Raw genomic sequence first — 144,179 nt, forward strand, 5'->3', positions numbered from 1 at the left:
TGACATCTGCGCCGCAGCACTGCACCCGTATAGGTTAGTAAGAAATCGCTAAGTCACTTTCTGTTGGCGGACGCCGAAAAAGCTACGAAAGGTGAGTCATATAGAGCTTTCACTGTATAAGCTTGGAGGACGCTTCGTCTTTAACAGTGGAACGCGATAGCATTCAAAGATCCCTGACTGCTTCTCACGCTTCCTGGCAACTGCCGCTTATGTAACCGTAATGCTCACCTGCAAACGCCGGCGCCTAACCCTATTCACGAAGGCGGGCTTTCTGGTTCTTTCTTTTGTCTTTCCACCACACGGCGGGCGCCGCCGCTGTCACGGATGCGAGCTCTATCGGGATAGTGTCGCAAGGAAGCGAGCGCACCGTTCTCATTAATGGCGAATTCGGCGAATCGCACCCCTACACACCGGGACGCCCCAATGCGCCGTTTCACCCAATCACCGTCGCCTCATGGCAGCCCGGTGCGCGCCCATACGATTGGCCGATTGGCCCCAAGACAGACCGCAAACAGCTGCTGAAAAGGGTTTGAGTTTCCGCGCAACGGAAATACGTTTTCTCGTGTATTTAAATTACAATCCGACGCTATCACGTCTGTAGGTTGTGTGAATGTTGACGGATTTTACAAATTTTCTGACGCATTTTACTATGAGAAATTCAGCTAGTTCTGTGATGCCTATGTGCCACGCGCAGAGCCTTCGTGGTTCGGCATCATTTTTTATCACACGGACAGCGGCGTCGACATCGGACGCCAACAGCGGATTTTTTGCGGCACGGTGCTCATAACGCTGTCGAGTTAAAATTCATCTCACAGGCAAAGGAAAACGGCACTAAAGCTTACCGTGAGAAACGTGGAGCAAGACGAAAGCGGTACGCGACGCGGTACTCCACCCAGAAACGACGGCCATGAACACACTGGAGCGTGCCCTCTACCCGTGCTACCCTTCTATCATGCTGGCGCCATGATCGCCCGACACTATTTTATTGCTCTACCTTTCTGAGCATAGCCATATTAGCAGAGTGTACTGCGAAACACCCTCTACTTCCAGGCTCATTCCGATACCAGGTGATCGAGTGTCTGATGACTGAAACAGATAAGACGAAGGTGAGACGATGTTGCTAGCGCAGATGTTCACACGGTGAAGCGCGGTCTAAATTGAAGTGCATCAAAGGTTAAATCCATCAGCTCAGACAACAGTGCACTGAGGGGAGTGTGGGAATTTCGCACTTGCACAAACGCACAACCGCACTGCCGGCTCAACCATGTAAACATAGCCTTCGAGATTTGTATCTACTCTATGAGAGCCACCTTTGAAGCGTGGATTAGGGCGTCGCGTAATGTTCAAACAAAACGAAGTCACAGATTTTCAGTAGCCCAAATATAGCCACATAGCCAACTCGCCCAAGTCGACGCCAAAATTTTTTTCTCTTGCCCAATTTGGCTATATATACCCAAACCAGGCAACACTGGAGCACGGAAGCATAGAATCACACAGTCACTATACTGACTCTAGAGGAAAAGCTATCTAGAGCCCCCATGCATCGAAATCGGGAACCGCAAGAGCGCCTCCATGTTGCTACGCACTGAGGTTGCCAGCTCCTGAGACACTTGCTAGACTTGGCGACACTAGTCACTTTTAATCTGGCAACCTATGCAGTGTGCGTGCAGCCGTGTGTTTAGGCTTTATAAGTTGGTTCTTTATTCTATGCCGCGGGATGGTGTGGGTGGGGTCGATGTTGGCCATGCATGTGGCAGTTATGCAACCGAAGGATGATCCTGTTGAAGTTTCCTGCGTTATGTGGTTTTCAGTGGTCGCGCCTGCTGCAGGAGTGTCACTCGACGAGATTACGACTTAGGAGCCCGAAGCTGTGGTCAGATTCCTCGTTGGCATTCCGTAATTCTCTTCGCACGGGCGCGGTATGTTGCAAAAGCCGCTGTCGCGATCTATCGTCGCGACGATAAATCGTTTTTTTATACAAGTACTGATCCTGCTGTAGGGCACATGTAAGCGACTAGCGGAAGTCTCTGGAGTGCACCTGAGATTATAATAAAGCCGGCGGCGCAGGTACTTCAGGACACCCAAGGGACATTGGGGGGATCAAATCTCGAAGCAGAACGGAACGTAGGTTGGGGCCGCCGAGGCAGGTGTTTGCCAGGGAGTGTTCGCACGGACAGCTCCCCTGGAACGGGCAGCAGTGCCTCACAAGGTCGAGATACTTTAAAGGCACCTGTCCCCATGATCTTTCTTTTGCCTCGGTGCAGTAAGCAAGATTAACCAGAATAATGTAGAGTGCATCCGGTGCAGTCGCGAATGCGAGTCATGGCATACGTTGCTCGCGTCGCCGAACGTATGTAGTAATATCAGAGTTAGTTGTATGAACTTTATGGATAATACGCTTTGTTACGGTACCTTAAAGGAATGGGTCTAGAGGACGGTGTTGGTACGTTTTTTCGTACTGCCCTAATCCTATACCCCCCTTCAAACCCACACACATACCCCCCTTTTTTTCTATATGTATCATACAATTCCTTCTCATGACGGATTGACCAGTTCAAGTTGTCAACTTGTCAATAACTGTCATAGAAATTACTGTAATAAACACAATTCCACGATCGGATTCTTTACTTCTTATTGTAACACTGAGAACTACATGGACTCTTATTTTATATATATGAGAGAAGTATAGGCGTTTTGCACATGTGGATGTCACAAGCTTAATCCAATGTGCAATACACAGACAAAGCAGCTGCTACAACATGAACTGCAATATTGAGGGCCACACAACATATAAAAGGTGAAAAATATAGAGGGAAGCTTCAAAATACACTCTGTAGCACTGGAAAATATAACATATATTGTATGTGTACACTGAATGTTCAAAAAAAGCAATGCATCAATGTCCCATTTGCCTTCAAGTTTATTATCAAGTTCAAATTTGCTGACGTTTATTATGAGCATATGTACAACAACAATCTGCTAACACACCCACAGTCAAGGTGAGCTGGCTGCCTCAGCGTAAGAAAAAGAAAGAAATTGGGTGAATGTCAACACCAGTGCCACTGCTTCTTGCCTCTGACCTGCACGTGCCTCCAGGGCATCTTTGTTGGTGGAGTCAGCACAGGTGAGCTGGCGTGGCGAGGCGTAGGAGTCACCTGAGAGAAAGATTATCGTTTACATGGAGAAGTGGCCGTTTTCATAGCCTGTCGCTTTCCCTCAAATGGTTTCTTGGCGACTAGGGAGACATACCTACAGTCAAGGTGGCTGTTCGAGTTGTGCTGGCTGCCTAAACGTAAGAAAAAGAAAGAAATTGGATGAATATCAATAGCAGTGCTACTGATTTTTGCCTCTTACCTGCATTTGCCTCCACGGCCTCTTGGCTTGCGGAGTCTGCATGAGGGAACTGCTAGGCACTTTTCTTGAATTATTAACTTCTATTTGTTATATTTACGGTGGCCATATATTGCAAGTGTATATAATCCACATTGTGCGCAATATGGTTAAATGATGTCAACTATGATAGCCATTCCTAATCTGAAATGCAACAAAAGAGCAAATATAGGCAACAAATCGTAATTCAAAACGACAACGACAACCAGTGAACAGCATAAGTGACAGACTTCCTTTTATTAAAACAAAAACGCACTAACGCACCACATACTTGACGTGGTGCAAAAAATATTACCATGCCCTACCCATAAAGAAAGGATAGAACAGTGGAAACATGCCTTAAAATGCAACCAAGAAAAAACAACCCAAAAAACATTTCGATATGTCTTTCAATGATTAAAATTCACGAACTGTCTCGTCACTTCATAATAAACCAGTACAGCAGAAAAGGAAGGAAAGAAAGCCCAATATCAGGGCCGCAGAAAATGTCGCCAAATAAATATATTTTGCTTACCAAGGATACCTCAGGTTTAGTTGTGGTCTGACTTTGCCCAATAATTGTGTATAAGCTTTTCTTGTTTAGAATGGTTCAGCAGATAAGAAAAAATGACCATAAGAGCACCATGTGTATGCATAGTCTGCGCACAAAAAGCCACTCCTTTCTTACATTTTATTTTTTCTCTACTAATATTCACGAGTATTTAAGTGCCTTAATAGCACTGCTAACATCCTACTGCAAAACACAATATTGGACAAGTTGTGGCATAAAGAAAATAGCAGTTTCACTAATATTGCAAAGCAATGAAGGAGTAGCTGATGAAATATGCACAGGAAGCTTGCTTCATGAGGTGTTTGTTGAAGGGAACACTTGCCAATGCAGGCCCGTAATCTCCTTTAAAGAAGTAAAATAAGTACGAGTCGTATTTATTTGTGGGAGTTGTGCCTTCCTTCTCTTTCTTATCCGGACTTGGCCACTGGTCTCCACCAAAACAACCCTTTAGCTACTTACAGCTGAATTCGTTTTGGTTTTCTCAAATCTATATTTGGGCTACCCATTGCTAGGTCTCATGCTGTGCTTGAGGAAAACAAGACACTAAAGCCCCATCCAGTAAATATGAGAAGCCAAGCACTAGAAGAAGATTAATGAAGCAGATGCGCCCAATCACTATCATTACGTGTAAGAAGAAAATTTAACGTAGGACTGCCTTCACAAGTGGGAAGATGATGTGTCTGAACTTAAAGGCCTGGACGCCAGCTCTATATACAGTACGCAGACATTGAGCAGGTGTTAGCCAATCATGGCACCTGTTGGCTAGATCGTGCTCTCCAGAATCAGTATTCACCACGACTGCACCTTCAGCATAGTGGCGGAAATGTAGAATTTTGGACTGCCAATTTTGATCGTATGTTTGAATCCTCGCAGTACAATGAGAACTATATTTGCAATATTCTAGCAAGAAATTTGAGAATTCCAGTGACAACACCAGTAGACATCAGAGCAACCAGGGTATTTAGCCCATAGCAGCTATTGCTGTAAAAAAGAAGACTGGCATGAGCACAAGAATTGAGATGGACACACTACATGCCTTTGTTCTGGTAGTGGTCCACTACTTTGGTGCTACAGTTTATGATCTCGAATGAGTTCAATGAGCAAGAATTTAGCCCAGAAAATATATTACGCTTAACAGCTGTACCTTGGTGTATCATTATGCCCATGCAGCATTATATAACCTAGTCAGCACTTTCCTCAAGCACATGAGTGCCATCCTAAAAAAATGAGCTTTTTATATGGCTTTGGAGAAAATTAATCTGTTTTGGCCTATCAGTACATATACATACTGCACATGCATTCCATATACCTTATCACCAACTGTTAAGTCACTGTCTTACCTCATCAGCAAATCACTCCTGAAATCAAGTGGGCTGGTCTGGGTTTTACCTGCATTTCCACCTGTGCAGTTGGTAAAAGTCTTTGGCTGTTTACTGTGACTTCATATTTCAAACATTTGGTTGCATAAGAGGCTTTGGCAACACTGGCAACCCTTATGCCTGGGCAGGCTTCACGAAAGGCCACCAGTACCTCTTCATTGCCAACATACTTCTTGGTTCGACTATGACTAAGAACCCATATATCTTTCCTCCGAAGCGGCTGGTATTGGCGATGCTTTGATGCAGAAAGAGGCTATTGTTGCAGAAACCGATCTGGCACAGGTGTTAATAGTCTTGTCTTTCCCAGATGGTGGTTCAACCTTGCGAGGCACATTCCTTCAGTGAATTTGCATGCTGTCAATGCGAGTGAGGCTGATCAAAGGTGGGCTATGGTGTCAGGCTTCTTTCCTGGTTTCGGTAGTGGCATCATGACCAAGTGTTTCCACTCTGTGGGGAATTCCAATATTCCAGATTTCATTGATTACAAGCAATAGCGCTTGCGTCCTCGTTTTGGCAACATTCCCCAACCCGCCGTGGTTGCTCAGTGGCTATGGTGTTGGGCTGCTGAGCACGAGGTCGCGAGATCGAATCCCGGCCACGGCGGCCGCATTCCGAAGGAGGCGAAATGCGAAAACACCCGTGTACTTAGATTTAGGTGCACGTTAAAGATCCACAGGCGGTCGAAATTTCCGGAGTCCTCCACTACGGCGTGCCTCACAATCAGAAAGTGGTTTCGGCACGTAAAACCCCATAATCTCTTGGCAAGATTCCTCAACATCTGCAAAATGACTCCATCTTTTCCACTTGCGCTTTAAGTTTTGACATGCTCGAGAGCAGCAACAGGTTCTGGCATCGTAAAGAGGCTTTCCATTCCTTCCTTGGCAAGTGGTCATTGAGGTTCGTGCAACTCAGGTGACGGTCAGTCACTGAGGTGGTCGGGGAAAACATCTGCAGCTTGTTCCTGAAATTTCTCAGATGTGCACTAAAGATCGAGCTGCATGTTTTCAATAGTATTACAGTATTCGTTTCATCCTCCTATAGCCGAGAATGTGTCACAGCTTACTGAGACATATACGTTCAAATGACGCGCAGTGGTCCATCCACTAGTCTCTGGCAAGTTTCTTAGCATGACATCTTGCCTGCTCAGTCTTGTGCAGAACATTGATCAGGTTTGTTGCACGCAGCTACAATTTAAGTATGCAGCTTGGCTTGCTCACCCCAAAGTTACAGCAGGTGCTTGTCAGGGCTCGATGTTATCCCAGTAAGCTCTAGTTCGCATGCCGCTCTTTTCAGTGTGTAAAGAATGCATGTTGCTAGCGATTCTTCAACACCTTCACATTCTGCAGACTCAAGTGCATCACGGAAATGGTCCCAGCCTGAAACCCTCATTTTGTGAATGTGGCACATTTTCACCCCTACATCAAGTGTTATATAGGATAATGGTCGCTGCCTCTTGGGTCAGAGTCGCACTGACACTCTAGATGAAGGCCCCAGTTGCCTATGGTAGGTAAGTGTACTGCCCTTCTGGTTTTAACGGACCGTGTGGCACTTGAGATAGTTGGTGTCATTTGTTAATTTGAGGTCTGTGGTGTCTTCTTCGTCGAGGTGGCATCCTCTTGGCCGTACGTCTTTGCATCCCCAATGTGGGTGATGTGCATTGAGCTCATCTCGACTGAGTATTCTGTGCTTGGGAAAGCGAATTTGAAGATGTCAAAGCCAAGTGAAATCGCCTCGGCTGTGGTGCTTGATTTTGGGACAGAGGTAGCCCAATGCCAAAACGGCTTCCTTTCACTGCCTTAGCCTGCAGCACACCACTACAACTTTCTGATGAGACATATGTTTATTCAAGCTATTCTTTCCTTGCCCCAATTCAATAACGCCCAATTTTAGGAGCTGCAAATCAAGCTGACTTCAGAAGACTGCCGATTTGTTCGCTACTTCTAGTAGCTTATTGCTTCGTTAATTTTCTAGTTGGGCATGACATGTTTCGTGCTTAAAAAATGAACTGTTTAAAGAATTCTTGGATTAATATTAGGACAGGCAACTCTGGGTGATCACTGCTTTTGTCGCAAAATGTGGCAATGAGCTAGGCAGATGCTGTCACGACAGCGCAGTGTTTAGGTTATATGAGTATAGAAGAAACAAAATTGGAGTTGCGAAGTTCAAAGCCCTATTTTTACAGCCTCTCTTTAAACTGCTTACATTAGAAAGCTTTAGATTAGTGGACGCAAGCAGCGTGCGTAAACAAGAACCCCGTTTGGGTATTTCTCAGACCCATGTGGTTTGCATAACCAAGCAGCACACGAGTCACTTGCATCGTCTTATCCAATACTATTACATTCATTGTAAAGCAACCAATATCGCAGTATGTCTGATCAACCTGCATCAATTTGCTAGATTTTTTAGGCCCTTAGGGTGTGTCGGTTGAGTGTTTAAAGCACTTCACCACACCCTTGGCCACTAGAATTGTGCTTTCCAGTATTACTTACTAATGAACTCTTGAGGTTTTTGCGTTGTTTTTCTGTGCTGTAAGATTAGTTTGACAGTCCTAATAAAATTGTTGAAGTGAAGGTCTGTGCTGTTGTATTGGCCATGTCATAAAACTGTTAGGTCTGGCACTTTCAAAGCATTTGGCAACTTTAATAAGCTTCACCTCACTACAAATATGTATTGCGGTGGGACCATTCAGCATGTGAAAATAAAAATACCGGCAAATAGAGATTTCAGGAGCACCTGAGATTCTATTAAAGCGGGCGGGGCAGTATCTTCAGGGTAACGGGGACATCAAAGCTGGAACTAAGGCTCCCATACATCCCATCACCGCAATACACTTTGCTTTGTCGCATTACACAAATGTGTTGCGGTGAAGTTATTGCAGACGCATATACTCATTCATTCCTCCCAACTTTGCACAGAACCCTGCGTCCCACTGCTAAAACTAAAAGCGCGAAAAACGGGCACAGATGCAGCTGAACATCACAGGGCACAGCATCAAGCTCCACCTCACTGTGTTTATCGCCCCCTTAGTACCAATAATATTAAACATCTACTCTACATTTTAGTTCGTGAAATTCTGGCAGACCATGAGATGTCACCAAAGCTCCGTTATGTTCACAGCACTACGCGATAATTCTTGTAAAGCCCACGATAAAAGTAAATCACATGAAGTCACGGATAGCGCACTAGCGCTGAACACGATTGAAAACATGTGCTGTCCCATTTCAAGGACGCGTGGACAGTTGTGACCAAATACCACCTTAAGCATTATATTATTTACCTAACGCAACTCGTGGTGAGGAACACAACACGTACAATGCATCCGCCTACGACGCCCGTCAAGTAAATGTGCATGTGCAATGTGATGACGCTGCCGAAAAGAGAGAACACGGCGACGCTGCTGCACAGCACAGGTTCGCAAATTGCATTGCCGAGGCGCTACGCCACTTGAATATTTCGATCGTCAGCACCACTGAATTCTTCAGAAATACAGATCTCACACCACCAGAGTTCACCAAGACTAAAAGCCGATATGCCACACCACTAGTACTGCACGACTTTTCGCCGACAAATACTTAACCCACAGCGGAGCCATGATATAGAGGAGGCACTGGTCGGAGATTCAACGCGCCACGGCATCACTTGCGCCACCATCGCGCCTTCTCAAAAGTCCCTAAACGATCCTGTCCCTAGGGACCTAGGATCAGGTCACGTGAGGGATTTTTGTACGACATTTAGACGCACGCGAACCCAAGGGCTTCAAGGAGGCCAGTGGTGCCTAAATCGACCGCAGAGTAGACGTCTTCACATTCTAATAAAACATGGGGTGCTATTCTCAACACACATGGCGGCTGCACGGCGCCCATTATCCGCCACGTTGACTCTCTGATTGGCTGTGGATAGCTCACGCGCCTTGAAATTTGTGCCGGGAAACGGAAGTTTTGCGAAATGCAATTTTGCGTTTTCATCAAGATGACGAAACGTGTCGTGGAGCTGCAAATTTTATCTACTAATATATTTGTTTGGTTCATGGCAGCCATATTGCGACGTTCGTGCTTCAAAAAGAAAGTGAGCGGTAGCGTACAGAAGCCAGTGCAATGCATCTGCAATTTCGCGAATATGTGGTGGCGATCCAAGATAGCCGCCATGCCAGCTTGCTGATTGGCTGAAGGAATCTCCCGTGAGGAGCGTCACAGGAAGGGCTGTTTCGTAAACGTCATTTTGACGATGCGTGACGTTGCGCTGGGCCGCCATTGATGTGATATCCCGCGATAATTTGTGGCACGACGAGCCGCGCGAATTATGCTAATGAGCAGCCATATGCAATGGCAGCCGAGAGGAATGCGTATCGCCACATTTCCCCCGTCATTTGGCGCCATAAAAATGTTTTGTTCATAACGCGTGCTCATAGTATTTGCATCGCTCTCGGGTGGTGTTGGCATTTGTGTTTGGGGCCATCATTTTTTAAAAGAACTCGTTTATGCGAAATAATATTGATTAAACATAGCAAACCTTCGGCAATGTTGTCCTCTTTTTACTGCTGCATTTGTATTGCAATCAAAATTAATGCCTTTACGCACAATCAAAAGTTATGACAACGGCGTCTTTCTAATTTATAAAAAGAAATGTACGCAAGGCGGCGCCTTATAGCGTCCTCGATTAGTTTTCCTGTATATGCTCCCTGCGGGAGCATATACAGGAACACTAGCACCCTGCACGGCATGGCTGCACGGGGATGGAGTTTTGTCCTCGATGTTGACCCTCCGCAGTGCGCCACCACGGCGGTGCAAAGCGCACCATTCTGTTTTCGAGGCAACCACGGGGCAAGGTGATCGAAGACGCTATTAAAGTTTCCTCCCGCGGTGCGAGTTAACCAGCGAAGCGAACAAGAGATGGCAACGCCGGCGCTTGCATCGCGCTAGTGGATATCTCTAGCGAGCACAATGCTATCGGTAATATTCGGCCATTTCTCAGCCAGCCGAGTCGGGCTGAGTCACTTGCGTTTCACGAGATAGCGATAACGTGGACTAAAGGCGCGCACATCACCACTGGTAGGTCGCGTATCTTGTCTCAAGGTAGAAAACAAGCGCGTTGGCGCAACATACGATGACTCATTTCATTTCCCTGGGACACGCATCCTAGCTAATGAAGTAGACGGCGGAAGCGAGAAGCGTTTTCGACGGAATAATGATGTGCTTTGAGCTAGCTGTTTTATTTTTACAGCGGAGGAAAACTGTTTTGCTTTACCGAGAACCTTACGTTCAGCGCCTTCATTTGAGTTTCTTAGGCAAAACGTCAAGTTGGCGTCGCATTGCGAAAGCAAAACGGGGCTATCGGTGCCATTTTATTCGCGTCGCGTCTACGTCACGCATCGAAGAAAATGGCGGAATGTCCAGAATAGCGCCCCCCATGCTCCATAGTTTCCCTGTCGTAGTTGCAGGGCCCTCTGGCCAAATTTAGGATAATGAAAGAAAAACATCTATTGATCACTTTTACATAGTAAAGCGTATATATATCTGTGTGTGTGTGTGTGTGTGTGTGTGTGTGTGTGTGTGTGTGTGTGTGTGTGTGTGTGTGTGTGTGTGTGTGTGTGTGTGTGTGTGTGTGTGTGTGTGTGTGTAATGACATCTTAGTTGAAATCAAGAAAAATAAATGGGCATGGGCAGGACATGTAATGAGGAGGGAAGATAACCGATGGTCCTTAAGGGTTACGGACTGGATTCCAAGGGAAGCGTAGCAGGGGGCGGCAGAAAGTTAGGTGGGTGGATGAGATTAAAAAGTTTGCAGGGACAACATGGCCACAATTAGTACATGACCGGGATAGTTGGAGAAGTATGGGAGAGGCCTTTGCCCTGCAGTGGGCGTAACCAGGCTGATGATATATATATATATATATATATATATATATATATATATATATATATATATATATATATATATATATATATATATATATATATATATATATATCATTCGTCCATGAAGTATCTAGACGTGTGCTTGTAATGCGCTACCGGGGTCCATTTTATCCAATGGAAAATAAAGCGCCGTCATGGGGAACGCAAGGTGATGCGAGCTTGCTTTCTGCATCCAATCCAATCCTGTTTGACCCCAACGCTAGCCAAAGCGCTTCCTCGCTCCGTTAACCCGCTTTTACGGCTAAGAGGACGGCGCATGCGCATTCGCGCTTCCGCTCCAATCAGCTGCTGAGCGCCGCGTAGACACGCTCAACTAAAGCACTATACTGTTTTTTTCCTGTGTTTCCATATATCTATTGCCTTCTTTTATCTATATACCATGGTATGTATATTATTTTAATTATCCGAGGTATTTCCTGGTCCTCTGTTACCACTGTCCACCGTTTCCATAACACTTGATTTTCTAACACTAAATTTTCTGGGGATGCGCGACTCTCACACGTCCCCTGATATCTTGTTTTCCCACATAGCTCCCTTCTCTTGCAATGCGGGTTCACCCCTTGTCCTGGGGCCCGCGGCGGTCGGTGTGGTTGAAGCGCAGTGCGAGAGAAGGCGCGAGTGTTGCGCTGCTAACGCCGCCTACCGGCGGGGTTACTTAGCCGCGAAAAGGAGAAAGCTCTTCCTCTTTGGTTCGGGAACGGAACGCAGCGCGGACGTGCCGCGCGTGCGCCGATCCAGGCTTCTGCGACACCGTCTCGAGTGGCCTCCTTCGAACGCGCCACCGTTCGTGTGACCGTACGCGCGAACGACCAGGCGTTGGGATCCAACATGGGGCGAACATATTCGCTCACTATCCGGTCACGGTGAGTCGGACTTCCGCGATTTGTCGCGCGCCCATCGGCATGTTTTGGGGATAGCAACTCGGCTAGCAGACATTGATCTTTGAAACGTGCAATAAATGCTCTCGTGATTGTTTGCACTACTGTGTTGTCGTTCCTTTGTCCCAAGAGCACGGGTGTGAGAATCCCACAGTTTCAAACCTAAATTCTTGCCTTCCTGTCCACCGAGATTAGCCAGGCGGAGCAAATCACTTTGTTTGTTAGCTAGCAACACAATGTTGTCCGCATAAAATAAACCTGGAAGCTACTGCTCTAATACTGTACCCACCTGTCTGCATGAGAGATTAAACCCGATATTACTTTTCTTTAGCGCCCTTCCACACTGACCATGTAGTACATCATAAACAGCAGTGGGGACAAAGGGCACCTATGCCTCAGTCCCTTGTTGATATCAACTTTCTCCTCGCTCCTCATCCCTTCCCATTCAACACAAACGGTATTTCCAAGGTAAATATCTCTCGAAATCTGCAGAGAATCGTAATCTAAGCCTTCCTCTTCTAGCATTCCATCAAACACCGGTCTACTGCAGTGGCACCTGTCGCTGCAGCTTGGAATCATTGCTGGCAAGAGGAACAATAATGGTACAGCACAGGGCCTGCGGGATTGGCAGTTATGGTTGTCGCGGAGGTCATGCATGTGCGTACGGAGCTTGCTGAGTGCTTGTGGTTTTTCCTGCCGGGTTCGCACATTCTTTATGTGCACGGGATGCACCGTATTTCTAAATATATCTGTGTGTGTGTGCGCGCGCATTAGTTTTTTTTTTTTTTTCAGTGAAACCTGGCAACCGCCTTTCTGGCTGATGCAACATGAAAGGAATCCCATGCAATCCACCAGGCACAGTGCAGGTGCTCCTTCTGGGCTTCTTATAGTCGTATGTTTCGAAATACTAAAAACATACGCGTGCTTACCCAACGGAACGAGTAGACGAGTGTTTGTCTTCTGCGATCGAAACGCTGAGCAGACGATCAGGAACACTGCATCATCCGTGGTTGGAAACGTGCAAGCTTAGACACCATTGTGATATATCCTAACAGCTTGTAGCATTCATTTTTGTGAACTCTATTAACTTCAATTGCTTTGAGAGTGTTTAATTCAAAAGTGCGTGAAGCTTTACACAACATGTTAAAATTTCGCGCTCTAGGCACGCCGGTCCATCGCAGCGCTCCATTCATGGCGTCATCGCAGAAGCGTCCCCGGTTCTGTCATTGTTTGCCGTACAGACGATAGACTGCCCCATTCCAGTACCAACGTTGATAGCACCCCAGTACAAATTTCCATTGGCAGTGGCCGCGCCTGTAGTACTATGGTGCCGCCGTACATGTACGGCTGCGCGCTAGTTCGAGGCACCCTAGCAGCTGTCACTGCATTGAGTAGCGGTCTAGCACGCTAACAAAGGGAAAACAAATCCGCATGTACTCTTACTGCAAACGGTTGCCGTCTGCTACTGCATCACGCATATTTTTGAAAGCGCCTGGGTAGTGCCCTCAACCGCGCGATTACCTTTAATCGGTGTTCGTTGAATGATAGAAAAGAACGCTGGAGTGTTGTGTGAATTTTTTCAGGAAATGCTGGCATGAATGCGATTCAAACTTTAATGCAATAAATCGATCATCACTGCAAATGTGGTCTGCTTTGATTTTTAACTAGTAATTTAACCGTTCTGTCTCGTCCGCCTCGGTAGCGCAGTAGGCAGCGCGTCAGTCTCATAATCTGAAGGTCGTGAGTTCGATCCTCACCCGGGGCAAAGGCGGCGTAACTTTTTTTTTTTCATTATCTTTTGACGTTTTAACAATTAACAACGATACTGTGATACTTATGCACAGTATCTTTGTAGCAACCTACGACTTTACCGAATTTCTTTGCATGTTTTATGTCTGCCTTGTTCAATCAGTTCAGTCCGCCAATCAGTTCAGTCCGGCGTCAACATTGGCTTAAACGCTCACACGTCCGACCACCCGCAACACCGTCCTCTTTGCTGGTTACATGACTAGCCCTCTCGACATTTTACGTGCAACGGGCCTTCCGATCTGTCTTCGTTGTGCTTTGTGTGTGCAGTGAGCCAACGGTGCTTCAGCTGGTCCTACTTTTGTGTGTTCCGCAGTGAATCGCTGGATATCGAGTGCGCGCGCGATGGATCCGGAGCATCGTAGGAAGTTCAGGGATCCCGAGTTGATCAGGGCTCTGGTGGCGTGCATTAATTTCGACGATTTAGCGCCGAGTTTGCACTCGAAAGGCATCCTGACTGCCGCAATGGTCGACGACATTCGGGTGAGGTCATCGGCGATTACATACATCACCGCGCAGCAAAGTTCGCGAAAGGCGCAGACAACAGAAAGTGCTTGCGCCATCGCGCCCCTGAAACTTCGCACGCACCAGCGATCGCGTGCAAGTACCTCAGCGAGCAGCGCTCGCTAGAGTAACACACGCCTGCGGTTCAAGCCTGCGGTTAGTGTTCGGTATTTTCGAGCGGCGTCGCGCTCGGCACATAAAGAAGTTTTTTTCAAGTCAGTGTATGAACTCTTAATTGTCAACGCTGTTGTTTTGCACAATATTTTGAGATGATGAACCGATGCCCGTCACTAGGAGGGAGGTTAGGAGATCCTTACACCCCTTTAAGTTATCCCCGCGGCGATCTCTACTGCTCAGCACAACTTACATATGTTATTTTAGAGGGTGTCCCAGCTAACTAATTAGCGAAGCTGTCCACTGGAAGAAAAAAAAGAAAAAAAGCTATTGAAAGAACATCATCATGGGGGCAAGACACAATTTTAAGACCTACGGTGTGAATGAACACCGTAGGTCTTATAACTGTATCTTGCACCTGGGTTTCCTAATCTTTAATGTTTTTTCGCTGAACAGCTTGGCTAAAGTTAGCTAGTGTGCTAAATGTATATGTAAACATAAGCAATATTTATTTGTACTGCCCTATGTCAGTGGTGTTGTTGATTCACACACACAAATAAGTTCATATGAATATTTCAAGATAACATGAATAATTCGAAAAGGTCGCCATTGGCCTTGTAAAACGTCTCCCAAAGATAATGCCTGGGTATGGCCCTGTATTTGACGAATTGTGGTATCTGATAGTCGTGGCACACCAGCTGTGCCATCAATCATGGTTAAGATAATGAGAAACTGTTTGTCGCTCAACATTGTTTTTCTGTGATGTGTGTAAACAAAGTTAGTCACGAAACAAAACGTGTAAGACTTTTCATTCCCAGCGAATCATGCTCCACAAATGCAGAAAAAGTGAGCAAGTGAGCAGAACTTCATTTGTGCGTGACCATGTGAATCTGTGCTCTTTACGTCACAGTCAGAGATATACAGGGTGTCCCACGTAACTTTAGCGAAACTGTAAAAATATGGGAATTCCACATAGCTGGATACAACCAAGGTAATGTTGTTTGCTATCACTCGTAGATACTTAGACTATTTTGTAAAATTCTGCCTAATTACACAATTTGTTGCAATTAAATAATGTACTTCTCAGATATTATAATTAGATGAAAGAGAGCGGTTTGGATCAGAGAGCAAACTGGTATAGACGATATTCTAATAGACATTAAGAGAAAGAAAAGGTGCTGAGCAGGTCATGTAATGCGCAGATTAGATAACAGTTGGACCATTAGGGTGACAGAATGGGTACCAAGAGAAGGGAAGCACAGTAGAGGATGGCAGAAGACCAGGTGGAGCGATGAAATGAGGAAATTTGCGGGTGCTAGTTGGGATCGGTTGGCACAGGACAGGTGTAATTGGAGATCGCAGGGAGAGGCCTTCGTCCTGCAGTGGACATAAATAGGCTGATGATGATGATTATGAAACGCGTCAGGGAAAAAATTGTAGAGTGACATGAAAAACTCCCGATACAGCTTTCTGTTGCTCAATATGTGCTACATAAAAGTGTTTTTCTGAGCGTGAAAGAACGCTGCAAATGCACGCAAAATTGACGCGCAACTGGCTCCCCGAAGCACTTTTCATCTTTTGTCTTTTATTGTGCTTAAAGGCGCTGACAACTGGGCAGAATGTGCTGTGAGACGTTGATGGAAATTAAATTACCATGATTTATAGTGACAGAATCCAGCACACTGTTTGTGATTTAAGTAGGAATTATAATTTTAGATTCACAAAGAAACCCTCAAAAACCACTAATTGGCTTTACCTGGCAGTGAAATCTTGGTATTTCGGATGTATTCTATGAGATTACTGCACGTAAGTCGACTGTTATTAAGTATAGCTGAATTATTGCTTAGGCACTTGCACTTTGTTGTATGCTTCGGAAAGCAAAAGCACACGCATGGCTACAGCGACACGCTGAATTTTGTGTCACATGTACAAGCGCCGTTTCATTTTCGATCCGGTTGGTTTCATTTTGACTGGTGAAATACCAAAGCATTTGGACAGTAAACTACGAAAACACATAGCTATTATCACAGAAATACATTAACTTGCTTCGGAAAACATAAATCGCAGGAAGATAGACTTGATAAACAAAATACTACATACTCACAGCTGCAGCCGCACTTGTCATCTGCCTCCAGCTCCAGTGTGTAACTGTTATCACACTCACCTATCACCGTTTTCAGCATGCTTCTAGTAAACAACTACATCCTCACTGCAGATAGAAAAATTCTGATAAAAAATAATCCATGGCGTTTTTCACTTTAGGACTTCATGATTAGACCCTCACACTGGTAAGCTCTCCACTGCACTAAAAAAAAAAATTTGTGCCATTAGAATTGGTTGTCAGTCCCATCAAGTTAACCCCAGCCTTCATTCAACATTTATAGTCAGTGACAAGTCAAGAATGCAGTGGAAAGTGCTCCTCAAAGGGATGTTGTATAGATGCGCCAGAAGAATTACATTTTGCTGGTCTCCCTCTCCCTTTTTCCCTTGGTATCCACAACCCCATCTTCAATTTGCTATGGCGCCTATTGAAGTGAAACTCGCCACCTTGCTGGGGGAGCTGTTCACTCGTCAGCGGAAAGTGATACCACTGTAAAAGTGCCAGCCGTTTAGTCTGTGGTGTTATTGTGACTGCAAATCGTTTTGCTTCAATACATTCTTTGTACAATCCCACGTTGCAGGCAAAAAGAAGTATGAAAATTGGCATGTGCAAACTAAACTTAAAGGGTCCCTGAAATGGCTTGGAGAAACGCAGGCGTGTATGGTACAGCTACAGTAAAATACTTGCACCACAATTTAGGGGTAGTGTCTCGTACTAAGAGAGCTACAAATGATTGCAAGTTACCCTCCTCCTTAGCCATGCTTTTCCCCCTCAACTCGTTCGCCAAGCCATCGAGGCTAAACTCTGCCTTTGCTGGCACTGCATCATGGCGTGATGTCATGACATATACTTCCGGTGTCTTGGAGCCAACACGCGAAGCCTCTTCTCCAGCCTGTCTGCTAGTTGCCTGGCCGTCGTTCCCCAGTGAGAGCTATCCATGCACCACGCGCATAGAATGTTCTGTTGCAGCACCGAGTGTGTCTGATATTCCAGTAAACACAGCCGAGTTGGACGTTTTCACAGATCGGTGGATGCGCAAGCATGAGCGACCTGCACGGTGCAGCCACCAGCCAAACACAGAGCTAATATTGCTGTATAAACAAGTATAAAACATTTAAAACAACAACGTGCTTACAATTACACTGCTGCAGAAAATTTATACTAGCAGCAAAGTAGAAGACACTTGATTACTGCTATATTGTTATGGCCAGACACTTGGATACTGCTACACAACATGGGTAGCCAATCAGATAGCTCACCTAACTAATGCCATGCACGCCAACTATGTAGATTGTAATGGGGCAGCTGAAAACTTAGAGGAACGGGGCCGCTACAATTGGTAGCGATACACATCTTATTATGATAGCAATTATATGGACACTCCAGCTGCATTTCTACTGTTGCCGTGAGGTTCTGTATGAGTGAAAGAATGTGAGGGTGAGCCAGCAAATGAGGTTCAATCTCGCGTACACGAAGAATGCGACCCGGATGCGTGTCCTCTCTTGTGGCGTGCGAGGGAGGAGGGGCGTTCTTGTCCAGCGGTAGCTATGGTGCCTCGATGTCCTCCTCGCTTTCCGCTCCGTACATAGTGGAGGCAACCGCAGTGTCTACTGTGGCGTTGGCCATGCAAATTATGAACGCCGTAGGAGATGCCTTGGGCGGACACCGTAGGGATGCGTTGCTGGCACTCGTGTGTCTTCAAAGCGATCTGCGACGTGGCCAAAGTGCACGCCCACGTGGGCCTCATCTTCAAAGCGATCTGCGATGTTAGCAGAGCGCATGTAGTGCCGATAGCTTCATGTGCACTGTGCTTTCTTTGTTTCGTATCTGTTGAAGTGACAGATGCACAGAGGTCAGTTGGCTCGCGGCTGCTGCCACGATTCCTTACTCCAGCATTTCCACAGACAGTATCCGCGCTGATCAAGTGATGTGTGTTCATGTTTACCTGTACGTGCATGACACTGCTGGTTCATTTAGTTAAAACACGTTGACGGGCTAGTCGACTTGAATCCATGATAGAATGTGCAAGCGCGACTGAACAAGGACGTGGAAAGAAGCAGACACACAAAGACAGCACTCTCTCTGTGCGCCTGCTTCTTTCTACATCCTCATTTACTCACGCGTACACATTCTATCATTGTTAATTTAGTTAGTAAGCAAATGTTTAGAATTATATATGGCCGATAAAACTATTATCCTTACTTCTTACAGCTATCTACTAATTTGCTGTTGCAATCGGTGCTTCGCCTTTCCGGTGGAACTGTGAATTTTTTTTAAAACCTTCTAATAACTGACACGTTTTACTTGGAGCGCTTAAATGTGTCACTTAATGACCAGAAAGACCTACCCTAGCAACTCAGACGTTCACACAATATCAAAATTGCTTTAGGGTCCCTTTAAGGAATCCTGAATTTCAAAAGAAAAGCAAATGAAACTAATGCATTCGCTTCTCTATTTCACTTACCTAGTGATGCTATGAGCTACTACCAACATGAGTAGCACTTTCGTGAATGTGTGCTAGAAAAGTGGCTTCGTTATAGGTGGTGTCCTAATCCATGCCCCAGTGCTGTAGTCCTCTGGATAAACAGATGCATGGCTTGAAGGCTGTGCTTTGGCTGGTTGCATGCGGTGGAAGCGATTGCGAGACGGAAACATGTCATAGATGTCGCATTTTGGATGCCACCTATTGGCGCTTTTTCATGGCATCCTTTTGGGGGTGCACACTAAAGGAATATTTTGGGCAGATCAGGCATATGGTATGCAATCACTTAAAGGGGTCTTGAAGTACCCCTCAGGCTTGGTGAAAAAAAAAAAAACATAGTCCACTGATAGCACAGACTGCTGTGAACATTTCAGCCAAGCTTTGCTGTCGTACAGGGCATGTGGAGCTCACAAACATGTAGAGCTCACAAGTAGAACACGAAGTCACCTTTCTCTCAAATGCTCTCTTTTCAACAGAAGCCTGCTCCTCACGCTCTTCTGTATGGTTTATTTCGTAATAAAGCAGATTCCCATACACGGCTGCTATTGGCCAACAGGTAACATCAATCAAAAAGGTGTTTGGATCAGTGCGCTTCTTCCTATTTTTATCGTGTATATTGACAAAGTTCAATAAACATGCCAAAGTAAGTGAAAATATGCTGTTGAATTTCAATAATAATTACGTACTTCCGGAAGAAGGCAACTATCATCTGCTCACACTCGGCTGTGGCTGCCCACGCAGGGATTAAACATTGGCCACCATGCTTACCGGTGTCGTAGCTGCCAGGCCTAGCTAATTTCAACTAGTTTCGAACGCTCAACTAGCCTCAAACCATGTGAAACTTATGGTTAGACCACACACACGCTTACCAGCGTGCGCTCACTCCTGGCCGCTCCTGGTTAAGTTCCTGGGCAGACTAATTTATAGCGCTTCAAAAATGCACAAGTTGGGCATGGTTACTATCCGTCTGTCAATCTAGTGAAGGACAAAGCAACTCCGCACCATGGAACCTGATCGCATCATAGCGTATGAGCCCGAGCACGCTCTCAAGCCTTGTCGTGCATAAAGCAAACGCTGTGCATATGTACTACAGGTGCATGTAGCTTCGGCCTGCTACGTGGTGTAGATACGGCGGCTGCCGCAGGGATCTATGACGAGTTCACATGCTAAGCGCACTGTGGCTCACTGAGGACAACTGCATTCAGTGCACGTTTGGCACATCATAGGTGCCAAAATCAGAAGTAGTGGTGTGAACATCCAAAATAAAATTTGAACTGCACGCCACGGTGAAATTTAGAAGGCGGGGCACTGTGGGCATGCTCCGCTCCGCCATAACCGTCACAGTAGAAGGCATTGAAGAAAGAGCGGAAGCATCGTGAAGGCCATGTTTGATTGCCAATTACTCCACTTCTGCTCAACCCATTGAGGTACTTTTTGCAGCAAAGTATTTCTGAAATAGCCTATTTTAACCTCAAATGCATTTCTCCTCTTTGATAAAAAGTGATTCAGGGCCCCTTTATTTATCACGTACCAGACTTCTTTAACGCTCACCCTTTAATGTTAAACCGACTTAGTCTTGTAAGAGTGTAATACGTGCTTCCAAAAGAAAAGAAAAATGTTCTGCTATTAATGGTTCAGCTTATTAATTTCACTATTGTGCGTTTTACTAAAAATGTAACACTCACATTTGCTTACAAGCCCGTGCACTGTATTGTTTTTCATTTGGGTTCTATTCTCTGCACTTTCTATTCAAGTTTGAATTGATGTGGTTTTTTACGTATCATGGTGCTATTATCTAAAACTCTTATCATGTTCCCCGCCTCTCTCTCTGTTTTCTTTTTTTTTCATATTTTTTTGATAAACTTGATTTAAATATTCCTTCCCACTATTAGGCGCTGCTCACAATGCACTGAAACGTTAAGCCTCGATTCCCTGGCAGAAGCGTTGCCGGAAGATGTCAATGCTGTGAACATTTTGCGATTTTCTGTCTGAAATAAATTATTATTATCATCATTATCTTTAAAGCTGGGTAGGTCTACCCAATTTTGGCTTATTCCTTTCTGAGAGGGAGAGAATTATCATTATTGTCATTAAACCTGATGAGGTCTTCCCAATTTCAATCTATTCTGTTCTGAGGAAAGAAGAGGGAGGTAAAACTTTTTTGTTGCTCAGCAGATTAATGAGCAGCTGGCCTCAGTTCAGGCCATGTTTCTCAGCATACTTGATGGCAGATAGCAGGTACGATGCCAGGTACTCTTGCTTCTGGAGTGTGGTGGCAGTATTCAGCCACCCAGGGTTGATGGGTAGGGACAGGGAAGTGGGATAAGGTAGTGTAGGAGGCAGAGGGTGGCATATCAACAAAATAAGATAGCCGTTCCAAGAAGGAGAGGGTGGGCAGTCACCATGAAATTGAGCTGTTTCCCTTTGCTTCTAGTTCACATCGGTAGCAAAGAGAAGTCGGTTTGAGCAAAGGGAGAAAGTAGGAAGGGGCATCCAGTGAAAGCGAGCAATGCTCTGAAGTAAGTGATTAGCAAAGTCCTCTGTTGTTGCCTCTGTGTCCTAATGTCACTCTTTGGACATTTTGTTCTTTATTTTTGCACTTGCTCTGTACACGAAGGGCTGTAAAACTTTATCTCATTAATTTGTTTTTTTTTTTTTTTTTTTTTTTTGCAGCTGTTTGTTGAGAATGAGAGAACAATGCGCAAACTGCCTCTCAAATCAGTCAGGGCGAACAATGTATGTTATCACACCCACTGCCATGTGCTGCTGTGTTTGGTGAGGAATGTGTATTTATGTCTGGATGAAAATACTAAATGTTCTGGTGATGGCACCATGATGGCAGTTAAGGTATTGTTGAGATCCATGCTGTGCAAAGACTGAATAGAAGATGCATGGTTAATCTGCATCCCAGTGCTTCTTTAAATGGTGCATATTGAAAGCATCCACACAGGTCGAGTTGTTTGTATGTAGGCATTCTAAAAGTAGGGCATTGTTATTGAATTGAGCAGAGCTCACCTGCCCCGTATGTTTGCACAGAAACCTCCGCACAACGATCCCAGCTCTGCTGCAGCAGAATCATTCGAGACGGCCCTCACTTGCATCGGTTTCTTCTCCTTGAGACCCTAACAAGTGTTCGTCATCCTTTACGTTAACATAGAAGCAAACATTTGATCATGGCTAATAGTTAATTCTCAAATTGAACATGAATCAAATGGCATATACTCTTTGATTCATATTTCAAGTTTCAAATATTCACTCACCCCTAGTAAATACCAATTATGGGAAATTGAGAAATTTTTTCCTTCATCTGTTTAAGGGCTTTTGCATACCTGAAGTGACATAACTGATGCCTTTCAAAGTATTTAAGCGAAAGATAAAATTGTTTTGTTTAATAAGTAATTCATTTATTCCCAAGGCTTCTTTAGCTATTTGTTTTATATTCATTAGACAGTTTTAGGTACACGTACGTAGAGACTTCACATACGCAAACGTGAAAAGCCTATGTACCTTACGTGCACGCTATCTGAAATGCCTTTAGCTACACGTTCGCGACGCACGCCAAGACGGACCACGTCGCTCCATCTATCGGGAAATGTGAACACGGTGGTAGCCAATTCAATCCTGTCGCCGTGTTTCGATGCAAGAGGCCCGCTACCGCTTGTTCGTGATCTTGCGAAACTCCAGCACGAAGCTGTCTACGTGCGCAAGAAACGCACGCGAAGAATTGAATCTCACGTACGTCCGTGAGACCAGCGCGCGGCCGCTACGTTCTACGCATGCGCACTGCTTACACTTAGAAGCTCTACGTACGCAAAGCCTCTACGTATGTGGAACTAAAACTGTCTCTTATGCTAGTTTTATTCACTTCATATTATGACCGTTTGTGGTCATGTGTCTGGGCCCTCCTGACATGCCACTTCAGATTAGATCTTCTGAAGCGTATGCTTTCTCTTCGTGCTTGTTACATCATTTTTCAGGAACTCCTGTAATAGTGCAGTCAAGAGGCAAGAAAGTTGATATCACTTTGCAGCCTCTGCGTGCAAGGACAGCACTTCTTTAGCTGTACATGTGAAGGAATTTATATGATCCTTCATGGTACAAAGCACCGAAAGAATGGCAACATTTTCCAAGCATGCATTTTGTGAAAATAACTCGCTTCAGTTTAGTGAATCTTAGGAAGATTTGAGTGCAGAGGCGGAATATATTTCACCTTCAAGTGGCCAGTAAATCAGTAAATGTCCTGAGAGAAGAAAGTGACAGGGAGGACCCCAGGTAAAAATAATAAAATTTTCTTGTGGTGGTCACCCACAACATGATGCCGGCTTGAGACTGTGCCCTGTACAACAGCCTCAGAAATAAACAAATCCCTCTGAAGTAACTGACTTACTCTGCACATAATTTTGCATGAGTGCCCTTTTTACACACCATCCAAAATGCGCGAAGTGTTTCCCGACCGGTGCAACCACAGAGTGAAGATGTAAATGCTCATGACCACAAAGAGTGAAGTCTTAGAGTCTCTTCAGTTTCTTGCCTCTTTATTGCACCACTGCAAGTCCCACGTTTGGTTTATAAGTAAGCTTTCGGGCCTCCACCCGCATATTTTCTTATCTGTTTACATATTTCACTAATTGATTGAACTGCTCATTTTTCACCAGAATTAGTATATTTCAAGCTGACAACTAAGGCACAGCATGTGCAATACGCTGGGCATGATCGGGCCAGTGTTACATTGTTAAAGACCGCAACGCTCCACGTTTCCCCACTGGCTTCTCACAGGAGATGGAAGGCCTGGATGAACGCAACCTGGCCCTGCTGCAGCGGCTTCCCAAGAGGGGGCCGCTGGCTTTCGACCGCTTTGTTGCCATCCTTCGAGAGAAGCGCATGTTCCAGGCAGTCACCTTGCTGACGGGAGAGGCTCCGCCGGAACCACCTGTCCCTACTGTGGTGCCACCCCCTCCTCGCTCGACTCAGGCTTTCGGAGGTGGTGATGCTCGTCTGGTCATTGACTCTGCTCAAAATGGTATTTATTTATTTGTTTAATTTTTCAAATACCTTCAAATTCCCATAGGGCATCACCAGGGTGTCTACCAACAGGGAAAACCGGGAATTCTCGGGGATTTTGAGTAGTCTGGAAAAACTTTGGGAAAACTCAGGGAACTTGTGCCGTGCCTCTATAGGGAAAATTAGCTGTAATCTTATTCAAAGGGTCGAAAGTCGTGGTAATGCTGGCTCGAGTAACAGACAGCAATCGTAATGAATCGTCTTTGACACCCTGTCATCGGCTGGAGGAGTTGCCAGTGTACAGTTAACGACCGACTTTCCCGATTCCCGATAATTTGGACGGCTTTGGATAATTTCCGATTCCCGATAATTTGCACATCAATGTATCAGAACGTCTGAAATTTCGGATCCAAGAGCCCTTCGCCGTCAGATTCTCCGGACTTCTTGCCGTGACCACAGGTTCGAAATGGCATTAATCAAAGCCACCACCGCTGCCATTTTGATTACCTCGCCACCTCGAACCGGCGCTCTCTCATGCAGATCCTGTGGCAACACTAGGCCTAGCTGCTTCGACGTTCGCTATGAAGCTTCTTGCCGTTGGGTGCCGCATTTTTTATTGAAAAAATTCGCTGCTGTCAGTAATGGCGTTGACTCCGCCTTTGTGGTCCTCGTGATTGGCTTAGATGCTTGGAAAGCACGGTGCGTTGCATAATGCCTGTTCCCAAAAGTCAGCTTTGCCTCTATGCATAAATGTTACTTGGTGAAGCATACGCAAAAGTATTGCAGTAAAGCATAACAAGTGTGGGAAGGGGCTATTGCCACGGGACACAGTATGTAGTTCTTAATTATACACGCGCACCAATATGAGCACCAATATGCCTAATACGTATAGCGACAGGCATGTAGAGCGTTTTCGAATGTGCCTATGACGAATTGAGCCCTTAAGGGCAGTAAATGACATGCATTTATTTTTTCCAACTGGCCTATTTTTCGGACGTTTTCGCGGCCCCTAGGGAGTTCGAAAAATCGAACGTGGACTGTGCAGCTGACCAAGAAGATGCTTCAAATGGTCCGTGGGGCAAACGAGTGGTGGAAGGAGGACAAGAACATAAAGGACCTAAGCATTGGGGAATGAACGGGAAAGGAAGCGTAATGCCGCCATTTTGAAGGAGCTTGAGCTCAAGAAACAAAATGTTGGCTGATGCCGAGATGGAGGTGTCCCTCATCCAAACCAAAATAAACTCTTTAAAGCAGTGAAACACAACACTGAGGTGTCGTGCGCGGGATGAGAGTATGTTAGGAGAGTTAAGGTTGACTTACAAGCTGTCGAAAGACGATCTCAATTGTGACAAAGTTCGTGCCTCATACGACTGAGCTTGCTATAACTTGAACGAGATATCACACCGCTCTGACCAAGAGAACGTACGCATCACCATCGACGGGACGACCATAACACCAACCACGCAAGCACATATCCTGGGTGTCATCTTCCAGAACAATGGCAAGGTGGGGGCGTCGATCGACAAAATCAAAGTTTCAACAGAACAAATTTCGAACATGATCAAAAGAGTCACAAACAGACAAAGGGGATTGAAGGAGGACGATGTACTGACGCTTGTCCAGGCCTTCTTGACGTCGCGCATCGTTTACGCGGCACCGTACCTCAAGTTACTGAAAAAAGACAGGGACCAGTTGAACGTCATTATACGAAAGGCAACCAAGATGGTGCTGGGCATTCCGAAGCATTCTTCGACCGACAAGCTTCTCGGCATGGCCAAGCACAACGTCGTCGAAGAGTTAATAGAAGCTCATCTGTCTAATCAAAGAGTTCGACTCAGTCAGACGTCGGCGGGACGTCGCGTTCTTGCCAAGTTGGGCTTGCAAGAGGCAGAGCGGAAGGAAACAGGGCCATTACCCAGGTTGTGGGTGCATAAAATCCACAGTAAGCCACTGCCTAGAAACATGAGGTCGGGTCGTAACGACGGCCGCAGAGCGGCTCGTATAGCGGCTTTGACGGACACTTTGGGTCAAATAGTAGAAGAGGAAGAGGGGGTCACTCTCTCCACAGACGCTTCTTTACCCAAATTTTCATCGAAAGCAACGCTGGCAGTTACGACGCGGGATGTGCTCGTAACCTGCGCCTCCATCAAGACGTCTTTTCCAGAGGTGGCAGAAGAGGCCGTGATAGCGCTAGCACTCGTGCAGCCCAACGTGGAAAGAATTGTCACCGACTCGCAAAAGGCATATAACAACTACAGAAAGGGGTGGGTGTCTCTTGCGGCACTAGATATTCTCAAAAGTAAACGCGACGTACCTGAAAGGAAAGTTGAGTTAATATGAACACCGGCTCACTCTGGGCTGGAGGGCAACGAACTTGCCCACCAGTTCGCCCGAGAGATGGAACACCGGGTTGAGGAAGGTGAGCCACAGTCCATATTTAGTTACAGAGACATTACGAACCATTATAAGACGGAGAGGCGCCGTTACCCCGATCCTCACAAATCGCTTAGCAGAGAACAGCAAGCGATCTACAGGCAAATACAAGCAGGATCCTTCCCGCACCCTTACTTTCAAAACAAGATGTACCCGGAAAGGTACGAGGAGGATTGTAATTTCTGCAAAACTCAGTTAGGCACGCTCCAACATGTCATTGGAGTATGCGATTTCATCAAGGCGATCCCCCCACCTCTTACCTGCCCCGCTACCCTACCCCATCCTTCATCCACCCTTACCGAGCGATGAGAGACCTTGCTAACCAGCACTGCCCTGGAAGACCAGCTCGTCCTGATCTCCAGGGGCCAGGCGGCTAGGGAAGCATATGGGTCCCGTGAAGAGGGAACCACTTCCATCAACGGCGTCTAAGAAGATGTCGAGCTCGGCTCAATAAAGTTGTTTCTCTCTCTCTCTCTCTCTCTCTCTCTGCGCGAGAACTGACCCGCCGCGCAGAATCGGAGACCACCTTTTCAAGTTCCGAACTGCTGGTTCAAAAAACACAAGAACGCTTGGTCAGGTACAATGACATCACCAAGCACTACCAGCTAGGCAGGTGGTTACTGCCCCCACCTCACCCCAAACTGAAACGTAGCCAGGCAGTCATCTGGTGACGACTGCAGACACAAACCTTCCCCAGTCCGATGCGATTGCGGCACATTTTCCCCGTGCAATACCCGACTGCTCTTTGCAAATTATGTCAGGAAACTAGAGCGACGCTCTTACACATGTTGTGGGAGTGTCGTGTTACATCAGTTACAATGGCAGTAGCTTCAGAGGCGCTTGCATCGAAGTGGACCGCCACTCTGCGCAGCTCCAACCTCAAGATGCAAGAGTGGGCTGTCCAGCAGGCCCGAGGGGCGGCGACGAGGCAAGGCCTCGAAGTGCCCTTGTGGGAGACCTGTGCCCAGGTCGTCAAACATTGCCAGATTTAAAATAAAGTTGTTTCCATCCATCCATCAGTTGATAGAAATGTCTCATATTTAAAAATATTTGCTTCTGTAGGCATCTACTTTTTATTTGTGTTTGAGAATGTCAGACTCGATTTGCATTTTTTTCAAAGACATCTTGTTTGCTATGCCTTTTACTAACCCCTCCCTTCTGTTCTTTTTTTAAATAACGTAAACACCACTCCTTAGTATTCAAATTGGATTAAGTTGATTTTTAAAATTTTTTTTCATATGCTTACTAGAGAGTGACAGCATCAGGCGATATGGTTTCAGCCCGTCTTGACAGAAAACAAAGCACTGCATCACTCCGGGAATTTCGCAAAGCCACTGAGGGAAAACCTGGAAAACTTGGGGAATTTGGAAATGTCAACTTGGTAGACACCCTTATCACAGATGAGAGTTGCACAACATGTTCATATATAACAGGAAATATGGCTGTTATGCATGAACAAAAAAAACATATATTTCAACATACACAGGGTTCTCAAAATTCAACTTTATGGTGTGAGGGTACCGGGCTGACACCAGGTGGTGTAGAGTCGCAGAGACGAGAGGGTAGGCAACTGTGTGTGGCAGGCAGGTAGAACATAGAAGGCGGGTGTGCGTGGTCGGCATGCGGGGAGCACACAACAACGAACTGAGTGAGTGAAGTAATCGGCTGTGCAAGCCGTGTGCGGTGGGACGAAAGGCAGACTGCGTGTGTGTGTGTACGCCGAGGATTTCCCGAAATAAAGAACGTACTTGACAAGGGGTGGCTCCTCCAGCTGGACCTAACATGGAGGACCAAGAATTGTCTAGTGCCACCCAGCCAGTTGCGCAGCCTCTCCTTCCTTCTTCGATTGTCCAAGGACTGTTGGGTTCGACCTCTGGGACCACAATGGAAAGGGAGAAACTTGCAGCTGATATAGCTCAAATTCTGCGCACCACGCCACTCAATTACATGGTTAGGCTGGACAAGACAACCTGCAGAGCTAGGCCCAACGAGACAACCGGTGCGGGGCCAGCGCTAAACATCAAAGGTGCGCCCATCCTACTGCCAAAATTCAGTGGCTACCAGGAGCGACACTTGCTGCAAGACTTTCTGGAGAAGTACTCATAGTACTGCGATATTGCGAGGTCCCCCCTGACCACCTTTTGCAGTTGCTTCCAGCAGCCTTGGAGGGGTCAGCCAAACAATGGTGGCGCTTTTCAGGTGCGCACCCCAACTGGTAGTTCTTCACGTCCGAATTTACCGTGGAGTTTGCTACCGTTGAATACAAGTTTAAACTAATAGCAGAGCCAGATCAGCGCACTCTGCAGAAAACCTCAGGCAGTTCGTTCACGTCATTGCCAATACTATGACTGTATAGCAGAGCCTGTTTCTGATGCCAAAAAGGTGGAACGCATGTGGAGACAAATGCATCCAACATTCCAAGACCTAACAGCCAGCATGAGCTTCGCAAACCTGCAAGAAATGGTGAAGGCGGCCGGCCCTATCATGAAATGTGCTTGGCATTGCCTGCGCTAGGCACCACTGCATTGCACAAGGAGCAGCTGACTTGGCCTTCGTCTGTTCATCTCCGCACACCACTACAATGACCAACCAAACCCTCCTGGCTCAGCAACAAGAGTAGCAGCTGCAGCCTGCGCCAGTTTCGGCTTCTGAGTGTCCGCAGTCAACGACACTTCACGCTGAAGCCCCGGAGTGGAGTCCCTCTCCTATGCCATTTGCTCGCGCGCCGAACACACGGGGCAACTACACTTCGGTACCGCAGCAACTCGGGAGAGCGCCTCAGAACTTCGGGTTTCAAGCGACGCAAGGTATCCCTCAATTCGAGCTGCCAAACCGCAGTATCATGTGTTGGCGATGTGGCGGTTTTGGCTACATTGCATGTCAATGCGCTGCTTGCTGCTAGACCACACAGCCAACCCTGTTGTTTTCACTGCAATTCCTCGAGCCACCTACAAGCAGATTGCCTGGGAAATGGACGAGCTTAGCCGCTTCTCTGGCTGATGGCTGCGCGACGTACCTGCAAGTGTTCGGAACAGCCGGGAAATAAAGAAACACTACTTGAACTGTTGATTGGTAACAGTATCCTTTATGCACTCATGGACACTGAGGCAAGCGTGAGCGTAACAGGTAGCCGTGCCATCGCAGTGGCCAAGTGCCACTGCGATGGCACGGTAATCCTCCAGGCAAATGTCAACCTGACTCGGACAAAGTGCGAGCAGTTGCAGAGTTCCCATGTTCTAAAACAGTCAAGGAGCTCCACATGTTTTTGGGCCTTGTGGGATACTACAGAAATTTTATCCCCTGGTTTTCTGACAAAGCCAGACCCCTGACAGCTCTCCTCAAGAAAGGAGCCCATTGGGTTTGGGGTTCTGAGCAACAGACAGCATGCAAGACTCTAAGGCTAATGCTGACAGGAGAGGTGGCTATGGTATTGCCTGACCTGAACAGGCCTTTTGTGATTGAAACAGATGCCAGTGGCACTGGCATATCGGCAGTGTTGTTGCAGGAAGTCGAAGGTTAATTCAGGCCTGTGTCATTTATAAGCAGGACCCTCAGCACTGTTGAAAATAACTATATGTTCAAATAATGGGAATGCCTCGCCGTGGTGTGGGCTGTTGATAGATTCCAACCGTATGTAGAATTCACATCATTTGAGGTGCATTGTGACCGTGCATCATTGGCTTGGATGTTTACAACTGAGCAGACATCCTGCAGAGTTGGACGTTGGGTGTTGAGATTACAAGGGTTCAAGTTTACCATAAGGCATCATAAAGAGCGGGCCAAGGTCCCAGCGAATGCATTAAGCAGGTGCCCCATTCCTGCTGCTGAATCTGCTCAGCCTTGTTTGACGGAGGACTGGTTTCCAATCGAAGTGCAAGAGTCGCAACGAACCATTCGTTTTGAACTAGCAGCCCCTGTTGACATGACTGATGTATCCCCACTCACCGACACTGCAAAGTTGTAGTTGGAAGAACGCAAGGATCCACTGCTGCTGCAGCTGCTGCAATACTTCTGGCCTGCTACCAGGTCTGGCCTGCTACCAGGTGATGCTGAAGAGTCCAAGAGGGTACAGGACCTACAGCGAAATCTTGGAACAATCGTATCCTTATGTACACGGTCGGTGAACATAAGGTCACCTGGCTTCCCCAACACTTACGAGACATGGCACTGGAAATGGAGCATGATCACCCCATAAGCGGGCATTTAGGCTTTTTTAATACTTTTAAACCTGTGGAGAGCTGGTTCACATGGCTCAGTCCGCTCTGATATCTCCCGTTACATCCTCAACTTCCAACAGTGCCAGGCTTTCAAACCTCACCGGCAAAAACCAAAAGGACTGATAGACAGTTCATGGGCCACCCACCCAATGCATCAGCTAAATGTATACCTTATCGCGCCACTGCCCACAACCCCTCAGCTCCGGAACTACATCCTGGTGATGCTGGACAACTTCACGAAGTTTTTGGTCCTTTTCCCATTATGTGTACCTACCTCCAAATTTATCATTGATAAAATGATCAATGTTTTTTGCTGGCATAGTGTGCCTAGCTCCATCTCTAGCGGCAATGGCAAACCATTCATAAGCAAACTGTGGAAAGGCATTCTCCAGCACTAGGGAATCAAGGAGAGCCACACAGTCTCATACAGACCAGCAGGACAGACTGTGGAATGCCATAACCCAATGGTTAAACAATGCCTGGTGGGCTACTTCACTTCCCACAGGGACTGGTACAAAAAGCTGCCTGAAGTGGCATTTGCAATGCGGATGTCTGAAAGTGTAGTTACTGGCTTTACGCCTGCCTTCTTGTGTTATGGGCGGGAACTACGGAACCCGTGGAGCCATCACAATGGGACACCTGGCACCGAGGTGGCCCCTTTCGCGCCTCATGCCCTAGCTGCTGAACTGGATGTGTACCTTCGAGATGCCTGGGCCTTTGCACAGGACCACCAAACTTTGGCAAAAGCCAGCCAGGCAAAGTATTACAACAAAAAGCGCACTCCAGCTACCTTCCAGTTTGGAGACTTGGTTCTCCGGGACACGCACCCGCTAAGTAAGGCAGCTATTGGCTTCATAGCCAAGTTTGCCCTTCCATGCACAGGGCCATTTAGAGTGAATGCACACATTGGATGCAACACCTACAGACTTGGAGACCCGGTTGCAGGGAAACAGAAAGGCCTCGCTAATGCAGACCAGCTGAGCCCTGATCATGTGCTTTGGAAGCTCTCTTCACAGGATAAACAGGGGGGGGATCTGTGAGGGTACCGGGCCAATGCCAGGTGGCCTAGAGTCGCAGGCACGAGACGGTAGGCAACTGTGTAGAATAGGCACAGGACGGCAACCAACGGTGTGTGGCAGGGAGGGAGAACATTGAAGGCGTGTGTGCGAGGTCGGCATGCGGGGAGCACGCGAAAGCGAACTGAGTGAGTGAAGTAATCGGCAGAGCAAGCCGTGTGTGGTGCAGCGGGACGGAATGCAGACTGCGTGTGTGTGCGTGCGCCGAGGATTTCCTGAAATAAAGAACGTACTTGACAATGGTTTTCTTAAAGTTAGGCACTGTGAAGCATGCGAAGACCACCTGTGCAAATAAGTTATGTGGCCAGGGGGACACAAAGTCAGATGATAAATGTCACTGTCAGCAGGCCAATTAACTAAAATTGAATAATTAAGTTTTGGTTGATTGCATTAAGGGGGTATGTTTGTATTGAAATGTTAGAGGCAGTCGTGTCTCTGCACAGTATCAGTTTGAAGAATCCTTCTAGCATGTCTGTGCTGCAAGATATCAGACTCCAAATTTTTTTTTTTTTTCGAATAATTATGCATGCAAGAGCGTTAGGATTGGCGCAAAGCTCCTCCCTGATGTGACGCGACTCTTGTGTGTGGTGTCTGGTCTGACAATTGGGTGGAGGCATTGACAAAGATGATAATCATCCGCCTTGGTGAGCAGCAGTCTTGATTTCAGTGATCCTAACAAAGTACAGACAGGATATGGCACTTGTCCTCTCCATACTTCTTTTGTGTATGTGTGTTAATTTGCGACCCTCCTATAACAGTGTGTGTGATGTTTGGGCTGTATAAGACAGTGAGGCTTTTAGCTTAAGGAATAGTGTATAAACTATAACTGGGTTACATGGTGGAAGCAAAGTATATCAACAGAATATGCTGGCAGCTAGGACGAGGCTGCCTCAGTGTTCTCTGGATATGACAACAGCCAATGGCGATTAGCTGCTCAATATACTAGACAGGTACACAAGCAGATCACTTGCACCAGCAGTGCTGTGAACATAACGGCACCCCTGAATGTGATCGCTTTACTTTGCTTACAAAAAAATATCCCTGAGCTTGTCATCTAGTGGGATTCAAACCAATGACTTGCAGGCTTCTGTAGGCTGAAGCCCCTACCTTGCCAAATGCCTAGTTGTCATCAGAGTACTAATGCTTGCACAGTGTTAGATCAGTCAGATCTTTACTGCGTAGCTTAAAATGTGAAGGGCACACATTGTGGAGTTTAGAATTCAGTGATGTGCGCCTGTTACCTCATAAACTGCTGATCCCCATTCCTGTTGCCGTGGACAATGCTTGCCTCAAGCTGACTGCTACTGTCTGTGCTATTAAGAACTAAGCAAGCTGCATACGTGGTCACTGAAAAAAAACAATTCATATTGTTCCTTGTGCACAGAATACAAAGTACAAGCACTAGCTTCTTATGGAGACTGCACAATAAATAGACTGAATTCATGAGAAGTTTCACTGCGCCATTGCTACCACAGAGCAGGCAGGTAGTATATGCAAAGGACTCTCTTTAAATGGAACCTCAAGGAACCAGGGAAATTGGTTCCATTTATCAGGAGTTCCATTTACTGAGACACAAAGCTGAATACAATTGCACGAATGCGATTCCCCTACATCCAGTCATGATGACCAGGAAGTCGAAAGCTTCTATGAGGACGTGGAATCGGCGATGGGTAAAGTCAAAACAATATACACTATACTGATGGGCGACTTCAATGCCAGGGTAGACAAGAAGCAGGCTGGAGACAAGTCAGTGGGGTAATATGGCATAGGCTCTAGGAATAGCAGGGGAGAGTTATTAGTAGAGTTTGCAGAACAGAATAATATGCAGATAATGAATACCTTCTTCTGCAAGCGGGATAGCCGAAAGTGGATGTGGAGGAGCCCGAATGGCGAGACTAGAAATGGAATAGACTTTATACTCTGTGCTAACCCTGGCATCATACAAGATGTGGACGTACTTGGCAAGGTGCGCTGCAGGGACCATAGGATGGTAAGAACTCGAATTAGCGTAGACTTGAGGAGGGAACAGAAAAACTGGTACATAAGAAGTTGATCAATGAGTTAGCGATAAGAGGGAAAATAGAGGAATTCCGGATCAAGCTGCAGAACAGGTATATGGCCTAAACTCAGGAAGAGGACCTTAGTGTTGAAGATATGAACAACAATCTTATGGGCATCATTAAGGAATGTGCAATAAAAGTCGGTGGTAACTCCATTAGACAGGATGCCAGTAAGCTATCGCAGGAGACGAAAGATCTGATCAAGAAACGCCAATGTATGAAAGCCTTTAACCCTACAGCTAGAATAGAATTGGCACAACTTTTCAAGTTAATCAACAAGCGTAAGACAGCTGACATAAGAAAATATAGTATGGATAGAATTGAACATGCTCTCAGGAACGGAGGAAGCCTAAAAACAGTGAAGAAGAAACTAGGAATATGCAAGAATCAGATGTATGCGTTAAGAGACAAAACCGGCAATATCATTACTAATATGGATGAGATCGTTCAAGTAGCTGAGGAGTTCTATAGAGATTTATACAGTACCAGTGGCACCCGCGACGATATTGGAAGAGAGAATAGTCTAGAGGAATTCGAAATCCCACAAGTAACGCCGGAAGAAGTAAAGAAAGCTTTGGGAGCTATGCAAAGGGGGAAGGCAGCTGGGGAGGATCAGGTAACAGCAGATTTGTTGAAGGATGGTAGGCAGATTGTTCTAGAAAAACTGGTCACCCTGTATACGCAGTGCCTCATGACTTCGAGCATACCGGAATCTTAGAAGAACGCTAACATAATCCTAATCCATAAGAAAGGGGATGCGAAAGACTTGAAAAATTATAGACCGATCAGCTTACTGTCCGTTGCCTACAAAGTATTTACTAAGGTAATCGCAAATAGAATGAGGAACACCTTAGACTTCCGTCAACCAAAGGACCAGGCAGGATTCCGTAAAGGCTACTCAACAATAGACCGTATTCTTTCTTTCTTTATTGTTTCCTCAGACACAGTCTAAGAGAGGGCCGAGGCTAAAGGCGACAGAGCACCTGACAAGGGCCCCGGCCCCCTTGCATATTATACACAGACAAAATATATCAACAAAGTTCAGTCAGACAGACATCATAGATTCTGACAGTGGGCAATATTAAAAAGGGGAACTAGACACTGCTGGAATATAAAGTCAGCAAATAATTGGTAAATGTCTGCAACATAAATACAACAATTGGTAAATAATGTCTGCAACATAAATACAGAACACAGCAATTCAGTTACCAGCCAGCACGTTCAACAACATCATTCATAGCCATGGCACTCATCACAAAAACCAAGACACAGAAACCAAGCACAGTTTCACTGCCATGTATCAAAATTGCTGTAGCTGAGAGGAGCATGGCAAGGGAAAACAAAGCGCACTTTTTGAGGTAATTTACAGTAATGAAAACATAATGGCACTGTTCACAAGGAACTTCCTACAGTATTTCTTGAATGTATGTACACCTTTATTAAAGTCTACTTGCATATCTTTTGTGTTTGGTGCATTGGTTATTTGGAAAGATAATGCTTGCCTTCCATATTTGGTTCTAACTTGCGGCATTTTTCGTTTTGGGTTTCAGGTACTGTATGAACTTGAGCTGGGCACTGCGGAAATATGTAACTTGTATTTATTGATCCCTTGCAATAGCTTATAGTACACCTGGTCAGCCTTCAACATGTTATATTTGGTAAATAATGGCTGTGTTATGAATATCTGCTTGTTGCCTTTAAAATTTTCCAGCATGTGCAAAATTTGCTTTTGTAATACATTAAGTTTGTAGTAGTTAATAGCTGTTGTTCCCCAAGTCAAGATTCCGTAGCTCATTCTAGAGTAAACCAGTGAATAATATAGTGTCTGCTTTAAACGTTTGGGTATTAGATGTTGTACTTTGTAAATGCACCCAATGGTGCGAGACAGGCTTGATTTTAGTTGATTAACGTGAGTATTCCATGAGAAGTTGTGGTTAAATCAGACACCTAAAAAATTTTGTTCGGTAACCTGTTCCAGCAAGCGTCCTTCAAATCTAATGTTAACCGGGTTCAAGCGATTTCTTTGAAGCCATGCAGATAACTGTATTAAGTAGTCATTAACAGACGTCTCTAACATTGCATGGTTTCTCCGGTGACAAAAAGATTAGTATCGTCTGCATACATTATTAATTGCAGGGATCCATGTATTGCTATAATATCATTTATATAGATAAGAAAGAGTAGGGGTCCCAGAAATAACCCTAGGGGATGCCCTGTTTTACTTCGAGTTTGCTGGAGGACCAATTGTTAACACGAACATATTGATAATGTTTCTCTAGATAACTCTGGATTAGTTTTAGTGCCACTCCTCTAATACCATATTTTTCTAATTTCCTTAACAAAATATTATGTTGAACTGTGTCGAAGGCTTTGCTGAAATTTATAAATAAGCCAAGAGTGAGCAGATTTCTTCCTATATGTTCAATTATCTTATCCTTTATGTCAATGAGAGCAATCTCTGCTGATTTGTTTGCTTGAAAGCCATACTGAGCTTCTGTTATTACTCGGTGCTTATTAAACAAACTGCTTAGCCTGTGATTGATGACGTATTCAAATACTTTTGAAAACACTGTCAGAACTGAAATGGGCCTGTAATTATTAATGTTGGTTTCACCACTGCCTTTGTAGACAGGTGTAACTTTTGCAATCTTCAATTCATCTGGAAATTCACCAGGTGGTGAAATATTCACACTATCAATCAGGTGATAGAGAAATGTGCGGAATATAACCAACCCTTATATATAGCTTTCATTGATTACGAGAAAGCGTTTGATTCAGTCGAAACCTGAGCAGTCATGGAGGCATTACGGAATCAGGGTGTAGACGAGCCGTGTGTAAAAATACTGAAAGATATCTACAGCGACTCCACAGCCACCGTAGTCCTCCATAAAGAAAGCAACAAAATCCCAATAAAGAAAGGCGTCAGGCAGGGAGATACGATCTCTCCAATGCTATTCACAGCATGTTTACAAGAGGTATTCAGAGACCTGGATTGGGAAGAATTGGGGATAAGAGTTAATGGAGAATACCTCACTAACTTGCAATTCGCTGATGACATTGCCTTGCTTAATAACTCAGGGGACCAACTGCAATGCATGCTCACTGACCTGGAGAGGCAAAGCAGAAGGATGGGTCTAAAAATTAATCTGCAGAAAACTAAAGTAATGTTTAACAGTCTCGGAAGAGAACAGCCGTTTACGATAGGTAGCGAGGCACTGGAAGTGGTAAGGGAATACATCTACTTAGGACAGGTAGTCACTGCGGATCCGGATCATGAGACTGAAATAATCAGAAGAATAAGAATGGGCTGGGGTGCGTTTCGCAGGCATTCTCAGATCATGAACAGCAGGTTGCCATTATCCCTCAAGAGAAAAGTGTATAACCAGCTGGGTCTTACCAGTACTCACGTACGGGGCAGAAACCTGGAGGCTTATGAAAAGGGTTCTACTTAAATTGAGGACGACGCAACGAGCTATGGAAAGCCGAATGGTGGGTGTAACGTTAAGGGATAAGAAAAAAGCAGATTGGCTGAGGGAACAAACGCGAGTTAATGACATCTTATTTGAAATCAACAAAAAGAAATGGGTCGTGGGCAGGACATGTAATGAGGAGGGAAGACAACCGATGGTCATTAAGGGTTATGGACTGAATTCCAAGGGAAGGGAAGCGTAGCAGGGGGCGGCAGAAAATTAGGTGGGCAGATGAAATTAAGAAGTTTGCAGGGACAACATGGCCACAATTAGTACATGACCGGAGTTGTTGGAGTGCATGGGAGAGGCCTTTGCCCTGCAGTGGGCGTAACCAGGCTGCTGCTGCTGCTGCTGCTGATGATGATGATGGTGGTGATGATGATGATAATGATGATGATGAAAACCACCCAACCATGAAGATAGCATTCCATTGAAGAGGCAGTTCTATTTATCGAGATTTTACTGTACACTCAAACATCCATATAACGAAGTATCTGATATAACAACATATGTATGAAATTTGCCTCACCATTATCAGTGCATGGCATGTATGCGCTTATAACAAATATTGAATATAACAAAGCTATTTTCGTGCAAGATCCGTCTTCGTTATAACACGGTTCAACTGTAGCAGTCCTTATCAGGCTGAAAGGCAACTTTGGTAAGGAGCGTGTGTTTGTACCATGACAAACCTGCTTGGCCCTTGAGATCAAAAGGCAGGGAGGTGAAAATAAAGATTCTTCAATGGAGGTGGTATTGCTGAAACTCACCCTTGAAGCTTCCCTCTGAAATTCACTGGAAAAATCGACAATGGCATAGTGCTCTGCGTTCCCCTGAATGTTGCCATGAGGCGAAGTACCGCAGGAAAAGGGCGAGGACTACTGCTGCCATGGTGCCACTGGCGCCACTGCTTGTGCATGCTGAGCGTTAGGAGCGAGGTCTATCAATATTTGATTTGCCGCTTAGGAACGTCAGCAGGCGTTCATTTACCTGTGCCACTTCCTAAGGCTAATTAAGGTTGTTCATGCTTGCGGGCACTGTGGTAAGAATAGAGGCATGTTGACAATGCATACACGTGAGTATGCATTCTATACTATGAGACCTTCCTTGAAATAGCCTAATTATGCTAAACAAAATACTGGTGCACCAACCAGGCCCTTTTCATACGGTTCTGTGAGACGGTCCCGTTTCTGTGCAGGTCATGGGACAATAGGTGAAGCCAGCAGCTCAGAGTTGCGGGTCGTTCCTGCCACGGATTTGAAGCATGGAGATAACGTAAGGATGTTCTGCGCACATGTGCATTCTATCACGACTGCATCTTTGCCCATAGCTACATGCTCGGCTTGATTTGTGTAGCCTGCTTTGTGAAACATTTCATTATCTACACCATACCTACCAGGAACAAGCTAGCACGGTTCTCGTGGTCATTTAAATGATGGGCAGCTGAAGCAAACTTTTGGGGAATTCACAATGCAGGGAAAAAATTGTCCATTCATATTGATAGATTGCTAAATTCAAAGCACAAACAACTGGTACACAAGCTAAGGCACAAGAATAGACAGGAAACGGCACTGTTGATCATATTGGTACAGTTCAGGAGAACATCAGCTCCTTTGGTAGCCCCTGGCAAAAGTGAATCCTGAGAGTCGCAACATATACCAGCTCTGTGGCAGCGCTGATGAGAAGAGAGCTGTTCTCACTGCCATCGTCATCGTCCATTGCTGCAGCCTTGAAGTCTTTATTTGTCCATGTGGTATTGGCAGCAATGAAATCCTGGAGACTGTTATTCTCACTGAGCAGCCTAACCTGCAGAGCTAGCTCCCAGATACATTTAACCTTGCATGCAAATCAGCTGTATCGGTCCCCCCATTTTCATCAAATTTGAAATCGCTGGCAGTCGCAGTTCTCCCACAATAGTGAAGTGAGTTCTACATTATTTGGAAGACATGCTTGTAAAGCTTCAGAGAGCTTGCATAAGTATATTTTGCTGCAGAAGATGTAATTAACCCGCATATGTAAAAAGGAGCCCGTCTTTTTCCTTCTGTTTATTTTTATACAACTATTCCACCATTTTGAATGGTACATTCAGCAATTTTGCATTTCGGATGCATTAAAGGGCCCCTCATCAGGCCACACAGCAAGTTTCGGTTATATGCTGTAAATTGTAATGTGCCCTCTAGGGACGTTCTACAGCTAGAATTTTTCAAATTGGTTCATTGATAGCCGAGACAGAAATATTTTAGTGCCGCAAACCCATGATTACAAGAGGCGAGCTTCACCGCCATTATGGACACTCTACCTCTTGCCCCGTCTAGCGAAATTCCTTCTCTGTGTTCTCCCAGATGAGAACCAGAGGATTGCGTGACGTATCCGTCATGGGTCCCGCCTTCTCGGTTTATTTTTTGTCGCATTTCTTGCTTGCAGAGCATTTCCACTGAGGGTCTCGCACGTGCGCTCTTACGTCTGTCTTGTTTCACCCGGTGCAGATTTTGCACATTGCACAAAGACACCGAACTAACTGTGTACGTCAATGCTGCATGAACACTGAGGCAGACACAAGTGGATCACAGGGCATGATCGTGTGCTGGAACATGGTAGAAAAGGGCAGTCTTGCTCTCTGTGCACATGCGATTGCACGACATGGGAACAAACAGATGAGATGGAAGTACATCTCTCTTACTACACTGTGAAGTAAAACAAAAAACATGCAGACATTCAGTTTTAAGTTTTATTATTTCTCTAAACTTTAATTCGTCTATTGAAGCAACAGATCAAACTGCTGTTGCAATGAATAATTCTTGAAGTCACATGTCACTATGAGCAACTTCACAGCACCTCCATGCTCCACGTATGTAGGTGCACCTGTGCGATGTATGGCGACTCTCCGGCTGGGAACGTGGCACCTGTGATGAGATAGGCAAGCGGCATTTGGTTTCTAATTTGAACTCTTTTCGCAGTGTGTATGGATGTTTTTAGGGTTGACAGAAGTCGCACCCTTCTGTTTTACATTTGGTGTTTATTGGAATAGTAATGTGAAGTAAAAGAAGAAGGACATGTGCCAGAAGCATTAAGAAGTATTCTTTGTCTTCCTTTATATGAATCTCCAACATCTTCCCGCTGGCAAACTGGTTAGTTTGGAGCCTCCAAGTGGTAGAGATGCTGCATAGTCCGACATACTTTTTTTCCGTCAGACTTTTTCAAGAGACATAGACAAACATGATTATCGCAACCAGGAAATGTCTCTTCAATTATAGCGAGGTCCTACAAAAGTCTTGAAGCTTTTTCATCCATAATAAGTATGACGTCACCTACTTCTGCTTCACTGCAAGAAGTGCCATTGACTTAGTGAGCTGATAATAACTGCAAAATATATTCTTTGTGCCATCTCTTCCAGAAGACATCGAGACAAGCTTGTCTTTGTCTCCACCGTCTCTTTACTTCACTCGTTGTAGAATTTGCTCCTCCTCCGCAATATGGTCGTGCTTAGTGGCTTTGGTGTCGAGCTGCTGAGCACGAAGTTGTAGGATCGAATCCTGGCCATGGCGGCCGGATTTCGATAAGGCCGAAATGTGAAAACACCCATGTACAGTGAAACCTCGTTAAGCCGTAGTTGGCCGGAGCTCAGAAAAGTATGTACTAAACGGTAGTACTGCTTAACCAAAATAGCATGAGATTGCCCACTTACCTGTCAAAAACGGAACTCGGAGATAGTGCAATGAAAGGGGAAAAAACATGCAGCATGTATTCACTTCGCGCGACAAAAGTATTATTTTCGTTTAATGCTGCGTCGGCCTAGCAGCAACGACCGCAGTCTCAAAGTTACCGAAGCTGCGAGCCAGCTTTTCAGTCAGCCCCCTCTTCTCAGCAAACACTCGCATGGCAGATTCCTCGTTGGCATTGCATATTCTTCGTGCACAGGTGCGGTAGCGCTGCAGAAGTCGCGGGGCGCCTTTTTCATTGTGGAATGCTGTTCTCGTCTTGATGATTGCATTCATGAGGCTGACGCAACGCGCACCTTCTGCCACTGTCAGGCCTGAATCGCCCATGCTGTCACTTTCCGTGTCATCCTCATCACTGTCGCTAGTCGACACTTCGACAACAACAGAGGCAACGACAGTGGAAAGTCTAACCTCGTAGCTGACATCTCTTCGCAGTTGCAGCAGCGCTGCTGAGCAACTTCTTCGTGTGCCAGCACCGACTTCTTTGTGTCACGTTCGATAGCACAAACAATGTCTAATTTTTCTTCTATTTTGACTGCCCGTTGTCTTTTTTTATCCACGCTTCGGCACGACACGAGTCCTCGCTTGCACGACGCCACAACGCACTCTGGCACGGAGCCGAAATGATGTTGATGTGGCTTCACGCCCAAATGCACGGCGCTTAGAGGCCATTGTTCTGATCTCTCAGGCTTGTTCTGCCGGGCCGCCCGATGGAGACAACGCGCCGCTGTGTTTGCGCGACGAAAAGTGGAAACACCACATGTTAACCGATACGTACGCAATAAGCTGGTACGATTTATGCGGATACAAAACACATTATGTTCAATGGACGCTGAGTCGGGGATTTGACTTTACTACTTTTAAAATGAAACTACTGTTTAAGCGGGTACGGTTTAACAAGGTTTTACTGTACTAAGATTTAGGTGCACATTAAAGAACCCCAGATGGTCGAAATTAATCTGGAGTGTCCTACTTTGACATGCCTCATAATCAGATCGTGGTTTTGGCATGTAAAACCCCATAATTAAATTTTTGAGATTAGCCTTTGGCCAATCAGAAAATGAGCTGGTGTAAGTGGTGGCTCTTCCAGCTGAGCCGATATTGTTGGCAGTGGGCGCGAGTTGACCAGTGATTCAGCTTATATCAATGCAGTCTGTAATGCAGCAAAGTTCAGAAAAGTTGTCTTTAAAGCTTTTCGTAGGGCTGTCTTGACTGTGCGTATGAGTCGTTCCCAGAAACTGCCCCATCAAGATGAACATTCCACTATAAACTTGCACTTAATTTTGTGTTCTTTGAAGTACTCCATCACATGTTCGTCTCGAACTGACTGGCAGATTTTTTTTAGTTCTTTTGATTCTCTTTTGAATGTGAGGCAGTTGTCGGAAGACACTGTCCTGCAGACACCTCGGCTTGTTGTGAACTGTCTGAATGCTCATCTGAAAAGTCTGCTAAACTAAGGCTGCATACAAGTTTGAGGTGAGTTGTATCTACAACAGCACAAGTAAAGATAACAATATATGCTGGCATTGGGCTGGAAGTAGTTGCGTGGTAATATGTGGGACCTGCAAAGGCTATACCCACAGTGGAATATGGTTCGCATTCTGTCACCTTATCTTTCGGTAGAGCTGCAGACAGTTCACTTATTGTTTTAGCTGTAAATCTTCTGCACACACTGCAGTGACCAATAATTTTTTTCACCATTTGTCGACCTCTAATGATCCAGTGTTTCTGTGTTAATTGAGTTAGTGTGTCAAGAATTCCACCGTATAGAAGGCGTCGGTGTTTTTTTTCTATGACTTGTTTGGTGAATTCTTGCTCTGCCGGAAGAACAATACGATGCTTCTCGTGCGTGAATTCTGAAGTCTTCTGCCCCCTCTAATCAAGTTGTTTTCATCTTTGTAAGGAGCAAATTTCATTAGGGTAGTATTAGATGCATAACCTTCACCAAATGCAATTTCTTGTTTCTTAGAGGTCTAAAATTTCTTTGCTCTTTCTGTCTCAGTCGTTAACAGTGTCCCTGTTATCCTTTCACCTGGATTCCTTGCATTTTGAACGAACCGGAATATCCAAGCAGTGATGTTCATACTTTTGGTAAGATTGTTAATGCGGGAGAGATCGAGCAAACGAGATGTATTCTTGGTTGTCACCTGTGATATTGTTTCTCCTCCAGTTTTCTCAGGAGCCTTGAATATTTCAGTTCGCCTAAACTAAGCTTTCTGAAATAGCCACTCAGGTCCATTCCACCAATGTGTGCTTTCTTGAAGACACTTCCCTGTTAGTCTACGTGTTAGCAGACCTTCTGGGTTGTGTTTTGATGGACAGTATTGCCATTGACCTGGTAAGCTCAGGGCTTGTATTTTTCTTTACCCTATTCAATACAAAAGGCTTCCATTTATCAGAGTCTGAGTTTGTCCACCCAAGAACAGCTGTTGAGTCAACCAGAAGTGCGTTTCATAGTATGTCAATGTGCCTCTATGCACAGTCTGCATGAGTCTTGCTGCCGTCGGAGTTCCCTACAGTTCTGATCGTGGAAGCATTACCTTTTTCAGCAGTGCCACTCTTGATTTCGCGATCACCAGTCTTCTCCTTACTTCTGAATTCTCTGCCTCTGTTTGTGCACAAACTGCAGCTCCATATGCAAATGTGCTGGCATCTGAAAAAACATTAAAAGTTGGTTTGCATGACGGTTCTGCAGTAGTGGTTATATGTGGGACACGTATCATGTTCAAAAATCTTTGCACCATCTACTCCAAGAGTCACAAATTTCAACTGGAAGTCCCAATGCAGCTTTTTCTTCCACAACTGTTGGAAAATTAATTTGGATTTTGCTGTGAGCGGAGAAACAATGTCATATTGGTAATGATTCTGGGCTGCTGTCTTTATTACGTTCCTTTTTGTTGTTGACATGGATGTGACGATTTGCATAATTTTGGAGGTGTCAAACCCGTAGATATCATCTTCAGGGAACCACAGAGCTAGTGTTTCCTTGGTTTTAGGAACTGTTTACCAAATCGTCATTAGCGTCTGTTTCTCTTTCTTCACTGAGATGTTGCATACTTGTGGGATTCGTTGTCCATTTACGGAGATGCATTCCCGCTTCATTTATGACTTTAGCTGCATTATTGCGGACCAACAAAGCTGTCTCTGTCAAATATGCCTTTGTATTCTGAAAGTGATGTCGAAGTGTGGCACTAAAAAGAAACGGGCTTAATGAGGCTCCGAATAGTACACAATTTCTCCTCCATATGACATGTCTTGACAATTCTTCTCCTTGCTTTAAGGGACTTTCGTACCAAAAGTGCCTATGTTCATTGCGGTCAGCTTCAGCAAGATGAATTTGCAAAAAAAGCCTTTTCAATCTCGGCTGTAACTCCAATGTAGTAGGTTCGGAACTTTAAAAGAAGCTCAATGAACAATGGATTCAAATTAGGTCCCGCATGCAAAACATAATTTAAAGACGACAGTCTGCCAGGGCCCCTTAAAGAGGCATCAAACACGATCCGTGTCCTTGTTGGTTCTCTTCTGTTGTTGATAACTTCCCTGTGTTGTAAGCAGTAAATAGGTCTGGTACCTTCGTTAATCGGTACATGTTCCACAAAGTCATTTTATTCATATTCTCATATTGCTTTGTCATATCTTGTCAACAACTCTTCGTTCTTGAGAAGTCTTCATGTCAGCTTAACAAATTGGTTGTTTGCTTCCTTTATGTTGCTGTCTAGTTCATCAACGTTATCCTTCCAAGGAAAGCAAACTTCATAACTCCCTATTTTCTTAACAGTTCTTTTAAATTCTTGGGTAACTATATCTGATGATGGCAGCGTCCTTTTCAGGTAGTATTCCCATGTGCTCCACATCCCGAAATGCTTTAGTTGTTTTGAAATGTCTTCATCAACACTGCAAATTTGCACAACGACATTCATCACGGTGGTAGTGTAAGTTTTTCTGACACTTTCTAAACTTTCGACAGGACCCTGCAAAGTCCAACCAAACAGTGTTTCTATGGCAGGCAGTCTATTATTTTGTCTTCTGATTTTTCCAGTAGCAACCTGCCACTAGTGCCGTAAAAACCGGAATATAGGTCGAACTTTTTTTCAAAAAAACCATTGCGAAAAGTTGACCCTCGTCTTACATACTAGACATTGGCAGAAAAGCTACAGAAGTCTTGCAACAATGGGTGGATGAATTAAAGAAGCGCCATCGCCATCAGCAGCAGCGCGTCGTGGCGACATTGTGGCACTGCCAATTTGCGTTTACATTGTCACAAAGTTATATTGGTTAAAGGCTTGTTTCAATATGAACGGAAGCCGACGACAAGTCACCGTCGCCTTCAAGAAAAAGGTGATTGAGTGCACGGAAGCCTACAGCAACCTCGCGGCACAGCGCGAATTTGGAGTATCCGAAAATAGTATTCGGTACTGGCGGAAACAAAAGCAGCAAACCAACAGAAAACGTCATTTCGTGGGCAGACCGCAGCGGACTGCAGGACTGGAAGACAAGGTTGTAGAGTTCTTCTGGGAGCTGCGTGTAAGATCGCTGCCTGTGACAGCCGAATGCATCCGTTTGAAAGCGATAGAGATCGCCCATGCCTCTGGACTGGGCAGCGAGAAGCACTTGTCATCCGACTCTAGTTCGGACCACTCAGATCAAAGGCGTTGCTCTAATTCGGAGTAGCGCTTGCGCACTTCGCGCCCTTCTGGATACTGTACACCCGGCCAATTTTTAACAGTATCGCGCGACCATCGACCTGCGTGTTTGTCAGTACCTTATTATCACGGCAAGGAGCTGCGAAATAGCGAAAGTAAGCGCACATGTACACTTGCGCGTATCTCGTTTGTTTCGCCGCTCAGCGCCGTTAATAAGGTGCTGCCAAGCATGCGGGTCGATGGTCGCACGATACTGTTAAAAATTGGCTGGGTGCACATGCGAGCAGCATTTAAATAAATACTGTCACTATTGTACATGAGTCGCATTCGTTTCAAAGTAAGGGTGTCTTTCAGTACTTTTGCCATTGAAAAAGACTTTTTTCATTTTTAGAATTCGTTAGTTGGGGGGATCGACCTATATTCCGGTCTGACCTATAGTCCAGTTTTTACGGTAGCAAGATCCAATAAGAACATCTATATTTTTGTTGCTGTCATTCATGTGGGCATCATCTGCAAGTTGAAAACTGGTAGAATGGTAGACGGGGAGGTAGAATGATGTGCCGTTACGAATATTAGGCACCTCTAGGATCTCCGCTGGGATCTGCTTTCCATCATATCGGCTCTTTAAAAAAGTTCCACACGTTGTAGTAACTTGGGTGAGGACAAAGCCAAATGAAGACAAGGTCATGTTCTCTTCTCCTAAAATTTGGCATTTAAGTACGCTCGTCATGTCTTCGGTGACGAATGTATGTTGACATCCTTTATCCATAAGGCAACATACCTGGCAAATGATTACATGAGCTCTGAGCCCAAACGTTTGCTGTTTGCAGCAAGATCGCCTCATCAATTTTGGAAAGTGCACTTGCAACTTGTACGTCTTCCACTACTTTCTGCTCTGAATCACTCTGAGACTTTTTGGACTAAGGCTCACAAAGAAACATGAAATGTCTTTCTTGACATAAGTCACAATCTAAGAACCTTGCGTTGTTGAACTTTTTTGCGCAGGCATATTTCTTGCTGTGCTGAAAGCAATGTTCGCTTCGTTGTAGGGACATCCCTTTGTCACACATGGCAAAGGAATGTTGATTTGACTCACAGAAAAGGCAAGCTTCCTTATGACGTTTAAAGGTTGTCATTAACGCAGCAGCTGAGGCGACACGGCGTTGAGTAAATTTTCTCTTGTTTGCCTTGAATTCATTCTGGCCTGAACATCTCTGAGCAATTTGAAAAGCTTCTTCACTGCTAGTTGCTTACCTTTTCAAAAACACGATAAGCTCAGAAAAACTGTTACTTCCATCTACGTTGTTATACTTGCTTTGGCAATAGCGAAGAGCAATATCCGGGGTAGACACCTTTCTACAGCAATCTTCAAAAGGGTGCTGTACTCTTCCTGCTTTACACCTAGGGCCTCGAGATCTCGAACAATCTTGAATATTTCATCATAAAGAAGTCACAAAGAAATCATGTCGTCAGGTGAAACCGCAGACTTTAACTGAAGCAGTCGGCTCGTGATCGTTCACGGCAACTTCGTTGTGTCCAAAACATTCTTTGAGCATGTCTACAGCTATTTCACAATTGGTATGTGTCGATGATAGGCCAGTTATGCTGTCTTCTGCCTTGCCAACAAGGTAGCTCTTCAAATACTTAAATTTATCAATGTTGGGCAGAGGCTCATTTTTGTGTTTAGAATACTCGTACTGGTCACAAAAAGAGCACCAGCTATGAACACTTCCATCGAATTTGTTGATCTCCAGTTTCAAAAGCTTGATAGTGGCTCGAAGTTCTCTGTTCTGTCCACGAGTTTCGCGTTCACTGCTTGGCCCAAGCACTTGAGCATTGCTTATTGGCTGTTGCATTTTTCTATGCATCTGATAACTTCAGACTTTGCCAAACATATAGATATTTCGTAGTTGTCCACGCTTTCGAGTTCTGATTCAAATTGCTTGTCCTCTACTAATTGTTCAATTGTGCTGTCTAATCCTCGCAGAGCTGCCTCTTTCATTAGCAGAACGTTTAAGTTGCAGCTCACCAACGGTCGTTGACCTAGATGATATGAGCGAGGTGAGGTTATTCATAACTTTCGTCACACCAGTCTGCAGTGCACTCTGCTTCCTCTTATGGCGATCCGTTATTGCATAAGCTCGTGACAGCATTAGCAGGGAGTGCGGCACGTAGGCCTAGTTGCTGTTCCAGGGTCAGATGGTAGCGATAGAAGATGCCAGGTCTGGATGTTAGTGGACATAGCTGCATCAGTGTTCGTGAGGACAGCTTCTTTAGAGGTCCCCTTCAGTCAGGTTGTCATCATTGGAAGTCAGGTTTTCGGCACCATACTTTTAGGAATGACAGAAGTCGCAGATCCTGCTGCTCCATGTTCAGTGTTTATTGAAACAGTAGAGTGCAGTAGAAGGGCTTGTCTTAGAAGTGTTATGAAGTATTCTTTGTCTTCTTTTATATGGATCTCCAACAGATGTAATACTTAGCAGGCACGATCGTTAGCGCACATTGTATGCACTGTGCTCGTCAACTCAAAATAGCCAGACCTGGTGAGGGGCCCTTTAACAAAACAAACATGAGCCACTAATGCAGCCTACCATGATTACACAGCCCAGTGCTGTCAAAATGTGCGTGGAACATGCACCACTGATTAAAATCTTCGTCAGCCAGTAGGATCACTTCCTGTTGCAGTAACGAATCGCTAAAGCCAGTTTTTTCCTTTTTTTGCTTGCTTCTTTTGGTTTTAGTTTGGCGCAGCGAAATGTGGTGCTGCAGCTCTATGAAGTTTCGATCTTTCCTCTTTACGATGGTGCCAAGATGGCGGCACATAATGCTGCATGATCCACAGCACGATATCACCCTCTGAAGCCCAATTTACGATAAATAATTGCCATTTACAAGTACTTGCCATGCGCTGGTGCCCTGGCATTTTTTTTTTAACAGTTAAATTCCACATCTGCAGATATACAGCATGGTTCACTCACCGAGGGGCCTGTGCATCATCATCAACAACTGCGACTTTGGAGGTTTGGCTGATCGGCGTGATGGATCGGAGATCGATGTACGTCGCATGGAGGCACTCTTCAAGGCGTTCCATTTCAACTGCATTGTGCGCCATAACCTTTCGGCATCTGTGAGTGGTCAGATTCTTGTTTCAGTTTTTGGAAGGAAGTTGGTGCAGAATAAAGGGACAGTTTTGCGCACACAGGTATGGAAGTGGTGTGCCGATTGCGCTAGCTTGTGCCAAACCATCGAGCTGTGTCAATATGCACTAAAACAGAAATTTTGAATCAAGCTGCCAAATTTAGCAGGATGTGCTTGCTCAGTGGCAACCGCAGAACCCATAGACATGCGTAAGCAATCCGTTTCAGCGTTGGCGTCCTTGGAGTGTAGGCGTACTTGCATAATTGTAACTAGGCCACAATAAAATAAAAAACGTTTTGTGCTATACAATCCATTACGAATGTTCTATTTATAAAAATGTTTATAGGGTTTCCGCTAACAGAAAGTAAAATGGCAATTTCGCAGCCACTGTGCTGTCCGTACTGAATTTCCAAAGTGCCATGGAGAACTTCTTCGTGAGCATCGTGCATGAGTTCTCCCAGTAATGGCAGATTCGATTGATTGCAAAGGTGGTTTAATTCGCTTGTGAGAATGCAGTGGTCTTCACTTCAAGAAATGAAACAGCTTCGCTTATCACTGGAGAGGTTTGTTAGCGTTTAGTAATAAGACTGCGGCAGAACACCTGTGTTGCTAATTTGTGCACACTTTGAACGGCAGGCCCCATATACAACAAACTACCCATATAACGACCACTTTTCACAGAACTAATCGAGTTTGTTGTGAACAGGTTCGAGTGTACAATGAAAAAAGTTGGCAGTTTTGCCCGAAAGGCGAGCATCCATTGAATAGCAAATTAGTGGACAGCTATTTGAAGTAAGGATAGTAGTTTTATCGGCTGTATAAACTTGTAAACATAGGTACACTAACTAAATTAACAAGGCTGGTGTGACGCATGCACGAGCAAGCATGAACACATCTGACTTGATGACCGCAGAAACTCACTGTCAGAATGCTGGCATGGGGAAACGTGGCAGCAGCAGCAAACAGAGTTACATTCGTGCTATGTATGTGCATGCCTTCACTTGCACATACAGAGTGGAGCGCGCGGTGACGGTGTTATCGCCCTTAGACTTTATACAGAACATTACAGCGACGGCAACGGCGGCACCCATGGTGGAAATGCACTTGGAGTGTGCATATAATTGCTATCGCAATAAAAACACGGAAAAAAAGATTGTCTAAACAAACAATAATCCGATAATGTGTTTACAGTCTCATGTCTTGTGCAGAATAAATGAATCCAAAAAGGTATTTTTGTGACAGGATGCACAGCCAACTTTATCATTGTGATCAACATGTGATAAGTGGTATGTAAGCACAGGGACAAGTTCTGCTTGTAAAAGGTAATGATAGATTTTATGAAGCATGCATAAGCAAAAAACTTTTCTACGTAGTTATAAATGTATGAGACAACAGCAAACAGGCTTTCATTAATGCTATGCTAGCTGGGTCAATGGTAGCTGCAATAAAGCAAATGCAATATTTTGAGCCAGTTTAGGTGCAGGATCCCAAATAATATTGACAGATTCCAATTTAGACTGCAGAAGAGTCTTATAAATAAATAATTATTGTGTTATATTGGAGCCTAACTGAAACTTCAGTATAGGTATCCCAACATTCAGCGAGTGCTATATAATATGACATACCATATTTACTCGAATCTAATGCGCACTTTTTTTCCGATAAACTGGATCCAAAACTCGCGTGTGCATTCGAATGAAGTACGACCCTAAATCTGCATTACCATATCACCATCAGCATTTCAAAATGGCCGCCTTTTACACGCTTCGAGCCTAGCTGCCGTAGTTTTCTCCATGTGCTGCAGTATGTGTGCTTAGGCAGTGCTTCCTTCGGCTTAGGTTAGTGCACCATCTGTCTTCCCGTTTTCTGCATTTGCTTTATCACCATGGAAGTGCCGACTCCAAAGACATGCCGAGTTCGTCACGATGCCGTAATTAAAAGGAAAGCGGTCATGCATGCAGAGATGGACGGAAATCGGGCCGCATCACGGGCGTTTCGAGTTCCCGAAACTTGCGTGCGGGACTGGCGCAAACAGGAGAGACGGTCTACACCGGCAGCTGCGATGTACGACGTGGCCGCGCGGCTCCTATCTTGAAAACGATCTGCAAGGGAGACAAGAGTCTATGCATCTAAGTGCACCATGCTGTGTTCTCGTTCTCGACGCTTACTTCGCGTTGAAGCGAGAGGCCATACAAAGGTCAATTTCCTTGCTCCTGCTACCGCACTTCCTCGCTCCAGCATTTTTATAAAGAGTTTCCACGGTCATTGAGTGAGATGTGTTAATGTTTGCTTGTACGCACATGGCACCAAGCTTTTCAATTTAGCTAGTAAGCAAATGTTTAAAGGTTCTTACGGCCGACAAAACTACCATCATTGCTTTTCGTATAGCTGTCTATTAATTTGCTATCATAATCGATGTTTCACTTTTTGCGTGAAACTGCAACATTTTTTATTTATCGCAACTTTAGTGCATTGGGAGTAAATCCTTGTTTTTTTAAAAATGAGAGAAAGTTTTATTTCTATATGAAAGAATGAGGTGTGCGGTATTAAAAGGACTTTTTTTTAGGTTACGGCAAATGGGTGCGCGTTACGATCGAGAGCTTTTTTTTTTCCTTTTTTTTTTGGTCGCGGAAAACGTGTGCGCATTAGAACCTAGTAATTATGGTAAGTCATATGTCTGACTTGCATTCCGACATATGGAGCAGAAACTTGGAGCTTAACAAAGAAGCTCAATAAAGTTAAGGAATGCGTAAAGAGCTATGGAACGAAAAATGTTAGGTGTAATTCTAGGAGCCAGGATTAGAGAGCAAACTGATCCACACTGATAGTGTGGATCAGAGAGCAAACTGAAATAGCTGAAAAAAATGATGCTAGCTAAGACACAGTATGCGTAGGGCAGGTAACCCGTCAATCATTAGAGTTACAGAATGGGTGCCAAGGGAATGGAAGTGCAGTCAATGATAGAGAATTAGGTGGGTTGATGAAATTATAAAATTTGCAGGCGCAAGTTGTAATCAGCTAGTGCAAGACAGGGGTCACCGTGAATTTCTGTAGGTTTATAAATTTTAACAGATGCAAAAATCCTGGTCACATGCTTCAATTGTTGAATACACGCAGCTGCTTTGTCTACATGTTTTGTATGTGTGCAGCCTTTGAAGAATATCGTTTTGATTATACAGTTGGAACCCGCGATAACGAAATACCGCAACGAAATTCTCGCGACAATGAAACATTTTCGTATCCCCGGCGAAGGCCCATAGGATTCAATGCATTTCGTACCTCTCGGCAACGAAATGTTGCTATACTGCAACCCCGCATCAACGAAATTTGCTGGAACGTAACTTCGCATATTGCGCAAGGCTAGCAGGCTCCAAAATGTGCTCAAATGCGATTGTTTGGCACTAAAATTACGTAAAATAGCACCACATTACACTAGTGTGGGCACCGCCATTTTTGTTCACAAAAGCAACCAAGCGCCAGAAGCGATCAATGCGCTGGAAACACGTCATGGCCGCCATCTTGTTTGTTGATCACCCGTTTGAAGCGGCATCATGAGAAGCATGCACATTGCTACCAACATGTGATGACGGTGTTTGCACACCTACCAGACGAGATTGTAGATTGTTGTTCGAAACGTGCGCTCAGTTTGCGATCCCCGCAGCCGTCGACTCGGCGAGGCCTAGGCCAATTGCGTGAGGAGAAACTGAATGTAAACTGGACGCGCGTTTCGAACAACAATCCCCGCGGTCGTGGCAGTGCACTGCATAATGTGCGCCTCGGTGAGAAAAATGCACCAAAAACAATGAAATCCACGTCTTGCCTACATGGAATTGTTTATGGCGCTTGAGATGGTGGTCGTGGCTTATGGAGTATCACGCATCGGGCCATGATTGAGCGATCGTCCGGGAATATGCATCTCTTGCTTCAAGAACGCTGGTTTTGGTGCCACCCGACAGGCATCGTGTGCAGATTCGGCGCCGGACGTAGATTTACGCGAAAGGCCCGTTATCTCGATCGTTTGCCTTCGCATACACGAGATACGATCACTTTTGCTATTGGCACCGGAAGCGTCGGCACCTAGGGGCAACAGCATGCACTGGAGAAATGCTGCTGCATGCGCTGTGGCTCTGTGTCCAGTGCCAAGTTATGCAAAATCTCCCAAAGTGATTGCATCTCAAAGTGATTGACCGAGAATACTGCCGCTGCTGGTCGACGCATGCGGCGCACTTTGTACTGTTGGCAATGCACTTCTATATCCTCGAGCAAAGCTTGCAAAGTAGATCAGCGGAGTTCGGACAGTAAAGTTTTGTTCTGCGATGCATTACCTAGCTGTGCTGCCCTTTTCGCAACAACGAAATTCTTGTGAAAGCAAATTTTTTCATGTTCCCCGCCGATTTCGTTATTGCGAGGTTCAACTGTAGTGCGGATATTCACAGCTTTGGCTACTTACATTTTAAGGGATTCTTGTAACATAGTTTTCAGCGTAAAGATGGTATAGTTGAGGAAACACAGCTTGCTAAATCGTTAATGTAGGTTTAGAAATCTAATATCTTGACTTAACTTTCCCATCTTCTTAAATTACTTGACACATCAATTATAGTAATAAAGTCTATATTAATACATCGCACAAAGCCTTGCCAGTACTCATTCATCCCACGAACTTCGGAAGACTAAAATAACTTTTCCGGATCAATCACTTCCAAACAAAATGTTCAATTTTGTGAACTCCTAGCTAACAGTGTATAACCAAGAATTTTCTCTTATTACTGTTTTTATGAATTCTACCACTCCTCTCTGTAATGCCTTCGGGCTTTCTGAGCTTTAACTTAACAAACAAAATAGAAAAAAATGTAAGCGTAGAACATGATCCTGAAGCATACCAAATGCAACACTGGTGGAAGAAGAGTCATCATCGTTAACATTGACATAGTGATGGTGGTTACTAATAAAAGAATCTATCCAGGTGAACTTTTGACCATAAAAATAGCATGGTGTATTTTTTAAGTGTTTAGAAAAGTCTTAAGTTTATAGTGTGCAAGCAATGTGTTTACAATATGTATACAATATTGTCATGTAGGTGATGGGGGCTACCTGGCACGCAGGCAGACGGAAAGGGACACTACGTCGGCAGTAGACTTAAAAGAGAGTTTAATGGACAAACTTGTGCCCTAAATCAAGCGAACAATGCGGTGATGAAGAAAGCAGCGAGCGCGTCTGGGGCGTTCGTCGGACTGAGCCAGTGCACGCGGTGGTCCCGTATTTATATGTTTCGCGTCCATGATCGAAACACGTCAAGCGACACCGCTTGCGTCGCTACAAGCCGAAATAAACGCACGTGGCATTACCCCCCGGTGAAAAAGCATCGCCCTGATGCTAAAGAAAACCAGAAACTTGTAAGCATGCAATCAACCATGGAAAACGAAAAAAAAAGAAAAGAATGTCTGTTACTTCTCTAACGCTCAAAAAACTTTTTGAGGCGCACGATGCGCACCATCTCAGGTCACGCGCAACGTCGCTGTGACTGCGTCACTCCATTGGGCACAACCTCGTAGACCAGTGGTCCAAGTCGTCGAGTTATCTTGTAGGGTCCGAAGTAACGGCGCAGGAACTTCTCACTAAGCCCACGGCAACGAATCAGTGTCCACACCATAACGCGGTCACCAAGTGCGTACTCTTGGTCTCGTTGTTGTAGGTTGTAGAGTCGGGCGTCGACGTTTTGCTGCTCTTTAATACGCATTTGGGCTAGCTGGCGAGCTTCCTCGGCACATTGAAGGAAGCCGGCAACGTCTGCATGGATGTTGTCGTCTTCACTGTGAGGCAACATTGCATCAAGCATCGTGGCGACTTGGCGACAGAAGACAAGCTCGAATGGCGTCATCTGCGTTGTCTCCTGTGGCACGATGTTGTAGGCGAACGTCACGTACGGAAGGACTTCGTCCCAAGTCTTGTGTCCGATGTCGACATACATGGCGAGCATGTCGGCGAGCGTTTTATTTAAACGCTCCATAAGGCCGTTTGTCTGTGGTTGGTACGCTGTTGTGCGCCGATGGCTCGTGTGGCTCAAGTGCAGAATCAGTTGCGTAAGTTCAGCTGTGAATACCGTACCTCTGTCCATAATAACGACGTCGGGTGCACCATGATGGAGAACGATGTTCTTTATGAAGAATCTGGTGACCTCGATTGCATTTCCCGATGCTAACGCCGTTGTCTCGGCATAGCGCGTCAGATAGTCCGTTGCTACCACTATCCACCTGTTCCCGCAAGTAGACGTCGGGAAGGGGCCAAGCAGATCCATGCCTATTTGCTGGAATGGTTTCCATGGTGGCTCGATTGGTTGCAGGAGGCCGGCTGGCATTGTAGGCGGTGTTTTCCGACGTTGGCAGTCTCGGCAGGTTTTCACGTAGCGTGCGATATCTGCATTCAGGCCCGGCCAGTAGTACTTTTCTTGAATTCTTCTGGGAGTTCGAGTGAATCCCAGATGCCCTGATGTCGGCTCATCGTGAGACGCTTCTAAAATCTCTTGCCTTAGCTTGACTGGCACGTCGAGTGGATATGCCGCTTTGTACCTCGTGAAGTTCTTTTTCACAAGCACGTTGTCGCGCAAGCACAGCGATGAAAGCGCGTGTGAATACCTTTGGCACTGAATTGGTCTTCCCTTCGAGATATTGAACCACACAGCGTAGATCAGGATCGGCATGTTGATCTTGTGCGAAGGTGTTAGAGCTTATGTGCCCAAGGAAGGTATCGTCGTCATCGTCGCAGGGTGGGGCGAATTCAACAGGGGCTCTAGAAAGGCAGTCGGCGTCTGTGTGCTTTCGGCCTGACTTACCGTATTTACACAATTGTGAGTCGACTCGAATGTAAGTCGACCCCCCCATATCACGTGACAGGAAAAAAAAAGAAGAGGGAGCATACCTGAGGGCGCATTCGATAACGAAAATTTATTAGTCGCTGAAATTGTCATTGGACTATTCGTCTTCACTAGTGCTGCCATCGTCATCGTTGCTGCGGTCCCACAGCGCGCCTTGGTCCAGCAAAATTTCACATTTGGCAAACGACCGCACCACGACATATTGTGGAACAGCAGCCCACGATGAATGTACCCAACCACACGCAGCCGTCAGGGAGGCTCTTTTGACAGGTCCGGTTGGCGTAATTTCGCGGTATTCTGCCGCCAGCCACTCGTACTCACGGCAGAGCAGGGCCTTAAAATGCGAAGGTCCGGGCTTTTTTCATGACCATGTTGCACTTCACTGGCAGGGACCAATCACGCATTTCAGCGACGTACACCGCAAGCTGAGCCTACAGCTCCGGAAAGCGACCGCACTTCGGCACGTGGGATATTTCTCACTTGCCGTCACAGGTGAAAATTTCGCTTCGCTGCAGTCACCACTCTTGCTCCACCCGTTCAGAAACATATAACTTGCAACTCACTGTGCAGTGATTTGTTTTTTTGGCTTAAAGGATCGCAGCCCTCTTGAACGCTGCTATGAACGAGTGCCGAACGATTAGTGGGCCTAGAGCACTCATGATGACTGTGGAAGCATAGAAGTAGCACGTAGCCGGCAGTCAAGTGGAATGCGTCAAACCAATGTATGCCCAATGCCAATGCCTTTCAACAGAGAAAGAGAAACCCACGAGCAGTGTCTGCTCTTCCATGAACTACCGATACTCCCTGCAAGCGCCGCCGTTCTGAGGGTGCCGCCGCAAATAGGAACAGCGGCGCTTCCATCAACTATCGACCCCCCGCCCATGAGTGTTGCGTGCACTGCAAAACTCTCAAAAATGTTGAAAAACCCTTCCGAAAAGCGAACAAATGCACGAGATAGTGAAAAGATACGAGTAGGGCCATAGAGGAAACATAAAATTGTAACTACATTGTAGCTCCCGTTGGTCTCGCTTGTATGGCGGGGCCATGTTTTGGTTTCAATTGTAAGTCGACCCTCCAACTTCAGACTTTCAAATTTAAAAAAAGTGGTCGACTTACAATCGTGTAAATACGGTATACACGACGGTGACGTCGAAATCCTGTAATCGCAGGCTCCAACAAGCGAGGCGACCTGACGGGTCTTTCAGGTTAGCGAGCCAGCACAGAGCGTGGTGGTCACTGAAGACCTTGAAGTGCTTCCCGTAAAGATATGGCCGAAATTTTGTGACCGCCCAAACAATAGCGAGGCATTCCTTTTCGGTCGTCGAATAGTTCAATTCGGCTTTCGACAGGGATCTGCTCGCGTAGGCAATGGCTCGTTCCAGGCCGTTCTTCTTTTGAATCAACACGGCACCGAGTCCTATGCCACTTGCATCTGTGTGGATCTCGGTGTCAGCGCTCACGTCGAAATGGCCAAGTACTGGCGGTGACTGCAAGTGTCTTTGAAGTTCGCAAAAAGTGTCTTCTTGGGGCTCATCCCACGTGAACTGTGCGTCCTCTTTCATAAGGCGAGTGAGAGGCTCTGCGATTCGAGAGAAATCTCAGACAAAACGCCTGTAATATGCACAGAGCCCAAAAAATCTACGGACAGCTTTCTTTTCACTGGGTATCAAGAAACTTTCGATGGCTGCCGTCTTTTTGGGGTCCAGACCCACGCCTAAGTGATTAACTACGTGACCGAGGAACAGGAGCTCTTCATAGACGAAACGACATTTCTCTGGTTTCAGAGTGAGTCCCGACACCCTAATTGCCTCTAGCACGGTCTCCAGCCTATTAAGGTGCTCGTCGAAGGTGGATGCGAAAACGACTACGTCGTCGAGATATATGAGGCATATCTGCCATTTCAGCCCAGACAACACGGTGTCCATGACACGTTGAAATGTCGCCGGTGCTGAGCATAGTTCGAATGGCATGACTTTAAATTTGTAAAGACTGTCCGGCGAGATGAAGGCAGTCTTCTCACGGTCCCTCTCGTCAATCTCAATCTGCCAGTAGCCGCTCCGGAGGTCCATCGACGAAAAATACTTGGCACCGCACAGTCAATCTAATGTGTCGTCGATTCTCGGAAGCGGGTAGACGTCTTTTTTCGTGACGCTGTTGAGACGCCTATAATCGACGCAAAATCGTAGGGTACCGTCTTTCTTCTTTACAAGCACCACGGGTGAAGACTACGGGCTCTTGGACGGCTGAATGGCGTTGTCGCGAAGCATTTCTTCAACTTGTGTCTTGATTGTTTCACGTTCTTGCTCTAAAACGCGGTAGGGACTTCGGCGGACGGGACGAGCCGATTCATCGGTTATAATGCGATGCTTCGCTATGTGCGTTTGCCGGATCCTCGACGACTTTGAAAACATTCGGAATATCGCAGAAGGCGACGTAGCTTTTCTTGCTTTTGTTGAGGCAGGGCGGGGTTAATGTCGAAGTTCACCTCATCAGCCACCGTCGACGACGCCTCATGGGACGACTCGGAGAGCGCTAATGTGTTGCTTATTTCGGCAAACTCTTCCAAGAAAGCGACCCTGTTGAGGTGCTTGTGTTCCGTGCTGAAATTGGTTATTAGCACAGCTGCTCTGCCTTCATGCTGATGGACGACACCGCGTACGAAGCAAATTTGGCTATCCAGAAGCAGCTGCAAGTTTGCTTCGACAATCGCATCGCCGCTTGAGAACGCGTCCATTTCGACGAGTGCCATGACGCTAGCATTTGGCGGGAGACTCACTTGATCGTCGAGGATGGTGAACGCGGCGCGATGATAATGATTGCTTTGCATTCTTTATGACCGTTTTGTTGTCAGTGTTATGGTTTTCGTCTGCAGGTCGATCACTGCACCGTTTTCGTTCAGGAAGTCCATCCTGAGGATTACGTCATGAGAGCAGTGCTGTAGGATGATGAAGTTCACAGGGTAGGTGTGACCGTGAACAGCCACTCGCGCAGTGCATCGTCCCGTCGGCGTTATGAGGTGGCCTCCTGATGTGCGTATTTGAGGACCTTCCCATGCGGTTTTGACTTTTTTGAGTTGTGACAAAAATCGTCCACTAATGACGGAGTAGTCGGCCCCGGTGTCGACGAGTGCAACCACTGGATGTCCATCTAGGGTAACTTGTAAGTCGGCACTTGGTGTTCGCGTTCGATGTCGGTCGGTCACCGACTGAGCGGTCTATCGCTTCGTACGGTTGCGGCTGCGTCGGGTGGAAGCCTCGTGGCAAGGTGCTGTTGTGGCCTTCAGCCGCGCCGTAGAATTTGTGGTGTCGGGTGGTGGCATCGTGTTTTGTGGTGTCGCTGTGTCGGGTCGCGTCGTGTTGTCGGAATGCAACGAGGCGTCGGAATGCATTCAGGCGGCGGAATGCGTCGCGGTTGTAGGAGAGTTTTTCGGTCTTCGCTCGAGAGCGGTGTCACCTCCCGACATCGCTGGCTTTAGTTTCCCCTACGAGTGCTCAGTGACCTCTCCCTCGCGTACCCTTGGTACGGTGAAGACGAATGGTGTAGGTAGGGTGACTGGGACCTGAAGCGACGTGGGGCGGCATCTTCGGTTGCTTGAAGATAGGCTTCAATTTCTCGAGGCCGTTGGCCAGGAAGGGGTCGCAGGGCATCGATGTTGTACCCGCGGAGGCCCATCTGACGGTAGGGGCAATCTTGTAGGAGGTGGCCGGCTTCACCACAGTGAAAACAAAGCGGTTGTCGATCTGGGGTTCTCCAGATGTCAGTCTTCCTCGTGATGGTTTGCCGGAACGTGTTTGAGCGGACGGCCTGCTGCGGGCGCGGCGGTGGCGGGTAGGCTTGGCTGCGTTGACGGCCCTCATAAGGCACTGAAGCTTCTTGTCTTCAGTCATGGTGGTGTCCGCGTGGCGGAAGAGCTTTTGCATTTCTTTTGCAAAGACAGTTACGGACTCGTTTGGATGCTGCTGGCGAGTTTGAAGCAAGGCCTCAGCTTGTTCTTTGCGCAGAATACTTGCGAAAGTTGCAGATAAGTGCCTCTTCTCATACCAGGTTCTAGCAGAGCCTTTGAGAGAGAAGAAGACGTTTCAAGTTTGTCTTCGTCAGCCCACTTGTTGAAGCTTGCAACTCATTCATAACGTTCCAGCCAATCTTGTACATCTTCGCAAGTGGAGCCGCTAAAAAGCGGAGGTACTCGCGGCTGCTGGATGACGAGTGGTGCAGGTGTGGTGACGGCTTGCATTGGTGACGTCGAGCGGTGGTTCACACGGCGACCAGGAGCAGGTAGTGGTCCCAATTCAGCCGGCAGTCCTTGTAGTCGGCGGCTGCTCCGGGTTTCTTGCTTCTTGTCTGCTCTGGAGCTGTCTTCCGCCTCGCCAGCTCCAGATGCACTTGGGCTTGTGTCATGGCTTTGAGGGGGTGTCCGAAGCATAAGCACCTCCACCAAAATGTCACGTAGGTGACATTTTGGTGGAGGTGCTTAGGCACGTGGAGACACGCTGGCAGACGGAAAGGGACACTACGTCGGCGATAGACTTAAAGAGAGTTTAATGGGCGAACTTGTGCCCTCAATCAAGTGAACAATGCGGTGACAACGAAACCAGCAAGCGCGTCTGGGGCGTTCGTCGGACTGAGCCAGTGAACGCGGTGGTCCCGTATTTATGCGTTTCACGTCCATGATCGAAACACGTCAAGCGACGCCGCTTGCATCGCAGTGACACGAGCTGCGTAACTCGCGTCGCTACAAGCCGAAATAAACGCACGTGGCAATATGTATACAATATGTATACAATATGTGCTCCACACTTTTAAAGAGATCGCTTGAAGAATTTGCTTTTTATTATATTTATCTTCAACTTGACTTTACTTAGAGCTTCCAAAATCTATGGTAAATGATATACACGCTGGTACTCTTGTTTTAGAGTACACAATATCATCGTCCATGTAGGCATTGCAAAATTGACGAGTAAAAGCAGATGGAACATTGTTCATAATCTTTTAAACCAGGTGCCCAAGTTCTTCCAGCCAAATTCCCAGAAGCCTGTTGTATTCTTACACATCGGAGGTGTGACGAAAGCTGTAAACTTCTTTTATTCTTCTCGGAGAGGAACTTGCCTATAATCTTTGCAGCGATTGATTCTCGAAAATCGCATCCTCCAGTTTTATTAATAATGTCATCTATCCATGGAATAGAAAATGGAGACAAATCTGTCTGTCAGTCAATCAGTTGGTAGTCTGTGCACAACTTGAAGATACTGTCCTCCATAGGCACAATTGCTATAGGCGATGCAAATGGGCACGTGGAGGGCTTGATGATTTTAGCATCTAGCATTTGTTACAACTCATTTTTGAGCCATACTTTCTTCTCGTGAGATAATGGATAGGGCTTCTTGCGGACTACATTTGTGTCTCTGTGATATGCACTCAACATTGTACCTGTGTTGTGAGACTTGCTTGACGAATGCAAGACAAGCCCAAGAAGGAACGAGCCACAGCTCGGAACAACAGGTGACGGCAAACTGAAAGAGGGAAAAGAGCACGAAGAGAAAAAGGGAAGGCACAGGCAGAAGAGAGCATGCGCTGCAGGGCTTGGAAGACTGGAGACAAGGAACCAGAGTTGGTTTGTAAAGCAGGAACAACAAAGCATGCCTAGGCAGAGCCAGGAGGCAGCCCTGCTGTTCCAAGGAGCCGGACTGTTCCGGGGACTCCACAGACGATGGTTCACATTCGAGCTGAGCCTAGTGGAGGGAGATGAATGGCTAGTCAAGCGAGGGGACCCAGGCCTGCCCCACAACCTGGGCCCCGCCGACTGTTGCTGAACACTGATTCTGTGCCCCGCCCTACCAACACCTTCCGGAGAGCGCAGCTACAACCTGTTCGTCAACCGTCGCCAAGTGCTGATCCAGTATCCGGCCCTACCAAAGTCTCCCGGAGAACGCAGCTAGGACCTGTTCATCGACCATGCTGGTCGAGACTACCAAGCGTCACGTTGAGGCCAGTGTCGACAAGGGACTGTGCGGTTTGTCAACTGCCGCCTCCTCGGTAATTGCCCCGTTGCCTGAGCCGAGGCAATTCTCCCGGTGAATTCGTGTTTATACCATAGCTGTGACTCTATGATTTACCGCATCATTAACGGGCGGAGTGGTGAAACACTTATAGCAACTCTATAGCATTGATCACATCATGTCTATTCATTCCTGCCTGCTAAAAGGACGTTTTCTTCCAAGTGCTTCTGCCTGTGTTGCAAATACAGCTTATTCCCTTTTATGAGAGTGTAGTGTGAAATTGTTGCATTTTGTGTGCAACCGGCTTCGTCTGTTATTCGCACCAAGGTTGCCCTTGCATGCACGATGGTCTCACAAGAACCTGTCATAACAAATTGGCATCCACGATGACAGGACAAAGCCGGTTGCAACACAGTGTGCTTGAAGTAGATACGAGATGAGTACCCAAGAGCTTAGCACGTTAGCTGAACTCATGAGTCTTGTCGGGCCAAAACTGAAAGAGTGGATTGATGAGGAATGGAGGAGGGCACGTAAGGAACATGTAGCGGAACATGAGGTGACAACGAATCATACAGTTGCGAATAAGGTTAGCCGAGATGAATGAAGTAGACAGCCACTTAGATATATCTCAGTCGCTTGCAAGCCGTGAGGGAGAATCCTCAGTTTCTGTAACCCTGCACAACATGATCCCTCTGTTCAGCGAAACCCGCGATGACTTGGACATTTATATAAAGCAGTTTGAACGAGTAGCCACCAGATAGGTTTGGCCAAGAGAGAGATGGGGCTACAACTCTCAGCCTATGTCTGGATGGGGAAGTACTAAGGGTGTTTGGTGGTCAGTTGTCTCTAGAGGACTCTCTTGCCTATGACAAGACCAAACTGGTACTGCTAAAACGTTTCAGGTTTCTTGACTGATGGCTACTGCGAAAAGTTCCGCCACAGCAGGCTCCAAGATAGAGACTGGTAAGCAGTGTGCTACCACACTATTGAGCTTATTTGACCGGTGGGTCGAACTCTCCAATGTAGGAAAGTCTTTTAATGCAGTCCGTGACTTGGTTTTTGCCGAGCAGTTCATGAATAACTGCCACGGCTGATTAACGCTGTTCCTGCGCAAAAGAAATTGCAGAACAGCGGAGACGATCGCAGAAACTACAGACCACTTCTTGGAAGCACAGTGGCAAAACAATTGGCCTACATTTAAGGAGAATGCAGAACAACGCTACACGAGAGATGTAGCAAGCGCAGAAAGAAACCCAGTAAAGTGCTTCCTATACAATAAGAGTGGACATAAGCCGGGTGACTGTCAGGTCAATTCGAAGAAACCTTTTGGTGACTGTTGCCGATGGCCGGGACTCCACACGAGAGACTGCAGGAAGAAGAAAAATGCCGCAAGTACTACTTTAGCCTGCTGTATGCCGCCAGAAAGCCAGGAGGGAAAACAAGAATTCTCGAGCGTGTTACATTGTAATGAACAAAAGGGTCAACAAACTTGTCATTATAAAGCCATGACACGCCACTGCAGAATGCTGAGCTTAACGGCCAAGTTGCTTCCATACTGCGAGACACTGGCAGCAACACCATTGTGGCAATAACGCTACTTGCAATAATGCTACTGGCAGTTGGCCATATCGAGGTGCCAGAAGCTCAAGTGGAAATTCATTCGCCGTATTTTTCAGGTACTGCGATAGCTAAGTGCTTGGAAAGTCCTTTGTACAATGTTATCATTGGAAGTGTCCCTGGTTCTCGTCAACCAACGAATACAAACGGCAAGTGGAAGACGCTGTCAGGCCTTTCAACATCTTGAGCCGGGAATGAATCCGTTGATGAAATGAATCCGCATTGGGCAGCTTCCCCTGTTGTCAAGGCCAGGACCACAAAGGGAGGCCTGAAAGTAGTTCTCAACTCTTTATGAGTATCAATACATATCTTTTGTGCTGAACAAGGAAAGGACAAGTCTCTAGAAGCTTGCAGAAAAAACACTGGGAAGCTGCTGTTTGCTGGAAAAAACACAACCCAGACATTCTTTTTTTACAAGAGGGTCTTGTTTAGGACTTATAAGCTTTGTCCTGGCAAAGCAATACCACAAGCCATAATGCCGCAGTGTTTGCGTGCCCAGGTGCTATCACTGGCACAGGAAAAAGCAATTTCAGGACACCAGGGCATCAAAGAGACCACGGATCGCATCATTGAAGCATTTTACTGACTTGACGTGCAGAAAGATATCCGCTAATACAGACATTCATGCGAAGCTTGCCAACATACTTTTCCCAAATTAAGACTAAGCAAAGCACCATCGGGATGCATGCCACCAATAGACATGCCTTTCGTGCGAGTGACAGCTGACATTTTTGGCCCACTGTCTTCTACCTCGTATAAAGGAAACTGATACATCCTGACACTAGTGAATTTTTCTATGAGATACACGGAGGATGTTGCTCTGCCTTCTATTGATGCAACCAGCCAAAGGATTGGTAGAAATTTTTTCTCAGTTTGGCTTTCCCCAAAAGATTCTGTGGAACCAAGCATCCTATTCCACTTCAACCATGATGAGAGAAATTAATGGGCTCCTTGCAATGAAATGCGTGAGTTCGACGCCATACCATCCCTTGCGCAAAGGAATGGTTCAGCGCCTTAATGGCACACGCAAACAAGGTCTGCTCCGGTTGTATCATGAACAAACAGCCTTGGGACCATGTCCTTGTGTTGCTCCTGTTCGCGTACAGAGGAGTGCCTCCAGGAAGTCTCACATTCTCGCATTTCGAGTTGATATATGGAAGACAAGTGCAGGGACCGCTTGCAGTTCTAGAAGAACTTTGGACCAATGAATACTTGAGCGACGAGGTCAAGACTGCATACACCAACACTGTTGATCGGAGGCAGTGTCTCGGATGAGCGTTGGAACTAGTGCATCCCAACTTGCTGCTAGATTGGAACATGCAGAAGGGGTACCCTGAAAGAGGCTCCACGCACCGACAACTGAAGGTCGAAGATGGAGCATTAATCCTGTTCCCAGTGACAAACAACAGATTGCTCATTCACTGGAAAGGTCCATTCCATGTAGCTGGGAAAAAGACTGATCACTATTACTGGTTGGAAGTAGGTAGTTCCACAAAGTTCTTCCATGTCAATATGCTGAAGTGCTATGATGGGTGCGAACCAACTATGTGTCAAGTCTCGGCGATCATCGTGGTCCGAGGGACAATCGTATCCAAACAAGGTTCAAGCGTGGCTTTGCCACCAAAGAACAATCTGGCACTCCAACCATTCTTCCATGCCAGAAAACAGCTTTCACTACCCGAAACACTATAGTCACCTATGGAATGTGAGCATTTGATGCTCGATGAACATGTCAAAAGATTTTCAAACATTGATACCAACTGCATGAGCAGATATGATAGTGAAGAGACTCAAACCTAATCGTGCGTACTGTCATCTGAGCAGAGTTGCCAGATGCTGCCGAGCAAATAAGCAAATCCCCACCCCAAAACAAGCCCCAAAAAAGCGGCGCAACTTTTGCTAAGAAGCCCAAAAGAAGCGGACGATGACAAATTTTCTGATTCTTGCAAATCGTTTAATTACAGTATCAAAAAATCGCACAAATATGAAGGGAAGGCGAACAAATCACTTTAATTATTTTGAACAGCAACAATATCCGCAAGAATGAGCGAAAACACTCATGTAGTTTTTTAACATTGTCCCCAGGGTAGGCTGCACCCTGGTCATTGCGCGTTGGCCTGTACACGAATGAAGTTACTTGTTGACTCATGCAACCTATGGTTCATTTTACGGCTCAACTACACACAGTCATCGTCGGATGTGTTCGACTCATCAGGAAAATCCTCCGCGTCCACTTCGGAACCATACATATTTTTAGAGTTGAATAGCTGCAACGTTTTTAATGTCGGTTGAAAGTCCCGGCAGCAAACACCTCGAAACTTTAGGCCATAACGTACGTGCAGGATGCCGCTCAACATTGGATTCTTCATTCTGTTAGGTGGCTCGACTTCACCAGGTTCATGTGCGAGAACACGCGCTCGACATCGGCATTCCTAAGGGGCATGGCCAACAACGACTGAGCGAACTTTGCTATTTCCTTGAAACAACTTTCGCCGCTTGCATCTTTGAAACCCAGAAAGAAGCGCCGTCCTTGTCATTTACATTTTTCCAAGGAAGGAGGCACAGCCGTCTATACTGAGTATCCAGGAGTCCTACATCTCCCTTCAACAGTTTGAGGAGAGGTACATCCTGAAGGGGCAGTTTTACCTGGCTCAGTAAGTTCTCGGGCAAGAATGATTTCATGGAATGCCATAGCTGAATGTTGGGAGGGAGCCTAAGCTGTACTTGCTTTGCAGCCTCAAAAATGGCATCCCGGCATCTCAATTTAACGTCTTTTTCTTGCTCAGCGTTAAGTTTGGATGCTGCCACTTCGATGTTGAACAGCACTCCAAAGTCCATAGCAGAAAGTGGAAGGTGGGTCGCACTGTCCTCCAGGTTGACTTCCAGAAGTCTTTCTCCTGCAGCTGGGATGTACAACGGGTTGAGCACTCTGCAAATCAATGACCGGAAAAGGTTCTGAAGGCAATCAACCAGTTTCAGTGGATTTCCAGTTTCAAGTTGGAACAGCTTATTGATTCTTGAGAATTCTTGCAGCAATGGGTTCAGGAACAATAGGTACAGCTTGCTGACAGGATCCCGGTACATTTCGGACAGAATCTCAGTGTCATAGCAACGGTACTTGTCCTTGCAGATGGTGAAGTGAAGCTTGAGTTCCTCCCATTGTTCCAGTATACGTTTACAGCAGCCGGAGATTGACAGCCACCGCGTTCCCGACAGCTGAACCAACTTTAATGGTTCTTTGCCGTTGTTCATCAGTCTGTAAATTTTGCCGTACACCTGAAGCCGCAGTGAACTGTGTGAAAACCAACTGTACAAACGGCCAACCAGGAATTCTAGGCTGCGGGGCAGCACTTCTTCTGCCTTGCTAGCACATAGTTGAATCGAGTGACACACGCACTTGACTAGCATGAGGTTCTCATTTTTTTGACGCAAGTGTGTGTATACACAGAATTGTTCCTCTCAACCATAACATTGCAGCCGTCGGTTCCAATTCCGATACACCTTATGAAATCCAGACCAACACTGGTCAAGAAGTCTAAGAGGCCTTGTGCAATCTGTTGGGCACTTGAACCCTCGAGCGTGAACAGTCCCAGGAACATGGACACAACTTTTTTTAGTGAGGTGCTGAAATAGCGAACCACGACAGCGACCTGCTTTTCATTTGCTACGTCAGTACTTTCGTCAATCAATAATGAATACTGCGAGGCACCTATATCCTTCACGAGATCCTCAAGCAGGCAACGGGCAAGAACTTTTGTTATTAGTGCTGCACATTTTGTTCGGTGCAGCTTTACCTCGCACGCCGTGGACGACTGTAACAGCTCGCCGAGATGATCCACAGAGTTGATAGTGGCATGACACGCCGAGTAACATGCCAGCTTGAGCTCCAATTCTGGTGTTGTCGTTGGAGGCGATGATTTGGTGAAGCCCATGGTTGTCAAACGTGCACTGGAAAGTGGCCGGGAGTTCTTCGCATGTTTTTCTGTTGCCATGTGCTGAACGAGGTCGGCATGATGAGCGCTGATTTCACACTTGCAATACTTGCATGCAGCTTCTTTATCGTCTCCGGTGACTGGGCGTAACCAGTCCTTGAGCTGCGCTTCCTTTTCCCACTCTTTACAATATTGTTTGCCATATTTTGACCACTTCGAAGCCATTTTGCACAAAGAACACCGCCATAACACTACGACATAGACGACCAGGAGTGCTGGCAAGGCGTCAAAACATTGATGAATGGATAGGGAATGTTTCGTACTTTGTGACTCCTGCTACTATCATGTATATTTAATGACAAACGCGTGCGACGGGCATTAAAATAACAATATTTGCAGGAAAAGGGCGAGTAAGCCCAAAAAAACGCGACAAGCGACTGTAAAAATTTATTAGTGACTCGGCGCAAAAAGAAGCCCACATTCGCTTATATTAAGCGGAACTGGCAACCCTGCATCTGAGCATCTATACTCTGAACATTTGTGTTCACTTGAACTTTGAATACTTTTCTGTTCTTCTGTCATGCATACTTTTACCAACAGTTTACTTATAGAAAAAAAAATTTTTTTCAAAGGAGGATATGCACTCGACGTTGTACTTGTGAGACATGCTTGACAGAGACAACACAAGCCAAAGAAGGAACAAGCCACAGCCCGGAACAACAGGTGGCGGCAAGCTGAAAAGGGAGAGAGAGAGAAATAAACTTTATTGTTAGACCAGGCTTCTTGAGCCCAAAGGTGGGTGGCCTCCTCAGTCCAGGTAGCCATGGCTCGCTGCTGCCGCCCGAGCCCTGTTCACCAACCACAGCTGGCTGAAAAGGGAGAAGAGCAGGAAGAGAAAGGGGGAGGCACGGGTGAGAGAGAGTGCGTGCTGCAAGGTTCGGAAGACTGGCGACGATTAGGCGGTGCTGGTTCATGAAGCGGGGACAGCAAGGCATGCCTAGGGACCCATTCCTCGACCATGCTGGTGGCGACTACCAAGCGTCGCGTTGAGGACAGCATCGACAATGGACTCTGCAGTTCATCCACTGCCGCGCCCTGGACAACTGCCCCGTCATCTGAGCCGACGCATTCTGCTAGTGAATCCATGTTTATGCCATCACTGTGACCTTATAATTTACCACAACGTTAATGGGCAGAGTTGTGAAACACTTAGAGCAACTCTATTACTTTGATCACGTCGTGCCTATTAGTTCCTGCCAGCTATAACAATGTTTTCTTCCCAGTGCTCCTGCATGTGTTGCAAATATTGCGTATTCCCTTTTATGAGAATGTAGTGTGGAAGGATTGCATTTTGTGTGCAAACAGTTCTGTCTTATTCACACCAAGGTTGCCTTTGCATGCACAATATTCTGACAAGAAACTTTCATAACAATCTCACAGCTTCAATGGAACGTCCAGGAAAGACGTCACAGGAGGGTAGGCCCCAGTGCAGATGAGGTCAGGACACGTCAATATCTCTTCTTGGTTTCTCACTGTGCTGACCTGCGTTTCTTGTGCCAAGCAGCTTTCTTCTAACATTGAGTCAAAGGTTAATTCATTTTTCCAAGACATGTTTAACTTCAGGCGTCTCATGTACGGCCTTGATAGTATGAAAGAAAAAGTCACATCATTCATTACAAGTGCCTTAACCTCGATTGCATGAGTGTGGTATTTTACAATCACTGTTGTTCGGTAATGCAGAAGTCTTTTGCTGTTTTTGTAGCTTTGCACCTACACTGCTTTACCTTTTTGAATTCCCTTTTCGTCTGTCAGGGCCCCATTTATGAGACTCACAGACGCTCCTGTATCTGTTAACACATGCACACCTCTGCCATTTATTTATTTATTTATTTATTTATTTGTGATACCCTCAAGGTACATAATTGTACATAGCAGAGGGGAGGGGCGAGAATACATTCGAAGAGTAAAAAATGCAGGATTAGTTCAAGGAATTTCCAGGGAACAAAAGCAATATGAAAAAAGTAGTAATGTATTCATGACAAATAACAGACCTACATAACATGAAAAATACAGAAAGAATACACTTTAGCAAGCAGACAATGTTCACGAATAAGTACATAATCATGCCATTTGCCACCATACATTATTTTACGTTGATTAGTGCATTCTTAAAAAGAGTGGGGTCACTGATGCTTACTAATGATGTTGGTAGGTTATTCCAGTCGACTGAAGTCCTAGCAAGGAATGATTGTGAGCACGCGACGGTGTTATGACGGGGTACGTTAACTTTATGTACGTGATCACGACGAGCCGAATAATAAGGCGCAGGTTGGATCCAAAGAGGCCGAAGAGATGCGTTGTGGTAGTAGATTTTATGAAAAATGGAAAAGGGGGGGGGGGGGGGGCGATTCTTTTCTGCGAAGAGATAATAATGGAATTTGAAGGGTACTCTTCATTAATGTAACACTAGCAGTGTGATGGTAGTTAGCTAAGATGAAACGAACCGAGCGATTTTGCACCGATTCAGTTTCGTTAATTAATGTGATCTGATGAGGATCCCAAACGGATGAGGCATATTCTAATTGGGGGCGGATGTATGTCGTGTACAACAGCCGTTTTAATAAAACTGGCGCAAGCGAAAAATTTCTCTTCAAATATCCTAAGGAGCGGTTAGCTTTAGATACTACATACTGTACATGCTGCTTCCAAGAAAGATCACTAGTTATATGAATGCCAAGATAACGGTAGCATGTAACGGATTGAAGGGGGCCGTCATTAAGGGCGTAGGTAGGGCAAGTTGTGTTAGAACGAGAAATCCGCATAGATTTGCATTTATTAATTTTGAGTTCCATGCACCAAGTGAGGCACCAGTTAGATATGTTATTTAAATCAGATTGAAGGGTAGCTATATCAGATGCATTAGTCACTTTTCGATATGTAACACAGTCGTCAGCGAATAAACAAATTTGTGAGGAAATGTAATCAGGTAAATCGTTAATATATATTTAAAAAAAAATATTACCCGCCGTGGTTGCTCAGTGGCTATGGTATTGGGCTGCTGAGCACGAGGTGGCGGGATCGAATCCCGGCCACGGCGGCCGCATTTCGATGGGGGCGAAATGCGAAAACACCCGTGTGATTAGATTTAGGTGCACGTTAAAGAACCCCAGGTGGTCGAAATTTCCGGAGTCCTCCACTACGGCGTGCCTCATAATCAGAAAGTGGTTTTGGCACGTAAAACCCCAAATATTATTATTATTATTAAAAATAAAAGAGGACCAAGAACAGACCCTTGTGGAACACCGGATTCAACTGGAGCCGCGTGAGATGTGGAGTCATTAGTTACAACAAATTGGAAACGAGAAGAAAGGAACGATTGGATCCAGCTGAGTACTCCCGGGTCAATGTTGAGTGCGCTTAGTTTGTGTAGTAGCAGTACATGTTTAACCTTGTCAAAAGCTTTAGAAAAATCCAAAAATATGCAATCAGTCAAAAAACCGCTATCAAGATATACATGTAAGTCATTAGTGAAAGTTACCAGCTGAGTCTCACAAGAAAAAAATTTGCGAAAGCCATGTTGACTGTTAGAGAAAAAATTATTTTCTTCAAGAAAGTTGACGAGGTTAGAAAATATGATGTGCTCCATAATTTTGCACGGTACTGAGGTAATCAATATGGGCCTGTAGTTAAAAGGATCTTGAGTTTCGCCAGATTTGTGGATAGGAATAATCTTTGCTGTTTTCCAGTCATGAGGCAAAGATGAAGACAGGTACGATTGTGAAAAAATGCTCTCTAAGATGATAGAGGAATACTCACTACTATTTTTTAGAAATTTGGTCGTGATTTCGTCTATTCCACAAGAAGACGTAAGTTTAAGAGTGTCTATTATTTTTTTTATGCCAGTAGTTAAAAATTACGGGATCCATAGGAAAAAAATTGCAGCATGGTAGCCTTGGAAAGTCGTTATCATGTGCTGAAGGAGTGAACGCTTTTATAAATACATTATTTAAAATCGTTGCACAGGGCTGCCGAGGTATAGGCTCACCGGAAGACGTGCCAAGTGCTATGATTTTCGATGCACTAGGCCTTACTACATTCCAGAAGCTTCTTGGATTATTTATGAGCATGTTCGGAAGGGTATCATTGAAAAAAGAAAATTTTGTGTTCTTTATCGCAGATGAGTAGGCCGAGGCAGCTTCTTTGTAAGCAGACCATTTAGCCTGGCTTTCCATCCGCTTAGCTGTGCGAAAAAGATGTTTTTTTCTGTTAGATAGGCGTTTCAAAGATTTAGTATACCATGAAGCATTGTTATTCGAAAAAACGTGCCTCTTCGGAATAAACTTGTTAACAAGATCGTGAATTTTTTCTTTGAATATATTCCAGTTAGTGTCCAGTGAGCGCTCAGCAACTCTAGGCAAGTAATTATTAAGGAAAAGAGCAAGTTCGTAGTTGATAGCAGTGAAGTTGCCATTTTTATAATCACGAATGGTTTTAATACTGTTTTGGGACGGTAGGATTGCCAGGCTAATGAAAAAATGCAAGACGTCGTGGTCGCTCAAGCCGGGTGAGTGTGTAACCTTATATGATATCTGTTGATGATGTTAAAACAAGATTTAAAAGAGATGATGTGGTGTTCGTTACATGTGTAGGGGAAGTAACTACCTGAACCAAGTTGAAATCAGCACATATCTCTACAAAATGGTTCGATTCTGCGGCAGTTGTATTTAATAGAGGACACGTGCTTGACCAGGAAATATTCGGGAAGTTGAAATCACCCATAAGTAATATTGGCGCTCCGGGGAAGCGAACAGTTATCTGGCACAAGCAATCGTACATGCTATCGCAAAAAGTCGGGGCTGATGGTGGTGGTCAGTAACAAACACCGATCACAACCTTTTTGAAGTTTACATTTTGATTTACATCAAATTTACAATTTTGATTGTCATTTCGGCATGAAGAATGTTAATCTTCAACAAATATACAACGGTTCTGTCGTTGACCAGGGTGTCTACCAACCGGAAAAATCGGGAAAACCGGGAATTCTCAGGGATCTTGAGTAGTCTGGAAAAACTCAGGGAAAACTCAGGGAATTTGTGTGTGTATCAAGGAAAATTAGCTGTCATCTTATTGAAAGGGCCGAAAGTCGAGGTAATACTGGCTCGAGTAACAGACAGGAATCGTAATGAATCGTCCTTGATGCCCTGTCGTCGGCTGGAGGAGTTGTCAGCGTACAGTCAACGGCCGACTTTCCGTATTCCCGGTAATTTGAACGGCTTTGCAGTACCACGACGTACCCCATAGAGTCAGTGTATTTCGGACGCAAAAACTCTTCGCCGTCCGATTCTTCAGACGTGTAGCCGTGATCACAGGTCCGAAACGGCATTAATCAAAGCCACCACCGCTGCAATTTTGATTACCCCACCACCTCGAACCAGCACTCTAGCTCGCAGATCCGCTGGCAGCCGTAGCCACCTTTGTGGCAACGCTAGGCCTAGCTGCTTCGACGTTCGCTGTGAAGCTTCTTGCTGTTGGGTGCCATGTTTTTTATTGAAAGAATTCCCTACTGTAAGCAATGGCATGGACTCCGCCTTTGTGGCCCTCGCGATTGGCTTAGAAGCTTGGAAAGCACGGTACATTGCATAATGTCGGTTCCCGAAAGTCAGCTTCGCCTCTGTACAGAAATGTTACTTGGTAAAGTATACGCAAAAGTATTGCACTGAAGCATTACCAGCGTGGGAAGGGGCTATTGCCACGGGACACAGTATGTATTCCTCAATTATACACGCATGCAACCGGTATTTCCTGTCACACTACGAGCACCGATATGCCTATACGGGTACCGACAGGCCTTCAGAGCACTTTCGAATGTGCCTGTGGCGGTTTGAGCCTTTAAGGGCAGTAAATAACATGCATTTATTTTTTCCAACTGGCCGATTTTTCTGATGTTTTCGCGGCCCCTAGGGAGTTAGGAAAATCGGACGTGAGCTGTGCAACTGACCAAGAAGATGCTTCAAATTGTCCGTGGAGCGAACGAGTGGCGGAAGGAGGACAAGAACAGAAAGGACCTACGCATTGAGGAATGAATGGGAAATGAAGCGTGCTGCCGCCATTTTGAAGGAGCTTGAGCTCAAAAAACAAAATGTTGGCTGATGCCAAGATGCAGGTGTCCCTCATCCAAACCAAAATAAACCCTTCAAAGCAGTGAAACACAACACTGAGGTGCCATGCACGGGTTGAGAGTATGTCAGGACAGTTAAGGTTGATACACCAGCTGTTGACAGAGAATCTCAATTGTGACAACATTCGGGCCTCATACCACTGAGCTTGCTATCAGTTGATAGAAATAGCTCGTATTCGAAAATATTTGCTTCTGTATGCATCTCCTTTTTATTTGTATTTGAGAATGTCCGACTCGCAAATTTTTTCGAAGACATTTGCTGTGCATTTTACTGACCCCTCCCTTCTATTCTGTTCTTGAATAACATAAACACTACTTCTTAGTATTCAAACTGGATTAAGTTGCTTCTTTTTTAATTTTTTCATATGCTTACTAGAGAGTGACAGCATCAGGTGATGGTTTAAGCCAGTCTTGACATAAAACCTAGTTCTGTATCACTCAGGGAATTTTGCAGTGGCACTCAGGGAAAACCTGGAAAACTCAGGGAATTTGGAATTGTCAACTTAGTAGACACCCTGGTTGTATGACACAGATGCATTGTCCTTACCATTTACTTGCTTTCCATCCCTTCACTGCCAAGTGATTTCTCTTGCTCCTGCTTTCATCTGCTCTTAGGTTACTGTGCTATAGGCGTCCACTTGACCAACATTTTCAGCTTTTTCCGCGTAGTTACATGTCGATCAGCATGCTCAAAGCAGTGTACAATAAGGTTGTTCAGGGTGTGCAATAGATCCATGACGGTCTTCGGAGGCATGGCCAGGAGCTGTTTCTGACAATTGTGGTCATGCCTCGCACAATCAGCAGCACAACTGATGTGTGAGGAACGCTTGTGTCAGCGAACAGCAGTAGCCTTGGCTTTTTGTACAGGTATTCTTGAAGGCTTCCGACATTGTGCCTAAACAAGATGGCATTGTTCACCGTTCTAACTGGTTCATTTCAAACAGCGTCTGAAAGCTCTGTTTCTATTGGCTCCACGTATCACTAGTATCACTAGTAAGATTCTCGTGTTGAACCACTTTTTCGCGATTGCAGACAAAAATGTCCTCAGGTTTCTTGTCATCTTCCGAATCCCATCGATCTTCTTATAGACGTATTCATAAAAGCTGATGAAGTAGCGTAGCTGCAGCCATTGACATACTATCAAAATTGTCCGGCTTTACAGCATCACCTATTGCAACGGCTCTGTGTAATGCCACGTGGCTCAAAATCTTCAGGAGCTGTGATAGTTGCTCAACCTGCTTCGACTGCATCTGCAGTAAGTTAATCACAATAAATATGCAACTAAACCTTGATGTAGTGAAGCCAGTAAAATTTTCAATTTGCTTTATTATATCGAAATTTCGTTGTGGTTAAATATGACATCTATGCAAATAAATACAGCCGCCGATCAGTTTTTCTTACAAGGAGCTGTAGACTTTTACAAATTATTGGGCAGTTGAAAAAAGCAAGCTTGAGTGAGAAAACTATTAATTTTGATGAATTTCGGAATTGGCAAAGAATGATATGGTTTCATGCCACGTTGACGATATCTTCACATCGGCAGCACGAATTTAACGAAGCCAGCTGCGCTTTTGCATGCACTGCTTCCTGCAGCTGATAGCGCCACCCCCACTGTGACGACGCTATCATGAAAAGCGCCGGCTGCAGGAAGCAAAGGCTTTGTCGGCCTCTCACTCCAACGGGTCACCGAAACTCGAGATTACCTAATCTCCAATACTAAATGCACGGGAACACAGCTCACATGATGCCACACCGTCCTGGCACGGCCACTCTTTGCACACGTGGTAGATTACCTCTAAAGCAGGATGCACGGCAGCGTAGGCGCTCAGCCACACTTACAGCCATGCACAGCCACGGCCGAGACGAGACGCGCAAACTTACCCTCCTCCTCCACCCCCTTGCGTACGCTGGATCCCATTACCCCGAGCTCGCTCCCCTCCCCCTCTTTCTCTTCGCTTGCGCGGGAATGCGGCACTCGTAAAGCCATCATCTTTCTTGTTTCACTGTTGCACACTTTCACTCTCACCAAAAGCATACAGTGCACAGGGCGCAATAGGATGTTATTTCACTTGGACTTTTGTACTGAACATGATATGACTCCACTTCGGTGGTTGTTGACGTGCTCTGGAACTTGAAATGGCAAAGTTTAAAAATAGGCTTGAAGATACAGTGGACTCATTAAACGGAACCTCAAGAGATCAGGTAAAAGAGTTCTGTTCATCAAGCATTCCGTTCAGTCAAAGATTCAAGTGAAGCTTACACAAGGTGCAATTTAAAAAGAGGCAGATGCATTATTTCCAGCTGCAGATACTAATTGCAGCAGATCTGATTACACATCTTCTTAGAAATTGTTTACTTGCATGCAGCTGCTGACTAGCTAGCAGGGCAAAACATACGGTTGAACCCACTTATAACAATATTCATGTATACTAGGCGCAGTTTCAAAAGAGGCAGATCCATTATTTTCAGCTGCAGATACTAATTGCAGCAGATCTGATTACACATCTTACAAATTGTTTACTTGCACGCAGCTGCTGACTAGCTAGCAGGGAAAAACATACGGTCAAATCAACTTATAACAATACTCAAGTGACACGAAAATTCTATTGTTATAACCAGGTTGCATGAAAAAAATTTAAATACAGTCGCTGACCATTTATTCGGACCTCACGGGGACTGCGAAAATGTCCGATTAAACAGGTGTCCGAAAAAGCATATTAAGAATAAAAAATGAAATGCTTTATTTCCACGCACTTATTCGGGCTCGGCAGTAGGCTTGAAGAAATCGTGAATGCGCCATTGAACACTGTTCCGTTTACGCGCAATTAGATAAGCCTGAATCTCGGAGAGGGTCGTATGGTCACTATAGGCGGCTGAAAGCACAGTCACTGCTTGCACGCGCTCCGCATGCGACGGCAGCGTAGCACATGGTGCGTCATCTTCCGACTCGGTCATCGTCTGGCGGTGCAGTAGAAACCTCACGAATGATGTCGCCGTCGTTGAGTTCTGCACGTGTCAGTATAGCAGTGTCAGCACCTGTGAAACTGTCAAATGAGACGGTGTCCGGAATCGCAATGCAACTATTGCGCAGGTCTCGGCAGAACATTCTCCGCGTCAGTAGGTAGCACATCGGAAGGCGACAAATCTTAGGCCTCCCGGCACCCGCTTGCCGCCATTCCCCAGCGCAATCTGCGCGGGCACTGTCGGCGCCATCAGACACTTGACGCGATGTTCCGTATGCCGCGTTGGATCACCGCAACCTCTACACAGCACACAAAGCAAACACCACCAGGTCGACACCAGTCGCACAAACGAAAAACGTGGCCTACTCGCAGCGTCGTGCGCAAAGAAACAAATGAGCTGCTGGATTGTCTAGACATGGATTACTACTCTGAAACCGAAACTGCTGTAAAACCATTCCATCGAACCAGGCAGAAACGATGATGTTGAGTGGGGATTTGCAGTAGCGCCACTTCGTGGGGCTGCGAGGAGGCTCCGTTCAAAACAAAAATGGCGTTCAGCAAGTTGAACCATGCGCCGGTGCATGGTGCTCTCGATCGAGTTGGCTCAAGGAGTGTTCGAAAAATCAGACGAGAGGTTGCAAGGTGTCCGAACTTTCGGCAGTTGTTATACATTATGGTCCATGGGGAGAATGGCGGTGCCGCGAAGCAAACTGAATAATCGAGCATGTCTGAATTTCTGGAGTCCGGAAAATCAGTCGGCAACTGTAGCGGGATATAATGGCGGGACGGCCAGTGCCGCTCCCCACCACCATCCTCCATCCGGCTGCTGATTGTGTTTACTCATTTAACTCTGCTATCTTGCGTGCTCCGATCGCGTGTAATAAGTCGCAGCTGTTGGTGTTCAAGACTGGCACTGCTATAACAACTGCAAAGACAGGTCACGGGTACCAACCGACATGCGAGCTCGGCTGAGGCATCACTTTGGTTGCCAGGAAAGGGGCCTTTTAAACAATGTGAGAAGGCTGCTGTGGCAGCTTGTCAGGCTGAGAAATCGAGAAGAAACGCTGGGGTTAGATTGCCCCAAGCATCTCACCATGTACTGGCTTGCACGAGGAAGCCATTCCTATGTCCGTCAGCCTTGCTTGCATCATGGGAAGCTTGCCGACATCCTTCTCCAAGGCATCCAGGTGCTTGTAGTGCAGTGGATGGCCCCTTGCGAAAATGAAGCCCCGGAGGGATTGCAGGGCCTCCTGCCGTTGAGGCTGCCTTACTGTGTCCATCGCTGTCGCCGTTGCAATCTGATAAAAGCATGTTCACGGCGATCGCCTCATTGGTTAGAAGCACTTTGTTTCCAAATCTATATCAATACACTTTCTTTTCACCGGCAATGTCGTGCATTGCCGATGATCAGCGGGCAGATCACCCATCTTCCATTTCAGTGGTGAGTCAAACAAGACTGAGAAACCACGGGGTCAGGAACAACTTCGGCGCAACCAACAAATATGAGCACGAGCAACTTAGTCTGCTGGCAAAACTGCACAGAATGAGGAGCCAGCGAGCAACCCGGTGCTAACGAAGCACACTGGGCAGTCCATTCACATTTTGGAGGGATCGAAGGTGATGGGAGAGAGGCATGGAACGCTGGCGATGCAGAGAAGGCTGGAAAATTAGCGCGTGGCAGCCGTTGCGGCGTTGGGCGATCGTTTAGCCGCTTGACTATCTCTTACTTTTTTTCATTTCAAGGATTTCGCATTTCATTACCTTTCGGCATGGACACCCAGCAGCCAGACTTCATTGTTATAATCGATAGTGCGGCATGGAGGCATTGTAGTAAGTGGGTTATTTCACCATAGAAAAGACAAAAAAGTTTACGGTGTAGTGGCTTCTCAATGTTAAAACCAATATATTGTTAAAACCAGTATCATTATAGGTGGATTCGGCCGTATTATCCAAAAGAAAGCAGGAGTCATCTGGTAAAGAAAGAGCAGTTTTAGTAAAGCAGCCACTCTCGAAGTCATCAATAAGTTTGATTGTCTCCAGCATGAGCTTATTGTCACATGGAGTGACGTATGAAGAACACAGTAGCAATACTGTGAAAGAGAAAACTAACTTTTATTGGGCGAACTTGTGCCCACAAAAACAGGCTGCACTTATAGCACAACGATAGCGGCGAACACGGTCGGCGATCGTTCAAAATCTGATCAGCGGGTCAAGCGCGTCGGCTTTTATAGATCAGTCATTGAATGTTCCAGAGTAATCGCTGGGACCCGCATGCCTTCCACAAAGTTCTACGCCATTCACGTCGCGCATACATACAATCAGATTACACAAGGTTCGGCGACAACAGACAGCAGATAGAAGCATCGATAACATTCTAGAAACTTCCGATACATGTAGACGCGTTCTGCGCTGAGCGATAAGATTTCGTGGATAGTAAAAGCGCTCACCCGCAAAAGATAAACGAGTTAACGTGTCAGTTCCCCCCTCTCAAAAGGCGTCGTCCCGATGCTGCAAACATAACAGGATAGTAAAACACAAAAGAACATTTGTTAAACAAAGTAGCAGCAAAGGAACAAAGTCCAAGGTGACACAGTCCAAAAGAAAAAGAATCAGAAGTTGAGCTATGCGACGTCCCCAAAGTTCATTAGCGCTGGTGAAACGGCGACTCACAACATGAACTACTTCAGGTCGTGAGCGGCGCCGCTGTGAATGCGAAATGCTGTCTGGCACGACCTCATAGTCCAGTTCGCCAAGACGTCGGGTTGGCCTTGTAGGGTCCAAAATAGCGTCGCAATAGGTTCTCATTGAGTCCTCGTCGACGTATTGGGGTCCAAACCCAAACACGTTTGCCAGGCTAGTACTGGACATAGCGTCGTTGGTGGTTGTAGTGTCAGCTGTTGGTGCGCTGCTGGTTCTTGAGTTAAAGTGTCATTATTTTGCAGAGCTTTCTCTTCCGCCATCGCAAACGCCAAGCAAACTCACCATTTGCTGACATTGCTAACATGAGAAAACTACGGCAAGCCATGATCACGATAGAGCCACAATAAGCATGGCACCAACAAAAGTGAGGAAAAGCCACCTTGACGAAAACATCGAGAACTGGCGAGAAAACCCAAAAAGGAAGAGACATGGAAGGGCACAAACAGTGCCGCTGAGTTTCATTTTTGGTAATACAGTGAAACCTCGTTAAACCGTAGTTGGCCGAAGCTCGGAAGAAGTATGTACTAAACAGTAGTACTGCTTAACCAAAATAGCATGAGATGGCCCACTTACCTGTCAGAAACAGAACTCGGAGAGAGTGCAATGAAAAAGGCAAAAACATGCTGTATGTACTCACTTCGCACAACAAAAGTGTTATTTTTGTTTAATGCCGTGTTGGCCTAACAGCGACGACCGCAGTTATCGTTATCGAAGTTATCGAAGCTGCGAGCCAGCTTTTCAGCCAGCCCCCTCTTCTCGGCAAACACTCGCACAGCAGATTTCTCATTGGCATTGCATGTTCTCCGTGCACGTGGGCGGTAGCGCTGCAGAAGTCACGGGGCGCCTTTTTCATTGCGGGGCGCTGTTCTCATCACGACGACTGCATTCATGAGGCTAATGTGATGGTGCAGCTTTTGCCATTGTCGGGGCAGAATCGCCCAGGCTGTCGCTTTCCGTGTCGTCCTCATCACTGTCGCTAGTTGACACTTCGGCAACAACAGAGGCAACGATGGCAAAAAGTCAAACCTTCCAGCCGACATCTCTTCGTGGCCGCAGCAGCACTGCAACTTTTTCGCACTTCAAATGCCACATACCGTAGTCAACAGCAAATCCCTGCCGTGTGCCAGCACCGACTTGTTCGTGTTACGTTCGATAGCACGGACGATGTCTAATTTTTCTTCTATGCTGAGCACCCGGCATCTTTTTTCATCCATGTTTCGGTATGACACAAGGCCTCACCGGCACGACGCCACAATGCTCTCTGGCATGGCGACGAAATGATGTTGATGTGGCTTCACACCCAAACGCACAGGGCACTTGGAGGCCGTTGTTCTGATCTCTGAGACTTCTTGTTCTGCTGGGCCGTCCGACGGAGACGATGCACCGCCAAGTTTGCGCAACGAAAAGTGTAAACACTGCGTGTTAACCTATACGTACGCAATAAGCTGGTACAGTTTATGCGGATACAAAACACATTATGTTCAACGGCCACTGATTCAGGGATATTACTTTATTACTTTTAAAACAAAACTGCTGTTTAAGTGGGTATGGTTTAACGACATTTTACTGTACATTTAGTTCCGTTTACCTGGAGTTGCAAAAATTTTGTTCCATCCAATGAATTATATTTTTGCATTGCCTTAATGATAGAGAGTGGTTTGGATCAGAGAGCAAACGGTGATAGCCGATATCCTAGTTGACTTTAAAGAAAAAAAATGGAGCTGGGCAGGTTGTGTAATGCGCAGTTTAGATAACTGTTGGACCACTAGGCTTGCAGAATGGGTACCAAGAGAATGGAAACGCAGTTCAGGACAGCAGAAGACTAGGTGGAGCAATGAAATGAGGAAATTAGCGGGTGCTAGTTGGAATCGGTTGTCGCAGGACAGGAGTAATTGGAGATCGCAGGGAGAGGCCTTTGTCCTGCAGTGAACATAAAATAGGATGATGATGATGATGATGATGATGATGATGATGATGATGATGATGATGATGATAATAATGAATGCAAAACCAACCAACCATGAGGCTTTAGTTCTGTTTAAGGAAATGGTCTGTTTAACTGACTTCAGTTGTCTGAGATTCCACTGTACTAAACTTGGCTTTCCATTTTCATTTCCGTTTTCCTGGAGCTTAGTATGGAACATATTGCATATTTAACCTTCATTTGTAATACTGGTACTTTGTAATTTCTTAAAGTTAACGACCTATTCTGTGGTTTTTCTCACTTCATTGTTGGTTGGCTTCATAAATAAATAATTGGGAATAAAAATTGAACCCATCATTTCTCGTACTTCATTTCACTCACCTTTGGTTGTGTGCATGTCATTAGATCCAGATTATCTTTATACAGTAATACTTGCCATGGGTGACTACTTCTGATGTTCGAAACAGTTCTTTTTCTATGCAGTTTTCAAAAGACAGTGTGATCATACAAATTAGAGACTAAATAACAGAAATTGTTGCCATACAATGAATTTGCGATTATGAATTTGGTTAAGGTTAGAAGCTAAGGTTGTTTGAAGTAAAAGTTTGAAGGTTACATGAGGCTATAATTTCCATGCTGGACCAAGGAGTGTGGTGGCAGTGTACACAGACTTAAGCCTAAGGTAAATGAAGTGAACTTTGCATGCCTGAAAAAGAAGCAGTGACATGATGCAGAATGTTCGCTGGCTTCCACTGCACGGAACAAAAAAGAGCTCGATGCACTTCCGCTCTTTTGCTGCCAGTGTGACCTGTGTATGCTTCGAGACTCAACTGCATGCTTTGTTATTGCCAATTGAGAAATGTTCAAGCTGCATACCTAACACAGCGGTATTTCTTTCTTGTATGTGTGAGAATCCATATGGTTTGAGAACTACTTCTCTTGAAGCTCTAGCTGTTGTAGAAGGTCACCTATAACCACTTTGTTTTCTCCTTTATTCTTGGCACTATATTCAAATATATTTTCACCGGTCCAGTATCAGGACAAACTTTTTTCGAAACACTATACTGGGTGCCATACAACACACATACTTAAGTGGTATTCATGAATTTCTGTTCATATTGTGCAAGTTGTCAGCCAGTAGAAGTAGACGAACCGAAAACAAAGGCATGTTGTCAGGAACAATTCTTTGTGCAAATTGGTTCAGTTAATCCCCACGCATTGGGCACTTCCAGCAGCGAAGTTCACCTGATGAAAATATCTGGCCCGGCCATGTTGGTGCCTGGCATCAACTTTTCTGTCGTCAGGCATGTGGTGATTGCTTGAGGATGAAGTTTGTCACTTGGACACCGATAGCTTGCTGCATGTACCGTATTTACTTGCATAATGATTGCACTTTTCTGTCAAAAAAATTGACACAAATTCAGGGGTGCGATCGTTACGCAAGTTAAATTTCCCGCGAAAAGACAAAATTTTTTTTTTTTCATTCCGCATTTGCTGCGGGATGACAACAGGTCAACAAACAGGCAGCTGCCTCAGTAACAGTGTGGGACACCAAAACAAAAATGGCAGCCTGCGGAGCAAGCCGAACGTGTTGAACACAATTTTTCTTCTTCTCGTGACTACATTATGCACATTGAAACAGTTTCTTCTGTATCAGTAATCAATAATCTCGTTAATATCGGCAAGTTTGCGGCAATAACGTAGCCATGTCCACATTGAGGGGACAGAAACAGAGATGGGCGCGCTTAGCTGCCAGTGACATAGAAACACATGGCAGGCATGCTGCGGAAACTGCGGCATTTGTCTTCACTACTATCCCAATATGGCGCGTTACCCCTAAGAGTGAGCGAATATCTTAGCTGTGTTACAACCATCGGCGTATGAATAGGGTACACTTGTAATGTATCAATGTAAACATGGCCAATATCGTTGCCGCTTGCGATTTGTTGCTTGCCCACGAGTGCAGACGAGAATCGAAAGGCACCTTTTGTGTTGTTGTTGACCACAACCATTATAAAGCCTACAAATAATAAAGCCAAGGCAAGTTTGGTTGTAGCTTTTTTTTTCATGAAAGTGCGGAAAGTGATGAAAGGAATGAAATGGGGCATCTGCTTAAGAATGTTTAATGCGTGCAGACCGCTTGTTATGTCTTCAGTCATTCGCGTAGCATTCGACAGCATTCGACATATGGTAAGCGGGATCAGCATTAGCTAGACTTGGCACACGGCATATCGCTGCGTCAAGTTTGGGGTGCGATCATTAGACAGGAAAGAAAAGAAATATAATTTTGACTACAAAATTCAGGGGTGCGATCATCACGCTAGCGCGATCATTATGCAAGTCAATACAGTAACTTAGGGCTTATGATGCTGAAACGTGGGCACGCAAACATGGACTTCTGTTCAAATTTTGACACAGTAACCTCTAGGGTTCCGTGTAACAGAAAATCTCGTGTCAGTGCTGGCATCGGCAGAGTTGTTTGGGAGCGAAAATTTCCATGTATATGTAGGTACATGTATACGCCACCTCTTGCAATGTGACATGCGGTATATGCCGGTTATATTGCCACACCATTCTGTCACTAAAGTTTCTCATACCTTGTCTTAAAGTCTTGACCAAGTTATCGCTCGGAATTCTGAGGATGACAGCCCACAAACAAATGTTATGAAACAAAACACCGACAGTGCATGACCTTTTCTATTAAATCTTCTCAGATATAAATATTAAAAGTGCGAAACAATAACAGAAACCTGAACATTGTGTAATTTCTTTGATGAAACTATACATTACCTCTGGGATTGGCCCATGCAAGAGGCAGTGTTTCTACCAGAAAGCTCGCCTTCATGCATAATGTTCACCACCAGCATTTCCTGGTAAACATTGTAGTTACATGAGCTGCAGTGGCCGGGAAGCGTGAGAAGCAGTCAGGAATCTTTCAATGCTATTGTGTTCCACTCTTTAAGGCGAAGCTTGTGAGGGTACCGGGGCGACACCATGTGGCGTAGAGTCGCAGGCACAGGACAGTAGGCAACAATGTGTGGGGCACGTAGGGAGAACATGGAAGGCGTGTCTGCACGGTCGGCATGCAGGGAGCACGTGGCAACAAGTGAGGGAAGTAACCGGCAGAGCAAGCCGCATGCACTGCAGTGGGACGAAACGCAGACTGTGTGCATATGCATGTGCCGAGGATTTCCCGAAATGAAGAACATACATCACAAATGGGGGCTCGCCCAGCCGGACCTAACATGGAGGACCAAGAATCGTCTAGTGCCACCCAGCCAGTTGCGCAGCCTCTCCTGCCTTCTTCAATCATACAAGGACTGTTAGCTTCGACCTCAGGGACCACAATGGAAAGGGAGACTCACAGCTGATATAGCTCAAATTCTGCGCACCACGCCGCTCAATTACATGGTTAGGCCTGACGAGACAACCGGTGCGGGGCTAGCGCTCAACATAAAAGGTACACCCGTCTCACTGCTGAAATTCAGTGGCTACCAGGACCGACACTCACCGCAAGACTTTCTGGAGAAGTACTCAGAGTACTGCGATATTGCGGGGATACCCCCTGACAGCCAGCCATTTACAGTTGCTTCCAGCAGCCTTGGAGGGGTCAGTCAAACAATGGTGACGCTTTTGAGGTGCGCACCCCGACTGGCAGTCCTTCACATCCGAATTTATGGCAGAGTTTACCACCGTTGACTACAAGTTTAAACTAAAAGTAGAGCTAGATCAGCGCACTCGGCATTCGGCAGAAATCCTCAAGCAGTTCGTTCACGTCATTGCCAATACTATGACCGTATAGCGGAGCCTGTTTCAGATGCGAAAAAGTTGTAACACATGCGGAGACAAATGCATCCGACATTCCAAGACCTAACAGCCAGCATGAGCTTCACAAACCTGCAAGAAATGGCAAAGGCGGCCGACCCTATCATGGAACACACTTGGCGTTGCCTGCGCTACGTGCCACTGCCACCACCGCGCATTGCACAAGCAGCAGCTGATTTCACCTTCGTCTGTTCATTTCCGCACACCACTGGCAACGCCCAACCAAACCCTCCCAACCCAGCAATGAGAGTAGCAGCTGCAGCCTGCAGCAGTTTTGAATTCTGAGTGTGCGCTCAACGACAGTTCACGCTTAAGCCCCGTAGTGGAACCCCTCTCCTATGCCGCTCACTCGCGCGCCGAACACATGGGGCGACTACACTTGGGCACTGCAAAATCTTGGGAGAGCGCCTCAGAACTTCGGGTTTCAAGCGACACAAGGTACTCCTCGATTCAAGCTGCCAAACCGCAGTATCATGTGTTGGTGATGTGGCAGTTTTGGCCACATTGCACGTCAATGCGCTACTGCAAAACCACACAGCCAACCCTGCTGTTTTCACTGCAATTCCCCGGGACACCTACAAGCAGATTGCCCAGAAAATTAACAAGCTCAACTGCTTCTCCGGCCGACAGCTGTGCGACGTCCCTGCATGTGCTCAGAACAGCCGGAAATAAAGAACGACTGCTTGAAATGTTGGCTGGTAACAGTGTCCTTTATGCACTCCTGGACACTGAGGCAAGTGTGAGCTTAATAGGTAGCCGTGCCATCGCAGCGGCCAAGTGCGCCGGAGCCACCTTCAGGGAAGAGGCACGAACCCTGAGGCTTGCTCAGGGCTGGTCACAAACTACACAATCGGTTCGCTGTCGTATTCGTTGGCAAGGTGGGCCCAGAAAGTAGCGTTTTCTTCTTTTGCCAGAGCTGTGTTGCGATGTTGTCTTTCGGTGGGATTTCCTTGAGGTGGCAGGTATTCCTCTCCACAAGGGCCTTCGTGGACGGTCACTGCATTCTGACCCATATGGGATTGTCAAATTTAAGAAGGCACCGAAGTGACCATGTGTGTCAGATGCTGGACACCGACCCCTGTCATTCTGTAAGACAGCGTGCAATTGATTAAGCAAGGTCAAGAGCTTGATTAAAATGTGACTAGCTCTCTACAGGCACTTTTTGCAGATGTGCAGGATGTATGCCACAATACCACTGAGAGTGGCGAGTGCAGTCTAGAGAACCTCTTGGAGGAGCAGAGGCAGAGACTCAATAACATTCTCGTAGACCATAACCATATTTTTACCACTCTTCCAGGTTGCACGTCCCTGGTGGTTCACAAAATAGACACGCAGCCACCCACCAGTTAGGTGCAAGCTGCGCCCGGTTAACAGCCAAAAGAGCGAAATTCTTGATGGGTGTATCCAAGATTTGCTGGACCAAGACCTCATTGAGCCCTGCTCCAGTTCTGGGCCAGTGCCCCTGTATTAGTAATGAAGAAAACTGGAGCATAACACCTTGTGGTTGATGAGAGACTCTTAAATGCAATCACAACTGTGCCAGTATATCCCATGCCCTCCACAGACTGGGTACTGGCTCAGCTCGACCTTGCGGAGAGCTTCTTTCAAGTGTCGGTTGCTCCGGAAGATGTATTGAAGACTGCATTTCTGCGCCATAGAAAAGTGTTTCAATGAAGCTAATGTCATTTTAGTTAGCAGGTGGGCCGGCAACATTTCAGTCTCTCATGGACAAAGTGTTCGAAGGCATTAAACACAACTACTGCAAGGCATTTCTTCACGATGTGATCATTTAATCGGAAGCTTTTGTGGACCACCTACAACATATCAATGAAGTACTGTGAGGAATTGGCTGTGCAGGTCTGACAATCAATCCCAACAAAGTTACATGCTGTGAACATGCATTAAAGTACCTTGGACATGTAATCTCTCCAGGCAAATGTCAACCTGACTCGGACAAAGTGCGAGCAGTTGCAGAGTTCCCATGCTCTAAAACAGTCAAGGAGCTCCAAGTGTTTTTGGGCCTTGTGGGATATTGCAGAAATTTTATCCCCTGATTTTCTGACAAAGCCAGACCCCTGACAGCTCTCCTCAAGAAAGGAGCCCATTGGGTTTGGGGTGCTGAGCAACAGACAGCATGCAAGACTCTAAGGCTAACGCTGACAGGAGAGGTGGCTATGGTATTGCCTGACCTGAACAGGCCTTTTGTGATTGAAACAGATGCCAGTGGAACTGGCTTATCACCATTGTTGTTGTAGGAAGTCGAAGGTGAACTCAGGCCTGTGTCATTTATAAGCCGGACCCTCAGCACTGTTGAACAGAACTATACTGTCAAACAATGGGAATGCCTCGCTGTGGTGTGGGCTGTCAATAGATTCCAACCGTATGTAGAATTCACATCATTTGAGGTGCATTGTGACCATGCATCATTGGCTTGGATGTTTACAACTGAGCAGACATCCTGCAGAGTGTGATGTTGGGTGTTGAGATTACAAGGGCTCAAGTGTACCATAAGGCATCGTAAAGGATGGGCCAAGATCCCAGCAGATGCATTAAGCAGGTGCCCCATTCCTGCAGCCGAATCTGCTCAGCCTTGTTTGGCGGAGGACTGGTTTCCAATCGAAGTGCAAGAGCCTCAACAAACCATTTGTTTTGAACTAGCAGCCCCCTGTTGGCATGACTGATGTGTCCCCACCCACCGACACTGCAAAGTTGCAGTTGAAACAACAAAAGCATCCACTGTTGCTGCAGCTGCTGCAATACTTAAAGTCTGGCCTGCTACCAGGTGACGATAAAGAGTCCAAGAGGGTACAGGACCTAGCTGACGACAGTGCAATCTCGAACAATGGTATCCTTATGTACACAGTCGGTAAATGTAAGGTCGCGTGGCTTTCCCAACACTTGCGAGACATTGCACTGAGAATGGAGCATGACCACCCCATAAGTGGGCATTTAGGCTTTTTTAAAACATTCAAACGTGTTAAGAGCCGGTTCACATGGCTCAGTCCACTCCAATATCTCCCGTTACATCTTTAGCTGCCAGCAGTGCCAGGCTTTCAAACCTCACCGGCAAAAACCAAAAGTACTGATGGACAGTTCATGGGCCACCCACCCAATGCATCAGCTAAATGTGGACCTTATCGGGCCACTGCCCACAACCCCTCGGCACCGGAACCACATCCTGGTGGTGCTGGACAACTTCACGAAGTTTTTGGACCTTTTCGCATTATGTGCACCTACCTCCAAATTTATCATCCATAAAATGATCAATGTTTTTTGCTGGCATAGTGTGCCTAGCTCCATCTCTAGCGACAATGGCAAACCATTCATAAGCAAACTGTGGAAAGACAGTCTCCAGCACTAGGGAATCAAGGAGAGCCACACAGTCTCATACAGACCAGCAGGACAGACTGTGGAATGCCATAACCCAATGGCTAAACAATGCCTGGTAGGCTACTTCACTTCCCACAGGGACTGGGACAAAAAGCTGCCTGAAATGGCATTTGCAATGCGGACGTCTGAAAGTGTAGTTACTGGCTTTACGCCTGCCTTCTTGTGTTATGGGCGGGAACTACGGAACCCGTGTAGCCATCACAATCGGACACCTGGCACCGAGGTGGCCCCTTTTGCGCGTCATGCCCTAGCTGCTGAACTGGATGTGTACCTTCGAGGTGCCTGGGCCTTTGCACAGGACCACCAAACCTTGGCAAAAGCCAGCCAGGCAAAGTATTACAACAAAAAGCGCACTCTAGCTACCTTCCAGGTTGAAGACTTGGTTCTCCACGACATGCACCCGCTAAGTAAGGCAGCCATTGGCTTCATAGCCAAGTTTGCCCGTCGACGCACAGGGCCGTTTAGAGTGAATGCACACATTGGATGCAACACCTACAGACTCGGAGACCTGGTTGCAGGGAAACAGAAAGGCCTCGCTAATGCAGACCAGCTGAGCCCTTATCATGTGCTTTGGGAGCTCTCTTCACAGGATAAAAAGGGGCGGGGGATCTGTGAGGGTACCAAGTGGCCTAGAGTCGCAGGCACGAGACGGTAGGCAATGGTGTGTGGCGGGGAGGGAGAACATGGAACGGTGAGTGCACGGTCGGCATGCAGAGAGCTGGCGTTCAGCAAGCAATCAGCGGAGCAAGCCTCATGCGGTGTGGCAGGACGGAACGCAGACTGCATGTGTGTGCGTGTGCCGAGGATTTCTCGAAATCAAGAACGTACATGACAAGCTTAAGCATCTTCCAAATTTTTTACTGGCTTTTCTTCAGCGCACTCACCTACACAGTTCGATTACGCTATGGATGTAAGTATTAGTGTAAGAGCAGGAACATTTCAGAGTTACGAAATATTCTCGTGTGCGCATTTTCTTGAGCCAAGCCTTTCAGCAACATAAATCCTTACTAGCTAGCTCAAATTTCAGTTGTTCAAGGACACTGCTATATACTCCCAGACAACTTTTTGTGGCAAAGAAGGGAAAGATACAAAGGTAAAGCATGCTTGTGACAGTGCTCAAAATAGCCCCACAGTTTCATTTGAATTTTGCTTAACCTTAGGAATAGAAAACAAACATCTCACATACACTACTGTACTTATCTGAATATAGAACATAAAAAACACAACTCAGTGTTATATTTGAATTTACGTTTCTTTAGTTTTGCTGTTCTGCATTTTGGCAAATGCGAAACAGCTGCAAGTACCCATGATGCTAATTCAGTATCTACTGCGAGAAACAAACCGAAGGTACTGTCAAACTCTGCCTGACTAGTTGGCACAATAGCACCTGTGCAAAAGCTCCTTCCTTGTAGCTATCCGTTTATTGCCACAGGATGTTGTCCAGTTGTATAGGGCTGGATTCTTAACCCGTGTTCTTAGGAGAAAGCTGTTTTTGCGCCTAAAACTTCGGACAAATTTTTGCCCTGTACTTCTTGTCTAGGACATGAAGGCGCTTCTGTCGTGGGCAGCCCAGTCCAAGCAGCAGGAGGGAGCCGACTGCCTGGTGGTAATCCTGATGTCACACGGAGACCGGGACACGATTGATGGCTCGGATGGCGAGCACCTGTATCTGGAAAAGGACGTCTACACATTGTTCAACAACCAGTCTTGTGAAGCCCTGCAGAGAAAGCCGAAGCTGTTCTTCATCCAGGCCTGTCGGGGAAGTGTGTAGTGTTTTCTGTTGCCTCCCATTTCCCCTGGGGCCATACTGTTTTGTGACATTCTATTTTTCTTTCTGTCCTTCTTCACTGGCTTTTGCATTACTTGCATTCTGCCGTGCAACCATTATCATTGGTATTAGCCACTCAATGTGCGGCGTGATAAGGAATTAAAAGTAGAAAGTAAAATGAAATATTATAAAATATGGGCCCTGTACTTCTGATGATAATTCCATGCCACTGCCATTGCAACTTGGTGGCAAAGCTATGCTTAATAAGAGAGCAAACAGTTTCAAGAGACAGTTGCTGTATTTTCTGGTATATAAGCTGTGGTTATTGTCAAAATTTTTGCCGGTGTGTCTTATACAGGTGGTGCCACATAACTTGAGCCAAAATTTTGAAAATGAGAGGCATTCCAGACGTGATTTGAACTGAATGCATGTTGGCACTGGCCTAGAGTTACACAGGCTATTTTTTATTTTCCCCTTAACCCTTTAAGGGTCAATGACGTAAATATACGGCGCCGCGAACAAGCCCCAAATGGTCGGTGGCGTATATTTATGGTGTCGTCTGTACGTTTAAAAAGCGCACCTATTTCCTAATTTTTTCTTTTCTGGCATGTGCTGCCATTATGTGGGAATACGGGTAATCTTTTTCTCGCTCCTCCCACTCTTGGTTTTCATTGAATGGTTTGCTTTAGAGCTAGTTTGCTCCAGCACGTCTATATACTACCGCTCGCGTTTTGGCAGATGGCGGTTTGATTTTGTTCCGCGAGCGGTTTCGGATTCTTGCGTTCACAAAACTGATGATCTCGCTATGTAATTGCTCAGAGACAGACCGCCTCTTTCTTGCTCGTTTAGTGCTCACAGGGGTGTGCATACGAAGGATGCCGCCATGCATGCGTTTCCTTTTCTTTTCTTTTTTTCTTTTTTTGAGACTCGTGAAAACTAATTGCCTCTGGTTGGCAATAAGATGAAGATTAGCGGAAATTCGTCACACATTTTGCTTTTTTGACGGGCACACAACCATACAGTTTTCTTCAGCGCACTCACCTACACAGTTCGATTACGCTATGGATGTAAGTATTAGTGTAAGAGCAGGAACATTTCAGAGTTACGAAATATTCTCGTGTGCGCATTTTCTAAGCCTTGAACTATGTGTAAACAATGCATCAAATTTTTAATTCTTATAAGTTTATTTCCTTTTTTTATTGTTGTTATTCATGAATAAACAGTACATATATACCAATGCAGAATATCTTTTTCTCACTTTAGGGTCACCCAAAAGAAGTTACAGTAATCTTTTTTCTAAATAGGTCCCTCACAAGAATTGGAATCTGCAATAAGATAAACCGACCTTGGGCGGTTGCATGTGGCGAAAGAAATCGACCTGGAAAGGGTTAGCTAACGGATTACAGTAAAACCTCGTTATAACAAAGTTGAAGGGGTGGTCGTAATTACTTCGTTATAACCATTAGTTTGTTATAGCCACTATCCATTTCTATCCACAGTTAGCAAGCAAGAAAGGATGTACTTGCTACCAAATCTCACAGCAGCCTGCCACGCGTACAAGAAACCAGCAGTCGCACGGAAAAAAACAAGCGAAAAAGAGATAGCAAGGAATTGCTACTTTATTCAGGCCAAACAGCTCATCACTGATCAATCAACAGCACACCAGCTGGTGGCTCACATCACAGAAAAAAAGTCCTTGATAGATTTTTGCCGCGTCTTCTTCAGGCGACTGACGGCATTTTCAGCTGCAGCCGCTATTTCGAGTCCGTCCTCACCATCATCGTGAGCGCCAAAGAAGCGGAGCAGCAGGTCTGCCGTATCCAGCACTTGTGCAGGCATCGGTACGTCGGGTTTGCCAATATAAGGCTCCGGGCTGTCATCAACACATTCGTCACTGTCGTCATTAGGTACCCCTGTCACCACATGCACAATTTCTGCCTCCATTAGCTCTTCCTTCGTCGTTGTGTCAGCGTTGGCACTAATGTACGTACAGAAGGTGTCGCAGTCGGGCACAATGCTGGCGTCAAGGAGAGCGTCCCACGATGCTAGGGCTTCGTCGCCCACAGCACCCTCATTGGGGGCAGCACCGAGATCTTCGATGTAACCGCTGCTGGTGATGCCGAATGAGGCATGTGTGAAGCAATTGGCGATCATGCTTGCCGGTACAGCCATCCAAGCAGCCTGAAGCATCTCAATCACAATGTACAAGTTGGTCGTGGTCTCGCGCTTCATGCTCACATTGAGCAGAATCCAGTCGATCACATGCTTGTGATGGCCTGACTTTTTATAATAATTCATGATGAGTTTCATGATGAAAAAGTTTATGATAACTCCTTGGTTGAGGGGTTGCACAACGGCAGTGAAGTTTGATGGCAAGAAACATTGCCGCTGTGTTCAAAAACATAGAGCTATGTAGCTATGTGTAGTGGGCCGTGTAGTTGTCCAGTACGAGACGTATCTTCCGGTTCAGCTTGCCCAGCCGCTCGTGCCACTCCCGTAGCCATTCTGCGAAAATTTCTCTCATCATCCAAGCCTTATGGTTGGGCACATAACTCGCTTGGAGCTTTTGTTTGCCTTTGAAGCATCATGGTGACGCACTTTTGCCAACCACGAGGGCCGGCACCTTTTCCGGCCTATCCATGTTGGCACAAAGCAACATGGTTGCACGGACCTTGCTCTGCTTACTGCCCTGGCAGCGTTCACCTTTGAGGGCCAAGGTTTTTTGCAGGAGCATCTGGTAGAACAGGGCTGGCTCATCCGTGTTGCACAAACCCTCAGGTGTTAAAGAAATCCTTGGCACTGTATTTTTCTATCTGTTGTCCAACATTTGTCTCCACCCGTGCTACTGCAGCTTCGTGGTTGACAGACTGCGCTTCTTCGCTGACAGCCCTGCCGACAATGTCGTGGCGCTCCTTGAAATGCGGCAGCCAGCCCACACTCGCCACAAAATTGTCGTGCTTCATGATGCACATGAAGCCCCTTGCTTTGAGCTGAAACAGTGCCCCACTCACAGGAGTTCCACTCACTCATGCGTCCAAAAACCACTTGAAGACCACCTTCTCTACAGCTTCGAAAGCGGTGGCTCGCAGTTTCTTTTTGTCACCTGTTATGCCACGTGCGACAGCACTGGTGACAGCTTTTTTGCTGCTTTTTTGCTGCACTATGCCGAAATCTACGGCCACTTTTTTCTGCTTCACACCGGACTCGACGACGTTCAGCGTAGCCACCTTCTGCTCGATTGATATTGTTTTGTGCTTCCGTTTGCCCTCGTCCATCTCGTTTCTGGCAGCAGGAACTCGCACGAACGAATGAATAGAAACACTCATATCGTTGATGTGCACAGAGGCAACGACAAGCAACAACAAAACTGCTGTCGGCACCGCCCCACGCATGCAGCGGAAGAGCAGGCGAGTCCACCAGTTCCACGGAAATGGGGAGGCCGGGTTACGCGCACGGGAGATGCAAACGTCGCATGCTATAAGACATTGACCTGACAGATACCAAAATAGTCGGTAAATGCTTGTTGTGGAAAAAAAAAACAATTGCCGACGATTACGTTACTTCCTAATGCGAAATTTGAGTGCAGCTCTTCAGCTGTTTCAGCTTTTCTATATACTGAGACAAATAATTCAAGCAAGACATGTATGTACAGTTACAACTTCTTATTCTTCACTTCAAGAAACGCTCCACTGCCAGTTCTTGATTGTCATGAAGGTAGCTTTGTGGTCCGAGAAATACATGGATATATGCTAGACTTGCTGCACCAATGCCTGGTTCGGCTTAGCGCACCTCTGTATTCTGGCGGCGACGGCACTGGGCCTCTGCTCGGGCCGTCTTCTTTCATCTGCCACTTAGCAGCAGCGGCAGATGAAAGACTTCCACCGGTTGCCTCGCCCATGGCTCAGAAAGAACTGGCTGAGAATAAACTACTTATATAGGCAGACGGATTATGTCATAATACAGTAGAAACCGGGTATATCGAATCCTGATATAACAAATTATTGTGTATAACAAACAGCTGTATAATCCCCCTGAAGAATATTGTATCAAATATTTAATTTCATATATAGAATTATGGATATATTGTACTATTTCACTATACCCTTCGAACTAGATATATCCGGGTTCGAATGTATACAGTAGAATATCGGTGATACGAACCCGGCTGGTACGAATTGCAGTGTGATACGAATTCGTGAAATTCCCCCGCCGAAATGCGTTGTGTACAATGGGCTGACATTTAGTTTTTCCGAACACTTTTCCACGTCGCGTCGGGTGATACGAACTTCGGTACCGCGACCGTCGAGCCGCCACCGGCGCAGCGCGCGCCAGTGCCAGTTTGGGATTCCGCGGCAGCAGGAGGCCGGCGAGGCAAGCGAAGCTCCGTCTAGTTTTTTGGGGCGGCTTCTCCGCCTTTTTCTTTCTGCTTTGTTGTTGCCCGAGGCTAGAGGATGTCTACTAACCGGGAAAACCGGGAATTCTTAGGGAATTTGAAGAGTCTGGAAAAACTCAGGGAAAACTCAGGGAATTTGTGCTCCTATCAGGGGAAGTTAGCTGTAACTTTATTGAAAGGGAAAGAAAGTCGTATTAATGCTGGCTCCAGTAACAGAGGAATCGCAACAAATCGTCACTGACGCCGTGTCATCAGCACGCTGTATTGCCAGAGTAGTTAACGACCGATTTTCTAGACGCCCGATTTTTCGGACATGCCCGATAATTTGCACGGCTTTGCGGCACCACCACTTACTCCATATAGTCAATGTATGTTGCCCTGACTGCAGGTCTGAAATGGCATTAATCAAAGCCGCCACCGCCGCTATTTTAATTATCTCGCCGCCTCGAACCGGCACTCTCGCACGCAGATCCGCTGGCAGCCGTAACCACCACCGCGGCAACGTTGGGCCTAGCTGCTTCTATGTTCGCTATTAAGCTTCTTGCCGTGCGGTGTCGTGTTTTTCATTGAAAGAATTCGCCGCTATCACCAATGGCACCGACTCCGCCTTTGTAGTCCTCGCGATTGGCTTTGAAGCTCGCAGAGCGCACCGCGTTGCGTAATGCCAGTCTCTGAAAGTTAGCTTCGCCTCAGTACAGTAGTGTTAAATTGTGAAGCATAACAAGCGTGGGAAGGGGCAGTTGTCACGGGACACAGTATGTATTCCTTAATTATACACACGTGCACCCCCATCTCCTGTTACAGTACGAGCACCGATATGCCTAGTAAGTGTACTGGCAGGCCTTAAGAGCTTTTTCGGGCGGGCCTGTGGCAATTTTAGCCCTTAAGGGCAGTTAAAGACAGGCGTTCATTATTTTTAGACTGCCCGATTTTCGGATGTTTATGCGGCCCCTAGGGAATCCGAAAAATCGGACGTTGACTGTACAACTGACCAAGAGGATGCTTCAAATGATCCATGTGGTTTAAGCGGGGTAGAAGGAGGATGAGAACAGAAAGGACCAACGCACTGAGGAATTAATGGCAAAGGAAGCGTGCCGCCGCCTTTTTGGAGGAGCTTGAGCTAAAGAAACTAAGTGTTGGCTGACGCCAAGATACAGGTGTCCCTCATCCAAACCAAAATAAACTGTTTTAAGCAGTGAAACCCAACACTGAGATGTGTACGGGCTGAGAGTATGTCAGGACAGTTAAGGTTGACTTCCCAGCTGCTGAGAGAGAACCTTAGTTGTGACAAAGTTCAGGCCTCATACAGATGAGCTTGCTGTCAGTTGACAGAAATAGCTCATATTAAAAAATATTTACTTATGTATGCATCTCCTTTTAATTCGTATTTGAAAATGTTCGACTCAATTTGGAATGGGTTTTACCATTTCTTTCGTTGTGCATTTTCCTAACAACTTCCTTCTGTTTTCTTTTTAAATAAAATAGATATTACTCCTTACTATCCAAACTGGATTAAGTCATTATTTTTGTTTCAGCATGATTACTAGAGAGTGACAGCATCGGGCAACGTGGTGTCAGCCTGTCTTCACATAAAACAAAGTTCTGGCTCATTCAGGGAATTTTGCAAAGGTGCACAGAAAAAACCTGGAAAACTCAGGGAATTTGGAGATGTGAACTTGGTAGACACCCTGGGCTAGCGCCGCTGCTTGTTGGTCCATTCGCCCTGCAAACCAGCCAGCCCAACCGGTCGAGCGCGATTTGTCCTCTCCACATTTCTTGCAGCCCTGCGCGCCTCTTCTGCCGGTCTTTCCACTACAGCCAAGCACGCAGATCGTCACACCAGCAGCAGCTCCCGCTTCTTTGTTTCCTCGTGCGCGACGGCTATGGAAGTGCAGCGTGTTGCTTGCATGTGCCGTTTTACGAGCGTTGATCGTGTCAGCCCGAAAGGTACTGCAATCAGTACGATGTCACGAAAGCGGAAGGCACTGTTTCACCAAATCAGCGATTAAAGGAACGGCATGAACTCTCCTACAAAACAGTTTGCGGCGAAGGGAAAAAGGTTGACGCCTCCGTCATTGAAAATTGAATGGCAACCATGCTGCAGTCTTTTGTCGCGGGATATGACGCTCGCGATGTTTTTAACATTGACGAGGCAGGGCTGTTTTACAATCTTCAGCCCAAAAAGAGTCTCTGCTTCAAGGGCGAAGCCTACCAGGTAGTACAGAAAAGTAAGCAGCATGTGGCGGTTTTGTTTTGCTGCAATGCTGACGGGTCAGAAAAAATGAAACTGACCGTCATTAGAAAATACGAAAAGCCCCGATGCTTCAAGGCAGCCCTGCATATATAGAGCCAATAAAAAGGCGTGGGTGACGTCTGCTCTGTTCGTGGAGTTCGTCACATACTTGGACCAAAGGATGTCATGCAAGAACAGAAAGATTGTTTTGCTGCTGGACGAGTGCGCGGCGCATCCAAAGCACATGATGCTACGCATCCTGCCTGTATTCCTACCCCCGAACGCTGCTAGTCATTTGCAGCCATTGGATGCTGGCGTTATCAGAAACGTTAAGCACCACTTCAAAGGTTTGTTGCTGTGCCACCTCCTTGCGAAGATTGACCGTAAGGACGCAAATATGCAGATTAGTCTTTTGGACGCTATGCATTTTATTGCAGTGGTCTGGCAGCGCGTCTCCCCTGCAACCATCACAAATTGTTTCGCAAAGTGTGGGATTTTTAAATCCACAGTCGCCACCACCTCGTAAGTGCCAGATCCAATTCTGGTTGATGTCTGGAACCAGCTTGGCGTTGACTGCACTGCCGATGATTTCGTCACCGCGGATGACAATCTCGTCACCTGTGGTCTGCGCACAGTGGAAGACATCGTGGAGGATGTACCGTTGCAGCCTGGAATTTTGACCAGTGACGAAGAAGACGACAAGTGCCAAAATGGTGATGACCAACTTCCATCGGCAGCCGAAACTATGCACGCTGTCAATATTCTGCGGCAAGCTGTGACATCTGAGACTGTGCGTGAGAACACTACAGCCCAGTTCTTCATCTTCGAAAATTCTCTGCTGGCCGATATCACAGAGAAGAAGACTCAGAAGGAGATACGCGTGTCTCATGGTTTCGGGTTGGATTTCGCTCGTTGTTTGGTGATACGAAATTTCGGGTGATACAAATATTTCCACCTCCCCTTGAGATTTGTATCACCGAAATTCTACTGTAAACCGTCTGTGAGCCTCGGACAATCCATCTGGCGCAGAACATTTCACACTAGCCGCTGCAAACGGAGCATAACTTGGCGCAGCTGCCTCGCTTATCGGGGGGCTCGCGGGAGGCAGTGCGTAGACGCATAGGAATGTTGCACGGTGAAGGGGATGGCAGCTAGCAAGTCACCTTAAGGTGGCTTTGCGTTTTGGCTTGGGAAGCGCGCACCGTGTTCCGCTGATACCAAGCCGGCGCTAAGGCAACCAGAGAACACCGTGCCCTCTCGCGCAGTCGTGGCCATGGAGGAGAGGAAAGGGGGAAGGGGACATGCAGTGGTGAATGGCGGTGGCTATGAGTTTCGGCTTTGATAGCACCACATCACCGAGATCAGCCACCACCAAGCCAGCGCTCTAATTGCCGCCGCACATGGGTGGAAGGAGCGAAGAGAGCAAGGTTTGTGCCATGTGCGAGAGATGGCACCAGGAGTGCGTGCAGCTAGAGCAGTGTGCCGGCCCCGGCTACGGAGCTGGTTATGGCGAGGCACGCCGCCGCCGTGAAACGCAGTAAAGGGCGCCAAAGAGCTGTGCTCTAAATAAAGGTTTGTTATACCCATTGCGAGGAAATTTTAGCTTCGTTAAAACGAGGTTTTCAATACGTGGGCATCTATTGGAATTTCAAGGGGAATCACGATTGCTTCGTTATATTCATTAGTTCGTTATATCCCATTTCGTTATAACGAGGTTTTACTGTAGTTATGTTTAATTAAATAAATTTATAAGTATTGGCTGCAGACCCAAAGTGGGATGCGTAAAGCTGTAGAGCACCTTGGGAAACCTCTCAATTAATTGTTTCCAACATGATATATCTCACGTGGTCCTTTCTTCCACGTTCCAAAGAAAGCCCGCGAAATATGAAAAAATACCATGTGACAGAGCGATTGCGCACAGTTATTGTGCTGCTCTCAACCATGCAATGGATGAACAAAGTCGGCTGCAGCGAGACTGGCCCATGACTGGGTGTTATGTCTGGTGTAGGTATCTGGACATACGGCTGTAATGGGGTTGTGCGGGGAGACGGCGTTAGGGCCAAGATGGTTTTCCAGTGACCTTCAATCTGAAATGTGCCCTTTGATTATAATGCATGTTCGAAGTGGCCACCATCTGCTCCAGTACACATGTGGCATCTCATCGGCACATTTTCCAAGGTGTTCTTGATCATGGTATCAGGGATGGAGTTGCAGACTTGTCTTTGTTTTTCTTTTAGGTTCTCTGATGTTTTGGTTGGTGTCCGGTATACTTGATCCTTGATGTGGCCTCAGAGAAAGAATTGAGGGAAGGTAAATCTGGCGACCGTACAGGCCAGGTGATGGGTCCATGCCGTCCAATCCACTGCTGCGAGAATACTTCACGCAGGCATTTGCAAGCTTTGCTGCTGCCGTGCGCGGGAGCACCATCATGCTGATACCAAATATCCTTGATCCTAGCCAGTGGAACTTTGCAAAGAAAATCCTCAAGCACCCCATCAAGGATGTCACTGACGTATCTTTCGCCTGTAAGCGTGTTATCAAAAAAGACGGGGCCAATGATAGTGCCACCGTGAATTCCACGCCACACATTAACCAACCACTCTTATTGGTGATGTGTCTTCAAAACCCAATTAGGGTTTTCGTCAGTCCAATAGTGATCGTTGTGGATGTTCTCTTGGACATTACCTTAGAAGGTAGCTTCATCGGTCCACAGTATTTGGTTGACAAACCCTTGGTCCTGTTCCGTCTTGATTATAATCCAGTTTGTAAAGTCCTTTCTATTTTGGAAATCGCGGAGCTCCAACATCTGGTGCACCTGCACGTGGTGCGGTTGAAGTTGCCTCTTCTTAAATACTCTCCACACTGAAGACTTTAACACTCCAGCTTCAGCACCCACACTACGAACACTTGCATATGGGTCTGAAGAAAACTTTGACAGAACAGCTGTCTCGATGTCCTCACCCAGGATTGAAGATTTATGTTGTTTCTTCATAGAAGTCCCAGTCTGTCTCAGCATTTCATATGCACCCACAATCAGCGTTGAGCTCAGATGCGTACCTGGATGCCAGCATTGAAATAGCTCAACTTCGCGCCTTCTATGTCCACTTGACGCACCTAGAGCCAAAACCATATCCACTCTTTCCTCATTGGAGTAAGTGATATCTGCTGCTCAACGTTGGTCTCAGCCAAATAGCCTGGTTGTGGAGAATATGCAGGGATACGGGGGCTGAGGTGCACTGAATATGTTGCAGTTCGCTGGGATTGGTTCAGACGAGCTACATAAGGTATGATCTACGTCCGGTAAACTGGAACAGCCTGCGTGCACACTCTCTCAGGGACTGACGCACCGGTCACGGTGCACAAATGTGACGCCAAACGCGGCCACCCGATACTGCGACCACAAAGTGATGCGCACGTGCGGGGTGCGAGATCAAAAAAGAATGTCTGGTAGACAGTAAGTGTGAGAGGGAGAGCAGACAAGGGCAAGGCGAAAAGAGTCACCGTCTGAAGACATGCGTAATCTTCCTTGAATATAGCCAAGGTTTTTTTTTACCATTACAGTGAAATCTCGGCGTAACGAACTTCAGGGAACCGCCGGAAAATGTTCGTTATTCTGAAAGGTCGTTATAGTGAAAGCCCAAAAATTAGCCATAACAATAGCATTTCAGTAACGCAAACATCCTACCTTTGAAACGGCACCTCCTTGAACTTGTTTCTCACACAATGCACACGTGGTCGTCAGGCGAGGCACATTTATTTGAAATAGTCCGTGATCGTCTTCTGACGGGTGCAGCACAGACTCTGCAGCAAGAACGATTCCAGACCGTCCGCATTCTTATGCACGCCTTCGGTCGCTGTGCCACTTTTGGCTATAAGTATGCGGAGTTTTCGCAAGCAGTCCAACGCATCTGTAGCCAACACGGACTCGTCGCGGTCTTCGGGTGCTGCCGTAATGTCATCGTCCATGTCGTTGCTGCATTCCTGATCTTGAGTCGCCGTGGCCTGGACGCTCTGCAGTACGTCATCAGTGGTAAGCTCCGCTGAGGTCCACGTCGCCTCGTCACACTGGATGTAGTCGTCAAATGTGACTGAAGGATCGACGGCTAGCTGCTCGGCCACCTCGCTCCAAAGCTCACTCGAACTGTCCTCCGCTGCCGGTTCATCGGTTTGTGGTTGGCCATCTTTGATCGCCAGGCCGGCCTTCTTCCAGCAGTTTTGGATGGTGGTGGACGTGACGCTCCACCATGCGCCTGTCAGCATTTCCGCAGCCTGTCGGACGTTGATGGCTGTCGAGTGCTGCAGGCGCAGGTTGATGAGCAGCCGCTGAACAAGGCGCTTCTGGAAGTGCGACTTCCTTGGTCCAGTGGCTGAAGTACTGATGCGCAGTTCGGCGACAGATACTCGAGACGCACATTCATGAGCCGTATGTTGACAATGTGCGCCGAGCAATTGTCCACAGTCATCAAAATGTGCCGCCCCTCCTTCCTCATCTTCTCGTTTACCGTCAGCAGCCACTCGGGAAAGAGCTCGCGGGTCATCCAGGCACGCTGATTCGCCCTATACTGGCACGACAGCGACACTACAGTTTTCATGCAGCGCGGCTTCGAAAACCTCCCGATCACCAGAGGCTTCAACTTGGCAATGCCATCTGCACTGCAGCAATACAGCATGGTGACGCGAAGCTTCGACTTTTGACTTTCGACTCCGTCTCTGCACTGTTCTCCTTTAAAATGCATTGTCTAGTCCGGGAGCAGCTGATAAAAGCAGGCCATCTCGTCGTCTGCATTAAAAACATGAGCTGCTGCGTAAGACTTGACCATTTTGTGGAAGCTTTCCTCCCTCCACATGGCTGCTGCTGCTTCATCTGCTGCCGTCTCCTCGCCAGACACAGACTGCCAGGTTACGCCGTTTCGTTGGCGAAAACGGTGGAGCCAGCCACAAGACACTTCGAAGCCAGTGACCTTAAGAATTGCACCGAACTGCCGCACCTTCTCCTGCAGCATTGGGCCGGACACGGGCACATTCTGTGCTCTCACGGCTTTAAACCAAGTCAGCACCGCTGCGTCAATATTCTGGAAATCACCGAGCCGCAGTCACTTCCTTGATGGGGTAAGCTGAGATTCTTGCTGGTGCTTAAAGATTTTCTCTCTATCTTTGAGAATCGTGGCGATCGTCGACCGCGCCACTCCACGTTCTTTAGCCATGACGGATTGTTTCTTCCCGTCTTCAATCTCGCGAAAAATGTCTGCTTTCTCGCTCAAAGAAAACTGCTTTCGCTTCTTCGCTGTGGTTAGAGTTGTTGAGCTCATGGCAACGCGAATGCCGGCACGCACTTCTAACACAATAATATAACCAGAAGAAAAACAAGATGAACAGGCCTGATACGGGTGACAGCACGCGAACAACTGAGAAAACAAGCAAGAAAAAAGTGGTGCGTCGTTGCCTCCGCAACAGGAAAAAAGAAAAGGCCCCGCCCGCATCTTTCTCCTCCCGTGCCATTTCAGGTTTTTGCGGGAAGCAAGTTGCAAGGCACCCGCTCTTCACACTGCGTCGTCTGCTAGCGAGCTCCGACTGCCGTGACGGATACACTGAAATCTAAGAATCCTCGCATTTTAGGATATGAGTTCGTAGTACTGAGGTGTTGTTAAGATGACACGGAAATTAACTAATGATCGTTATTCTGAAATGTTCGTTATTCTGAAGTTCGTAGTAGTGAAATATTTTTAAGTTGAAACTATAAGCAGTCGGCATGGGATTTCTTAAAAGCTCGTTCATCTGAAATGTTCGTTAATCTGGTGTTCGTTGTAACGGGGTTTGACTGTAGTTTCTTTTGCGCCTGTGTGATTTATTCGCTGTTATTCGAGCCCTCAGGTTTAAAGTTGTAGCATCATCATTAAATTCGAAAACTACTGCAAGGTCATTTCTGTACAACGGCAAAATTGTAGCAGCCATCATCACCTTCCATCGTTCCCACGCGCTTCGCCTTTTCCTTCTTTCAAGCAGAATCAAAATGCTGCTTTCGTCTTTTCTTTTCCGGGGCCTCAGACGCTTTATCGCTTTGGCAATGCTTGGCCAGCAGCATGCATTTGCACCGTCATGCTAAAAAAGGCACATGCCCAGATACCTACAACAGGCATAACGCCCTGTCGCGGGCCAGTCTCGCTGCAGCCGACCTTGTTCATCCATTGCACGCTTGAGAGCAGCACAATAACAGTGTACAAGCCCCCCGTTATGTGGCATTTTTTCATATTCCGCTGGCTTCCTTTGGAACGCAGAAAAAAGGACTACATGTAGCGAAGATGGAAGCCAAACCCCGCTTTGTTGCCATCCCATATACTTGCTTTCGCTAGCGAGGCAGTTTGTCGGCATTTTGAGTCTCTTGTGGCTTCTACAAATAGATTTGCATTGAGTCAGCACCAAACCGTATTAGTTCTCAATGCTGAACGAAGCAGCGCCAATTGGGCTTAATCGCATAGGCAGTGTGGCACTGGCCAATGTGGCAATGGGCAGCAAGCCGTTGCGGAATGCTTGCTGCCATACAGCTAAATCTCGACATAACGAATCATGTGGGACTGCCAAAAATCATTTGTTATTCTTAAATGTCCTTATCGTGAAAGTTCCAAAATTATCTATTCCGCCCATCAACCCATAAGTTCATAAGTTGTCACCATTTGAGCTATCCACAAAAATGTCTCTGTTGGCTCTCAGCCCGTGCTGTTGCTATTTTCCATAGATTCCACCACCACACACCACCGAAGCACTGTGTAATAAGAGTGATGCGCACAATGTAGACGCTGATGCTGAGAAAACTACTGATGAACAAGGAAGCTCCATGTCTCCTTCAAAGCACAATGTTTCTTGTTTGTTTGTTTTCCAAATTCCTTGCCCATAGACACCACAATTGTCTCACTTGAAATGGACCCCTCAACTATTCCAATCCGCAAGTAAATGACACCGTCCAGAAAGTGCAAAGTGCGACCTTGTGGCTTCCCTGCAAGTACGGAGGTTACATTTCTTCGTGCCTCACCTACCCCTATGGCTGCTTGGTTGGCTCTCACCGCATCATTGCTGACTCAGCAGTACCTGGCAACCTTCATTGCTGAAGTGATGAAAGGTGTACCCTGCAGGACCCTGGATTGAGGGACCCTCTCCATAGCCGCAACTCTTTATCTTTTCCAACAAAGTGTATCATCTCCGCATGCTTAGCTAGTACGGCTGCAGAAAGAAGCATGGAAGAAAGAGGTGTGTGCAGAATTAAGGGCAACAGAAGGAAACAATGCACTTCCATTGCTAGACGACACTTGCCTATTTGGAGCATATGCTTGCAAAACTTGATGCGTCATTGCTTCCGCAAAGTGCTGTGGTGTCTTGCTTCCTTCTGGGTTTTGGACAGCCTGCCTTATTTCCTCACGGACGACCTCAGCCAGAGAAAGTCGTGGTACGAATGGCAGAGTCACCTAAAGCTTTTGGAGCTCTTCTTGAACAACAAGCCTGATGAGCTCCCGCAAGGCATCAGTGTTGTCCAAGAGTAGAGCAAAAGGGTTATGCGATAGGGTCGCATGGTAGGGTCACACGTTAGGGTCACGTGATAGTGTCGACATGTCTTGGTTATACTGCCTTGTTCGCTGCTGCAGTGCCTTTTCCATCGATGTGGCTGCTGCAAAAAACTCTGCAACGATCTTGATGGGTTGCGTATAAGGCCCCCAAATAGCTCTTGCTTGACGCCATGCATCAAGTTTCTTAACTTCTTTTCTTCTGGTATGGATGGATCCATGCGTCAGAAAAGTCGGCACCTATCTTCCATAAACATTGCAATGCTTTTGTTCGGCCGCTGTACCCTCGCCTGAATTGCAGATTCAGCTCGCTCCTTGTGATTGAGGCATGCCCATGTACTAATTAGCTGTCGTCAGAATTTGTCCCATGACGATAGGGCCGCCTCATGGTTCTCAAACCATGTCCGCACATACCCTCGACAGCAAAATAGACGTCATGTAGGTTACACTCTAGAGTCCAGCAATTCAATTTGGTGACACGCTCAAAGTGATCGAGCCAGTCTTCAGCATCCTTGAAAGTGTCCTCATGGAAGGATTTTTGAATTTGCTGCTGGTTAAAGACAAGCTCGGTCGGTGCAGTTGTGGTAGAAGAAGGAGCTGATGTACTCATCCTTTCAACGTGATTGGGTAGAGGCTCATGCTCAGGTGGTAGTCCTTGAAGTTGATGGCTTGTCTGTATGTGAACAGGAGTCAGCTCCACCGGACTTTGTACTGGGCTTGTAGATGGGGTTCGATAGCATGTACCACCACCTCGACCACAATATAGTATTGTAGGGTAAAGACGGGGGCTGGCAAAAAGGATGCTGTCTCTTTAATGGCAAACCATAAAAAGAATGCGCAGCTAACACGCTTCATCGTCTTTCATGGTGTTGACTTTTGCACGCGCCATCTTGCGGTGTGTAAACCCCACATTATTGTGTCAATATGTCATACTTCTCTCTGCATACCGCTATATTCACTATTCTTCCCTCATCATCATCATCATCATCAGCCTGGTTACGCCCACTGCAGGGCAAAGGCCTCTCCCATACTTCTCCAACAACCCCGGTCATGTACTAATTGTGGCCATGCCATGCCTGCAAACTTCTTGATCTCATCCGCCCACCTAACTTTCTGCCGCCCCTTGCTACGTTTCCTTTCCCTTGGGATCCAGTCCGTAACCCTTAATGACCATCGGTTATCTTCCCTCCTCATTACATGTCCTGCCCATGCCCATTTCTTTTTCTTGATTTCAACTAAGATGTCATTAACTCGCGTTTGTTCCCTCACCCAATCTGCTCTTTTCTTATCCCTTAACGTTACACCTATCATTCTTCTTTCCATAGCTCGTTGCGTCGTCCTCAATTTGAGTAGAACCCTTTTCGTAAGCGTCCAGGTTTCTGCCCCGTAGGTGAGTACTGGTAGACACAGCTCCCTCGACAAGCGTCAAACATTGTCTTCGTCCCTCTCACGTCACTGCATCAATATCTCATACTGCGCATCTGTCTAAATTGTTCACGAGCTATGCATAAAGGCCAAGGCCAAAGTAGTGTGCAAACATAAACATTGCATAAAATTACATTTATATTGTTGAAAATTAGAACACTTGTGTGCGCCACATTCAGCTGTGCAGAATTTAATTAAGCACTTAGTGAAAGCTTCACTTCCCATAGGTTCCATCATCTCTACTTTTATTTTATGTGGCTCTTGTGGTGAAGAGGCTCCAGGACTTCTTCAAGTTTCTTGAAAGCCTGCTGTGCTCCTTGAGGCCAAGATGTTTGGAACCTTAGGCAGAGTTGTTACTGTTGTCTTTCTTTTTTTTTTTTTTAACAGCAGCAACATGTGCATTTATTGTTGTATTGTTTGCCTTTCGTGCAGGCAAGTTCGACAGCGGAACCTCCAGTAGCATTGTGTACGACACTGCAGACGCTAAACAAATTGAGGTGTCTGAGTCAGTGTCACCGAGTCCGGAGCGCATAGCCACTTGGTCAGACATGTACATCGCCTATGCAACCATCCCTGGTTACACGGCACTCAAAAACAACGAAAGAGGTTCATGGTTCCTCTCGGCCGTCTACACGGTCTTCAGCGAACACGCCAGTACTATGCACTTGGAGAAGCTGATGCACCGCGTCCAGGATGCCGTTATGAGGTGGTCCTCCCACGACGGCAGCAAGCAGACGCCCAGTATGGAGTTGCGGGGCTGGAGGAAGAAGCTGTACTTCAACCCAGGCTTCTTCTTTGAACGCAGGCCAGAGGAGCCCGAAGTATCCCACACTGCCTTGTAGATTACATTGTGTGTGTCAACCATATTTCAAACATGTCAGGGCCTTGACAATCACCCTCTTTCGTGAATGCAAAGTGTGCCTGCGAGAATTGCCTCACACATGCTCACTGCCAGCCTTGCAGAGGCAGCCGCTTCAGTGGGATCAGTATACCCGCTGGTGCCATTGATGAAAAAGAAGTCCACATAACCTGAATAGCCAGTTCCACTTTAGTTGATTTTGTAGCATTTGCAAACGTACCAACAACTGTAGGATTGCAGTGCCCAGTAAGCTTCATGGATGCACTGAGCTTGAACTTAAGATGCCATTTGGCTCGGCTCCATTAAAAAGCAATCCATGTGGCGTTTTTTCACCATTTTGCATGGGAGCTACAAAGATGAAGAAGGCTCAGTCTCTTCCTACCATTATACTAGTAGCACAAAATTTGCTCAAATCTGTCAACCCACTCATTGCAGTAGCTTGCTTTTATGCTTACAGGTTATGTTATCTAAGCTTGGCTGAAATGGACTGGAAGGGTTCTATAACTAAGGTAAATCAATTAACTGTGAGGCAACCCTTTTGAACTGTTGCGATTTGAAATAGCTTACCAACTTGCATACAAACCAAGGCCTCTTGTTTTTAGACTGACGCGTCAAATGAGCTCCTCGTGTTATGTATTGATCCCAACAATCTTCAGGCTCATTTTGCATACCCAGTCACAGTTTTGCTTTCAATGTACTATTGCCGACCGATAATTTGGACTCGATGGGGACTGCCTAAATGTTAGAATTATTGGTAGTCCATGGTGTTGGACTTACCAAAAAGCAAGTGAACCATTTCACAAGTAGCCAAAAACACAGTTTGCCTTACTTTCGGATGACCACTTTCAGGAATACTTTCACTTATGCAGGATTTTGTGTGACTAGTGTAGTATATATCGGCATCTACGGTCACCAGCATTCTTGGCACAGCACCAAGCATGCTGTTTTATCATAGGGCCAGGAGCCTGTTTTCTGTTGGCATATCCGGTGCTTGTCATGGGAAATGTTGCAAAAGTGAAGGCATCTTTGAAAGTGATCGTCTGAGAATATAGCCCTAGGTTGTGAATGTATTGGTGAACGCACGTACGCTTGCTTGCCATCTGCTTAGTCCACATGTTGACCATTGTCTTGCTGGTGCCACGGATAGACGAAAGTAAAGTTAATGCATGCACCAAGTCTTCATCCACTGACAACATAACAGAAGTTAACCACGCTGCCATAGCTGTATGGGGTCAGGTTTTTCTTTTTTTTCACAAGTCATTGTCCGCCACTTCCCTCACCCAATCACCGCCCTCGCCGGTGCAGACACCAAAAGTGGAGTTAGTACTGCCTGAAACAACTTGGAGAAGTCGCCAGGACCATGTTGCTATTTAACACATGAAAGAACAAGCGCTGGACACACGGAACCGACACTGGTGGTACTCTCACTACAGTGCAGCTTTACAGTGGCTTCCCAGGTTTGGCTTTGCTTGTCCTGCGGTTTGGGTGCAGTTGATACTAGCTGGTAAGCTTCGCTGGTTTTGAGAAGATGCTGGTAGCATGGCCAATGAACATGCCACGGCGATGCTGGCGCCACATTGAGGCCAAAAGATAGTTATTTCTACTCGATTCAGTGGTGATTTAATGCATAATCATGCAGTTGCTGTCCGAATTATTGAACGCCGTGCTTTAAGGTGTCCAAAATTTCAGTCGTCCTTATGCAGTGTTTGGGGCCAAATGGAGTGCTGCGAAGCAGTTCGAATTATCGAGCATGTTCGAATTATCAGGGTCTGAAATACTGGTCGGCGATATATTGTGGATTTAAGGCATTGCTCATTATGTAGTTAAACATGGGTGCCACCCTGCAGGTACCTGTGCACCGTCATTCTTTTCTCAAAGCTCATGTTTGGTGTCTCCAAAGCAGAGCTGCATGATGGCAACTACAAAGACAACCTGCACACTGTTTCATTTGAAACTGATGGGTGGACATTATGAGTACCCCTTTTGAAACAGGGTGGTGGCTCTTGCCACCGAGCCCAAAAGGAAAGGTGTGTTAGGCACCATCTATCTGTGGGGTAACAAAGCTGACGAGTCAATGAGGTTGCAGTACAGTTTTGAGAAAGCTGCTGTGGAAGTATGTTTTGCTAGGTAGTGTTATACCGATGGCCTATTCTTTTTTTCTTTCATTTTTCAAGTTGGAAACAATACCTTATGTTAAATTCTGTACAAATGTAGGGTATCTGTGGTATGCTCAATTGTTGGAGGCAACCCGCAAGTGTGACTTTGAGCGATTACTGTATTTACTCGAATCTCGAGCGACCTTGATTATAGGCCAACGTTCGAAATTTGCGAGGCCAGAAAGTAATACAAAACTTTTTTTCAAATGTAAGCCGAACAAAGAAAGACAATTTTATTGAGGAAAGAGCAGGTATTTTATTACACAAGAGCACTTGTCGTAAGCATATCCACTGTTCATTCATCATCTTCATCCTTGACATCGCTGTGCTCTTTGTCGCTGACTTCTTCTCATAGTGACAATCCTCGTTTCCACCAAAAGATCTTGAAATACTGCACTTTCGGATGCTCGCACAATCAGTTTGAGCTGGAATTCCATCTCATGCTGCTGCGATCCAGTTCGCCAGCTGGCTAAGCAAAGCATGCTTCATACTGGGAGAAGTGAGCTGATGCTCTTGCAATGCCAGCCATCCAGTATAACGTTTATATGAGTCCTATCCTTTAATGGCAGTTGAAGTTGGCTCGTCATGCCTTCGGGTATAATCGCTATGTCTGTACCACTTTGCGAAAGCATGGTCTTTGTATCGGTCCAGTGACCACGGTAGGATTCGAGAACAAGAGTTACACCCCACACAACAGAACTCCTGCATGGCATTGCCAAACCATATTAACCCATTTCTCCACCATTGTGCTACTCGTTTTACCATTCTTGCGAATACGCACGACGAGATTTTTTGGAAACATTTCTCCTGCTAGAAGGGTCTTGCACTTGAAAACAATGTATGGTGACAGCTTTCACCAATTGGTAGTGCAGCACAACATTATTGTTGTTGGTTGCTTTTTGTACCCCGTAGTTCTGAGTTTAACTTCTTTGGTGCCCTTTTCATTAATCATGAACGCCACAGGGATATCAAAGTAAACTGACATCAGGTCATCATTCCCAATTCGACCTCATAGGTAGGCCTTCTCCAGCCTTGATTACGTAGCGCTGGTATGCAACGAGCTTCTCCTCAGAGTCACTGGGGAGATTTTGACGTGCTGAAGCCGAAACACTTCATAAATTGTGTGGCACAGCCCCTGCTGGCCTTGAACTGGATTTGTGCAACACCTGGCTTCGTGCAACAAGCCCAGAGATGGCAGATGAGGTGAATGGCCACTTGGGCCGATTGGAAAGGGTTAAGGGAGGAGGAGAGGTGATAGCTGCCAGAGACAGGCGTGCTCATAAATAATGTTGCATGAGCGTCATGTCCAGCTGCTGTATTGAAAAATTGTGCATAACAGTGTTACTATTTTGTGTAATGTATAGAGTAGTCATAGATCAGATTCTTTTGAAGAATCTTTCTTCAAGAATTTGTCTGTCTCATGATTAGATGCACAATTTTATTCACTCTAAAACGCTGTCATAGGCAAGTTGTTGGATAGCACCTGGGTGTTGCAAAGCATGATTTTCAAGTTCTACCTGCTTTAAATTTTCTTCTGTTCTGCTAATGCTGAATGTGTAGTCATGGAACTCAAAGGCTGAAATCAGTGACCTTATTATATTTTTTTTTCAATCACTTTGATTTTTATCCATTAACTTCAGCACAATGCTAGGCTCTAGGCTTTGCGCTGATAAGTAAACCTAAGACTGAGCAGCTATGTGAGGTCCACTCTTTCTATTTCGGTTCCTTGCCAGGATAACTGAAAAGTCCTGCCCGTTATCCAGGCGTACTTTCATGAGCAATCTAATTCTAACTAACTGGATTGCATTTTTTATTCTCTAGGCTTAGTTTCTGACTTCTGCCATCTTTGCTGACTGGATATGTGGCCGTGCAAAACTGAACCAATGAGTTATCAATTTGTGAGAGATGTTGAACTGAACTGAATTCTGGGGTTTTTCATACCAAAACCATGATTTGATTATGTATGAGGCATGCTGTAGTGGAGGACTGCAGTTTAATTCTGACCACCAAGGGATCTTAACATTGAGAAATGTCATACTTCCCTTCTGTAGTTCATTTTTCCATGATAGTGCAAGTATTCTTAATAGGTAGGGTAATGGTCAGCCCAGATGTAACAGCATCTGGTTATACTTGCAGTTGAACTTTCACGTTTCTTTTAGCATCACTACAAGTGAACAGCACTCAATGTGTGAGGCCAATACTTTGTTGAGCTGTTCCTGGTTTGCCTCATCATTTAATCATGCTTACTTTCTTCTGTGCCATACAGTGCTAACATGCGTGAGATGCTACCGTATTTACACGATTGTAAGTCGACCCCTTCTTTAAAATTTGAAAGTCTGAAGTTGGGGGGTCGACTTACAATCGAAACCAAAACATGGCCCCGCCAAAAAAAAAAAGCGATACCAACGAGAGCTACAACGTAGTTACAATTTTATGTTTGCTCTATGGCCCTACCCGTATCTTTTCGCTATCCCGCATGTTTGTTCGCTTTTCAGAAGGGTTTTTCAACATTTTTGAGAGTCTTACAGTGCATGCCACACTCATGGGGGGGTGTCGATAGTTGATGGAAGCGCCGCTGTTCCCATTTGCGGCGGCACCCTCAGAACGGCGGCGCTTGCGGGGAGTATCGGTAGTTCATGGAAGAGCAGACACCGCTCGCGGGTTTCTCTTTCTCTATTTGAAGGCATTGGTATTGGTTTGACAAACTTTTTGACGCGCTCCACTTGACTGCCGGCTACGTGCTACTTCTATGCTTCCCCAGTCGTCATAAGTGCTGCAGGCCCACTAATCTTTCGGCACTCGTTCACAGCAGCGTTCAAGAGAGCTGCCATCCTTTACGCCGAAGAAACAAATCAGTGCGCAGCGGGCCGCAATTTCGATGTTTCTAAACGGGTGGTGCGAGAGTGGCGACTGCAGCGAAGCGAAATTTTCACCCTGTGGCGGCAAGTGAGAAATTTCCCACGTGAAGTCTGGACGCTTTCCGGAGCTGTAGGCTAAGCTTGCGGCGTACGTCGCTGAAATGCGTGATCGGTCCCTGCCATTGAAGTGCGACGTGGTCATGAAACAAGCCCGGACCTTCGCCTTAATTTTAAGGTTCTGCTCCGCCGTGAGTACAACGAGTGGCTGGCGGCAGAAGACTGCGAAATTACGCCAACCGGACCTGTCAAAAGAGCCTCCCTGACGGCTGCGTGTGGTTGGGTGCATTTGGCGTGGGCTGCTGTTCTGCAAGATGTCCTGGTGCGGTCGTTTGCCAAATTTGAAATTTCGTTGGACCACGACGCGCTGTGGCACCGCAGCAACGATGACGATGGCAGCACTAGTGAAGACGAGTAGTCCAGTGACCATGTCGGCTACTAATAAATTTTCGTTATCGAATACGCCCTCGGGTTTGCTTTTTTTTTTTTCCCGGTGAAGCGATATGGGGGGGTCGACTTACATTCGAGTCGACTTACAATCGTGTAAATACGGTACTTACTGTAGCCAGCTACGTTTGATGGGTTCCTTGGGCCATGTACTGCACGATTTTGTCCTGTGTGGTCACATAGCTGTTACAGTGCAAGGAGGAAACTGTGTTTGTGTTGTGTGCAATGCAGCCTCTGAGTGTGGTACAGCATATCTTTGTCATACAATGTTCTCGAAGTATGGTCTGTGCTGGCAACAGACATGGCATTGTTGTAGCTCTATCACATTGTTCTCATTATTATTTTTATTCAATTTGTTATGAGTTCAATGCTGCTGGGAGCACCATAGTAATGTGCAGTAGACTCCTCTTAACCCTTAAAATGTAGTTTTTTTTTTTTTCCCTCAGTCCCTGCCAGGCTTTTTTCTTGTGTTGGTTTATAGTTGCAGTTCATGGCTACATAAGAGCTGGTCTTTTGTGGTTGCTTTCTCTCAGTTGAGTATCTATGGACAAATTATAATTTCCTTCATTTGTCCTTTCCTTTAGTTCTATGCTCAAAGCCTGTGAGCTTGGCATCCAGGATACCTTTTCGCATTTTTTAGGCTTACAGTGTTTGACAAAGAAAATCATTAATTTGCCTTTTCTGGCGGGGTGTGCAGAAATCACTGTGCAGCATATAGCCTTTTATTTTTTTCATTGCATGTGGAAGCAGAGGAATTATTTTTTTCAAGAAATACCATGGAGAATTTATTGCTGCTGTATAAAGATTTCTTTTGCTTTGAATAGGCAGGATTGTGTATGCTCAATACATTCAAGCAGACCTTTTATAGTAAGGGCTAGCAACGTGTTCTGATTGCACTGCGTGGTATTTCTGGAATGCATTAGGGCTGTTATGTGAAATAACGAAATGTAAGAGCGAGAAAATGAAATGCACAACTGACAAATGGAAATAAATATGTGTACGACTGTGAGCAGAGATCTAAGGCTGTGAAACTTCCCTCACTGTGGCACATTTTTGCTGACTCTTTGAGACCTGTTGCATGTCGAGAAGCTCATTTCCACATTGTTGTCTTTTGTTCATCAAACCACTCTCAGAGTGCTAGTAACCATGATTAAAAAAAAAAAGGCATGAAATCTAGAGTTTGAAAAAATTAGCCACACTCATAACTATGTACTGTCCACACATGAAAAGCATAGAAAAACTGAAGTGCAAAAAATATGTGCAACTCCATGCCTAGTAACTGCTTAGTAGTTTACACAAGCGGTCTGCTAGCTTCTGCTGTCCTGTTGTAAGCAATGCATTGGTCATGCAGGGATGTGCTTAAGACTGCTTACAGAAATAGTAATGTATTATATGCAGAGATGTTAAGGGGGACCTCATGTTTCATTAAAGGTTATGCAGGTGCATATTTCGCTTTGAAGAGTGCAGTGATTGGAAACAGTCCTGTTGAGCCGACGTACGAAATAATTGAGGCATCTTGGATTGCACAGTGTAGCGAAAACTGTGGCAGCAATTTCAGAACGAGAATCCATTTTGTTCTGATGAATAGAAAGACAGGAGGAGGCCCCGAAGTCAAAGACTACAAGGGGATCTTCTCGAATTCATTTCTCATTGTCAAAAAAGTACATTAGCTGTCTGTCTGTTCATCATCATCATCAGCCTGGTTACACCCACTGCAGGGCAAAGAGCTCTCTCCCATACTTCTCTAACTACCCCGGTAATGCACTAATTGTGGCCATGTTGTCCCTGCAAACTTCTTAATCTCATCTGCCCACCTTACTTTCTGCCGTCCCCATGCTATGCTTCCTTTCCCTTGGAATCCAGTCCGTAACCCTTAATGACCATCGGTTATCTTCCCTCCTCATTACATGTCCTGCCCATGCCAATTCCTTTTTCTTGATTTCAACTAAGAGGTCATTAACTCGCGTTTGTTCCCTCACCCAATCTGCTCTTTTCTTATACCTTAACGTTACACCTATCATTCTTCTTTCCATAGCTCGTTGTGTCGTCCTCAATTGAAGTAGAACCCTTTTTGTAAGCCTCCAGGTTTCTGCCCCGTACGTGAGTACTGGTAAGACACAGCTGTTATAAACTTTTCTCTTAAGGGATAATGGCAACCTGCTGTTCATGATCTGAGAATGCCTGCCAAACGCACCCCAGCCCATTCTTATTCTTCTGATTATTTCAGTCTCATGATCCGGATCCGCAGTGACTACCTGTCCTAAGTAAAACTATTCCCTTACCACTTCCAGTGCCTCGCTACCTATCGTAAACTGCTGTTCTCTTCGGAGACTGTTAAACATTACTTTAGTTTTCTGCAGATTAATTTTTAGACCCACCCTTCTGCTTTGCCTCTACAGGTCAGTGAGCATGCATTGCATTTGGTCCCCTGAGTTACTAAGCAAGGCAATATCATCAGCGAATCGCAAGTTACTAAGGTATTCTCCATTAACTCTTATCCCCAATTCTCCCCAATCCAGGTCTCTGAATACCTCCTGTAAACACGCTGTGAATGGCACTGGAGAGATCGTATCTCCCTGCCTGACGCCTTTCTTCATTAGGATTCTGTTGCTTTCTTTATAGAGGACTACGGTGGCTGTGGAGCCGCTATAGATATCTTTCAGTATTTTTACATACGGCTCGTCTATACCCTGATTCCGTAATGCCTCCATGACTGCTGAGGTTTTGACTGAATCAAACGCTTTCTCGTAGTCAATGAAAGCTATATATTATATAAAGGTTGGTTATATTCCGCACATTTCTCTTATCACCTGATTGATAGTGTGAATATGGTCTATTGTTGAGTAGCCTTTACCGAATCCTGCGTGTTCCTTTGTTAGACAGAAGTCTGAGGTGTTCCTGATTTTATTTGCAATTACTTTAGTAAATACTTTGTACGCAATGGACAGTAAGCTGATCAGTGTATAATTTTTCAAGTCTTTGGCGTCCCCTTTCTTATCTGTTAGGATTATGTTAGCATTCTTCCAAGATTCCAGTACGCTCAAAGTCATGAGGCATTGCGTATAGAGGGTGGCCAGTTTTTCTAGAACAACCAGCCCACCATTCTTCAACAAATCTGCTGTTACCGGATCCTCCCAACCTGCCTTCCCGCTTTGCATAGCTCTGTCTGTCTGTTGAGTGTGGTTAATTTCTAGGGACTCTGGCCATTTCTCGTGCGCTTTGTCTTCAACACAGTTGACGTATATCAATCCCTCATTAATGAAGCTTACTTGGTGGTCATTGATGTCCTTGTTAGAGCTGTGTTAGAGCTGTGTTAAAGGACACCTACTGTTCTTTATTTTTCTTTTACCTGTACATTGTGTGTTTATTGTCGACCTTGACATGCAAGTTATCTTGTATTAAGAACAGCCTAGCCAAATGCTTTTTTTTTACAAACAAGCATATTTGTTTATTTTGGTAGAGTACAAAAATTGACAACAAAGAACGTAAAATCTGTCAGTGCCTTGTTCTTTACCTTTCTGCTATTGCATTCTACAATGAATGTCATCCATCTTGCCCAATTACTAATGCTCAAGCGTTGTTCGCTCACCATCATGCTCAAGAGAACAACATATGTGGATAGGTTATGTGATGTGCAATGTAAGTAGTTCAGACTGCAGCCAAAAATGTACCTTGATCACAGTGATGTGCCTTAATAGTTTTGGTTTTGATGTGTGTTTATTTCTAGACATATTATAGGTTCACTGTATTGTCATCTGTACCTGTTCGTGTGTTCTATCTGTGCATTACTGCAACTAAGACTGCCTTCTGCTGTGTGATCGTGAAAGGGCCACTTCTTACCACTCAGCACTTTGTAGACATCTGTATTTGTTGGCTCTTGTGAGAATGCACATGTGTATGTCTTGACATATTTTTTTTATTGTTGTCTGGCCATTGCAAGTGTTAAATTGATAGCCAAAGCGAGAGATGAAAACATTTGTTTTTAATGCTTTAAAAAGGGGGCAAGTTCTGTTGAATTTTAGTGGGCTGCTTAATCCAGTAATCCTGTTGTTTTTTTGTCCTCAATTTACATTATTCACCATGAGCGTTGCTTATAAAAATACAATTGCAAGGGAGATAGTTAATCCAACTTTCCACTCACTTCCTTCAGGCTTTTTACACCCCCTTCCTTACCTTGTATATTTTCACCCTTTTGCGCCCTTTCATTTAACATTGTTTCACGGTGCAGAGCAATCTAATTCTTTTTTTAGTGAGTGTTATAGTCATTGATGTTTTTTCTGTAGTGCAGTCAGCAGCCAGGCAGTTCAGTTCAAACATATTCCGCTTACCCACCATCGGAGTGAGAAGCAAGCATTGCAACCAGCTAAAACAGATTGGCAAACGTGATGATGATAGCATCATGCATATCCCAGTTGCTTTTTGCTCAGCTAGTTCAGACCTTAATGCTGTAAAAAGCCACTGGAAGTGTCCATCATCCTTTGTATCTGGCACAGATATATCTTAACAATAGCTGCTGACTTACTAACTACTGTAATGACAACTTTATTCGCAAGAAGTATTGTGGAAACATGCTATTGGGCACATTTAATTATCAAATTCTGACCGTCCTTAACTGTAGTAAAACAACACATTCTCTTAGAGCTTGGTGCTGTTTTGCGGACACGAATTGGTCTAGTGCTGTGCATGCAACGCTCCTGCAAAGACCAACAGCACAGGAAATTACGTCTGTGCTTGTTCTACCGCTTTCTTATGCACTGCTGCGGAGCTTGTCCTGGTCATGGTAAACAATTGTGTGTGCATTTGATTTTAGGTATTTGAGGATTTTGTGTTGAGCATCAACAAAAAGGCTGGCTGCCTTGTTGATACCCAACTTGTCGGCACCAGTAAAGATTGTGGCCTTTTATTCACACAGAGCTCAATTTTATGTAAGTTATCTTTATTTGGACTGAATTTTAGTGGAGATTTTGCTTCTAGTGAACATAGAAGAGTGTACTTGGCACTTTTCACTCTGCTCTGTGGATGGAATAACAGTGTATCAGTGCTTAGATGTTTGAAAAGTGAGAATTTATTTCCAAGGTGCAAGATCTCATAAACTGCTGTGCAGTGTTGTGTGTCATGACATTAAAAAATACTTGTGCCTTATTACAAATTCTATGTGCATGTAAATACAAAAAAAAATAAAGTTTCCGTTTGATTTGTTCCGTCCAGTGTATTGCTGGGCCCATGAAAGCATTCTTGGCATACATAGGAAGAATTAACATTCATTTGAGAGTCTGAACCACTGCTCTAAGGACACAGACAGCTATCAGACATATTATGTGCAAGGGGAGGAAAGGCAGGGAGGTTAACCTGGCCGAAGCTAGTTTGCTACCCTATGCTGCACGAGAGGGAAGAAGGAAAGTAACAAGAAGTGATGCGCACACACTAAGCAGTGTTCACTTCATATACACAGACAGCTGCACACCCCAGTCGTAGGGCTTTAATGGCTCTCTGTGCCATTGACAATTGGTCGAGTGTATGGTTCCACTATCTTAGGGTAGCACAAAATGTCTGGTATCCAAAAGAGCAGTAGCAAAGGATGCAGCTGATGGTCTGATCACTCATGCTGAATTTGCACGAGGCACTGTCTCATTCCGAGAAGAAAACAGTAGATGTCCATAAATCCGACACAGCCACAAGAGACCGTAACAGTAGCATAGCCAGAAAGTAGGCAACAAGTGAGTAGACATCTCCCTCGCGCATCGAGAATACCTTTGCCATGACAGCAGGCTTTACTTTTTTTTTTTTCTCTCAGAAGCATGGCCAAAGCAGAGAATAAGCTGGCATTCATGAAGCAGTTCCCGTATACCTGCTGACATAGCCGTGTATGTGCCCACAAATGTGACACTTGAGCCTGCCCACTGCACTCGTGTGGCATCCAAAGGGCGAAGTTCCTTTTTCATCAACGTCACGCCAGCTACACAGACCCATTTTTTTTTTCTTGCACATAATCTGCACCTCAGTAATAAACTGGGTCATTGATTAGGATTACGAGTGAGAACAGCACAGCCATCAAATTTGGGAGTGCACTTTTTGCTGTGCGCACGAGATCAGGCCCTGGACACTGGAGCCGCTTTGTCTCCCTGCACCGCAGACCAAAACTGCGCTTGACGCCGATCAGCAAGAGCATTCTTTTCATTAAGGAAAAATATACTCTGCTGCCGATGACGAACCTCACAAACTTTTGTTGCACAAAATTTGTTCAAATCTGGAAGTAAAAAAAACACAGAATTAACTCTTTATAACTTTCGAATATGAAGCTGCACAAAGCAGGGATTGCGAGCAGAAACAAGCCAAGCCCGCAGTCGTACCAGTTTCTGTGTTCTCACCGATGCGGCTGCATGCCCCCTTTTTAGAGTGCAGCTCTGGAGCGTCGATGGCCCTAGTAACCGAGAGTGAACGAGTACACTGAAGGATGAAAGCAGAGCGCAGAGGGAGTTGAAAGATGAGGAGGAAGGTATGGCGAAAGCGTGAGAAGAAAAGCATAGTGCGGCAACGCTGCATGCTGCCAGATGGTGCCGGAGTAGCATGCGTTTGTATCGAACCAGTTAAGTTTGATTTCAGGTATTGCATGAGGCGACAGAGGCTCATGCGCTGCATGAGGGGAGGTCTGTCTGCGGCAGCTGCTGTGAATCGCGCATACGTGTCACTCCCTCTTGCAATCTCCCAATTAGCGAGGCAGTCGCAGCACACATCGCTCCGTTTGCAATGTGCGTCACGAGACAGCTTGTCTGCGCTGGCCAATATATTGCGAAATGAAAACACTCATACAGCTGCGCTCAACCATAGCAAAAGTAGTATTGTATTCGTCGGTGAAATTTTTGTGTCGGCATTTGAAACAATTACATACGGCAGGTGTCATTTACTCTTGCTGTCAGCGCTTTTTGAGAACATGTGCAAAACCAAAGTAACGTCCGTGCCGAGAATATGTTGAGTAAGATAAAAGGCTGGTCAGTTGAAGCTTGATTTTTACTTCGTGCAAGGCCCTGCAGCGTGCAATCTCTATTCCTTCTGTAGCCACGCCGGTGCAACATTTTAAATAAATTGCACTGAGCTCTAACAAACAATTTGAATGCACTATTTGCTCTGATGTTGTTTATTAAATGACGGCATTTACGTTCATTTTTATTTCGTAAGGAAGAAGAAAAAGTGTTGTTAATGCGGCCGTCCCAAGGCAAGATCGCGAGCAATCGCCCTGCAACACATCAATCAACATGCAAGAAGCACTGTGACGCACAGGACACACACAGGTGCTCGGTGAGGGATATATTGCACTCAACTAATTCATTTGTAGCTGCTCCCACAAGCTGATAGAATTTTCGGAGCTTGTTAGGGGTGATGCCTGCCTTTCGTGGAGTGTCTCCAAATGGTTTCATGAAACAAAATAACACTTATTTCTTTGTTCTGTATATTCAGTGTCTTCGATCTGAATTAATCTTTAAAGAAGCGCTCATAATAACTGACAGCGTTACCATACATTGTTCTTGTAGTTAAAGCACGTCAATGAATATATAGAAACACAACTTGTGCGACACTTCTGGCTTTTGCACCCATGAGACTGAGGTAACTCTAGAAGCAGTTGGCAAAGAACAAACACTTTATTAAAGGTTAGTGTAGCTTTTATAGTCTTTATCTTGTGACGTCACCGCAGCCACTGCCGATTCGCAAGAGGCATGGCCGGTGAATCTAACAAAACAAACGTGTGTCAGCGGCGCATGCTGATTCACAACAATTCTTCCCCCTTAAGGAGTGAAGGGGTTCGGGGGCCGGTGCTTCCGCTTCGACCTACGCAGTGTCACTTCAGCCCGGTCAGTCACTTGCGGCTCGCTGGTAGCAACCTCGGCTTCGGCCCGCCCGTCTGACGGCGTTCGAATGTCGGTGCCTACTTGAGCCTGACTGTGACTGCTGTCGTGTCCTTGAGACTGCGAGTCTGCCGCAGCGTTCTGGCTGCCTTTAGTCGTTGGTACTTGCATGGGGGGCCTCGGGTTCCACCGCTTCTCCTCCCACGCTGGTCCTCCTGGTTTTTAGCTGGTCGAGGTGGCGGTGATGTGGCTCCCCATCTGCAGTCTTTACCGTTGACATTCGCGAGCCTTCGGTGGACTCTACCGCGTCTGGTTTCCATTTGTCACCCACTCCGCAGTTCTTGAACCAGACGTCTTTGCTCAGCGGTGGGCCACTGTTGCACGCACCTGCAGAAGGGAATGGTCGTGACACGACGTTGTGCAATAAAGAATGTGGCTGATATCCGAGAAGCATAGAAGCTGGGGTTTGCCTATTTGGCAAGGGAGTGCGCCGATAATGCGAAATAATGTGGTCCAGCCGAGCTTGCAAACTGCCGCGTGTGTTTTTGTTTAACCCCTGTTTGACAGTCCGTACTGCTCTTTCCGCCAGGCCATTAGACTGCGGTTTGTAGGGAGCTGTCCGCAAATGAGCGATGCCATTGCGCTTCATAAATGCCCTGAACTCTTCGCTAGTAAACTGCGGCCCGTTGTCCGTCACCAGGGTCCTCGGCAAACTGAACCGGCTGAACATAGTCTGCAGTGCTTCAATTGTCTTTGCCGAACTGGCGGTCTTCATGGCGGTAACCTCGATCCATCTCGTATGGGAATCAACCACGATCAACAACATGTTACCTTCCACAGGACCCGCAAAATCGACATGGACCCTAGACCATGGCTCCTCTGTGTCCGGCCAAGGCACGGGTTGTCGGGCAGGAGGCATGCTGCCCCGTTCTATGCTTGTTGGACATGCGTTGACCAGCTTCTCAATGTCCCTATCGAGCCCTGGGTACCAGAAAACAGAACGTGCCGGGTTCTTCATAGCCGTTATCCCTTGATGTGCATCATGCAGCATACGCAGCATTGACTGCCGCGCACTTGTTGGAATAACCCCTCGATGGCCCCAGTACACAATTCCGTGGCTGTACGTCAGTTCGTCTTTCCTGTGCATGTACACGCGTAACGGCTCCTGAGCAGGTTGCAAGTACCGTGGCCAGCCATTCTGAATGTAACCGGGGACTTGCGCAAGGTCGCTGTCGTCAAGTCATTTTAGCCAAGTCACTCGCCGACAGAGGACAGGTATTGAGGTGATCGGTCAGAAGAACATACTCACGAGCGTCATCTTCTGCAGCCTCAGTGTTGTTATGCTCCTGCCACACCAGCTGTAAACGGCTGAGGGTGTCTGCAGGAATCAACGTCTTTCCTGGCTTGAACTGAATTTTGTAGTTGTAGGCGCTCAAGAGGGACCAACGCTGAATCCGGGCAGCGGCCATGGCGGGAACGGGCTTGTCGGGGCTGAAAGGGCTCAGAAGAGGTTTGTGATCTGTAACAAGCGTGAAATGATTCCCGAGCAGATATTCTCGGAACTGTGTAACCCCTTAGAAAACTGCCAATGCCTCTCTTTCAATTTGCGCGTAATTACGCTCAGCAGCTGAAAGCGTTCGCGACCGGAACCCAATTGGTCGATCTTGCCCATTTACTCTGTGATATAGCACTGCGCCGACGCCACACGACGACGCATCGGTTTCCAGGATAAGCGGCTTACTTGGATCGTAGTGCGCCAAGGACTTAGCTTCCTCTAGCAGCCGCTTTGTTGCTCCGAACGCTTTATCTTGTCTCGCTCCCCACTGCCAGCGTGTGTTCTTTCTTAGCAATTCATGCAGCGGCTCTAGAACAGTAGCCAAGTTTCCCAGAAATGAGTGGTAGTAGGTCACGAAGCCCAAAAACGCCCGTAGTTCCGCAACGCCGGTTGGCTTCGGCATTTTCATTATTGCAGCAATGTTGTCCATCTTAGGTAACAATCCGTTCGTATTTATACGATGCTCCAGAAATTCAACTTCTGCTTGTCGGAACTTGCATTTCTGCCCATTCAGCTTGACACCGTGTTGCCGGAAACGTCTGAAAACTTCACGCAGCATCTCGCAGTTGCCGCGTTTCTCCGCGACTACCACATCGCCCAAATATACTTGAATGCCCGGAATGCCTTGCAAGATGCCGTCCATACGTCTCTGAAAAATCGCAGGAGCAGAGGCTACACCAAAACCCAGGTAGCACACAAAGTCTTGAAAACGTCGTATTAAGGGATTCAACGTCTGAAACGGATTTTTGACCAAAATCGACGCATCAAAGACGTTCCAAACAAGATAGCTTAAAAACGAGGGGTGAATGCGTTTTGATAACGTTGGAAGCCAGACAGCTTAAAAACGAGGGGTGAATACGTTTTGCAAACGACTCAAAACGCCACCGCCACGCCACGGCGCGTCAGCCTCTTTAGCGGCTTCTACAATATTCAACAACCCATTAACGCGATCCAACCTTGCGCAAGGTGGCGATACCGTCGTCAAATCATATGTGACCAAGGTGGCCACGTGATTCGTGATGCCGGGCAGCCGGGCGAGCCGGGCATAGTCGCGTCGTCATGGCGTCGTCGCGTAACCGCACTCGCATTGCGATGTGGTGGTTGCGGCTGTTCTGAACGTGCTGCCGCTGCCTTTTGCTATGTAAGTGTTGCAGTGTTTTGCTGTCAAGAAAACGACATTCTGTGATCAGTTTGGGTTGTGCGATATGTTTGTGTGGTTTTAATTTGGAAATCAGTAGTGTTTTCAATTGTTATGTGACCAAGGCGGCCACGTTATTCGTGAAGCCGGGCATAGTTGCGTTATCGCACTCGCATGGCACTATGGTCTGTTTGCGACTGTTCTGAATGTGCTGCCGCTGCCCTTTGTCATGTAAGTGTTGCAGTGCTTTGCTGTCAAGAAAACGACATTCTGTGATTAGCTTGGGTTGTGCGATCTGTTTGAGCCGGGCATAATAGCGTTATCGCATTTGCATTGCGCTGTGGTATGATAGCGGCTGTTCTGAATGTGCTGCCGCTGCCCTTTGTCATGTAAGTGTTGCAGGTTTTTGCCGTCAAGAAAACGACGATCTGTGATTAGTTTGGGTTGTGCGATCTGTTTGTGTAGTTTAATTTGGAAATCAGTAGTGTTTTCAATTGGAGGGCGCGGAGTGGAGGGCACTAATCAGCTCTTCAAGTTCATTGTCATGTTTTGTGAGGCGCCTTTTCACTGACGCTGTAATTAAGGCGTTAAGGGCAGTATAAGGACGAAAGTTAGAGGGACGAAATCGTGCCTGTGTGTCCCTAGCGTCGGGGTCGGCCGCTATGCGTGATCCTAACAAGAAAGCATTTTGCAGAATGCGAAGATAGGCGGCAAAAATTGCTGTCTGTGCGCACCTTGCCGATCTCCGCAATAGAGCCGCAATCGTGGTATTTTAGTCTCCCGTTTAGCAAGAGTGTTGCAGACAAGAGAACTGGTTCAAACAGGCTATTTTTTTAATGATTCAGTACTAGTGCGGTATCCCAAAAGGTGAGGTCAAGTGCTCGCCCTATTTTCTTCCCTCGCGCTACAGCGCACTGACAGAATTTTGCGTGCACCATACCGTGCTTTTATCGTTTGCGCTTCAGGTTCTCGATTGTGTTTTCGCCCCCTTTACTCACGTGATGGGTATTTCATGGTATTACCGGGTACCACATGTGTCCATATATTGTGTCCAATATATGAAACGGCCAAATTCGATTTTATTTGACGCCTCAAATGGTAGTAATGTATTGAGTCCCTTGTAGCTTTGTGCTTGTTATCAATTTTACTATTTGGCGAATGGGTATGTACGCTGCATAACTCGCTTGTGGATACTGCATACGTGAGTCGAGTATGCCCTTGGTATAAAATAACTTGTATGCTTTAGGTAGTACGATTGTTTGCAGTTTGGGACATGTGTCGCAATGTACGCTGTGCGCCCTTCGCGCTTTACGGCGGCCTGCCGAGATCGTGCGGGTGCCATGTGTGCGCATGGAGTTCGCGAAGCGCTCTCGCATTTTATATATATATATATATATATATATATATATATATATATATATATATATATATATATATATATACATGTGTTCTGTTCGCGCGCTTCGCACAACAGGGCATGTCGCAGTTTTTTGTCCTTGTGCAACACATTTTCCTAGCGTACGTCTGTGCATTATTTGATACCGGTTTCACACGGGGCTCTTTTAGCCGCTATCCAGTCCGTTACAAATCGAATTTCTCGGTCGTGATTGGCTCCTCTGCGCAAGCTACGAGAGTGAGCCAGTCGCATCGATAATTTCAATCCGGATCGGGCTTGATCGCGATCGAGAGTGGTCGTGTGACACCGGTTTTAGACATGGCTCCCACATCGGGAACACTTTAAGTTCAATGCTACTGAGTGAAGAGCATTGCAAGTGCATATATATGCCAGTGGAGGTATGTGGGCAAGTCTTTCTGGTGAAGCCAATACTTGTGCATTCAAAACATTTCAATTACCAGCGTAGTGCATCAATGTGTCTACTTCGACAAAATGGAGCACTAGTGCAGATATCTGAGCATACCTGTCCAGGGCAGCATGTGCGGCAGTTCTATTTCCAGCAGCGGGACTGCACAATAATCAGTAGGGTGCTCTCAAGCTGTTTATCTATGAAGCTTTGCCTGGACTGTGTGCCAAATATTTTTGGACGTGAAAGTGGGGGTGAATTGGTAAACATCAGTGGAACTGTGCCTGGACTTTGTGGCAAATGTTTTTGGACGTGAAAGTGTGAGTGAACTGGCAAAGAATTTGCTCTGGGCTACATGTGTTAAACGTTTTTCCCATTCAGAGTGCTTTTTTTTTACTTTAGGAGACTGGAGATGTGCGCAAAGTGTGACATGTCAGTGTGCTAATTAATGTATTTGCTGGTTTGGAAATTATTCGTTGCAACTTTATTTTTGCCAGAGAGGTACAACTTTGCCTCTTGTAAAGGGCGTTTTAGATACAACACTTACTATTTATTATGACTATTGCTTCCTTTGTTACACGAATGCAGCTTCCAGTGCATTCCAGTTTATTTCCATGTTTATGTAAGTTTCTAATATGAGGCTTGCATATTCATTTCTCACGTTCTGGAGTGACAATATGCAGCATTACTGTCTCATCGTTCGCTGTACTACAGTAGTGTTCACTTGTTACACTGAATCCCCCGTTTAAGTATTCTGTACTAATCTCACTTTATTACTTTTTTGTTGTATGGTTATTTTTTCTCGCCATTACCTTCTTTGATATATCCTAAAGGCAATATTTACACTTTTGCATTGTTCCCATTTTTTTTTATTTCTGTCACAGGATTGTTTTATGATGGTATGCGGTGGTATTTCTTTTTGTGCTCTTTTCAAGCTTCCAGATGATTGGTAACATTGCTTGGACGCAGTTACCATCCAATTCATACTCTTGCATTTTTCAGTCTACTTCTTCCATTCGCTCCGTTGTCACTTCTGCATAACTCTAGTCCATCTAATAGCACGCGCACTTTACTATGATAAATTAGACACTTTAGTACACTCCAGGTTTTTCTGTTCATTTTTGTATGTGTACTTGGAATTTTGTTTATGTGCTAGTGAATGTTCACTTTCGAGTTCATTACGAATCCTTTCTGCGACTTTTGTCATTGTTGATGTACTTTTACTTCTATTTGCATTTCTCACACAGTTTGTTCGAACCTTGCATAAGCATTACATTTTAATAAAGTGTTTTTGCTTTGTCACAATGTTCTCATTTCATGCACTCTTGGCATGAAGGGCTTGGTCTGGCCACCTGCCAAGACGTGGCCATTTGTTCTTTGCAGGATGTCATTCCCATTGTGGTTGTAACATCGTAGCTTACTAAAGGCGGTATTAAGGATTTATTATTCCTAACAGGCTCATTTTCGTGCGACTTGGTAGAGGATGCGCCGGCCATGCGGGGAACAGTGCTTGGCACTGCGCCATGGCTCTTACAGTCAACACCGACGCTTCTACTCATGTGGGGCGCGATTGGAGATCGTTGTTCGAAACGCCCGATCAGTTTCACCTCACGTGATTGGCCTAGGCCGTGCCGAGGGGGGCGGCTGACGACGTCTGCGCGGCATAGGCCAGCCGCGTGAGGCGAAACTAAACGCGTGTTTTGAACAACGATGTCTGATCGCGCCCGTCACCCGCGAAAATTAGCTTCAGATGATCGTAAACCTTTCAAGACCGCTTCTAGACCAGCTTTTTGATAACGTCCTAAAAACGTTTAGAAAGTGGTTACGAATAGTTTTGGCAAAGGGATTACTTGTCTTTCCCAATCCTATTTCTAGACCAGCTTTTCGAATACGTCTTGCAGACCTGTTCTAGATCGTCTCAAGAAAGTAATTAAGCCGGACATTAGCAGAGATATACGACGTTTTCCCGCCGAAGTTCTCTCATTCGTGTCTTCTTTAACCCGTTTTTATCGTCTTGGATAAACGCTACGAAAACGTTACGTATCTCTTTTGTGCTACCTGGGAAGCAAGCCTATTAAAGCAAAACAGGCCTTTCGGAGTGTTTACGACCAATATATATATCTTCCTCGTTTCCTCGTCAAGCAGCAACTGACTGTAAGCATCCTTCAAGTCGATGGTGCTGAATACTTCACCACCGTTTAGGTTTGCAAAGATATCCCTTATTTTTGGCGATGAGTACTGCTCCGTGACACGTACCGCATTTGCGGTCACCTTAATATCGCAACACAACCGAATGGAACCATTCTTTTTGATAACGGGAACCAAAGGCGTGGCCCACTCTGCACTGTCGACAGGCGAGAAAGTGCCATGCTTAACAAGTCTGTCTATTTCATTTGACAGTTGCTCCCGCATTGCATACGGCACAGAACGTGCTTTGCAGAACCGTGGCGTCGCATTTTCCCGCAACCGCAAATGGAGTGCGGGGCCATCAATTAGCCCTAGACCTGGCGTAAACAAATCGCCGAACTCCTCTAAGAGTGCGCTAACCAAAGTACTGTCAGGGACATTTTGTTCACCGGAGGTTTTCCCTCCGAGAATGCTGAAGACGGGCCTTCCGCTACGCTCAAATGCGCCGATGACATCTGGCCCACACAAGTTCGGGCCATCGCATTGCAGTACGGTTAGAGTTGCATCTAGGATCTTTCCCGCGTACGAGACCGGAAGTTTCAGCTGACTCCTCACGGGAAGCTTGCCGAGAAAGCAGGACAACTGCAAGGACGTCTCGCGGAGCGCAGGCCAAGCGTGCCGATGCTTGCAGTATGTTTTCCATGTAATGATGGAGACAGGCGATCCGGTGGCCACTTGCATTGTCAGCGGAATTCCGCTCCAGCAGAGGGTGCGAACCACAGGCTTGACCAAGTTTACCGACGTTGTGTACAAACTCAGTAGACAAAGTTTGTTGCCGTCGCTCTCTGAAGAATGCTCCTCAGAAAGGGCAAAGCTTGTTTCTATGCAAACATCTTAGCTAGGTGCCCTTTACGTCGGCAGCGAAAACACTCCGCCCGGCGAAACTTGCACTTTGCTGCCTTACCACAGCACGGGCAAACGACGTCTTCGCTTGGTCGAGAAGTGCTCGGATGAGTCTTGTGGTAATACGGTTGACCTTGCACCTTGCTCCTCACGGCATGGGCGTCGCCATAATCCTGTGTCCTCTCCATGTGATCAACGTTGACAGCTGCCATGTCTGCTGCTAACGCTATATCTTCGGCTTCTTTCAGCGTCATAGAAGGTCTGGCCAAAAGCTTCCGACGAACGCCGCCATCACGTAGACCACAAACAAGTCTGTCTCGTAGCATCCTGTCCCGTGCCCCGCCAAAGTTGCAACTGCAGGCCTTCTTCCGAATTTCCACAATGAAGTCCTTCGTTGCCTCGTCGGGACGCTGGCATCTGGTGAAGAACTTGTAGGACTCCGCTATTTCATTGCCCTGTGGCGCAAAGTGTTCTGCCAGCAGTTCAAGCAGCTTCTCGTAGGTAAGGTCTTGAATCTTCGCCGGCGCGCACCGTACCGTTATTATGCCGACTGTTGCCGTGCTTAATGCCGCCGTTAGCAGGGCTCGTCGTTTCTTCGAGTAGACGATATCGTAAGCTTCAAAGTAGGACTACAGACGCACCTGTTAGGCGTCCCAACTGTCTTCCGTTTCGTCGAAACCCGGTGGTCCGGCGTGGACCGCCATCGAGCAGGCACGGCCCGGTGGTGGGCAACCTCGTCGCCACTGAGATAACTCGAGAAGCAGTTGGCAAAGAACGAACGCTTTATTAAAGGTTAATGTAGCTTTTATAGTCTTTATCTTGTGACGTCACCGCAGCCACTGCCGATTCACAAGAGGCACGGCCGGTGAATCTAACAAAACAAACACGTGTCAGCGGCGCATGCTGATTCACAACAGAGACTAAGTTAATAAAATTGTTTAAACCACATTTTGGTTATGAAAAATGAAAGATAGAAGTATTCCAGATTACTGCGCGAACAATTCAAATTTGCTAACGTATCGAGCATGATTACGATACTATGAATTGAAGCTAAGTTTATTGATCATCAAGGAAAAAACTCAGTGTCCTTCGACTCTGAAGAAGAATGACCAGCGAAGCTGTGTAAGCTTCCCTTAATGGCGAACTGCACCTCGGCCGCGGGTCGGCCCGGCATTGCACTGTCTTCGAGATTGGCCCATGTGTGGGGAGTGCTTAACGCTTGCTTCACCTCCGCGTCAGGTCGGGCCGGCATTGCATTATCTTCGGTATCGGCCCACGTATGGGGAGTGCTTAACGCCTGCCTCACCTCCGCCGCGGGTGGGCCCGGCATTGCACTGTCTTAGTGATTTTTTTTTACACGCGGACACGATAATGTGGAAAGTAGTCCTTAACAGCTGCGCTCTAAAATTTAGCGAACAGAAAGGTGCCGATTCAATAAACTGCTCAGCCCAATTAATGAATAAATCGGAATGTGCATGGTGGTCACTTCGCCACAGAGCACACTTCAGTGCGCCCGGAAACCGAAACTGGAAGTGAAATTGAAAGGAGGTCCCCCACCATGGCTTTCGTGAACGCCACGTCACTACTACTGCGCATGCGCACCCTTTTCGAACCGTACACCACGAAACATTCATTTGAGGAATCGCCAGCCGTTAGTGCGCAGACGCGAGTAAGAGCGGACGTGAGAGAGAAAATCTAGAGTTTTTTGCTCCTTTATAGATAGTGAGAAGGGAAGAAGGAAAGGCAGGGAGGTTAACCAGACTGAGTCCAGTTTCCTACCCCATGCTACACCTAAGTTCTCTCTCTCTCTCTTTCACTCCCCATTCCATTTTGCTCCTTCAATATATCATCATCATCATCATAATCAGCCTGGTTACGCCCACTGCAGGGCAAAGGCCTCTCCCATACTTCTCCAACTACTCCGGTCATGTACTAATTGTGGCCATGTTGTCCCTGCAAACTTCTTAATCTCATCCGTCCACCTAACTTTCTGGCGCCCTCTGCTACGCTTCCCTTCTCTTGGAATCCATTCCGTAACTCTTAATGACCATCGGTTATCCTCCCTCCTCATTACGTGTCCTGCCCATGCCCCCCATTTCTTTTTCTTGATTTCAACTAAGATATCATTAACTCGCGTTTGTTCCCTCACCCAATCCGCTCTTTTCTTATACCTTAACGTTACACCTATCATTCTTCTTTCCATAGCTCGTTGCGTCGTCCTCAATTGAAGTAGAACCCTTTTCGTAAGCCTCCAGGTTTCTGCCCCGTATGTGAGTACTGATAAGACACAGCTGTTATAAACTTTTCTTTTGAGGGATAATGGCAACCTGCTCTTCATGATCTGAGAATGCCTGCCAAAAACACCCCAGCCCATTCTTATTCTTCTGATTATTTCAGTCTCATGATCCGAATCCGCAGTCACTACCTGTCCTCAGTAGATGTATTCCCTTATCAATTCCAGTGCCTCACTACCTATCGTAAACTGCTGTTCTTTACCGAGACTGTTAGACATTACTATAGTTTTCTGCAGATTAATTTTTAGACTCACCCTTCTGTTTTACCTCTCCAGGTCAGTGAGCATGCATTGCAGTTGGTCCCCTGAGTTACTAAGCAAGGCAATATCATCAGCGAATCGCAAGTTACTAAAGTATTCTCCATTGGCTCTTATCCCCAATTCTTCCCAATCCAGGTCTCTGAATACCTCCTGTAAACACGCTGTGAATAGCATTGGAGAGGTCGTATCTCCCTGCCTGACGCCTTTCTTCATTGGGATTTTGTTGCTTTTTTTTATGGAGGACTACGGGGCTGTGGAGCCGCTATAGATATCTTTCAGTATTTTTACATACGGATCGTCTACACCCTGATTCCGCAATGCCTCCATGACTGCTGAAGTTTCGACAGAATCAAACGCTTTCTCGTAATCAATGAAAGCTATATCTAAAGGTTGGTTATATTCCGCACATTTTTCTATCACCTGATTGATAGTGTGAATATGGTCTATTGTTGAGTAGCCTTTACGGAATCCTGCCTGGTCCTTTGGTTGACGGAAGTCTAAGGTGTTCCTGATTCTATTTGCAATTACCTTAGTAAATACTTTGTAGACAACGGACAGTTAACTGATCGGTCTATAATTTTTTAAGTCTTTGGCGTCCCCTTTCTTATGGATTAGGATTATGTTAGCATTTTTCCAAGATCCGGTACGCTCGAAGTCATGAGGCATTTTGTATACAGGGTGGCCAGTTTCTCTAGAACAATCTGCCCACCATCCTTCAACAAATCTGCTGTTACCTTATCCTTCCCAGCTGCCTTCCCCCTTTGCATAGCTCCCAAGGCTTTCTTTACTTCTTCCGGCGTTACCTGTGGGAGTTCAAATTCCTCTAGACTAGTCTCTCTTCTATATTCGTCGTGGGTGCCACTGGTACTGTATAAATCTCTATAGAATTCCTCAGCCACTTGAACTATCTCATCCATATTAGTAATGATATTGCTGGCTTTGTCTCTTAACGCATACATCTGATTCTTGCCAATTCCTAGTTTCTTCTTCACTGCTTTTAGGCTTACTCCGTTCCTGAGAGCATGTTCAATTCTACCCATATTATACTTATGTCAGCTGTCTCACGCTTGTTGATTAACTTCGAAAGTTCTGCCAGTTCTATTCTAGCTGTAGGGTTAGAGGCTTTCATACATTGTCGTTTCTTGATCAGATCTTTCGTCTCCTTCGATAGCTTACTGGTATCCTGTCTAACGGAGTTGCCACCGACTCCTATTGCGCGTTCCTTAATGATGCCCACAAGATTGTCGTTCATTGCTTCAACACTAAGTTCCTCTTCCTGAGTTAAAGCCGAATACCTGTTCTTTAGCTTGAACTGGAATTCCTCTATTTTCCCTCTTACCGCTAACTCATTTATCGGCTTCTTATGTACAAGTTTCTTCCGTTCCCTCCTCAGGTCTAGGCTAATACGAGTTCATACCATCCTATGGTCACTGCAGCGCACCTTGCTGAGCACGTCCACATCTTGTATGATGCCAGGGTTAGCGCAGAGTATGAAGTCTATTTCATTTTTAATCTCGCCGTTCGGGCTCCTCCACGTCCACTTTCGGCTATCGCGCTTGCGGAAGAAGGTATTGATTATCCGCATACTATTCTGTTCCGCAAGCTCTACTAATAACTCTCCCCTGCTATCCCTATATAGTGCCTATGCCATATTCCCCCACTGCCATGTCTCCAGCCTGCTTCTTGCCTACCTTGGCATTGAAGTCGCCCATCAGTATAGTGTATTTCGTTTTTACTTTACCCATCGCCGATTCCGCGTCTTCATAGAAGCTTTCGACTTCCTGGTCATCATGACTGGATGTAGGGGCGTAGACCTGTACAACCTTCATTTTGTACCTCTGATTAAGTTTCACAACAAGACCTGCCACCCTCTCGTTAATGCTATAGAATTCCTGTATGTTACCAGTTATATTCTTATTAATCAGGAATCCGACTCCTAGTTCTCGTCTCTCCGCTAAGCCCCGGTAGCACAGGACGTGCCCGCTTTTTAGCACTGTATATGCTTCTTTTGGCCTCCTAACTTCACTGAGCCCTATTATATCCAAATTACTGCCCTTTAATTCCTCCAATAGCACTGCTAGACTTGCCTCACTAGATAACGTTCTAGCGTTAAATGTTGCCAGGTTCAGATTCCAATAGTGGCCTGTCCGGAACCAGGGATTCTTAGAAGGTGTAGAAGGCGTAATCATACTCATTGAAAGGATTTCGAACACACAAGGAGGCCTTACCGATGATAATCTCCTCAGGTTCTTTCACGCGTTTCTCATGAGCCATGTGAATTATGTCACTCCTATGTAGAGATGGCAGAAACACGAAATGAACAAGCTGAATACGCTCATCAGGAAGAGTCCTAGGGCTCCAAATGCGCACAAACACAGGCAACCTAGCAAGACTAGGCGTCCACAACACATTAGAGGACAAGATCGAAGCGCCGCAGTTCGCACACATTGCCTGACTCTCTTCTTTGGTGGCGGAAAGAGGGATCCTATCTAAGGTTGGGATGAATCCGAAGAGGTTAAGGCATAGGCACGTTCAGCTTTCAGACAGTGTGACGCAAGCTATTAAGGTCTCGCTCAATTTCAGGAACGTACATCCGACTTTCAACAATGGTAAGAGGACGCCTCGCACTTCTGCGCAACGCGCATGCGCACAAGGCAGGGTCATGTTTTCTAGGCGCTGCCCAGTATGAAGGTGACTCCAGTCGTTTTGTTGCTAATGTCGTGGACATGAAGGGCGGATTATTATCGCCCGTGTCAATCACGACGTCGTCCGCTTGCAAGGCAGAGCAGCTGGCCATTGCGTCGGCGCTCCTTATGTCGCACAGGAAAGAGATCCATATGGGCTCGTGATCAGTCCTACTAGCTTTCTGGACTGGGGCTGCTTGTGAGGAGGTTGCTAGGGCACTTGAGGGTAAGGTGCTTACTGATCACGCTATTATACGGTTTTCCGCACATGAGGCCGCCTCAGTAGGGGGTCTAGCCAACGTTAATGAGGCGCGTTCGTGTCAACTTCCGTCGCAACGTGGTGGCTGTGGACATGACACGCGGTGCCGACTCGGCGCCCCTTCTCGAGGTGTGCGTCATTGGTGGCGTGGCGGTGCACTCGAAGGCACTGCACAGCAACTCCTGTGTGGGTGTCATTTATGCGGTCGACCCTTCTTTCGACGCCCGCACAGTGAGAGAAAACCTGGAGGCACCCGTCGCGGTGCTGTCATGCTCGCGGAGTGGCGCAAGCGTCACCTTCACTTTCGTCGGGAGCGTCGTGCCTCCGAACGTGCGACTTTTCAAGCAGCTGCGCGCCGTTCGTGCCCGACTTCCCCGACCACTTCAGTGCGACCGCTGCGGCGTTTTCGGCCACGCCGGCGCCACCTGTTTCCGCGACGCCCGCTGCCTCCGCTGCGGTGACTCGAATCCTACAGGAGACTGCCCCGCAGAGAAGCCACGCTGCGTCAATTGCGGTGGTCGACACCCTTCGACAGAGCCGAGCTGTCCCGAGTGGCAGCGCGAGAGGAAGGCGGCCGTGTTGTTGTCTTCGTCTGAGCGACCCTTTTCGAGGAAAAAAGCGCTTGAGCTGGCCGGCGCCACATCGTACGAGCCGCATACAGCCGCTCCGTCGACGTCTACTCGCATCCCGCAGGGCCGATCATACAGTGACGCCCTGCGTGGCCGCAACACCCAGACGGCCGCTCCTGAGCCGTTACGCGGCCCACAAACCGCTCCGAGCAGCGAACCCAGGGACGCACTCATAGCCGCTCTCGCGGCTGCACTCCGTGCCCTGCTGATCCAATGCCCAGCCATCGACAGCAACGTGCGACAGATGTGCGACGCGGCTCTCGCCGCGCAGGAAGCTCTGCTTCACCACGACTAGGCGCGCCACCGCGCCCCATAAGCGAAGGCCACCAACTTGCCCACGCGCGCTGTTCGGGCCGCCGCCGCCGCGCCTCCTTCACCCTTCTTTCAATTCCCTCTCCCTCTTGTGCAGCGCGGTTGAGGTGTCCTCATCTGAGAGACAGTTACTGCCCTGCACTTTACCCAATTTTTTCCTTCCACCAACAAGAATCTCTATCTCTCTCCCTGTCTTGGAGTACTCGGCGCGGCGCTGCTTGAAAGTATTGCTGTCGCGTGCTGCGGAACGATATCGAGATGTTTTAGATGGTACTTTGTGAAATTTACGCCATGTCCGTTCATATAAGGTCGTCAGCGAAGCCTTTCGGTGCATCGATAACTACAGTAGGCGGAAATATATCTTGGGAGCGCAAAAATGTGACGCGCTTTATCAGCCGCGGTGTACACACATTATGAGTGATGATGATGATGATAGTGGGGTTTTATGGCGCAAGGGCCACTCATGGCCAAAGAGCGCCAAGCAATGTTTTAATGGAGTCAGTGATGCAAGTAATGATCAATGGCGTCCTGGTTGGCTATAACGATGGAACCTGGCTGTATAGGGGCCTTAAAACAATAGTAAATTAATATATATCTATTAAAATTGTCACAGTGACTTTTTAGATGTACTATGAATTTAAAAGATATGTTCTCATGGAGGGATGGAATAAAATATGTAAATGCCAATAGCACTATTGCCTCAAGAGGCCCTTAAGCGCAAGGGCCTGTAGGCACGTGCTCTACAAAATGTTACTATCGCAGCAGCAGCGTCTGGTAAGATGCTGTGCTACGAATCTCTTCGGCCTATAACTTGCAATGAATTAACATCTTCCAGATAGTTAAAAACTGACTTTCTGTGAAAAAAACGGGTCAGCACCAAGCAACATTGCAGGATGAAAAGGAATGTTTTGTCGGTAGGCTAGAGGGAAGTGTTTTTTCCTTTCAGTTTCCATTTCTCTACACTCCAGCAAGACATGGAGGACGGTTAGTGTCTCGCCACATTTACAGCATATGGGAGGTTCGCTACCAGTCAAGAGATAAGAGTGCGTGCCATACGTATGACCTATCCGAAGGCGGCAGAAAATGACCTCGATTCGCCGTATTTTTGTCATCGGTGGGAAATTTCGTAATTGTGGCTCGATCAAATGGAGTTTATTAGAGGTTTCGGTGTCCCACTTCTGTTGCCAATACCGCCTAAGTTTTTTGCGCAAAAAATGGCTTTAAGTCTGAGGCAGGGATACCTACGGAACAGTTGCCAGCTTTCGTTGCAATGGATGTGGCAATTTCATCTGCAAGCATATTGCCCTTAATGCCTCTGTGCCCAGGTACCCAACATATTATGACGTGCTGATTAGATGTATATGCTGTGCACAGGAGCGAATATAGCTCATTGAGTACAGGACTGTTGCGTTTCCGGAGTGACATTAGAGATTTTACAACACTAAGGGAGTCTGTGAATATAATGGCCTTTTGCAATTTCATTTTCTTGATATGTTTAACAGCTGTCAGTACAGCATATGCCTCAGCAGTGAATATGCTTGTTTCTGGGTGCAGGACGTTGGAGTCTGAAAATGATGGACCGACGGCTGCATACGAAACGCCGGCATGCGACTTTGAGGCATCTGTGTAAAATTCCTGGCAAGAGTACTTCGACTGAAGTTCAAGAAAGTGCATTTCAATGTGTACCTGGGGAGCGTTCTTCGTTATTTCAAAGAACGAAGTATCACACTCCATGAGCTGCCATTGCCACGGCGGACATAGCATGACAGGAGCCATAAGAGGATTTTCAAAAAGTGGAACATCCATTTCTTGACTGAGTTTCCGTACACGCAGTGAGAAGGGTTCTCTAACTGCTGGTCGATTATTAAATAAAGTTGCAGATGTCATGTTGTTTACACTTGGGTAAGAGGGATGCTCACGGTTTGCATTTACCTTCAGAAAATACATAAAACTTGAGTACGACCTCGGAAGATGAAGCGACCACTCATCAGCTTCAATGTAAAGACTCTCCACAGGACTTGTCCTGAAGGCACCGGTCGCCAGGCGGATACCTTGGTGATGAACAGGATCCAGCATCTTCAATGCACTAGGGCTAGCCGAATGATAAAATATTGCCCCATAATCTAAGCGTGTTCGAATGAGGCTCTTGTAAAGGTTCAGGATGCATTTCTTGTCACTACCCCTCGTTGTGTGTGACAAAATTTTAAGAATGTTCATGGTTTTTAGGCATTAGTTTCTGAGGTACTTCAGGTGTGAAATAAAGGTTAATTTCGTGTCTAAATTAACGCCTAAATATTTGTATTCTGTGCTCACAGGTATGTGCTGTCCCTGAAGTTCAACTTCAGGATTTGCTATGAGACCTCTTTTTTGAGTGAAAAGAAGACAGGTACTCTTGCTGACATTGAGCGTAAAGCCATTTTCATCAGCCCACTTAAACACTTTGTTTAAACAAAGCTGTACTTGCCGCTCGCAGATAGCGAGATTACATGACACAAATCCAACCTGAACGTCATCAACATATACTGAATAAAATATATTACGCGGTATTGATGAGCGCAAGGAATTCATTTTTATGATAAAAAGTGTGCAGCTAAGCACGCCACCTTGCGGTACCCCAGTTTCCTGTAGAAATGGTCTCGAGAGAACATTACCAATTCTGACACGGAATGTGCGATTTGATAAATAGCTTTCGATTACATTAAGCATTTTTCCGCGGATGCCCAACTGTGATAAGTCCCGTAGAATTCCATACCGCCACGTGGTGTCGTAAGCTTTTTCCATGTCTAAGAATACAGAAAGAAAGAGCTGTTTGTGTATGAAAGCGTCGCGAATATATGCTTCAATGCGAACGAGGTGGTCTGTCGTCGATCGGCCTTCCCTAAAACCACACTGATATGGGTAAAGGAGCTTGTTTGATTCAAGGAAGTGCAAGAGCCTGCGATTTATCATTTTCTCAAAGAGCTTACATAGACAACTTGTGAGTGCTAGGGGTGGGTAGCTTGCCACAGAGGACGGTTTTTTTACCTTGTTTCAAGACAGGGACTACAATCGCCTCTTTCCATGCCAATGGAATGTCTCCTGTTTCCCAGATAGTGTTAAAGATAGACAACAGAGCCATCTGCGTGTCAGGGTGAAGATGTTTTATCATTATGTACATGATTCTGTCGACTCCTGGCGCCGATTTCGTGCAGCCGTTCAAGGAAGCTTTGAACTCAGCAATGCTAAAAGGATGATTGTACGGCTCACTTCCACTAGCTTTACGGTTCAGTGCCTTACTTTCAGCTATCTGTTTACGTTGCTGGAATGACTGCGAGTAGTTCGCAGAGCTAGAAACTCGCTCGAAGTGTCCTCCCAGAGCGTTCGCCTGGTCTTGAAGGCTGTGGCCTTCATCATCAACCAAAGGCATGTTGTAGGTTTGTCGAGAAATTAATTTTCTTAGCCTGTTCCAGACTTTTGCTTCTTGTGTATAGGAATTTATGCTTGTGACGTATTTTTCCCAGCTTTCTCTTTTAGCGATACGACACGTTCGTCTGCCTTTGGATTTCACGTGCTTAAAGTTGATGAGGTTTTCTGCCGTTGGAGATTGACGTAGTAAACGCCAGGCTTTGTTTTGCTCCTTACGCGCATTCTTGCATTGCTCATTCCACCACGGCACGCGCCTCTTTTTTGTAGTCCCCTTCGTTTGTGGAATGCACTCTGTTGCAGCGTCAATTATAAAAGCGGTAAAATAAGCAATAGCATCGTTCACACTAAAATCTTTAAAAGTGTTTCGCTGCATCTGGGTGATTTCCTCAATTTTTTTCCAATCTGCGGATGCAACTTTCCATTGAGGGGAGTGTGGTAGGAATTCATTTTGTTCTAAAGCTTTGAGGCAGATGGGAAAATGATCACTCCCATATGGGTTTTTGATTACCTCCCATTCTAGGCAAGGTACAAGTGTAGCCGAGCAGATAGCTAAATCTATCACACAGTACGTGCCATGTGCTGTGCTATAGAATGTCGCTGCATATCGCATTTTTGTTCCATTTTGCGCGGAAAGTTCGCGTCACATTTGGGAAGTCATCACACCTCGATGCTGTCTGAGCAGACTTGACACGCCGAGTGATTTGTTTGTTTCACAACGTAGTCCCTTCTTGCATGTGAATTTTGTACTTGACTGAATTCTTTCTTATTATGCTTACGCCGCAGAGGACTAAACCCGGCCTTGCCGCCAACGCTCATTTACTTTGACTGGCGCTGCTCTGCCTTTAAATATATCATGTGGCACCTCTCTGCAGTAACATTTTAAAGAAAGTATTGAAAAATTAGTCAGACTATAGCTTTGTACGTTTCCAAGCAGTTCCTTTGGGGAACTTAAAAACGCAAGAACTGCAGCGGGAACGGCTGTTCACCGGCGTACGAAGAAGAATTGAATCGGCCGTACAGCGCTAACACGCGCTTTTATCAACCCGTGCGTTTGGTGACTTATTTGACTAGTGTACGCGTTTCCATCAATAAATTCGCCATTAGTCTTCAGGCGACTTTGACTGCACTTATTCGGCGATATCTCATGCATTCATCGGCAGAAAAATCACAACGGCATATGCAGACATCGCACCATGCGGATTTGTTTGATATAAGTCTGCACTAACGACGGGTGCTATTTATTAAGGTACAGAAGCAGCATTACGGCAAAGGTAGAATTTAAAAAAAAAGAACGATCACGACATCGCATTATTCAACAAAATTTATCGGCTCGTTAACAGGAGCTCCACTTCATGCAAATGGGGTTCATGGCGTTTGTCTGCGGGACACACCTGGCACGTATGTGCACCATGTTGTCCCAAACACCGGTAACATCGTGTTCATACCTGCTCCCACAGAGGTCAATGTCTTCCCTACAGCTGTCACCGCAGAATAAGCAGTCTGGCACCCGAACAAAGGAGAAATCGCAGCCGCGAACTGCAGCCATCCTTGCTGCAAAGGGTTGTCGTCTGCTACTGCTTCCACGCGTACTGTTGGAAGCGCCCGCTAGGTGGTTATTGCGTCGGAAACACCACGGAGGTAGCCACCATAACGGAGGCACACAACTCGTACACTGTTATGTGAATGTTTGTTTATTAAACGCCTGCAACGTCGCTATGGACGAAGTGTCTGTTAATGTGACCCTGAAACGATTTTGACGATTTTCTACAAATGTAGTGAGTCGTTAGAGTAGGTAGGTCCTTCTGATCATTAACTGACACATCTAAGTGCTCCGCGTAAAACGTGTAATTTATTATTGGGTTTTAAAAATGCACATCGCTGCCGATCGCAGCACACTGCTCGGCGGAATTTTAAGCCGCCCCTACCCATATGACCGAAATCACCCATTCGACGTCAGGGGGCGAGCTATCCGATTGGCTGACCAGGGCGCGTGATCGATAATTTTTCCAACTTTATGGTACACAAATGATGTTCGTAATAGTTGGAATGTCAGTTAATTTGTTTTTATAAAAAGAAAGTAACGTAAAGAGAATGCACAAAAACAAGTTTTCACTACACTTAAGCACTTCCGGCACACAGCAAGTGTCATTTGCTTGTGTTACAACGTGCTCCGTCTTTGACGAGAGCTGCGCCGTCAGTGTCGGTTTGTCTTTTCGCGAGCGCTATGATTCGACTTTGTTAGCGACTGGCAATATGTCAAGCTGCGACATCGTTTCCCCCTGCAAGCCAGTAGAGGAGCGGAGTGGCTGCAGCGCATCGGACTGTCGCTATCCGATTGGCGCCAGGATTTGTGCGATTGCGGCCGTCACTTTACATCGGAAGATTACTAAATCAAGAGCGTTTCGCGAGTCCAGTATTAGGGTAAACGCAAGCGCAAGGGGACAGGGTCTGGCCGTGTCCCCTTGCGTGTCGTTTGAGGAGATGAACAGAAGCGCAAATGTAAATGGTCTGCACGGTGCAGCCACCTGGTGGCACAGAGCTGAACCACACACAGTAGCAGTAACAAAATGTATTCTTTGCTGCTGGTGTAAATTTTTCGCAGGAGTGTAATCGTAATACGTTGTTTTTGTAAATGTATAAAATGTTTTACACTTGGTTAGAGCAATATTAGTTCTTTCTTTGGCTGGTTAAGCTCTGCGCCACGGGTGGCTGGACTGTGGAGACCGATCAGGCAGCTCACGTACGTGTACGCTAACGTTCCTTCATTAGCTTGAGTTTATGTCTCCACCGTTCCGTCGAAATATTCAGGTAGTGTGTGATTACCGGAATACCAGACACGTTCGGCGCTACGACAGAATGCTCGCAGCGCACGCTGCTTCGATAGCTCTCGCTTGGGGTCGACGGCCAGGCGGCTAGCGGAGAGGTTTCTCGCGGGCGGGGGTGGGCTCCAAAACAACCGGAAGTGGACGATGTGACGTCGCATCATGACGCAGAGCCAGTGAAGGCGGAGCTTAGCCCCGGTCGCTCGGCGAACGAGTTGAGGAGGGAAAACATGGCTAGGGAGGAGGGTAACCTGTAATCGCTTGTAGCTCCGTTAATACGTAACGTTTCACTTAAATTGTGGTGCGAAATGTTCTACTTAAGCTGTACCCTACGCGTCTACAAAATTTGTCCGAACCGTTTCAGGGGCCCTTTAAAGTAGGTTGTGGCCGCCCGGAACTGTTGCAGAGCCGTTTGTGGATCAGGAGGAGACGCGTTTTCCGTGGCGGTGTCGGGGTGTAGTTGGCCATCCTCATCATCCACTTCGCTCGAGTAACTTGTACTTGCTCGGCTTGCCGCGGCAAGATGGCGATCACGGCGCTTCCGAGCTTCATTAGCCTTGGTACCCGGAGATGCAGCGAGTCGCTTCAAACGCATTGCCTCTCTTGCGTTGGCCCGTCGCGTCCCTGGACACTGTGGTGTCGGATGCGCCTCGCCGCCCTGATACATGCGACGTATACGCTCAACCTCTATTGAGCGCCGCTTGCGTTCAGCGGCTGCCGCACGTCGAGTGTTGGGAGACACTGGTTTGGCGAGACGAGGTATCCTTCCCACACCATACCGCAAAGTGAACTGCCGCCACCGCCACACCACACCCAAGCAGACGGTCGCCACGCGCGCCTCGCGACAGTGACGTCAGGATACACAGTGCCCAATCGGGAGGCCACTTCAAGCGCCTGACGACAGTGACGTCAGGGCGCACCGTCGAACACACGGCCGCCACGCGTGCCTATGTGAAGAGTCATCCCGCGCGGCGCCGAACGACCTCGACACCTGCACTTGACAACGGGGACGTCACGCACGCGAGCCAATTAGGAGGCGCACACCTGCGCCTAGCGACAGTGACGTCACGACACATAACAGACCAATCAGGAGGCCGGACAGCTGTGACAGTTTCTGCTAACGGCAGACGACCTTGACAATGAGCAAATGAAGACTTCCGCCTTAATAGGTAAAGCAGCGGGCACTGATGCCCGATTTGGCGACCGCTGTGTCGGACAGACCGTCTCGCAACTGCTGCGTTAGCGCTAAGTCAGTCGTGGCGCTACTTCGCCGTAGGGCGAAGTACCTTGTAAATAACGTCACAGATGTTTCTGTGGGAGCAGTAGCGGCCGTAGTAGAGCCCGGGCCGCATATATTGAAAATGTCTCGGGGCGTGGTAGGGCTGAACTTAGCGTCACAATTAAGTTGGTGGTGGACACCAAAGCGGCGACGGGAACACCAAAGTAAGCTAGCTAGAACCCGAACTGGTCCGGGGGCTGGAGCTCGTCGAGGCCTGCGCATGCCACGGTGTATAAGATCGGCTCTCCGCGGCAGCGGACAGCCAATTTTTCTATGCGAACATCCCCTGGCATGCTACGGCCATCGGGGCCCCAACCCACGGGCCGCCCTGCTTCCAGCTTTCATCCTCTACCCCCCCCCCCCTCTACTCCTGGGGTTCCCTGGAGATCCTGCGCCGCCTGCTTTATTATAACTTCAGCTGCTCTCCTGAGGCCTCCGTTTGCCGGTTACATGTGCCCTCCTGGAGCAGTGATTCTAAAAAATCCAATCTATTCTCGCGACGAAAAAAGCGACCCGCGACTTATACAACACCAGATAGAACATTGCCCCTTTAGACACAGCGATCACCAAGGGGTGTCCGCGCCCACTGCCTCACCGCGCGGGCAGCTAGCGGCTGAGCGTAAAGAAACTCGACCGCACTCCGCAATGCCGGCATGTCTGGGGCCAAACGAATACAACGCGCGCTAAGAAACTTCCTCCGTAGTGCTAGGCAATATTCAAGGAACCAAAATTGGCTGTGGTTTAGCTCTGGTTAAACCTGGTTGAATTGCGAAAGCAATATCTGCACGGCTACGCTTGTAGTTCTGCTTGTGGTGTAACTTGATGTTGCACTTTGTTTAGCTTGGACTTGCTTTGTTTAATTGGGTTATACTGATGTTAATCTATGCTCTCTATTAAAGACAAAGACTTGTTTCGCGTTGCAACCTCTTTCTCTCATTCTTCCAAGCTTGCTTAGCCTTCGCCTTAGAATTTAACTGTTCCGAAGCAGTAGAGCAAATAGATTCAGATATAGCTCTTCGTCGGTAACTTCCATGGCGAGCAGGCACGTACCCAGGATATCTTTGCGGGGGGGGGGGGAGGGGGGGTCCCAACCCAAGGTCACTTTTCTATGCAAATGGGGGGGTACCTTTACTAGATAAATGTTAATAACGCCCGCCATTCGCCGTAAAGACACGTAAACCCAAAAAAGAGAAATGAAATAGGGTGTATCTCAAAGGTACGCCTGTAAGATACACCTCTCCTTTACTAGACAAACAAGGAACTACATCAAATGGACTCGCGCAGGAAGGAAACGCAGGAAGAACACTGCCGAGAACAATTAAAGAAGCGAAAATGTAAAATAAAAATCTGTATGGTAGCATACAACTTAAAAAAAAAAGCAGCAGTTGAGAACTAATGCACACGGTTCACGCGGTGTAGTTTTACTCCGCCAGCCAATCACAGAAGCAAACAAAATCGTCGTCATGCAGTCTTTTCAAAATGGCCTCGTACTTTACCTCCGGAGCGTCTACTGCTCTTGAAGAGTCTTTTCATCGACGGAAGCAATGAGGTGTGCAACAGACATGCACAAAATGCATGGAGTCTGAGCATTTCACTCTTCAAAAGTCTACTTGCCATGGTTGCTTAGTGGCTATGATGCTGGACTGCGAAGCACGAGGTCGTGGGATCGAATCCCGATATCGGCCACGGCGGCCGCATTTTCGATTGGGGCGAAATGCGAAAACACCCACGTACTTAGATTTAGGTCCACGTTAAAGAACCACAGGTTGCCCGGAGTCCCCCGCTATACGGCATGCCTCATGGTTTAGGCACGTAAAACTCCATAATTAATTAAATCTTCAAAAGTCTGCGGTACAGTTCATTCCACAGCTGAGTCCGTTTTACTCATGAAACTCCACTGCCAACTGTAGTGTAACTTGACAATACGCTGCAGTGAAGCAAGCATTTTACTTCAGTTCAATAAATAATTAGGCATTCGTCATTCCACTACAATAGGCGAGAGGAAACGTATAAATTTACGCGCTAATAATTTTATTCTTGTGGTTACCGCCTGATTTGGGTAACAGGAAAAGTTTGAAGTTTGCAGCCTCGCGGAGGTACAGTGGCTGGCGGTTATGAGGGCGTGTGCGGGGCTTCACTGTGCACATGAATTGTATCCGAATATAGCAGCGTCTTTTTTTTTTGTTTAAATTAGCTCTGGAAGAATTATAGAGGAATATACATTTGCGGAACAATCAGTTCTTTTGGATATCTCGTTTACTGCTCTACCAAGTTAAGGGCTACAACCGACTCGTATTGTTTTGTGGGAAGTCGCGTAGCGATTCGTGGCCGCCAGTCCCGTATAACCGTGTAGAGCGCAGAACGCTGCAATTATAGACATGCTGCGCCTACCGCGGAAGGTTGGAAAAACACCTACACATAAGCACACCACAGAAGCGGCTACGTCAGGTGGCTCGACTGACAACTGTAAAAGCGTCATTCAAAACACACGGAATTGTTCTGCACTTCCGGCGGTGTTTTCGCTACTTCCTTTTTAAATAAAAAGATGTTTATCCATAAAGATTTTCATACACAACAGTTAAACTTGTTAATATTCGCTTTTCCTTTCTCTTTGGTTGTTGCCTTGGCTCTCTCCCTTAGTAGATCGCTTAATTTCTTAACTCCTTGCGACTGTTGTTTCCACTTGCCAATTTTGCACGAAAAGTGCTGTACAATTAAGGAAAAAGCAGACGAGGTAACGGGTGACAGCCATATTTCTTATGGGTTTAAGAGGAAGCTTTAGCTTGGGTGCTCCTATCTAAACACATGTAAAAGGAGAATTCGTTTTTCTCGGCAACCACGGCACCAA

At 46.3% G+C, this 144,179-nt stretch overlaps 1 protein-coding gene and 1 non-coding gene across 2 annotated transcripts; both read left to right on the plus strand.

Moving 5' to 3' along the window:
- Positions 1-13,804: 13,804 nt before the first annotated feature.
- On the plus strand, positions 13,805-13,877 carry TRNAM-CAU (transfer RNA methionine (anticodon CAU)). The gene has a single exon. It is a non-coding gene; the product is annotated as a tRNA-Met (tRNA).
- Positions 13,878-13,935: 58 nt separating this feature from the next.
- Positions 13,936-117,222, plus strand: LOC142576590 (caspase-7-like). The gene is made up of 6 exons (XM_075686778.1): positions 13,936-14,401; positions 23,896-24,139; positions 38,575-38,651; positions 48,695-48,865; positions 89,813-90,035; positions 106,077-117,222. The coding sequence occupies exons 1-6, from the start codon at positions 14,264-14,266 to the stop codon at positions 106,484-106,486; spliced, it is 1,263 nt and encodes a 420-aa protein (XP_075542893.1). The 5' UTR covers positions 13,936-14,263; the 3' UTR covers positions 106,487-117,222.
- The last annotated feature ends 26,957 nt before the right edge of the window (positions 117,223-144,179 follow it).

The sequence above is a fragment of the Dermacentor variabilis genome, chromosome 3 (genome assembly GCF_050947875.1).
Source record: "Dermacentor variabilis isolate Ectoservices chromosome 3, ASM5094787v1, whole genome shotgun sequence".
NCBI classification, from domain to species: domain Eukaryota; kingdom Metazoa; phylum Arthropoda; class Arachnida; order Ixodida; family Ixodidae; genus Dermacentor; species Dermacentor variabilis.

Coding starts and splice junctions, on each gene's coding strand:
- LOC142576590 (XM_075686778.1), top strand. CDS start 14,264: ATGGATCCGGAGCATCGTAGGAAGTTCAGGGATCCCGAGTTGATCAGG. Junction 38,652..48,694: donor ATTTGAAGCATGGAGATAAC/GTAAGGATGTTC, acceptor CCACATCTGCAG/ATATACAGCATGGTTCACTC. Junction 48,866..89,812: donor GCCATAACCTTTCGGCATCT/GTGAGTGGTCAG, acceptor CTTCTTGTCTAG/GACATGAAGGCGCTTCTGTC.